The sequence below is a fragment of the Syngnathus acus genome, chromosome 4 (genome assembly GCF_901709675.1).
Source record: "Syngnathus acus chromosome 4, fSynAcu1.2, whole genome shotgun sequence".
In the NCBI taxonomy this organism is placed as follows: domain Eukaryota; kingdom Metazoa; phylum Chordata; class Actinopteri; order Syngnathiformes; family Syngnathidae; genus Syngnathus; species Syngnathus acus.
The window spans coordinates 7,625,506-7,755,972 of NC_051090.1; the positions used below are offsets into that span (position 1 = coordinate 7,625,506).

The 130,467-nt window shown below is 39.4% G+C and overlaps 1 protein-coding gene and 2 long non-coding RNA genes across 5 annotated transcripts; 2 read left to right on the forward strand and 1 right to left on the reverse strand.

The window, feature by feature from the left end:
* The first annotated feature begins 18,970 nt into the window (after positions 1-18,970).
* Positions 18,971-108,174, forward strand: negr1 (neuronal growth regulator 1). 3 transcript variants are annotated; one of them, XM_037248983.1, is made up of 8 exons: positions 18,971-19,358; positions 41,491-41,729; positions 55,049-55,174; positions 64,555-64,686; positions 75,653-75,773; positions 78,522-78,670; positions 86,348-86,389; positions 89,473-89,620. In XM_037248983.1, the coding sequence occupies exons 1-8, from the start codon at positions 19,198-19,200 to the stop codon at positions 89,556-89,558; spliced, it is 1,056 nt and encodes a 351-aa protein (XP_037104878.1). In that variant the 5' UTR covers positions 18,971-19,197; the 3' UTR covers positions 89,559-89,620. The 3 variants fall into 3 exon arrangements, with proteins under 3 accessions (XP_037104878.1, XP_037104877.1, XP_037104879.1); XM_037248982.1 differs by lacking the exon at positions 89,473-89,620 and adding an exon at positions 106,273-108,174 and having other exon boundaries at positions 18,972-19,358; XM_037248984.1 differs by lacking the exons at positions 86,348-86,389; positions 89,473-89,620 and adding an exon at positions 106,273-108,174 and having other exon boundaries at positions 18,973-19,358.
* Positions 108,175-108,428: 254 nt separating this feature from the next.
* Positions 108,429-109,267, reverse strand: LOC119121436. Its single transcript, XR_005097679.1, has 3 exons — positions 109,173-109,267; positions 109,018-109,093; positions 108,429-108,953 (listed from the first exon to the last, which is right to left on the reverse strand). It is a non-coding gene; the product is annotated as an uncharacterized LOC119121436 (long non-coding RNA).
* LOC119121437 lies at positions 109,009-110,761 on the forward strand. Its single transcript, XR_005097680.1, has 2 exons — positions 109,009-110,291; positions 110,322-110,761. It is a non-coding gene; the product is annotated as an uncharacterized LOC119121437 (long non-coding RNA).
* The last annotated feature ends 19,706 nt before the right edge of the window (positions 110,762-130,467 follow it).

The window sequence follows — 130,467 nt, forward strand, 5'->3', positions numbered from 1 at the left end:
AGACGGTTGGGTAAACAAATTAAGAGTTCCCAGGAAACGATGAGGTCAATGCTGCTACTTGAGAAATGGTAAACTCAAGCAGAAAGGAGATGTTTGCAGTATATTAAAATTTTACCCTCTGGGCAAGTTTCTTGGGAAAAAAACACATTTAACTATAAATAGTAATTAGGTATACTGAAATCTTTGTGAAACTGCCAACTATTGATTGCATACTCATACTAATTGGTGTGGCAGCATTGTTGGAAAGTCATTAGGTGTGAGTGTCCTGAGGTGATTTGGATGAGTGTCTGAGCTACAAAAAATGTTGGCGTGCATTCTGCTAGAGAATCGAATGTTTGGCCAACGGCTTCAGCCCACACCATCCAGTGGATAAATACATAAACACAGTAATATGACCTTCCTTATTTTTCTAACAACCTCATTGCTATTTTGGGGAGATGCTTGTTCTGTTTGTCTTTTAGGCTGTATTTAATTTTTTTTTTTTCTGTGTTTGTCCCAATTTTAATGGCATTGTGACAAGGTGGCAGGGCTAATGCATGGAATTCATCAGATGTGGTCATCAGACCTTGGATTTGAACCAATATCACACATTCACATCCAGTATAAATAAAGCCTTAGCTGATTTTCGTTTTCCTTACGATTGAGGGTTAGAAATAACCTACTGAAGCACTGAAATGACAAACCAGGCTCCTTAAATATATTGTCTATTTCTTTACAGCATCAAAAGCTACACAGCCTACATGGCTAAATCCGACTTTACTTACATCGGCAGCTTGCATATGTTAATCAAACCTAATTAAAGACTGAACACTAACAGTGCTCTTAGTGCTTTTCTTGTCGCGCTGCATTGCTTAATGTGGACGTGCCTGATTAATCTATGAAAGAGTGTAAACTAATGTGGTTTTAAAAGCTTGCTGGCTGTGATCAACACCCAAGCCAGCCATACGCAGGCTCTAATTATGATAGTTCCGCTTGAGAATGGTTGAAATATTTTTAATGGATAGCCACACAGAACGGAACAAAGTTAAAATGGTGCTCATGATTTTTTTTCTGGAACACCATAATTAAGTCAGGCATGAATCACATGATATTTTAAAGATGAAAGATCAAATTCTTCCTGAGTTTTTCTCTTTTGGTGAAGTCTCCGAATGGGGCACTTTTGAGTTACCCTAACAACAGGTTGAAATAGACTTAAATATAGCCCAAGTCACACTCACTCTGCTGTTATACTGTGCAACTTTGGCAAAAATTGAGGGAAAACAACCAGTGTAGATTTTATTCAAATAGACTACCGTCTATTATTTATTCTATACTGATGAATTGAGGGGCTCCATCAAGGCTATAGTGAATGGCAATTCCATTTCTTTTATAAACTAAAATAACCTTTAGTACAAACAGAGTGCGTTGTCGAGTGTATTTCACGCACCGCTCTATTTTGATTCATGCAACATTATATTCTGGGCAATACGTGCTATATTTTTGTTTCTACTTCCATTTTTCATCAGCTATTGCCATTTTGACAAAACACTTTTCCTTAGCTTAACCATTCAAATATTGTTCATAAGAGGAGCGGCACAACATTTCTCATTACGTTGCTTCAGCTCGACTACATCCCATAGTTGTTGTTTAAGATGATGGATGCATCTGAATTACTATTCTCGAATCATCAATATGTAAATTGTGCAATCCAATGTCATGGAATAGAGGTTTCAGTATATTCATTCATTGGAGAACAAACTGATACAGTTCAGATGGTTTGTGGAACCCAGTGCAGGGAAGCAGAGAGGTGAGGCACGACTACTCTCAAAAAGTCTTTAATTTCAAAAAGTAAGAAAACGTGGCACTTTGGAATGACCAAAGGGTTCATGATTTGTCTCATCCATTTGGAGGCCACCCGAGCACCCATAAAATAAAGATATCCATATCCTGGATCTTTTATTAATGGTCAAAATTCAGTATTTTATTCACTAGGGCCATAATAACGACAGGCACGGTGATACTTATTCCCCGAACGGTTAATAATGGTTTTACAATGTTGATCTTTTGGCTGTGAAACACATTATTTCGATCTCCACCACGCTCAGCTCCTCCTAGTCGTATAATTCCAATGTTGAGCTTGTCAAGCTTGACACAGTTTGATTTACCGAGTGAACACCCTACAGCTCGCCGGGCTTTTGACCAGTGGCGAGCACATATTCCAACGGGATGCCGGGAGGACCCTCTGCTCTCTTTGGGTCACGCTCATAGCTCAGTGCTTTTGTTTCCCCCCTGCCATACAGCTAACCTCAGCAGCACTGCAAATATGACATTATCATATTATTTATGAGGGCTGGCCATTGGAGGTGCTGCTCAAGCAGGAATATCAATTGAGTTCTGGTGCCGTCCCGCTTCAGGGCCTACCGCTTGGCCTGAGCACTTGCATCACGGTCTGAATGTCATCTTCTATTTGAAGCTTATTTATTCTCTATTTAAACACAGCCCAAAGATGCCCTGCAGGCAGCCTATTTTTTTGGGGCGGTAGCGTGGGATGGCAATGGCGAGAGAAAGATGCCAAAAGCCTTGCTTGTTGCTGACCCATGAGCCCAAATAATTTGAATCCTCCTTTCATTGGTTTGTGTTGTGTTCTTCCAATTTCATTCCCATTAAAACATATGTACCAAGTTCCTAACGGAAGCATGCAAAAACGTGATCCAGTGATGAGAAGAAACACATTCATGTTTTCCGATGCTCACATAGATCAGCATTTTTGGTGGATTCAATTTGAAGTTAGTGGAGGATGTACTCCTTTTTTTGTTCCCTTGCGATAAAGCAAAAGTCTGATCTACCATCTTAGCTTCGAGTCAAGCCAACAATCTGTTCATTGGCATGCAAAATAGACAACTTGCCAGTGTTTGGAGAGACAGATTTAGAATGTTAGCAGGAAAACACGATTTCTTCAAGGCAATCTAATCAACAGCAGGCACCCAAATCTCAAACCTTTACATATCCTGGTAAGAAAGGTGTTTGAAATAAATTTTTAAATATTTACACCAAAATTGATGTCTCAAATGACATGATTTGTGTTTTAAAGAACACTGTTAGTCCTGTAACTACTCAAGCTGGTTATAGGAAAACCTTTGAATAAATGTTCAGTTTGTTTGTGTGTGCACACACAAGGAGTTTTGGAGCTTTGGATTTCAATATTGCCGTGATATACGGCAACAATGAATTATCATAAGCATGAAAATTCCGTCACACATATGGTATTGACTTTGCAAGCTACCGTAATTTTCGGACTATAAGTCGCGGTTTTTTTTCATAGTTTGGGTGGGGGGCGACTTATACTCGGGAGCGATTTATATACATATATATGGGGTTTTTTCACTATTTTGGGCATTTTATGGCTGGTGCGACTTATACTCCGGTGCGACTTATAGTCCGAAAATTACGGTAGTTTGTTTTGCAGATGAAATTGCTAATTGCTTGCAGTGGTTAAGAAAATGCTGGTGTCACCCTGAGTGTACCAATGGTGCTACATTTAGCTACAAAAAATTTGAATTGTAAGTTTTTGCTAAATAAACCTCATGTCCTTTTCTTTATCTTGACTTTAAATATTACTTTTGCACTTTGGAATTGTCTCTCTTGTGGATTGTTATACAGAATGAACTAACTAATTTTGACACAGCACCTTTCCTTAACTAAACCGTCTGAATTTAATTTCTAATAAATCAGCTTTTCTCCCATTCTGCTGGTATTGTACTACTGATTCTTCTGCTTGAAATGCCTTCTGTTCATTTCTTTGCATGACAAAGACTGAAACATTTACCTAATCGGACAGTTGAAATAAAAGGGACACGTTTGTTTCATATTTCATCTTCTTTATTGTCTGAACGCATGAGCTTGGGTGAGCAATATATATTTTTGTGTGGGTTGTAAAGCTCCAAGATACGTCAATTGCAGCACTAAACGGAGTTAACAATGACAGAAGTGTAGGATGAAGGTAATGATTTCACAAATCTCCCCGTCACTCCTGTTCCTCAACCTAATCGTATCAAGCACCTGGGCAGCGTGAACGCCTCCCATGACTGACAAATGTGTTGCAGAAACATGGCTGAAATTGCCTCATTCTCCTGAGATTTCTTTCTCTACTGTTCTCGCCCGGAAAAAAAAAACATACAGAGAAACGAAAAGGTTGCGGGGTGGCGAATGGTGTCAGGGGAACACACTGGCCTTGGCAGCATGACTCCTTTCATGCTTCATTCCTTCACTTTATCACCTCATTAGGAGAATGTGAAGGTTTGGAAGGAGACGCCTTGTCACCCTGAGACAGAGAGGGAGGAGTCGCATACTTCATCTTCTCCCTGACCGAAGACTCGCCTCTGTTGGTTGACTGGTTGGGCGCGTGTGAAAAATCATAGCGCTCGACAGGGAGTCAAGCTGCCATGTGAGCGCACATCCTCAGTCGAGACACTGAATGCACCGTTTCAGCTCAACAAGGTAGCAGATATGAGGAACAATGGAGATAAAGCAAAATCCACTTACCATTTTGGTATTTTGTCATTAAACATGACAAATGTCTCCCATGTCTAATGCAACCAAGGCTTTGTGAAACCTGCTATTATATTTCATACCCCCAAGACATCTATTCATTAACTGTGATTTATCACACCCCTTTATTTAATGTAGATTAATGCCGAATTTCTGTCTCATTCGATTTCCCGTGCACTTTACATTCATGGGTTTTACCTAAAATGATCAGATTCTAATAATCTAATTTAAAAAAAAAAAATGGCATTGGGTCTACTTTTGAAATACTTTTTCCTCATTTTGCATACAGTGCACCAACTTGCTAAAAGTTTGGTGAAAGCACTTTTTAAATGGAGATTAAGGCGCTCAATGACTTATTTAACTGTGCGACTGAGTAAAGTGAAAAAGTTTTTCATTCGACAGATGAGTAAAATATATAGTTCATTTTGTAAAAATTGCTATCAGTGAATAAGGAATATTGGGAATAAGTAAATGATTTTAAAAAAAGGCCCTTGAGCTTCAGGCTCTTTATGGATATGTGAACCCATTCTGGCTAATTGATGAATATTTAACTGGTGACTCAAGTGTGTTGTTGCTGAAGTCACGCAATATAAAAGTTTTGCTGAAATTTAGAGAAGTATTTTGACAGAAAATATCAGTGAATTCCGAATTGAATGATTCAAGGGGCCTTCAAGGTTTGAAGTCCCGTCGTATAAACTTTATCAAGTATATGACGTTTTGTTTTTCCGAAATGTAACTGAACCAAAGAGCTCAAATGGTACATGAGTGTGTTTTGGTACCCATTTGTGCCTCGACTCCACAGTCTGCTGTCAAATCACAGCAGAATGGAAAAAATAGCAGCACTTTGGATCATACAGCGAGGATAAATTATACCTACTCGCGGGTTTACACGACACCGTCGGTCGGCGCTGGCCCAAATACATAACCTGTGATGAAAGCTTGGTGACTGCAGACCAGTAACAGCTGCAATTTTTCATTTTGCAGGCGAACTAAGTAAATTGTCGTCACATGCGATATTAATCATAAGCATGAGCTGATTTGAAAAAGGTGAAAGGAGCAAAGCTTGTGTTCAGCGACTTGCACAGGATACAAATGGAGTGTTTGATTTCACGTGTCAGCCTCTCTCACAGTCAGTAGAGTCAGCAGAGAAGCGTTCCACTTTTTAGGAGATCCATCATCTTGCCTTGACTTTTTCTTGATCTCCCCCAGCCTACCTTATCCCCAGTCATTTCTCTTCTCTATCATTACATTTATCCTTGGAACAACATTTGAAAATATAAAAACAGTATGTAGCACATATTTTGACCCACGGTAGGTGACAAGAAATGTATAAAATAAAAATATATAAAAGTGAAGAGCACCACTGTGGGAGTTTGTAAAGTGCATTGCGGCTTGGGTAGTAACTTGGTTTGAGGTTAAATCTCTGGGCCCAGTTTAATTGGAAAAGGCCAAGCCACTGGAGGTCTAATTGTAAGGTCAGCAAAGGAGAGCCAAATAAAAGGCTTTTAAATTTAGGGTTTTCATATATATATATTTTTTTAAATTTCATCCCCATCACTGCAATTAGGAGCAGAAGTTACAGTGCTGGTTTGATTTGAGACAGTTTTTGATGAGCCATTTTGTTGTGCTGAGCAAACGTGCAGTGATTATTTTCCATAATTTATTCCTCAGAATGGAGAGAGTCCATACGTTTTACCTTTGCTTCCCCTGTTACTGACTGACACTGAAATTAAATTACCGTCAAATTAAATTAAAGACATATATATTTTGTCCTTATTTGAAATGGCATTTTTGTCACACATCTGGTTAGGAAATACGCATCCATCATTGAAATTGCTCATCCCAGGTGCATACGAATCGGCAATTATCTGGAGCTAAAGAACGATCTGGCATGGATGCGGAGTTTTGCAAATGGTGAAGAGATGCAAGTCAGACTGGCCGCTTTTTCATCCCATTATCTTCTCGCATTTTGTTAGTGTAATGGTGAAATAAATAAGCTTTTTTATTCAAGACAGTGCAAGATGTGCTTTTTTGCTGCCTCACTGAATTCATGAAAGAAAAAAAGACATTGGATTTGTCAATATGCTGGAATTGTGTGATTAAGGGCAAAAGCCTCCACATGAGTGACGTTTCCATGCTAGCCCTTGGTCTCATTCCTTCTCCTGGCTTTTGATAAGTGCTACATGGGGTCGTGACTGATTTGAATCATTTCAACCCAATATGTTCCAGCAACAGTCTTTGCTTGGGGTGTGCCCTATTGCAAATTGTCACAATTATTCTGAATATCTACCAATTTTCCATCTAATCTCAAACTGAAGCTGGCAATTGGTCAAATGAGGCTAAAAAGAACTGGGAAGAGTTGTTCCAAGGCACTATGCAAAAGATATAGATTTATATTCTATGCAATCTTGTATGATGAGGAAAAAGGTGTCCAATTAAACACTGAGCAGGTCCAATTAAAGATATAATTGCTCCAGGCGGCAGAAAAGGCTGACACAGTAAATTTTATTGAAGCAATCTGATGTTCAGAAGAAAGAGGCTTGTCATTTTAAGATGTGAGCTCAGACAGCAAAATCTCTCCAGAACAATTATCGCTTGATAATAAAGTCATGTTATAAAATATAACATCATGAAAAACGTGAAAAAAAAAACTTGTGAATTCCGATTTTATCATCCTTTTAAAAGCAGTTGAAGAGGAAGCAGTTAGCCAATACTCAGTTAAGACAAAATACTGTGGCAAAGAAAATGTCTCTGCTTCAAATTAACCCAAAGGGTGAATTTCACAAAAATGACTTTTAAAATTCACACACACGCCTTTTGAAATGGATTCTTTAATAAATGTGCACACAGAATCTGAGTCGGGCATTAGCAATTAACAAAACATATCATGTTCGCTGACACTTAGGAGGTCTTTATTTCATCACAAATTATTAAATGACTCAGACGTTGGTCATTTTACGTTTATTTTACAAAGGTATATTCAGCAATGGCTGACCTGAGATAATTCCCTATTGACCAGAGCAGCACGCCTCAAGAGGAAATGGAGATTAAAGGATTTAATCCAGAATCGGATTTCCGGTGGTGAGATAACAAATCAGAGGGCGATTAAAGGATCTTTTATGAAGCCCCAGCTTTTGTTGTATGCCCTGTATTAGGCAGAGCAGGGAGTCTCCTTGGGCAGAGATACCTGTCACAAAAAGTTTGGACGATTTCAGCACCTGCACATTGAACACATTATCCTCAATTTTTAGGGCCGCAAGGAAAAAGAATCAAAATAATCTCTAAGAGTGTCTAACTGTGCTCACTGTAAAACCTTCACTACAAAAACAAAGTGCAAAAAAGTGTTTAATCCTTTTAGAACAGGAGTGTCAAAATCGTCTTGATAGTTTAGTATACTTTAGAGGGTCATTATGATTGTCAATGCCTTATATTATATACAGTATAGGCTGTTCAAATATTTTAAAAAGATGAATGGTAATAAAAATTGCTAGCGATATCTATTTTTTTTTTAAAAGTGAAGACAAGTTGCAATTTTAGTATTGACACATGAATTCGATGCACAATTTGTCTTTCCTGGCCACATAAAAGGATGTGGCAGGGCGTATCTGGCCCCTGAGCCTTCAATTTGACACCTATGTTTTAGATGCTCGCTAAACTCATGCCTCATGAAATGCACATTTGACAATAAGGCATTCAACTTTAGAAAACCCTGGTGAAATTCTTAGCTCGGCAATCTCAGGGACGTTTGAGCTCAGTGGTTCCACAGTAATAATAATATTTCACGTAAAATGCAGAAGACAAGCAGAAGCAACTACAACTTTTAAAATGCCTGCTTCCGAATAGAGAAAGAGGAAGACATCAGTTTCTCTGATGAAAACAGCACCTAATAGTCCCCTCAGCAGACGCAATGATTTCAAACAGTTACCAAGCTCATTAGATCTCAATGTATCCTCTAATGGAGCTTGACATTCATTTTCAGACCTTACTAAGCAGTGTACAAAACTATGATCACACAGGATGCCTCAGTCACACTCTTGATGGATTAATCCACATCCACAATCAGTGATCGGGGTTTAGTCATTCCGCTCAATCACTCACAAAGGCTAACAGAATTACTCGATACTTAAACACATTTTGCCAGTCTTCCCCGACATGCTGCCTCCATTTCTCCTCCCAGTCAAACATTAGTGTTTTCACCCAGTTTGCTTCACAAATCCATGTACACTGCTGTTATTTCTCCTTGAGCGGTGCGCCTCAGTGCAAGGACCTCCCTCCGGAGATAGGGAGCATTTCATTTCACACTGACATGTTCACCTCTATCCTCATCATCCCGCCGAGGCTTGCTGGGCCTGTCAATGGAGAGAAAATAAAAAAAATAACTCAAACTATGCCAGAGTCAAAACAACATGAAAAGTACGTTTGTGGCCACAGAGCAGAGCAAATCATATGGATCTTTTGAGTTGGAAAATGTGATGTTGTTGCCGTCCCAGGTGATTCTCCCCATTCAGATTTGCAGCAAAATAGCCCGGAGACTTATATCGCCCAAATGGCTCCAAACATTGCCTGTAAAGAAGTGTTTTGTGATATCGGAGAAATAAAACTATAACGGGTGACCTCGTGAACCTCTGCGATAGAGGCGATTGGCTGGACAATATACTGTAGCTTTTTTTTCCAGCTCAAGGTTGGGCCGTCTAATAAACCAAACATATCGGGCTGCAGGGGCAGGGGTGCATAGTGGATGCCTGGGGTGAACCGCTGGTTTTGATAGATGAGAAGTACTATGTAAACTATACCACATCTGGTGTATTTTTTATTTTTGCAGTGTCCCCTCTATCAGGAATTCAACCCGCGCCGCTGGATTTGGCTCAAACATTAGTAGAAGGCACATGAAATGAGGTTTTTCGCTCCAACCACACAGTTCAAGCTGGCATCCGTTGAAATATTTTCGGCAAAGGGAGAGTCTTGGTCGGTGGCGGGTCGGGATTTGGGGAGGGATGTATTTGTTAACATAGAATAAAATCAACACACAAACTTAAAAGATACTTGCATATTGAGCACAGAACACATTATGAAAAACAAGTTTATATTATGGAATTTGTATTGGAATCTCTCATTTTGGCTTCAAAAGTATTTAAATAAATTAAAACGGATTTCAATCAACCAAAGCAGTGGCAATTAATCAATTTAATATCTTCAGAATCATTTTCATCCCAACTGAAATGGAGTCCACTGAGGTGCATTTATATATTTTTTGTGATACTAATGATGGTACAAACTCCAGCTGAGCATTTTGTTCTCCGTTTAAATTACCGTAATTTTCTGACTATAAACCGCTGCCTTTTAGACAAGCTTTGAACCCTGCGTCTTATAGTCCAGTGCGGCTTATCAGTGGATTTTTCATGATTTTTACGACGTAGTTCTATGATTTGTTTAATATGAAGGTAATATAAATGAGCACATTTCATTTAAAATAACCCACGGCTTACAGTCCTGGATTTTTCACATATTTTATCTGGTGTGTTTTATATTCACATTATTATTCGGACAATACGGTAGTACAGCTGGCATTTACTGGATAAAATGTTGTCAGCATTGTTCAATACGAGATGATTGACAATCTTTTACAGGCATCAAAATGGGACCAACGACCAAACCTTTTTTTTTTTTTTTTTTCTCACTTTGACCCCACACAGAGCACAGGACTAGTGATTTCCTTTTTGGTATGCAAACTGTAATGGAGTAAGGAAAGGGAGAGCTCCTGGAGTGCAATAGGTAATCTATTTTTCGTGGCAAAAGGTCAGACAGATTAAACGCCGCTATGCAGATTCCTCTTTTCCATGACAGCTGCAGGGGAGCACAGCTCCAAATCAGAACTCTCTATCAGATGTAAAATTAACTTCATGTATTTGGTGTGAAGGTCATACTTTGCTAACCGGGGAACACATTCTAGTTTTCACCGACTGCATTCGTTAAGGTCGACATTCAGCGTTGCGAAAGTAATGGCGGAAGGCAGACCAGTGACGTTTGCATTTGCATAGTCACAGTGTTGACACAATGACTTGTGGTATTAATGTATGGACATGTGCTGTATACATATATTTCAAGACTGCTACCTAAAACTCCTACCTAAGGCTTGCCAAGACCCCACCATTGCCCCTATTAAACCACATGCACTCTCCAATGGCTCCCATTTTCCCCACTGTAGTAATCACATAAATTTACACCCCAGCTGTTTAATATATTGTTCTTCATGTAAAAACTGTGTGTAATTATGATTGTTGAGGTCGACTAAATATTGCTTTAACCTCAGTCATTATCTTTATTTGCCTTTGCTTTTGTTTGGAATCCATTTAAAGGTCAAATCAATCTGTTCCACTTGCTTAATTAGACGAATTATATTTGCACCTGACATTTTCAGCAATTTATTGTACAATATGATATTTCCACCTAATAGTGTTTTGGAACGATATCTCAGGATTAAGCATTGTTTTCGGGAGCTGCAGTCAATATGACAAAACATAAATTCCACGAGCCATTGTGGGGGATAAATAAGAATACTGTCGAATTAAAAAAGATGTATTGTCACCATTTATTATATAACACACACACATACACGTAAATACTGCATTTTTTGTAATCTTAATTCTTCCTCTGGAATAAACATGGAGGATTCTCCTTGAAAGGGAGCCAATGTACATGAGAGGGCTGAATATCTTTTTCAGTGTTGTACTACTCAAACATAACCCTCCACGTTATTGCTTCAATTCAATATTGCAGTTGGTGACTCTTGTATGGAAGAAGCACTCCAGAGTTTGACATCAATGTAAAGCTAGTTTAAGAGTGGAAAATCAATAAGCATTGCTAGTTGTAGAATTCTTTCTTTGAGCTCTCTCAAGAAACGTTTTTCTCCTGTGGTTACCAACCACACGGTTCTGCTCAAGAAAGATTCATTGACAAAGCACTTTTTTTCCCTGAGAAATCAATCAAATGTGCTTGCTCAAGTTTTTTTATTCATTGTGTCAGGCTTTTATGGATTACTTATCAATGTGGATCATAGTAGTGTGAAAACACACTGATGTTGCGGAGCTCAACCTTCCAGAGGAAGTATTTAAAGATCCAAACTCGACCATTGGAATTCATCTCAGGTTTCATTAATCGCCTTGCGCATGCTAAATATATTTGTATTTTCTCCTTGCATTATTATTCTTGTTCAGGTAGAACGAACCAATACTGCCTATTCGTTGAGGCAAACTCACAAAATTTGGGTGCACCTTGTGAGGAAGTCAACTTCCAAATATGTTTGCATTGACAAGCCTCTGGTGATTCAATAATTTTTTTGATAACAAGATTGTTTCATTTGTGTTGTCTCAATACATCGTACTCTTAGTGGTCAAATCCCATCAAGGTTTGAGAACCCCACTTTGTTATTATTGCAAAAAGTCATGGTGGAAGAAATGTTCCAGAGAAATTCAAAAGGGCAAAGTGGACAAGATTAATGTGATTTTGCATAAATAACTTCAGTACTCATGGTGTGAGCACAGCACGTCGACGTCCCACCTCAAGAACCTCCAGTCACCTCCACCCCACCCCCTACTACCAGTCTCAAGATATGCTTTCAAATGACAGTGTTTAACCCCAAGATACAATTTGACTCAGTTCATTGTAAGTTTTACAGGGCAAAGTGTTTTCTTTGCAAAAACAACAGTTGAATGTTCAAAATCCTGGCAAAGCAAAGAAACATTTACGAGATGCAACAAAAAGACTTTGGCAGACACGGGGTTGCAATGTGAGCTTGTGCAATCAAAGACATCACACTGGCGCTGTTGCTTTGCCTGTGGCTGGGTTATTGTCAGACAGAAAAAAAACAAATTCAAGTGCACAAAAGAGAACTATATACTTTACATACAAAAGGGATTCTAACATTTTATGCAAAAATGATCTGGTTTTCATCACAGTAAACAGCAGGTAAAGCCTCAGAATGAACTATGGCAGTCATAGTATACAGGTGAAGTCGGTAACAAAAAACAAAACAGACTTCTATCAAGCTGGTGAGTAAACTGACTGCGTATAAACACAGTCACATGTAGTTCAGATGTGCTAAGACACAGGTGTCAAACTCATTTTTTTCGCGGGCCGCATTGTAGTCGTAGCTTCTTTCGGAGGGCCATTATGACTGTCAACCCAAATAAATGTATGAGCACCTCATATTATATACAGTAAAAGCTGCAAAACAAACTGACAAATAACTCGTTTTCAAATCGGACGAGTAAAAACTGGTCAAATATTTAATAAAAAAAAATACATTATTAAAAGTGAAGACAATTTGCAATTCTAGTAATGACACACAAATTTGATGCACAATTTGTCTCCGCGGGCCACATAAAATGATGGGGCGGGCCGTATCTGGCCCCCGGGCCTTGAGTTTGACACCAGCGTTCGAAGAGGAGAAATGCCCCAGCCTCTGGAAAGAAAGAATGAAATCCTACTAAATAAACGGTAACCTGTTATCATAATTTGCTACTTTAATCAACTCAGATTCTACTACTACTTACAACTATACCACAAAAGTATACAGTCACTATTAGCTATGTCATTTCTATGTAGGGTTTTTACTTTTTTAATTTCCAACCCTAACATTCTCTTATGTGGTTATCGGACAGAACTGACAGCAGTGCTCAAGCCCGTCGGGACCAAAAAGGTAGACAGACAATTATTGTGTAAAGTATCTGTGCTTTAGCATTTAAACAGCCAGATGTTACTCTCATGGGGCAGTGGAGACCAAAATAGAACATTGAAATGCAAGAGAACTGCCAGATGATGGGTATTAGTTTGTGAACACATAGGCCTCTCCATATCATCATTTAACATTTATTATTGTGCATTTTCAGGTTGATCTACTGTCGCCAAATGGCCCAAAATTACTATAATAACAGTTTTAAAATGATTTCTAACTTTAGATAAACAGAGTAATAGCAAACCGACTTAAATTCTCTAAATGAATCATGTTAACTATCATCCTGTTAGCACCCACGTCATTTGAAACCCCTTGTGATTTTGTAAGGTTAACGAAACTCTAGAATAATCTATTTTCTTGGCCGAGGTGTAAAATTTTTCATTCATAAACTTGGACTGCATTATATTATATTCAAACGAGCTGATCTGAATGAATATCTGAAGTTCTACTGTTTTGTAATGTTCAAAAAATCCAGCTCTAAAAATAAATTTTTGCCGTCATGAAGGTTTCATCGACAATTTCATCTTGTGTCGTCTCACGGAGCCTCATTATCATGTAGCCTGAAGCAATCTTGCACCACAGCAGAACACTCAGCTTTATGCCAACCGGCCACTCAACTATTTGAGACATCTGCTCCACATTTACGCAATTAGAATGAACAAGAAATTCAACAATATCTTCGCATGTTCTGTTATTATCAGGATTTGTGATAACCTGAACTTTTGACTTCCCTCACTTTGCTTTTTAATTTCACTTGGCCGGCAGAACAGAAAGTTCATGCTCACTGCTCCTCTTGGGACCTCGAGATTTTGCTTGATATAGTTAATGAGTCGTGAAGGCTCTTTCAACCCTCTGTGGATAAAATGTGGTAGGTGCACAAATGACTCATGAGCGCTGTGGGTTTTTTCCCCCCCCACATTGGGCCGTGCAGTTGAGACAAAAAGAGGGAAAGGGCTTCAATTGACTGCTGCAGGGCTACATAGTATATCAAGTTCATTCAAACTGTGTTTTGTTCATTGCATCTGTGACATAAATGTGCATCTAGACCTCGACAGCTAGTAAAGGTTGAGAAATGTAATACATTAGTCGAACTCGGACAAAGCGTGGGTTGTCGAATTGGAACATAATGGAATTTTCTATGTAAGGCAAAGGCATTATGTTTTCTTGTTTTGTATTTCCTAGGAAGTCAAGCTACATTAATGCTGAGATTGTGGCATTTCTCTCAAGGCAATGGGGACCTTTGGAATGGTTTATTTACTTGTAATCATCTGATGTTCTTTGAATTTTTTAATCTGATTTGGTACTCAAGATGCAGTAAAAAAAAAAAACTATAATGCTCACCACACGTTTCGCTGCACGTTTCGTCATTGTTTGCTTTTCACTGTTACTTTCTGTTTACTGAAATGTGCACATCAAAGTTAGACGAAAAGGCGGGACTCTGACTGGCATGCTGACATCAGCTGTAAAGTATAAAAACATTTTTCTTTTTTGTCTGTCCCTGTGTGGGGACCGATACCGCGCCGTGGACTGCTGACTGAGGACTATAGTGAAAAATAAGAAACAAAACAAAAACGGCGTTAACTTCACACAACAGCCACTCGAGCATATTATTCTAGTTTGTTTGTGGAAAAGATATTTCCATCACACGTCTCCATAAAAACAATGTTGCAAATATTGAGCTTATGCTCGTGACAATCGCAAACATGCTGAACCAAATGCGCCTGTTAAGTCAACAGTCTATCAGTTTACATGCCACATGTAGTTACAGTATGTCACCATCATGATTTTTGAGTGATTTCTCATCCTTGTATCTGAGCTCGGATGGTTTTAACCCAATACGCGAATCGTACCTTTATAAAATATTTAGAGGAGTAACTTGCAGGAGGTCTTGTATCCTTAAGGGTGATTTGTGTTCACACGTCGAAATGAACCACACCAAGGGTGGAAACAAACTAGAGTTCGATTAAAGGGTGTTGGTGTGTAGGCTGCCGAAAACTCAGGCGAGGGGGTTCTGTTAAATGTGGTAAGGAGGGTAGAAAATGCTCTGTGACCATCATGGTCTCCTCCAAGACGCAATGGAAAAAGAATATTATAATGTTACTGTTTGATCAGTTACACTAATATAATAGATCCTGTGGTATGAGCAAGTTATTTTACTGCCATGCTTGTTTTTAACGGTCAGGCTTTGCAAGTTGCAGGATGTTACGTTGATGTTGTCCAAGTGTTGCCAAGCAAACCAGATGTTTGTTAATGCATTTTGAAATACAGTGAATTTGATTTTAACACCATGTGTAGGTTTTGCCTTTTGTGTCGGCACCATCACAATTTTAATGATATATTCTTTGTTGGGAGGAGGCGGGGCATAGCAGGGTCCAGACTCAGTTTGACAAACCCTGCAAGTGGAGTCCTATCTATTCCTTTTTTAGTTTGCATCCTACTTTCTGAGGAGCAGTCTGAGGTAATGGGACATAATGGAGTATTGTCATGAATTGATTTTAGTGCTTGAAGGGTTGCATACATCTGCATGTAAAAAATGACCATTTGAGAGTGAGATCAATGGTCCCTTACATATATTCCACCACAGATGGGGCTGCTGGGATCCATTTAACCAAGCTGTTGTTTGTTGTGATCAACTGGCACATATCTCTGCTGAATGTCATCCATTATCATAATAGCAGGCTCAATCACTATTACGGGGGTAAAAAAGCTCATTCATTTAAGTACTTTAGAAAACAATAGCTTTTATTGTGCATTGCGAAATTAGTCATATTCGCCGCACGGAGGAGAACATTGTTGCCACTGATGGCACGGTGGGGCATTGACCTCCGGCATGCAGCGACGCAACGTGGGTTCGGTGCCCAATCAGTGATGGTAAAATTGTCTATCGCTATATGTGACCTGACTGGTGACCAGTTCAGGATATAGTCTGCTTTTCTCCTCGGCTAGGCTTCAGCTTCCTGCAAGCCTGAATAGGATAATTGCTATGGGAAAAAGGGCGGATACATTGTGTTAAAAACTAAAAATACCTGAACAAAAAGTGGTGTAGTAAAAGCATCTCGGTTTAGGCTTTGTGTTCTCTGCTCATTATTTAGTGTCATTAAAATAAGGAATAATGTGGTTTATTATTTTCCACACAATCGGCATTCAATTAAGCCAACAAGCGCCCTTTTAAATCTGCAGTCATCAAAAAAATACTAAAATGGTTTACGTGCCAACAGCTTTGTAAACTAAATTTTTGCGTGTAGACAAAAAAAATCAATGTTTAGACAGATTTATAAACGTTATATCGGCATAACCGGACAATAGTACGTTGGTGACAGCACCATCTAATTTTTTTATTTTACGTATTGAGACAAAAATGATACTACCACTGTTTTCAAAAACTATTTTTGTCTTTTGAGACCCCAGAAATTGTCATTGTATAAATAGATGGTCTAAAATAACAATTGTGAAAGGTTTGGCCCAACAGAAAACACTCATCTTCTGTATTCCGTTTATTCTTGACTGTTAGAGATTTGACATTAGGTCATTTCAGTGAAATATTCACCTGAGAGAAAATTGCAAGCATCGATTTTACTCTGCTTTTGAATAGATGATTGTTTATGTCATCTATTCAAGTATAAGTGTATATCCATTACTATGAACATATTTACCAACTGGTCTTCTTTTTCTTAGAGTTAAATATTTTAGGCAGAGTCATTGTTGTTATTGTGTATCTTTCATGCATGATAAAGTGCGTTGAGCTAATTTAAAAATGCTCAAAGTAAAGCAAAACAAACAAAAAATATGACATTTCTAACGACAAGCAACCAACGACAAATAGCACCGCCTCTAAGCACTCGTCTCAAAATTCCAGAATATACTGTTAAGACTCTTATATGTGGCAAAGCCACTGTTGAAGGCGCCTCATTTATGCAAATTTGAATTGTGTTTTTGAAAGCGTGAACTTTTCACACCTCTTCAGCGCTGTTTGCTTGACACTGTTTGATGACTCAATACCGACATGTCCTTTGTAACCTTTGGGAAACAGTGTGATATATAAGTAGGAAGGAACATATGGATGTGCTCATATAAATAATGGCAGATAAATAATGGAGAAAGAACTTTTCACACCCAAATATTTAGAAGATGAACCTCCCCTTGAATAGGAACTTTGAAAACTCAAGCAAAATATACTCCTCTTCTTTCACCGCAGCTGCTCCCAACAGTGCAGCGTGATAACTGCAGTAGTCGTCTGTGAGATTTGATTTAAAGATACCATGGCAGTACATCGTCCCCCCTTGGGGAAATTAATAAAATAATAAAAAAACTGGAGTAAAGTGTAACAGGATTTCGCGCAAATGGTGTTTAATAAAATGACTGCGGCTGTGTAAAAGCAGAGAGCAGTGTAGTCAAGCATGAACAAGAATTTGAAGGTACATAATTATATCATTAAAAAATCTCTTCAAATTCTCCACTGTGTCTTGATTGATTGTCCAACTTTTCTCCACGTGGCAGTTTTTTGGCATGTCGTGTTTCCCACAGAATAACGTGTCATCTGTGATAATTCGTGGGCGTTACGTCAACATGTCACAACTGAGAAATGTATGCCATTTCCATGGTTACACTTGTTCAGCCTGTAAGGAATTATGTTGACTAAGTCGAAAGGCTTACAGCAGCATAATGCACGGGGCTACTGCTCTTAAACAAACTTTGCTAAGTCCCTAGTGTGTGAGTGTGTGTGTGCGTACATAGTATGTGTAGGGGGGAGCTTTCACTAACGCAGACTTAAATACAATAATGAATCACTTCAACGCCCAATGGAATGTTTTTTTTTTTTTTTAATACTGTGTGTTTTAGAATCTTGTAAAGTGTTTACATTTCTTCTCAAATGACATGTATACTGTTAAAAAAGGGGAAAAAAAAGGATTGGGTGGTTTCTCTAGCCAGATGTTAATATTGCGATGGAACTATGAACCTTCTAAATGGGAATAAATTAATTCAAAGTTTGACACAAAATATATGCCTCCAAAAACTTACAGTACTGTGTTCTTTTGTGAGCCTCGCAGACGTGTTGAGAACAGCAAGCATTTATCTGTTTGGGAGTTGTCTTGAATTTCCCAATGACCACTATACACCTGTCCTGTGCAGTCAGTGGTTTAATGGCGACAGTCATTGTCCATTATTTCCCATGGGAACAAATGTTTTCAAATATGAAGTAATCACAGATTGATCATCTTCGTGGAAAAACTCTGGTCAACATGAAAAGGTTCCATAATATTGTATTGTCAGCTTCTCAATGATATATTATATTCCCACTGGTGTAATTGTTGTTTTGGTGTTGTTTTCCCAAGCAATTATTTAATTGGGTGCATTGGTTTTATAAGTTGTTTCAATTGAACATTTTCTCTGTGTTTTAACAAGTTGGATCAATACAGGCCAGTCAATTACAATATATAATGTAGCACTGCATTGCAAAATAATTTGGAGTTTTCCTTTAATTCATCAATATATCACCAGCAGCATCAACTCCATTTGCACAGAAGGCTCACTTTGCTATTTCCCTAATAGCAATAAATAATAGGGGTGGTTCTCCAGTCGATATCTTTAATTGCTCCTAGGTTGTATCAATACCGCTGCTCCATCGCCAGCCACTGGGAACGGGGTTGCCCAGGAAACGGCCGCATGGCAACAGGATCAGAGCCTGGGGGTTGTCTGCTTCTAGCTTTGCTCCCATTTTAAACCGCCTTTCCTCGCTAGATGGTGTGCAAGCCACTGGAGAGTACACTTCCCCTGCACAGTGGGCTCACAGCATCGAGCGAACCCGGGACAACTCAACGCTCGTCCATAACTGGCTGCGTGGAGCGTGGAAATAAAACGGCTTTCTCCTTATTTTCGCCCCGATTTTTGGCAGACTTGGGCAAGAGCGGCGACCACGTCCAGTTGTGACGGACATAATGATTGCGCTGTCGGATGCTTGTGTTTCTGCTCAGTGGCTAAGTGCGATCCTTCTCAGCCTGGGCTGCCTCCTGCCGTCGTGCTTGCCCGCGGGACAAACTGTGGACTATTCCTCCGTGGAAAGTGTGGTCAGCAGGCAAGGCGACACGGCTCTACTCAGGTAAATTATAATTATCAGAATAAAAAAGAGAGACAAACTTCACTTTTTACTGCTGCTCACGGGAGTTCCGTAAATCTTCTGCACACACTTGATCTGCAGCTGAGTGCTTGTTTACACCCGAAAGAGGGCTTTTGTCACCCCATGAAAGGACACAATGGGGTGCTGTTTCATTTCCCCCCCGCAAGCCGATCTTGGGGGTTGTGCCTACTGCCGAGTATGTTGGCCGCCAGCAAGACGCTCAAACCCGCGACAAGAGACCTTGTTAGCACCATCAAAGTTTTGAAACACGTTTATTTTACTCTAGAGGACTTGTTAACCTCGATAAATGCCTCATTCAATATGATGCGATAGTTTCTCACTGCATCGTTAGACGCGTTGCAGCGCGTCGTCTCTTGCATCATATAATGTTTATGTCTGGTTTAATGAATGCATCTAATAAGTCTCGGTTTTTGTACGTGAATAGGAATAGATTATAATAAAATACAATCGTGGGTTTTAATGGTAACTTTGGGGAAGGTACAGTGTGATGTCGCAGTTTCAAATGCAACGCACAAGAGAGGTTGTGTGGTCATGACTCGCTGTCGCTCCCTCCCTCCTCATGTTCATCCCGAGTTCAGCCTCTTCCATCATTTGGGCGACATGCCAACTGCACTGGTAGCTGTCATTCTGCTATAAATATAATTTTATTAATATTACTATATTAAATATAATATATATTAACATATGTTATTTAAGTAGTCTTTGCTATGGATGCGGTGTGACTAAGAAATACGATAAATAAATAAATAAATAAATAAATAAATAATCACCAGGTTTAATGTATTTGAGTATGAGATAAAATTCCCTAGAAAGTGTGCTACCTAGAAGGTATTCATTCGTGTTCATGCAATTGCAAAAACGATTTATTCTTGTTCAGAGGAATCTTTAAAAAACATGTTGCAAACCTTACCCTTGACCAAAGAACCTTCAAAAAGAAAATTAAAAAAATGCAGACTGAGAATTGAGCAGCTTATTTGTTTATTTTCAACACATTTTTCAGATAATTTTAGTTTGAATTCTGAGAACTTCAGCCACTGGTTTTGGTTGTTCATTTTATAGGAAATATACACAGCTGCACTGAGGCTCAATAGTTTGCTCTGTTGCCTCAGCATGAAATTTAAGGGGTCCAATAGGTATTAGATTGGGCCTTTGTTTTATATGCTGTCCCTGTGCTAGTGAGCTATCTTTGGGTACACGGACTTATCCCAATTTCTGTAAAGAATGCAAGACTCTAGAACGGGTGTCAAACTCATTTTTTTCAGCTTCTTTCGGAGGACCATTATCAACCCAAATAAATGTATGAGCACCTCATATTATATACAGTAAAAGCTACAAAACAAACTGACAAATAACTCATTTTTAAATCAGATGAGTAAAAACTGGTCAAATATTTAAAAAAAGATATTAAATGTGAAGACAATTTGCAATTCTAGTAATAACACAAATTTGATGCACAATTTGTCTTCGCGGGCCACACAAAATGATGTGGCGGGCCGTATCTGGCCCCCGGGCCTTGAGTTTGACACCTGTGCTCTAGAATATGGAAATGACTGAATAGTTGTCTGTCGCTGTGTGTTAGCCCAGTAACTGACAGATGATCAGTCCTAGGTGCACCCCACCCTGTCAGGCAAGCAGCTTCCACGTCAACCTGAACAGAAAATGGATGTTTGGAAAAAATATACACTTGTTGTCTATGGTTATTATAAATGCATTTGCACTTATAACACCTCCAGATTGTTTGATTCTCACGGTGCACATACACAAAACTATGCACAGGCAAGCCTAGATAATATCTTGTCGTACAAATATCAAATATCCGCCGTGATGGCTCAGAGGATGTGAAGGATATGCTGGCCCATTTCAGGGAATTCTCTAGATGTTGACTCCACGAGATACAGGGTATGGAGCTGAATGCAGAGCAGTTGAACGGGTGAAAGTTACACTCAGGGTTGCTTGTAGTCACTGACATCTCTCACTAGCCCGCTGAATAGAGGAATTGTTTGTGTTGGTTATCATCAGTGTGCGACAATGCATGACGCAATGCTATCAGGAGGCTGTATGCTTTCTAATTTTGCTATTTGTTTGCTTCCTCTTCTTAGTTTTTGCTGTCTTAATTCTATAGTCAAACATCATCCTTTCAAAGAGATCTTCTCCCCTGGCTGTGTCTTGGGAGAAGCCTTCAAATTCGTTGGTGTCAGGGAGGGGAGGCAAAAGCTTTGCCTGAATCCTGATTGTGTTTGCACCAGAGATACAGTAAACTCGGTGCTGTGAGTCAGCTCAGTTGCCTCTTACCGTCAGAGTAAGTCTTAGCATTTAAATCCCTCCAACAAGGACCACCTGAATATATACTGTAGGAAATCTGAAAAAATAAGCAACATTTTGTTATTTCTGAAGGTATCAAGAAGAGGAGTTCAACCATATTTGTCCTAGGACCTGTTGCAATAAAACAATACACCTTCTAAATTGCTCCTCTTTCCTCCCTGGCCAGCTTCATGTGCCATTTTCAACAGAGTAGAGATAAAAGTGGATGTTTTCTTTAACCACATGGGCCCTTTTGCTTTTTATCCTTCACATCTTTTCATTGCTCCAAAGCATCTGCTATAAAAATGTGGTTTCCTATTTATTTACTTATTTGCTTCTAAGAGTTTAGGGTACTGGCCATTATTGCCAAGAGAACTCTTTGACCATTAAGAAGGTGGATGGAAGCTGAATGGTGGTTAAAAAAAAAAGCGAGATCTCTCACAAACTGACAAAGCCCGAAGCATGCAATTAGTCACTGCCACTGGATTATGGAGTCGATCCCGTGAGGTGCAAGCTCTGTCACATAGTCACCGCCCCCCCCCTTATTCAATTCTGTGCGTCACATTACTGTTGCTCTGATTCATGTCGGACCACACCCAATTAAATTGTTTTGGGCTTCTTGAAGATGAGGAATGGACCATATGTGTATCATCACCCTTTTTGAACTTGTTTGATTACTCAAAAGCTCAGCCTCCAACAAAAGCCCATGTTGTTTGTCATGGCTTGTGCTGATTAAAAAGCATTTTACCATGCACGAGTAGATCTGTTAAACCCGTATGCTGATTTATTTTATTTTTTAACAGACTTCCATCAGAGGTTTATTGCTTTCTAGTACTTTAGTCAAATCAGCCTTTCACATGCTCTTCAGAGATTTCATGTCATTTTGGATTCGGTTAAGTAAACCTTGACTCTTACTAGTAATTGGAATAGTCGTAGTAGAAAAAGTATGTTAAATGAGTCCAACCTCACTAAAATGTGAAGTATGCGATGAATAGCTCTTAAACAGCGACAACATTGAGACATATTCTTATGATTACCGTATTTTCCGCACTAGAAGGCGCACCTAAAAACCTCAAATTTTCTCAAAAGCCAACAGTGCGCCTTATAATCAGGTGCGCCTTTATATATGGACCAATATTGAGCCACTACAGCAGGCGCGTCCAAAGTCCGGCCCGCGGGCCAAATGTATATATCTTATATGTGGACAAAGTTTTAAAATGGGCCATTCATTGAAGGTGTGCCTTATAATCCGGTGTGCCTTATGGTGCGGAAAATACGGTAGATTCGTAGACTATGATGATAATTTTGGTTTGGAAAATATCTGAAGCTTGTATAAAGATGCAAAGTACTACTCATGTGACTATTCCGAATCAAACTATCATACAAAGATAGATATGTGACTATAATGGACATAGTTGAAAGTTCAGCACAAGTGACACTCAAATTATGCCTGTAGACAGTTGATAAGTAAAACGATTGTTTTGCATGACTGAGTTGTATTTCTCCCTAGGAAAAACTGTGACATATTATTTTCCCTGGCTTGTTGGCAATTACCATAATGGTGTGTTGTCTGTGCAACCAGTCTCCATTGAAGTAGTTTGTGTCTTATACCCATCACAAATTCTGTGGATACAGAAATAGGAGCTATTTAGGGGATATTTTCTTGCAATACAGTCCAATTTAGAAACTGACTCTGCTGCTGTCTCCTTATCATGTAAGTATTGTTGGAAAAAAAATCACTTTCTGCATCTGAGCTTTTTCATTACGTGATCACAGCCCGTTTGGTTAATTAGGGCTACCTCCTCCTGGCTTGATTAGGTTTATTAGATAAAAATGAATGATGAAAAATTTCAGTTGAAGCAACCCAGTTTACCTTGTTGGACACAATAACAAAATGTCTGGGGTTTGTTTTGCACCGCATTTCATATTGTGACCATTGTTGCTGTCTGAAAAGTATTGCTTGTTTTGAACTCCATATGCTCATTGTCTCCTTCACAGCTTGTATCTATTGTGTGAATAGCTGTTTGACCGCCATTTTAGCAAGTAATGTGTGAAGAGAAACCTATTGAAAAAGCTAGCTGTATTATTAGCCTCATGGTCACTCGGTTTTTATCCTCGTGAAAGTGCAGGGATCATTTATTTAGTACCCATTTGTGTTTGATGTGCATTTTCCAAATGAGTCCACAAACTACACAACCAATTTAAGACCTTTAGGATTGTATTTTCATAGTATATTGATATTTTTTTGTCTGCGAAATATCGAGATCAGCCTTGGCCTCAAAAAGTCCATATCAGTTTATCCATATTCATATTGGACGGATTCAGATTTTTGCTTCGTTGCTCATTTGACAATTTGGCAGCAGATACGGTAAATCCAGGTCCAGAAAGTAAAAATTCTTCCACAGGTTGGCTTTCGCCATAGGTGGTCGTCCTAGGTAAACACATATATTCGTACCATGCCTATCATAATTTCCAACGTCGTGTTGTGATCGGCCATACGCTGCACGGGATTTATGTCAAATCAGACCTACAAATTCTTTCTGCTGTTGGGATTGCTGGTATTTATAGTTATCTATCTACTTCTCACAAGTGAGGATGTCACTACCCAACAGAATTTCAATGAATTGAGTTAATTTTTGATTAAGATGCGACTGAAATGTCTCCTCATGGACCATTAAGCGATTGGAGCTCCTTCAACATTAAGAACAAATAAAGGGTATTAATCTACAAGATGCATAACATAGAGACATAACAACCATAATAAAACTGAATCATGACCAACTGGGGGTTCTGTATCTTCCTCTTCTTTGGCAAGTATGAGGGCAAACTGGGACTGGAATCAGAAATCTCTCAATTCCTTTGCAGCTATGTTGCTCTGCCTGTAACATTATATGTGAGGTTTCACCTCTTTTAACTTGTTTTTGTTTATTTAACGTCATGGCGTATTTCATTAGCATGCTGCTCTAAGCAGGGGCGTCAAACTCATTTTCAGCTCAGGCAACCACATCTTAGTTACGGTTATGGTACTTTACTCGGTTTGTGGAAATTACTCTGACGGACGAAAACCCACTTCTTTCTGTGCTTAGTCTGTTTTTTTTTTTTTTTTAATGTTTCTCGTCATTCGTTATCTGACATCAAAAGGGGTGCCTATAAGTGGCGGAACTCTGGACTTTAGTACTCTGCAGTTTCTGCACATTAATATGCTCCTCCAGTATGTTTCAATGTATGATGGAAGTTGCATGTTATTTTTTATTATCTAGTGACTCTGATATGCATTTGTAGGCAGGTAGTGCATTTCTAGACTGTGTGCAGGCTCATCAGGGGCATAAATTCATTGTGCTTTCCAAAAATTAAGCATATTGTTTAGCAGCACCCACGTGAATTACCTCCTTATTAGATTTTTTTCCCCCAAGTCCTCTAAGAGAAATATTTTATACGTGAGGCTCATTGTAATAATAAGAGTCTTAAGGAATAGAGAAATGACTTGTGGGTGAAAATGGATCCTTTTGCATCACTGTATACGTTCACATATAATGGCAGTCTTTCCATAGGACTATTTTAGGATGTGTTTTTCGGAGGGACAGTAGGGTTAATATTTTTCCCTACGTCAGGTTCTCATCCTAATTAGTTGTGCTTCTCTCACACAATATATTATAGAACCCAAGCTGAAAATATTCAGTCAATCCAAGTTACAGAATAGAAATGAGTCTATGTCAGCAAGTTGTAGATGGAACATGCTGACATGCAAATCTTTCAAGAAAAGACTACTACAGTTGTAGTGGCAGCTGTTTTTGCATGGTATGCTGATCATGTATGCTCTCAACCTTTGGTAAAATTTAGAGTAATGTTAAATTTTTTGCAGGTAGACCAAGTGAATTTTCTGTGCTACGAAAGCACAGTATTTATTTATTTTATTAGAAATTGGATGTACGATCCAGAGAGAACACTAGTTTTGTACTTCCGTGACTACAAGCTCCTTTAGGTGTAATCATGGGTTTGAGCTTTAAAGGTAGACTGACTTTAATCCACCAGGCCTGACTTCATTCCTTCATTAGTTTTGTAATACCGTTTAATGAATAAAAGAGGAATTCTAGTTTTCTTTTTAAAGGGATTGTGTAATGTTGAAGAGCCCTAATTTTTTTCGAGTGGTTAGTTGTAATGTGGTGTGGGGGCAATAAAACTACTTGATTTCAGAGTAATATTAATTTCACAGTAGTATTAATTCAGATGTTATCTCCAACTTCACTTGGCGTACTTAGACTTTCCACAACACCAACAAATGGCAAACAATGTTTTATTTAACATATCAAATTACATTTCCCTTTCGTTACAAAAGATGGAAGTATATTGTTATTTATTCTGTGGAGTATGAATGGCTGTCACTCTGAAAATGATTATTTAGTATATGTCATCTGCATAATAAATGGATTACAGTGGTAAATGTTTGTTGGAGGAAGGTAATTGGAGTGTCTGCATTGGTAATTACTAGGAAATGGAGAAAGAGGCAGTAGGGCAAATCAATATCACCAATGATTTAGCTACCCAATGTTGCTATTGTTTATGAGGAGAAGTGGCTTTAGTACTAAAGTAAGTTGAGTAAATGCTAACCTTTCTTTTCCCCTGAATGACTTAATTCAATTTTGTATTTTGGAAATAACACTTAGAGATTATGTTTATTTTGGTATGTGTGAATGTTAGATTACCGTGACAACTTGTATGACAGCTCACTAAATTGTAGCCAACATCACGTATTGTGTTGTTGGAAATCCCTGAATGCAAAATGTGTTTAAATCAGTGACTCAGAGAGCAAGACTGTCATTCTATTCAAATTACCTTTCTAGGAACTACCCAACATATTCTTGTTGATGTTACTGCTAGATTCATTTAACTGCCTTTTCACTTCTGGCTGTGCTACCAGGATTATATTCGCTGAATTTCTTGTTAATGTAAAACTGATATTACACTTAATGGTCCAAAAGGCGATAAATTATCACTGAATTATAATGTTTGTATTGAAGTTTGGTATTTTTTGTAATCCTTAAAATGAATCATGGGATTACATATTTATGCAAATTTGAACTCGGATACAATATATGAACTGTACATCACATTTTATTATGCTAAATGTAGCAACTAGTCATATTAAAATACGTGGATGTATGCACAGACACACACACACACAGGCGCGCAGACACACACAGTCGGTTTCATCCATCTGCATTCTGCGTGACACAGTCAGGTGCCACAATGGAAATTCCCTGAGGCATGCAATCGCTTTTCCAGCTTGCACAGAATCTTCCGTCTTTTCTAAAACAGCCAGTTGTCTTTGGTGCAACTGTGTGGGCCAAGTCTCTCTGCTACAAACCTAAATCCAGGCACTGCCTTTGATTTGAACACAATGCCCCCGCTGCCTTCCCCTCTTGGATACTTTGATTTGTATTTTGTCTTCAAACATTCACCTGTGTTCTTGCCAGCATACTCGGTAATGTAGTAGTCCTCACAATGTGAAGTGGGTATGCTTGTCATCGTTGTTTCCATCATTAAAGCAATCCAATTAGTTAACCACCTTGCCAAAAACTCACAAAAATGAAAGCAAATCTGCAGTACAGTTTCTCTAAGGCTGTTTTTAATTGTAATTGACAATCAATTGTTCATTAATTGATTAACTGTTGCACCTCTAAATTCAATCATTTACTGTATGTTATTGTTGAGCTGCATGTTTTTCCTGACTTTAAGAATGATTACATTTACAGTGGTAATTTATGATACCATTGACCTGACTCAGGTTTTTTTTAGATACATGCGAACTGTCATTCAGGTGTATACAGGTGACGGATTTGAACTAACTTGCTGTGTGCAAACATTGCAAACAAAGTGTTTTGTAATATCCATTTGTAGTAAAGTGTCAAATAGCTAAAATTGTATGTCTGAGAGCTCTTCAGCAGTGAATAAGCTGCCTGTGAGTAGCCAGTGTTCAAACACAGACAAACTGATACCTTTCACCAGAGTGATTTAATAGCCAATATGTTTAGAGAAGCAACAATGAATCAATGAATCAAGTATCAAATTATCATTTTTGAATATCAATTAGTCAATTAGATACTTTTTAAATTTGGAATTGTCCTAATGCTCAGGAATTCAGTTTCTCAATAGTACATATCATATTTTTGTAGTCCTCCATGAATATGGGACAATATGGTCCAATATGGTTGAGACTGTTCGGTCCAGTGATAAAAATAACGACATGATTGCAGGACCAAATGGATGATTAGATGCACACCGAGAACTTCATACGTTTGAATACAGCATATTTTTTTTGCAGTTCTTAAATTGAATGTCAAGAACAGGTTCAATGGTTCCATATATATATAAAATCCACGTAGACGAAGCAATTTGGTTTTGTCTTCAGGGCCTGAAACATCACACATCAATTTATGCCTTCTCTGCAGGTATGTTTTCTTTGTCACGGTAAATATTGTCTGAAAACTGAGTGAGATATTTGAAACATTTCAAATGAAACCTGCCTCCAGTGCAGTGCTGTCTTGTTTTGTGCTGTTCTTCTTTGCAGATATAAGCGTACGTCATAATGCATTAACATTGAAGGGGGTTCTGACAAGCTGTTTTGTTTTCTTTATGAGTTTTTTGTTGTCCTGACAACAGGTAACAAGGTTCCCTTACCATGTCGCTTCGCTTGACTGCCAAGTCCTTTCAATCTCATCGTAATACTCAATGCGTGTTTCTTCATGTTGCAAAGCAAAATACAGATGGAAAAGAAAGCTTTTGCTGTTTATATTTCTGTGTTATGTTGTAGCTGAAGATGCTGATAAATTCATTAATAATTTAAAAAATGAAAATTAATAATGAAGACAAAGGAACAATCGTAAACTTTATACATGTAAAATGTGTGGAAGATGTTTGAGTTCATGGTAAGTAAATTGAGCCGTATGGCGATAATGCAACATTCTGGAGGCGTAGTTTAAGTAAATATTTTTTGTATTACTCTTTATTTGAAGACGCCTCTGTGGAAGTGACTCTCCAGGGTACTTCAAATGGATGCTTTTATTTTTATTTTTCCATCAGTTCAAATGCACAAGTCGTCTATTTATCAGGGGGGTTTACTGGCAATTTTTTCCCCCAGATGTATATACTTTTATCATTTTATGATTAATAATGGGATTGTGTACAGTTGCATGAATTATTCACGAGTTGCTTTGGAGAGAGTTAGGACGAATTGAGAATATTTTTACATTAAAAGTAAAGCATCGAGCAGCTAATGAACAAGCAAGCCTGTCAAAGGAAGGACAGCGATGTTTCTGAGATTGTCCTCAAGAGAGCCTGTGTAAAGTCAGATGAGAGCCAGAATTCGAAAGCTTCTGCACACATCTCCACCTGCTCCTCGGTTGAAATTGTTAAGATTTTCTTTTGGATATCACAAATTGAAGCCTCTCCTCGTTTGCTTTGCTACTGGTGAAGTGACAAGTCCTAATGATTCAGCTGGTGGACCCTGAGATGCTTTGAAATTGCGATAACAGCAGCAGAAAAGGCTAAGAGGGATCCAAACGTTTCAACAACAACAACTTTGCCAGATTTTCTGGTCATACAATGATGTTGCAAATGGTACTCGCTGTTCATTCAGCTTGTTCAAGACCATAATCAGACTTAGGAGTAATCATCATGTACGGCATTTCTCCCAAAATGTGCCGATCTGTTGTGCCTCAGCTCACATCAACAGTTTCTGAACCTTTGCCCTTCATTTTAAACCAGAGAACATGCACCTCAGTTATTGGAATCCCTTCCAATAGCTTTGCAACCTGTAAGTGCCTTCATTTGCAGTGCAAACCTGCGTTGATTGATGCCTGATATGAACATGATGTATTGTTCATCAAACCGTTTGAAAGGATACACCCCTTCTGTTTGCTCTGTAGCACTCCAATTCCTAAATGGATTAAAAATCCCAAGGTTGTCAGTTCAAATGTGGGAACAGTGATGTGTCCTTGAGCAAGACATTAAATCAAAATTGCATCTGTTCTCTCTGTTATCATAAGCATTATACGCATAACACAGGTTAGATTATGAGTCACTTTCACTGAAGACTGGCGAAACAATGTTATCCACAGATGGCATTGTGAACCAGAGCACAGTCCTCTGGGATATCACCAACCTTTTGTCTGGACTGTGTTGTTGTTCATAAACTTTGTTGTAATGTATTCAGTACGTGCACAGCAAGCCGATAGTTTTAGTGCTACACAGCTATTTGTAGCCAGAGCTGCCCACCTTATTTCCCACCTAATGTGAACTACATGGTGAACAGACCCACCCCCCCATGCGGCTGACATCTTAGCAGGCTTGTGAGCAGTGCTTAATCAGAAGAGTGTAGCTCACACACGTCTGCGTGGGTGGTTTGCTCGGAGCTGGACCTCGCATACGTAGGGTAGGGAATTTGTGGGGTTGCCCAATTAGTGCTGAAGTGTAAAGCGGTGTGAGAGTACATCAGCAGTGACGAGCGCACCAGAGGAGACGTGTCATCAATCATAACAGCAGCTCCCGGCTAGTGCCAACCATTTTATTCCACAAGGAGGCAAAAGGCGGAGCCAATTTAGACAACGTTTGAACTGACCTGGCTTGGGACAGTGACTGCTTATTAATGATCCTATTTAATTTTTCTATTGGGTCAATATTATTTACTAGAGGATGAATTTTGATAAATGTCAATACCTTTGCCTAGTGCAACAGAAATTGTGTATTGATTGTGATCATGTTTATTCATTGGATATTTATCAGGAATGCGCTAAAACGTCATGAAACTACTGATTTCAAATTGAGTTCCTATAAAATTCTTGTTCAGATTTGGGTAATTTATTTTCAGTTTTACTATTTGAGACTTACACCTCAGACAGCTGGAACAATTTCACAAACAGCGATATGCGAATATCAGTAATTGAGGCAAAGAGCCTAAGGGTTTTTTTTTTTTTTTTGCCTGCCCAAGAGTTTCTTCAAAAAAACAAAATTAAACGATAATTACATTCTCCTTAAACAAATAAACCTTATAGCCAAAACTCTGTGCCGCAGAGAGAGCCATTGTTGTCAAAAGTGATTAAACACGCATCACTGAGCTGAAACATTGCAGTGAGTATCGTGCACTTTCATTATGATGAACTCTGGCACTGTGGTTGCTGTAGACTAAACCCATCATTGGCTTTGTTGCAGGAATTTAATTTTGTTTATCTTTTTCTTTTAATCAAAACCGTCCTCATAAAACTACATATGTAAGTAGTGTTTCATCAAAGTGTAATGGCATTTTACTGAAGCTGCCAAATCAAAGGCACTGAAGTAATTTGTATTTCTTTTATTCAAAATGAGCTTATGTTTCATGGATTATGACCAAAAAAAAAAGTTCCTTCTATGTCTTGCATGACTTTTCAGAGACCATTTTACTTTACCTGAATGAGTAAGTAGTTCATTTACATATCAAATGCAGAATAGTCTTGTGTATTTTTCTGATGTATGAAAGATCTAAAATGTATGATTTCGTCTCTTAGTATGAGTGCTTTGGTTCATTATTGGCCGTATGCTCTCGAGCTTGATACGGCCATGTGTAACATACTTTAAGGTAATATCTCCCGCAGGAGTCATACATTAGCGTAATAAGGAACGGTCACAGAAGCTGCCCTCACAATGGGACACAAGCTCTGACTATGAGAATTTAGTGTGATGATTATGTTTTTGTACTGCAGTTATTTCTTAATGTGACCTTTAGAACATATGCATGGGCAGTAATGTCAGGAGCAGGTATGCAAACACAATGACTCTTGAGTCACGCTCCCACTGCCTGACATCCACCCATCATAAAACAGTCATCACCATTAGCTGAATAGCGTGATTAGATTTTTATCCCTCCATTGGAGCGATATTGCATCACACACAAATCATCCCCAACAACATTATCTCGATGGTCATATCCATATGGCATTTGCGGCTACATTGGTCACCAGTGGTGGTATAAAGTGTTATTGCTTCTCTGTAGATGTTCCTAATGAGGGAAAAGAGCATAACATTAAATGACCATTTTCATTAAAGTTGACCAGGTTTATGTCTTTAAGGTAAAAGTGGAGTTGTTTATTATATTCAAAATTAGACAAATTTGTGTTTACAGTTAAGAACTAGAATGGTAGAGCTTAGATTTAGGGAGGAAGGATATTGTGTCTTTTTGTACACTGTGCATATTGAAGTGACAGGTTTGTATGTGAGGGAGAAGCTAATTTATGTCACATGAGTTTGATAATTAACTTTTTTCATCAGAGTTGTGGTGGTGTAAGTCATTAATGTTCTTTGCAGTAATATGTTACACGTGTCACAGTGGTTGACAGTTTAGCAACACACCTAATTGAAATGGTTATACTTAGCAAGGTCTGCAGAAGGTGGATAACAATCCTGATTATTTAAATCAGGTATGTTGCAACAGGGAGCTGTAGAAAACATGAGGACCAGAGTTGCCTACCCATGGTTTAGCACAGGGGTGTCAAACTCATTTTTTTCGCGGGCCGCATTGTAGTCATAGCTTTTTTCGGAGGGCCATTATGACCCAAATAAATGTATGAGCACCTCGTATTATATACAGTAAAAGCTACCAAACAAACTGACAAATAACTCGTTTTCAAATCAGACGAGTAAAACCTGGTCAAATATTAAAAAAAATATATATTTTATTAAAAGTGAAGACAATTTGCAATTCTAGTAATGACACACGAATTTGATGCACAATTTGTCTTCGCGGGCCACATTAAATGATGTGGCGGGCCGTATCTGGCCCCCGGGCCTTGAGTTTGACACCTGTGCTTTACCACATCCATCTCACAGTATTGAGGACATCAGTTCAAAGTAAGTCACTCACTGCTTGTGTATCTTAATTGCAGTATAACAGCAAGCATAATTGTCTACATTTTTAATTCTGGCTACTACGACCTTGTCCTGACTTATTCCAATAAAATGTTGGAATGACATAATCTTGCTCTAGTCTCATGCAAATATGCGCTATAAGAAACTGAAATCAGATTTGACAGTATTTGTCAGGTCGATCAAACCCCAGTTTGGAACCCTTCCCTTGTAACCTCTTCTTGTAACCGGTAGACATGGAAGGCACGGCTGACCTACATGCTGTAAGGAGTACTCCTGTTCCATTGTTAGTGTGTACTGGTGGGGAATTGAGGTATTTTCTGTTAGGTGGTGATCCGTTGAAGCCGCAGACTATTTCAGTAAGCCCAGGAAAAAAAAAAAAAAGAGATACGACAGAACTACAGAAAGAGCAGGCACTCGGAGTGTGGGGCGAACATTATTCGGCTCACGTCTGTCAAGCCACACTGCTTGTGTAATGTGCTTGTGGGTTGCTGCCATGGGTGTGAGTCTATATGTCTGTGTGGGAGGGAAGTGCTTGACTGACAGAGCTAATTCCCACAACACTATGGAACTCCATACGTCGTTAATCATTAACAATGAACAACCAGTTATATCCGTTCAAGGCTAAAAGATCCAGCTTCAGGCTGGTTATGTGTGTGTCCACTATACACCATGAGTTGGTGAGGCTTCTCTTGCAGTTTGAGATCTTCGCTGGGGCTTTGCTCCAGTGCTCCGATGATGGATGGTATGGTTACAGAGCTCACCTTCTTGGATGGTGGGGCTGTCCTATCATTCTGTCAAGGTCAGTGGTTATGAAGCTTATAAAAAGACTGGCAACCTTGTGAATTTACTAAAACATCACTTATGGCACATTTCATCTAACATCAGTTACATTAAATGTCACATAAATGTTGTCTTTGAGAACATTCATAGGCCACCAGGTCATGGCCATTGGAAAAACAGATAATTCTTTTTACACCTTGAAAATGGCTGCATCAGGGCAGTTAGAATAGCTATGGAATTTTGGATGGGGGGGGGGGGGGGTGGGGGAGTCTGTTATGAGATCAAATAAGTTTAAAATTATTATCAGCTATCCAGTTAGGCAAAAGAAAATTTGCATTTTTTTACTGATAATATAATTAAATCATCTCAAGCTCATAAATACACACATACATAACCTCCATACAACCCAGTCTGCATCTGGATAAATCAATCAGTGATCAAGTGCAACATCTCTGTCTTTGCTTTTGAGTCCTACTTCAACCCCCCGTGACAGATAAAAACATGCAATTAGCTTATATTGTTTCCATTATCTAGCTATCTTGCAACCGATTTGTCTGACCTACTCCATTGGCCTAGATGTATTGTTTTATGCCCTTCATTGTTATGCAAACAGGATGGGCGTTTACCCGCCTTCTTCCGATGTTGCCTACCTATAAAGCGAGAAGACACACCGAGACAAGAGTCAGCTAACGACATTAAAGCGCAAATGTCTCATTTCCTACTTTGCTCTGTAACTGAACCCTTCAGAAGATGAACACAAAAAGCATCAGATCTTGGCCTTAGACACACAATCCTAAACGGTTTATTTAAAATTAGATTCCATAAAGCTCAAGTTTTCACTGAGTGGATACAATTTGACACATAATTATCTACTAAGCTCTTACAACTACTCTTATTATCTCCAACCCAAAAAAAAAAAAGAGCCTAGCATGCCCCTCAGGCTCCTAAAGAACATACATTTTCTTTGTTAAATCTGATGTAGAATTCGATATTTTTCAGCTGTTGTGATTATATTTGTCCAGTGTGGTGTAAATGCATTTTCTGAAAAGAGTTTGAGATCTGAAATAGGAGCTATAAACTCATTCTTTTACACCAGGGCATGTCAATGGAAAAACCCATTACGTTTGCCTTTAGGCACTTTCCAATTTAACACTATTCTCTTTTAATATGGTTATTTAGTAAACCTTGCGGCCATCTTCATCTAATTGCATGTTTGAGAAATAGATAAAGAAAAATTTGTAAGTCTAAACCTCGCTGCTTATACTAATTCAATACAGTAGCCAATGAGCCATCCAAGCGAGAAGGCTGGAAATGTAGGAGAAGGACTTCCTAGTCGGGTATCTTTCTAAAACTATTCTTTCATCTGTTTAAAACAATACAAGCATTTCTATGCTGCAGAGTTAATGAACCTGTTTGTTTCGTCATTCTCAGGCTATATTCCTTTATTGCTGGCATGTTGGAGGAAAATCCTGGCCAAACCCTTCATGTAATAAGCTTTGTATAATCTTAATTGTTAATGTTTTGGTGCCACCAGTTAATGTTTTTTGGCGCTCTGCCATTCAATGTATGACTAAAAATACTGAATATTGAATATTAACACAGAAAAGCAATAGCATGTTTATTTCATCGTATTTAGTTATCAAATTTGTTCTGGCCCAGGCAGGCAAGCATCAGTAAACTTAAGTAAGGTTGGTTATATTTTGCACTCCTTTAAGAAGTGTAGCACAAACCTACACTAATTTTAATTCTTAAAAAAAAAATGATGTGAGTATTTTCCCATTTTTTGATAACAAAATAAGAAAGATTTTTCTGGCGCAATATGCCAACAAGCATGTCTGGCTAGTCATACAAGTGGAGATTCCTGAATTTACTTGGCAAATATAGAAAAGTACAAAACTAGACAGAAGATTTGAACTCAAAATTGTTCGTCATTTCCCCTAAATTGCTTGGTGAAGTCTACTTTGTTTGTTTTCCTCCCAACCCTTTAAGGCTCTGTTGACAATCCTGGAGTAATTGGATTTTTTTTTTTAAACCTCACTGACATCTACTCAAGTGTGTTAAGGCCAGGGCACCACATTATATGTCCAGCTGGATTGAAGAAAATATGTGTCTCTGTGCAAGTTGTTGACTATCAAGAAGAAATAGTTTGCTGACTCTCGTTTGTCCTCACGTTATCCCACATAGAATCTACCGCCTCACATATCCATTAGATACGTTAATTGAATCGGTCTGATGTTTCACTATTTAGACTTGGGATTAAGTGATTCTCAAAAGATAGTCTGTTCCCTTCCAATTACTTTATCAATTCACTCTTATGAGGCAGAGACCCTGTCTATAGGACCAACCTTAAACTGAACATAATCTTTGCCAAATGCACTGGCAATTAGCTTAACTAAAGACTTTCTGGTCCCTGCCAGTACACAGGATCTGCATTTTAAGCAGCTGCAGCATAAATCGAATGTCTGTATCCAGCCAACCCTCTATCACTAAAAGCACAAATCAGCACATCAAGAAATATTGTGAACCCATGCAAATTATGAAAGCACCAAAGAGGGGTAGTATATAAAATAGTCTTTTACATTTTGGGTGGATGTGGCCTAAACACCCTCGTCATAATTATCTTATGGAGTTGGGGCCTCAAACATCTGTATTTATTAATATTATAGTGGTTCTTAAACCAATTGCAAAACCAATTTACTCTTCAGATTTTTTTCCTCCATTTATTCTAGACTCAACTGTCACAATCACAAAACGGTTATTGACGAATATTTTACATGACAATGTTATCCACTCATAAAATACTATTACTCTTGAATTTATGTTGAAATTATTCAACTTTATTGTGTTGTGTACTTTACATACTACCAATAATTACTCTACTACTTTAGTCATCTAGATGTCATCAAGTAATTATCATCGATCTCCATTTTAGGGCACTTGACTTTTTTCCACTTACTACTTACTCTTCATGGTATTAGAGGAAATTTCACTGAGAGACTGTTCCACCCGGAGTGTCCCTGAATGAATACATAAGTAGGGCATGTAATATGTGACGCCACCCAACGGAGCCTCCCGCGCCTTTGCGGCAAGTATTTATTCCAATATTTGTAGATGACTGAAACTAGTTAACTTCTGTGGCAATTGTTTACTTCCTTTGTCAGAATGATGAATGTGGTCATACCTATCGGTATATGCTGGGGTTCCAATGTCCTTTGACAATGAAGAATTGTCCATTTGTGCCATGAACAGAGCACATCAACTGGGTGGATAAGCCCCGCCGGGAAGCCATAACAAACACCCTCCTTGTTACTGGCACTTTTAAAAAATCATCACATTAAAGGCCAGTGGCACACAAACTCTCTTTTCATTCTAACAGTATCTTGTAATAGGTTATAAAAATAGGTGATTTTTATTTATTCTTAACAACTGTCATTGACTGAATGCCAAACAACCCTGACAATTTGTATAATCCGGAGTCCTGTGTAAGCATTATACAAATGTGTTTTTCCTCCTTACTTCAGATTGAAACTCTTACAAGGCGGAACAAACTAATCTGTAAGTGCTTAGCGCTCTTGGCAAGCAGGCAAGAGTGTCACTACTCGCCACCCGGCCTTGACCCTCACTTTACTTCTCTCGCACTGCTTGGCCTGCTGCCAAGGCTGACCTGTCACTTGTGTGCCGAATGCTGAGTGTAAACTGCAGCAGCGGAATGTATATGCAACCAGGTCGGGTTAAAAAGATTCTCCAACAATATTGCCTAAATTGTGCAGTTAAACAGCAACGGAGCATCCCACAATAATTATCAAATGTGAAGCTATTAAACCTGTGGCGGTTTGCCAGTGACATTGTTTTAAACAAAAGGGGCTGGAGACGTGAATGTTTATTGTTACACTTAACACGTCTACCCAGGGATGCCCTTTGGCAGATGGGTTATCCCACCTCTGTTAGAGCTTTGATATTACGTCACGAGTCAGAATATAGGTTTCCGTCTATAACTGAAACCATCATGAAGGTCAATGTAAGTATCTCACACTCTGTATCTAACTTCAAATCCACACTTGTTTGAAATACTGCTTGTGCAAACACACATTCGAAAGAAGGCCGGGAAAGCAATGGGAGAAAGGTTGACAGCAAGAGGGGGATTAGGTAGACCTGTGCACAGATGGCTGCGGGAAGCAGATGTCCCAGTTGAGCTGTTCAGGGTGGTCCCTGCCAGATCCGAAACAGTGACAGAAATATGCAAAGCAAAAAAGGCTACCTCAGAACGGGTGGTATGATTTGGGTGAGCAGATGCTAAAACACACGTTCAGGAATGTCACTAGGAACATTGCAACAGAGGAAAACCACATGACCCATTTACATGTACGTTGGGAATACCGCTAGCATTGCAAATAAAAAAGATATGATGCCAATGCCTAGAGTTGCTTAAAAATTTATTTCCTACATCATTTTAGTGTGTGTGGGGGAGGAAATCTGATTGAATTGTTCTCTGTTTTTACCACTGTCACGACTAAACATTGGCTTGTCCAGAAAAATAGGTTTCACTGTTTTCTCTAATGGACTGTCATGATGAGATGTCGCTGTTTGATGTCTCCCACCTCATTGTCAACTGTCATATTTGGGCAAGTGATTCCCTACCTGTTATTGTTGTTACATATTTTGTCTGCATATGTAGTTCAGTTTCCCATTTTTGGGAGATGATCTAACGTTAAATGCTCCATTTGGAATATTGTCATTGTCTTTTTTCTGTTTCTGTGTATATGCGGCATGGCAGTGGAAGAATTTGAGGTACCGTATTTTCCGTATGGGCGCACCGGATTATAAGGTGCACCTTCAATGAATGGCCCATTTTAAAACATTGTTCATATATAAGGCGCATCGGATTATAAGGCGCATAGTATAAATAACTCAACGTTGCTCAAACGTTAATGCAATCACAATATAGTAACACTCGAAATAGTGAAAACAACAATATATCAATAACTCAATGTTGCTCAAACGTTAATATCACACAACACACAAAATAAACACGTAAAGCTTACTTTAATAAGTTAGTCCACAACTCCATATTGGTCCATATATAAGGCGCACCGGATTATAAGGCGCACTGTCGGCTTTAGAGAAAATTTGAGTTTTTTTAGGTGCGCCTTATAGTGCGGAAAATACGGTAGTATTAGCGCCATAATAGAGGCAGGATGGTACTTCTTCCATCCTGTTTTTTTTGAAAGCAGTGTCAAAATACAATAAGTGTTTGGTACTTAGTACTTATATCATATCTGCCATACTTGAGGTTACCACAAAGTTACATCATGCAGTTCCACGCTTCCTTTTCAATACTTTGTAGTGGTGGATTTGCATAGACATCCGTTCAAGGTAAATGTCAAAAGCCAGACAGTCAATTCAATTTCACAATAGCTCGTGTTAACAAGACATTTTAAGCTCTGGAAACTCTGAAAACCTCTTTGTACGTATATGGAGTGTTTGGGATGAGTCAAATTTGCCTCAGTGACTTAACAATTGTCGGGGTCATTCACTGATATGGCGTCATTGGTTTGCAAAGGCATGACAATTACGATCAGAACACATACAGACGTAATTGAACAGCAATGGTATTTTTCTCAAGGAGCTTTACTCAGTTGTCTAAAAGTGACAATTATAGGTTTGAAGTATTTTTGCTTGATAATTAGAAAGAAAGCCGATGTCTCTAGGTGATAATGCTAAATTGCTGCTCTTGTGCTGAAATGTTGATTAAAGAAATCATGCTAAGGTTACGCTTCAACTTAGCTGTTTTGTGGACAGTACATTCACATAATTATGTGGAAGAATTGTCTACTCTTAGATAATTGCTCACACTCCTCATGGCAAAGGCCAGTTTTAATTCTCTTATTATTCAACCAAATGTTAATTTGTGGGATCCATTCATTTTTATAAACTTTAATGTCTTTCAGCGAATGTTACCCTCCTAATTAAACCCGCTGACTACTCAGACTCCTTTGGAGATTTTATTCTATACATCTATCACATTGTATACAATATTATATTTTTTTACCTATATGAGTATATTGTGTTCCCGTTGGCCACAGTAATAACTTCATCCATCAATGAACAAGTGTGACAATGTGTGAAAAGACTTGATTGCGGTTCATGACAGGCTGTATTTAAATGTAATTTTGTAAATTATTAAAAAATTAAAGTAAGTAAAAAAATTATTTTATACTGCATGTGCCCCTATGCTATAAAAATGTCATGTGTCGGAGCCGATGCAGACTAAGAAACTAAAACACTGAGGTTGTGTCTAATGAGTACTGGTCACATCACACATGACTTTTTGCAGCATATTCTTTCTAGAAAATGTGGGTTGAACTTCAAATTGTATAACTGTCGGAATATTACACTTTGAAGGTTTCGTTGAATTCATATTGATGTAAGAATTGCAAAATAATCTACGGGTGACAAATTCAATAGGAAACTATCAACTGTCTTAATTACAAACACTAATCAACAAAATTATTGCAAGTTTTGAAGCCACATTCATAAAATTGGAGCGGCTACGTTGACAAACACCTAGGACCTCAGTTACATAAGATGTCAGAAATAGCCTATTTTGACTTGTATTTGTCAAGAGGTGTATAAACACAAGTGACACCTTCATAAGGGATTACATTGGCAGAGATAACAGTAATCATTTCTGGAGGAATAGTGCAAAGATGCTCAATCCTGACAAGCAGGCGGTGAATGAACGTCAAGGACAAGTCAATCAAGATGGAGAAAAATGTGAAGTAGAGATTCTGCCTGGGTATAATGTGCTCCAGCAGTACTTCAATCCATGCTTTCGTCACAAAAAATTCCGTTGAAAGGTGGATAGTGGATTTTTTTCTCATATTTTGAGAGTCATGGTTTGTTTTTATTTGATGATTCTTAAATAAAGCTGTTTACCCTTTGTTTCTAGCGGCCATTGAAGCCTTGTTTCAAGCCAACGTGGACAATTGTAGATGGCTGTGAGATAACATGGGGGACAGGTTGGGCTAGTGTGTCAGACCCTGATTCTTGTGGTTGTCTGGCGAGATGTTGAACGTGTCACAACATTTGTCACAGCAGTCGTGGTGAAGAAAGACAGAGCCTAGTTGGCCGTTAGAAAAATGGGGTTAACTCAACGAAACCTGACAGCATGTAATAACAGAACTTGCAGGGGGTCCATTGTGGGACAGGTAGCATTTGTTGCCGGCATCTTACACTCGCCACCTAGAGTTGAGCCATGTGTTTATTTTACCAACAGTGTCCAGCATAGCATTTTTATATAGACTGTTGAATATGTGTGTGCATTAATGTGTTTCTGTTTGTGTCTCTGTAAATGAGAGAATAAGAATAAGGAGAGGCAGATAGAAATATTTAATGCTATCAGCACTTGGTATCAATGATTAAATATTTAGTACTCGTACCGATATCAGTTTGAAATAAAAGTGGTATCAAACATCCCTACTGAAAACGCTACGAGCATTAAAGTTATAAGGACCAGGTCAAGGTTCCATCAGAACTTTAAAGCTACTACACGTCTAGCATGTGACACATTGTCTTTTGAATCTGTTCTGACTAAAAGAAACTTTCAAGACTATGGAGTCATTCCTAAGAGAAATGTGCTGCTCAGTGTTAGAATGCTTGGGCTCATTCACGGGTCATCCAGAAGGATAATTACCCAAAACACACAGCTCTCCTGACTACACTAAAGTGGCCTTCTATGGGCCCTCATGTAAATCTTGTAAAACCGTTATAAAAGGATTTAAAACATGCAGCCTGGAGAGGGTAACCTTTAAATAATAAATATTGGTAGCAGTTTGTACAAGTGACGTAAACCAAAAGGCCTTTTGACAGATGGCTAAAGCTCACTGGAAGATACAGAAACTGTTTACTTGCAGCAAACGGTCGTGCAACAAAATATTAAGTTAGGGCGAAGATCAATTTGTCTCAGTTATATGGTTACCATCACACGTTACAATTTAGCCATCAATTGTACCCAGTTATGGTGGCACCTCAATAAATCTACATGCCTCATACATGGACTACATACATGATACAAGATTTTTGAATACATCTAAGCAGCATTTCTTTGTTCCTACAGGTGCTACCTGTCGGATGGAATCTCAAAAGGAGCCTGGCTAAACCGCTCAAGCATCATTTTTGCAGGGAATGACCAGTGGTCCGCAGACCCTCGTGTGTCGATTGTGTCCAGCGTTGGAGACAAGCATGAGTACAGCCTTCAGATACAGAAAGTGGATGTAACGGACGATGGTCAGTACACATGCTCAATTCAAAGCGAGCGCAACGAAAAGCCTAAACTTCTCAATCTCATTGTAAAAGGTATGTCATCTTTTCTTTTATGTTTGTTTCTGCAGTGCTTGATGACAGACAAATGTTTGAAACGATAACTTTTAGTCGTTTTTATGACTGGGTATTTTTTCTACTTTGTGCTATCAAAGTCATTATAGACATTTGATGTGTTCAAATAGAGGTTCTATTCATGTCAGTCGTAATTACATAATACTACTCCTGCATATCTGCCACCATATGTGCTGCTTTCTTCTCATCTTAGTCTTATTGGAAGAGCAAGTGCTTTAAGAATTTATCTCCCACTGACATTTCTTTTGTAGATGTGAACCAACACGGTTGGTTATATTTTTCGGCAGAATGTTTTGCAGCACAAAGAGGTTTGCTTAACTAAAGCAGCTTTAATTTATTTAGGCAAACAAAAAACAAAAAAAACAAGATGTGATTATTTTGAGATAGAGATCATTAGAGTGGTAGCATTCTCTATGTGATACTGAATTGAAGAACGTCTCCAAATATATAGCCATTAAACATCATACAAATGCAGCATGGATCTTTGGAGGAGAAAATTGAATTTTATTTTGTGCATTTCTCTGTAACATGGTCAAAGATAGCATTTGAAAGATTAGCATTTATCACACCGAATAGTAGGAATTATTGCATGTCTGATGGTTATGTTTAAGATTTTGAGCTGCTCATTGTAGTGATAGCTTTGTTTGTCTGAGCTTTGTGTGACTTGTAGTGACCCCCGCCCGATCTCTTGGGCGATGAGATAAAAACGTCACTCGGTTTTCTATTTTAGAGAAAAATTGTTACCATTCAGGTGTAGTATGGAGCCCTGGGACACACATAAATCCCGTCTGTCCTGCTGCAAATTAAAAGTGAACTGAAAGTTAAGGCGAAACGCCTATGCATATCAAACATGGTACCTCTAATATTAAAATTTTGAGTGAGTTGATTTTGGTTAGAAAGTGTGTAGTCCACTATCACTGATAAAATATTGTGGTAGCATTTAAGTTGCGCATCCTGCTGCAAAGACAGGCGTGCATATATACTAGCTACTGGTGACGAGAGCATTTTCATTTGCACAAATAAACACGGGAGCCTGTTAAAGTGCAATTACTGTTAAATGTCAGTCAACATCCTTGGAAATACAATACTGCCTACAAATCCTGTCATCTAGGCCATTTCACCCATCAGCTACCATGAGCTCAGAATTTGCAGTGCTCTCAGGCCATGATGGTTTTACATATTTTCTAAACTGTTATATGCCAACATCCATCTGCTTGCTCTGCACTTTAAAAGCGAGTGGGTATGAAGTCAAGCTGTAGTAGGTATGAATACACCATAAGTGTCTTTTGAAAAAAATTGTGCTTGCTCGTGTAGTTGTACATTACACTGGGTGGCAAGAGACGTTAGAGAAGCTTACGCTTACCTCCCTTTCGTAAAAGGTGACTCCCAGAAGGCTTATGCATTCAAATCAATTCTACTGGTACCATATAGACATAGCAGTGCTTAATTTTTCATCTCACTCAGAGTTGAGGTCAAAATATAGATACCTCGGAAGAACTTGAATGAGGAAAGTTAATGATATATATTTTTTAAATCGATGATATATGCATATTTCTACTTTATTGAGTATATGGATGTGTTCAAAATAAACTATGAAGCCGTGAGGCCATACTCTGTAGTACTGTACCATATTGCATTGTGTCAAATTATATTGAATCGTATACGTATCACAAGGTTCACAGAGATACCCAGAGATCCTCACTTGTCTTTAATGTTCCCTATACTATGAGTTACCAGACAGAATTGCGAATCAAAGTCCAACAGATTTAGTTCCAAGAATGATGAATACCAGAATGAGACCAGTATAATTGATTACAAACCATGGAGCCTTATCAAGCACACAGATGTGCAAGAATGTGTAACGCCGGATTCAATATTCATATACTGTCATAGTCAACGCCCACACAGAGGGCCAAAAATCTGTATGTGCACCAAACTTGGTCTTAAATAGTTTTAAATGGTCTAAAATTATGAAGGGTGCAATATAAATGTGATTTATAGAAAACTGGTTTTAAATAGTCTAAAATTATGAAGGGTGCAATATAAATGCGTACAGCCGGAAGCAAAATAAATGCAGGAATTAAACAACTCCCGTCTTTTGGCAGAGGAGCCATACAGCAGTAGGTACTTGGGTAAAACCCTTGCAATTGCACCGAACTTAGTGAATAATAATAAAACAAAGAAAGACGAGGAGGATGCTCAGCTCTGTTAACACACCACTCACTGCAACTACTATGCAGGAGGGCTTTTTATTAAACACGCCTACTTAATTAACACAGATGTCTTCACTTAACACAGGTCTCTTCACTTCAACCATAGGTGTCAAACTCAAGGCCCGATACGGCCCACCACATCATTTTATGTGGCCCCCGAAGACAAATTTGCATCGACTTCATGTATCAATACCAAAACTACAAATAGTTTTAGTCTCCAGATTCAAACCTAGTTATTCATCAGTTTGTTGTGTAGACTATACTGTATATAATAAAAGGCCTTGGCGGTCATAATGGCCCTCCGAAGAAACTACGATTCGGCCCGCAACAAAAATGAGTTTGACACCCCTAACTTAGACGATCAATCAACATTTTCTGTCATACCAAGAAATAATAAATACAACTAAACAAAACATAAAATAGAAACAATATATAATTGAGAGCATAATGCAACTCAATATCTGTATGTGTACCAAACTTGGTCTTAACTGGTTTTAAATGGTCTTATATTGTGAAGTATAGAAATGTGTATCGCCGGAAGCAAAATAAATGCAGCAATAACCAACTCAAGTCACATCATGCAATTATATGCTAAAGAGGCAGAATACAACGCCTTCATTAGTTCAAACATTTCTTTTTTAATGATCATGCCAGATTGCATAAAATTGGTGCCTACACAAAAATCTTTGCTTGGCACATTGGTTGTGTAGTTTTTGCATAATCCCGCTAACAACACATATTGGTCGTGTCATTTTTGAGTAATCCTTCCGACAAATCCTCTACAACTATATTTTTCAAGTAACTTTAGTTCTTACATGCAAGGATCGGTGGTGCTTTCATATCTCTTGTGTGAATATTTGCACTAAGCCTCCAAAGATCATGTGATCAACTGGAGTCACCTGCTTGGCAGGCAGTAATGATCACTACATGACCATCATGTTATTGTAGTTGGCTTTCTGTACAACATTCTGTAATAGGAATCTTACCGAGGGTGTTCCGGGTCAGAGCGGCTCCTCACAACAGGCCATATGGCACAAGGCAGCTCAAGCTACTGTGCCAATTTTCAGCGTTATGATAATATATTTCGTAATGGCTTGATTTCCTAATAGCTGGAATCATGTGTGTAAGGCCAAACAAGTGGAACGAGTAGGTTGGTTACGATTAAGTAGTATTACGATTCAATTCAATTTTGTTCGGCTGCTGCTTTTGTCATGTTTGTTAAATATTTTATGTAAAAATGTATGAAAGCTCTCCGAAACCCAAACTAGGGGTGCAATACGATTCAAGAATTGTAATCGTTTAGAGGTCCAAATCGCAAAGTTATGTCAAACCTCACCTCATTAATTTAGATGCTGTGTTTGCTTCCCATATCTCCATTCATATTTAACAGCACTCACCAGAATTATATAGAATTTAAAAAATATAATTGCTTTGGTATTGCAGTTTTAATTTTCCCCATTGGATCACTTTAGTTTTTGCTGTGTTGCAGTTGAAGGTGGCTTTTGCTGATGTTTTAAAATATACAGATTACATTCACGAGAAGCTGTCTAAATTTAGCTCAAACAAAAAAAAAAAAAACATCAAGGTTAATGGGATCTACTGAATTAGTGAAATGTAATGTTTTTTAGCAAGATTTTATACATAACGTATTTATAGAGTCCTCCTGACCATTTTCTCGTCTTGTACCGAGGATTGAGAGATTGTGATCGTTCCAACTACACCACACAGCCACCATCCTTCTCTGTTAATTAAGATTGTAGATGTGTTAATGCATTAAATATGCACCCTGTCTAAGAATATCTTGTCACAGTGAAAGGGGGTTTGAGGCGTTTTGCTGTCATGGCCCTTGGTAGTCTGTTTAATCACAACACACGCCTCTGGGCCAAGCTGTTGAAATGCATTCACACATTTTACCCGCACATGTTTTTTAGAATCTTCATTTAAAAATACAATTACTGCAATTTATTATTGGTTTTTTTTTCTTTCTTAGTATTTCACACTGTTTTCTTAAACTATGAGGGGACCGGAAGATGTCGCTGATATAGTCCTGTAAAGGGTTAACAATTCTACAAATGTCAAGACATAATCCGGCAGGTGATGAAAAATCTCACAGACATTAATATGGATCGGAGCAGATGTGAAGAGAGAATTCACCCGCCCCTGTAGGATGACTCAAAGGAATGTGTGGAGGTTTGAAGCTCTGGGTTGTCAATCCATTCACTATGTCAGAAAAGAGAGTGTGCTTAATGAAATAGTGTGGCCTTGCTAATCACATTTCATTCTAAAATGCGATAAATCTGTCACTCCCACAAATAATTAGCAGGTATATTTGAAATTGATGTTTTCCCTGTCCTCGTCCAATTACCTACATGTTGCTTGAAAGCATATGTCTCCACTTTCATTGAATGTGTACATCTCATATATTATGTGAGATACATGCTCGGCATTTCAACACCACCTCACCTTTAAGTGTTTGTCAAGAAGCAGCAACCCACACCTAACCAGAAGGTCACCACATGCGTGTCAAGCAATATACAACAGGTAATGCTAAGAAAGAGCTATGGATGGAAAAAGTATTACTCATCGTGCTTAGAAAAAGACAATCCACACTGCACTTTTTATTGGTGTGCATTTCATACACAAAGACCCTCATGACGGTCCATGTGCTATAATCAAGTGCTCACAATTAAGGTAACTAATTAAGAGTAAGTTCCCAAATGGGGATGCCTTGTAAGCGTCTCAGTGGGGTAGTGAGGCATTCAAACAGCCTGGCTTTAATGTTGCAGGGAAACTGTGGTGAGAGTGCACCCTAGTGAGGATAAGCGGTTTGGAAAATGGATGGATGGATGGACGGACGGAAGCATTAATTGTCACTATGCCACTCATGTTACACAAATCTTGAACCGGTATTGGCCCACCTTAATTCTCTGAGCTGGATAGGGACAATTACCGTATTTTCCACACTATAAGGCGCACCTAAAAACCTCAAATTTTCTCAAACACCGACAGTGCGCCTTATAATCTGGTGCGCTTTATATATGGACCAATATTGAGCCACTACAGCAGGCGTGTCCAAAGTCCAAATATATGGATTTATATATGGACAAAGTTTTAAAATGGGCCATTCATTGAAGGCGCGCCTTATAATCCGGTGCGCCTTGTAGTGCGGAAAATACGGTACACGTGTGGACACAGTGTTTCAATAAATAGTTTAAAAACAAAAACTATTGTCTGCATAAGATTGCTCTGTAAATCTAACTGCAGACAATCTCACACTCCCTACGTTGCAGGAACCATTTTGGAAAGGCCATTTTCTTTTTTCGCGTGACTCTGCCACGGTTAACCCAGTTGAATGTAATTGGTGTCTACTGTGTGGACTAAAGCACAGTCCACAGTCCTCAGGCTTTTGTTTATCATACACTTTATCACAATTAGAATTCCGGTGAAACAGATTTTTAGGGGGTGAAGCATTGGCAGACATCTACGACAAACACTGGCTTTAATTGGGCAGATAAATATCACAGGCTGAGCTCCTCGTCCCTGCAGCACAAGTGCATGCATCAAGCTGAATACAGACTGACCACCGGCTGTGGGGGATATCCACCCTTCTCATCTCTCAAATTCATCTGTTGGCCAGAGTGCAAATCAAGACAATGCCCTGTCAGCTACTTGACACCATTGCTGAAGCATGACAAACAACTAGAATTCAAAAAGAATGAAAAATCATTGATATTTTATATTTAACAAGATCAGATTTGCTGGTGTTCTGTATGAACGCCTTTTATTTGAACAAGCCCTCCAAAGGGAGAGCTAAACAAACGAGATGGGCTGACATCTGTATTCTGCAAAGCATAGGCTCAGGGTTTTCCATAATGACCAATTTATTGAATATTCATGACTTTGGCCTTTCCCAACACCTCAGTGGGACAGAATTGCTCTGTAGTACACACGAGTTGTTCAGACACGATCGTGTCCCACCACCCTGTGGTGGATATTGGACGTCATCAGAGAATGAATGTGGCAGCTGACACCAAACTATAAATACCCGTGGGTAAGTCTTTGTACGTGTGCAGTGAACAGCCATGGCCACCATATTTCTTATAACATACTCGATGACTCATCGCAATGTAACACGAACCTGGGCAGGGTCATGGCAATTGCAAAAAAGTGTTTAAACTTTGAAAATGAAGGCTTCATCTCTACTCAAGAATCTAATTGGAGATTAACATGAATATTTTAAGGAAATGGCTTATTGTCATGACCAGTGCATGAACAAGGACAGTTTTGCACACGGTGATGATGGGGATGGCTAAACCAGTTTGAGGCTTGACAATTGAAAGTTCCTAAAAGTCTTTCAAAAATTATCATGCCTCAGCAAATAGGGATTTCCGATAAACCGTCATGAAATATGGAAATGCATGGGAACATAATTTTGTATGGGTGGGAGTTAAAAGTAATCAATATAGAATACATTTATTATATTTTTTTCAACACAAATCAACAATTTTTAATCTTAATTGATGCATTTGGATTACATTGTCCACAAATCTACCCAAAGCTACAGTGTTGAGCAATAACAGACATTTCCATTTGTTTTATTAGTAGTTCAGATAAAAAAAAAAAAAAAAAAGATCTGGGTTAAGCTTGGATGGAATTCTTTTCTTGTGCCAATTCAAGACATGCAATACCAGGAGTGGGCGATATTTAGAGCACGCATGACCGATTAAAAATTACATTCATTTATGTTGACTTCAGGACTCCATACAGAAAAGTGCTGATTTAATTAATAGCACGATGCATCTATAATTGGTGGAGTCACACTGCACAACCAATAAGCAGCCTGAATAAGCCAATTTCTTTATTATTTAATTTCTTTTTTTTCCTCAAAAATGTACTCTGAAAAATGTGTTTTCATGTATTAATAGATTTTTTTGGGGTGGGCATATTTCACCCCAGAGTAAAATAAATATTTTTGAAATGACTTGTTGACATGGTAAATACGTCTCTCTATAGAAACATATTATTAACACCACACATTTTAATCATTACAATTTTTTCAGGGCTAATGAATATTTTATTTGGCAACTTTTATAAATGCAACCACAAAATTTTGCATTTAGAATTGAGGGTATGCTTGTACAACTAGCATCAGCTATAGTATCAATTGTCTTAATACACTCCATATACGTAGTCTGAGTGTAGGAAACCTTGTTAAAGAGCAGAATCCGACACCCTACTGTGATGAGTTCTTTCATGTGACTGCACGTAGCATGCTGGCAAAAGTACCCTCCACATTAATCATGACCTGGACTTTAGAATGTTGAACTCTGACCTTTCCGGTCTGTGACGGATGGGGATGAAGCTTTTGTCCTCCCGTTAGATCATTGATTTTATACATGCACGTGGACACACACGCACACGCACACACACACACACACACACACACACACACACACACACATGGCATAAGACTTCAAGAAACGATCATTGCTGTTGAAACAGGCTACAGTTTTGTTGAATATAAAGAAACACACCTTAAATGTACTTTTAAAGATAATTTAATAAGCTTGATTTCAGATTCATCTTGACATCCTACTGATTTAAAATAACCAGGGATTTTTTGAATGTAAAATAATATTACCCTGCTGTTGTTTATCCCAAGCATGATGTTGTGGCTGGATTTTTGAATTAATTAGAAAGTAATATCACTAAGTGAATTGAATGTTCAGCTCTGCAAACCCATTGAAGATTGCCACTCGTTTATTAAAAATGTTCCTTATCCTCAGTTAATTTCCTTTATTCTTGATTTTCCATTGCGTAATATTATTTTAAAACGTTGATTGTAACATTCATCAGCAACCCCAGACAATGTATGGGATCTAACAACTACAGAAACACTTTAATTTATTCCAACAACAAAACACCATGATAGAATATTTTAACATTACTTTTACATTGAAAATATTGGCTATTATTTTCGTATCATTTGTGTTTTTGTTCAACAGCCTGATAAACCCAAAGCCATAGAAAATACTTATTAGTAATAAATAAATGAAATACAGCAAGTAGATTGTGTGAACTCTAATTTTGATAGACTTGTATACTCTTTGGAACCTAAAGAATGAATTTGTTCCATCAGCCATCTTTTTGGCTTTATGTGTTTGTTACAAGAGAAATTCCGTGGAGAAAAAGAGTATTTTTCATGCACATTAAATGATCCGTCAGAACAGAGGCTTACGTGTCTGCTGGCATACTTTGGATCACACTGTACCACGCCATCACACACAATCATCACTCCCTCAGGCTAATTTCTGTGGAACATTAGGAGGGTGAATCGTTGAATTCATCTTTGATAATGATTCCATTATGGAATAATGCTCATAAACCAGTCTGCACTTGCTTGGAATGTATTTGTGTCTTAAGTCATTTGCTCTCCGCCACCATTCCCTCACATCTCCATTCTTTATTCATCTAGCCACAGTCTTAGCCACACGCAGGAGGAATATGAGGAGATGCCAAGCAGCAATAAACGCTGATAAGGGTTATATACTGCATTCTACCACTCCACTCTGAAACTCTCGCATGCTGCCAATATTGCTGCCGGGCCCACTTCAATGCGTAGGGAGGAAAAAATAAAATATACTTTACCGTGAATGTCTATTTTCCTTTATATCGTGACTTTACGGCTTAGTGTTTTGCTGTAAAAAATATCACGACTGAAATATCAGCTTAGACCAAGAATTATGGGAGTGTTAAGCATCCTTTGTATATAATATATGAATGAATAGACAGACATGTACAGTATAGAATGTGTGTTTTTTTTTCTTTTCAAGCTGTCTAAAAGCGCTACAATTTCGAAAAGCCTCATTTGACTTGCAATTCAATCGGTTTAAACATAATGATAACTGCTTGAGTGGCAAAAGGAACATTATCATTGACCTTGGTAATTTTAAGGGACAAAAAATAGTGTCCAGTGTGATCAAAATGATCCTTTTTACAGTACAGTAGTTTTTTATTAGTTCCAAAATCGGCCACTGTTGTTTATTGGTGGCAGATTACATCGGTTTTGCAGATGTGCTTGAGAAGTAGCCATGTTGAAAGGGACCATCAAATGAACACTCGGCTCAAAAGGGGCATGCCAAGTTGTGTCACACTGGTTACCCCAATGAAATATTACTGGCTATGCCCCTGCTGCTTCTGTTCTTGTCAAGTCCATTCAAAATCTTCATCTCACTGTTTGGGTTTCTATTAATTTTATATTTTTGATTCCGCATGCAGTGTTTGTCTTTTTGTTTTATTTTTGGAAAATATTCCGTACTTCTGCCTTGGCACCCTGCTTTCGTGTCCTTGGGCCCACCACAATAGCAATCTGAGACGAATATGAATCATTTTTATTTATTGAATTATTTTTGTTTTACCTTGAATGATTGCGCCAGGCCTACAAATATAGTAACTAATACCTTGGTGTAACATAAAGTGTCAGTGTTTATTTACTTTCAGGATGTGCTGCTTAATTAACAAATTTGAAGTTGGTCCTTTGCGCTGCAGTGTAGGTAATGAAAACCTTTAGGAATAGCTGTCTCATTACTGAGGTGTACTTTACAATCTACACACACAGATATAGTGTACAGGTGTATTATAATTCATATACTGTATATATCTGTTTAAACAAAGCCTTGGCGACATCTAATTAGATAGTCTTAAAGGTAAAACTCTAATCTTTCCCCAAACTACGACTTTTGTGCTGCGGTGTTAATTCAAAAAATTATCTACACTCGGATGGTTTTCTGTTTTGTCACAACCATTACAGTCCATTATGTTTAGCATGGATAAGCACCAAGGACAGCTATAGAAGCCCTTTCTTTCTCCATTGTTCTGTTTTAGAATGTGAGTAACAACTCCTTACATCCCTGCAGTTGCATTGAGGTCAATTAGACCAAGTGGCTAGTTCTCTTCTCTGCACTCTAATTGGAAAACTCGATGGCAGTGCATTTAGTCAGTAATAGAGTGTTGTATTTATTTGGTGGTGAAAGTCGGCATGGCGGGGTCTTTCAGAATTCAGAGAGGAGCTCGGTTGCCTGTATGTTACTTTGCAGCTCCAGTAGAATTGCTATGCGTTTTGATAATGCAGCTCTAAGCGCTTCTGTAATTCAAGGGGGCATCATTAGATGCTTATTTTTTTTCACCCGCTGTGTCTGACAGGAGAGAGAGAGAGCCAGAGAGAAATGCTGCCTGGATCAGCTTTGGCACCTCGCTCTCTGCACCTCCCACAGGGCTAGAGGAGGGGAAATTAGAGGAGAATGAGAAAACATGAGAATCATTGTTGTTAATGAATTAGCATGCTAAGGAAACAACATGATGTGCATGCAGGCGAAGGAGAAGGGTTAGAATGTTCTATTGTTTAGTGGAAATATCATTGTTATTGATGTGAAGAAAAGAGCCTTTAGACTAGAAATAACTGATTGGGATTTTGTCATTATAAGATGGCTGTTTTGTAAGCATCATCTGTCACAATAATCATTATCACATACAGAGCTAAAACTAGATTGTGTTCCATACACAATTTTTGTGTTTCGAGTCGACGTATACTAATTTGACCCAAAGCGTCCCATTTTTATTGTACCTCTGTCACATTGGTGTGATTTATATTCCAACAGAAGTATTAAATATGAAGCTAAAAAAAGATACTGCAGATTATGGCGCTTAGAGGGTGACTTGAAGGGGTGTTTCAGTTTACGGGAAAGGTCAACTAAATCCACCCGTTTCTCCCAGGACAATTTTACATGTCACCAGTCATTGCTTGTGCATAATCAAGCCCTTAACCCATATAGAGAAAAACATGCAAAAGGAAAAAATGCAAATTTTGTTTGTTTGTTTTTTAACAGATAGGTGGAAAAGTGATCATTTAGACCAAACATTGCAGAGTGAATATATTTTGGAATTCAATGTGACCAATACTGCATTTGAATCATTTATTCACTTTCTGTGTCATTGTTGTATCCTCTTTGCTGTCACAAACTGAACAAAACAAAATTAACCTAGACACGGTCATAGCCAAACGGTTTGGCACTCATCATCAAAATGTTTGGAAAAACCAAGTAGTCCTCACAAACAAACGATAGTATCAGTAGCCAACTACAACATTTTCAATTTTGTTCTATCAGACATGGAGGAGATGAGTCAACAAAGGGTCCTACAGCAAGTACACACAAGAGTCTGAAGTAATAACCAAGATTCAACACAGGTCCGTTTACACCAAATATCCATTAGCAATTTCCTCTCACTTTGATGCAGATCTGTTGCGGTAGAATAGTGCTTATTGCACACAAAAAAAAAGGGTCATAACATTGCTGATAACTCGTGTAAGGACAGACTTTGATGTTATGTGTCATACTAACCCCCCCACCACCCACCTACTCCGAACCATTATGGCTCCCGTATTGATTATTAATGATGAGTCATCCAAAAGGTTTGTCCGAAAGGCAATCTCAAGGCTCCCAGTTGTTTTGTTGTGTACTTATTGAAAGGGGAACTCAGTGAAAAGTGTTGACTCATCTTCACATTGGATTATCTTGCAGTGAGCTTCAAGGAGGGTTTTAAGGGCGACACACTTTACAGCATGGTCGACTTACTTGGAGAATCAAATTGTGCTGATTAAAAAAAAATGCTTATAATCCTTTACTGGTGTGGAATGTTTGTCCACACACATGACTTGCTAAAATGCCCTCGTCATTGACTTGATTTTTGTCTGAGGGTGTCTCAAGTTGATAAAACTCAAATAGCTCAGAACCAGAGAAAATATGATTTGGTGCCCAGCGGTAAGTGACAATCGTCTGCCCTCAATAGAAGTTTCTTCATTTTTTTTCTTATCTATGTTTTATTATCACCTAAGTGCTTGGTTGAGATTTTAGAGCTTCTGCCTAGATCTCCGTTTTTATAGTGCAGTATGCTGTGTAGTAAATTAAATTTTCTTCTTGTAAATGTCATTTTGACAAACCACTAATCCTACCTAACATTTTTGGAGCTGGTTGAACTTGGGGTTTTAAGCACTGCAGGCCTGTAGACATATAAAACATACCATAGTTGTTGGGCTACTCATTGTCTCATAAAACCAAATAAACAGATGTCTCTAAACTCAGTATTTTGAAGGACTCCTTTTTATCTTCCGCTATACAAGCATCCAGAACACAGATAACACTCTCTTGCTTACTTGATGACGAATGCAGCAGTCTCCAAGAGCAACAGTCTCCCTTATTAAAGCTGATTTGATCAGATTTTGCAGTGGTGTCTGTTCAAGTTTCTGAATAAATGCTGTGAGAAACAAAATGCAAAAACAAAACACATTTGATTCTTGCACATATACTACTTCCTCCAAATGTCCCAATTCCAAATAATTATATGACCTCAGGGTCCATTATTTATTTTCTCCAAGATATATCTCGCATAATCTGTTTTTAAGTAATTAAAACCTGAGTTTGCAGTTTTAGAACTGCTAGCAAGATTTGAATGTAGCATCACTTCACCATTCGAGTTTCGATCCAAAGCCACACTCCTTCGAATGTGCTTGGTAAACAAACACAAACTGCTACATTGCTAGTGTGACTTATTGGAGTTTTGCAAAATATCAAATGTAACTCATTTGATGTTGATTTTTTTTTTTTTTGCAACATACAATCAATTAAAAATCCAAAAGAGGTGTGTGGACGGCAACAATAAACAGAATCCCTCTGTCATACCTTCTGTCTCTCTAGTCTCAAGATCAATACAAATACAATACAATACAAAATTAATGAATTGATTCTTATTCTGCGCCGAGGATACAGTCACTGTACTGACCGTCATTATAACCAACTCTATTCATTATGTCTGGTATTATTCATAGCCATGTCAATTAAGGAACCCACGCTCATTCTTGTGGGTGGTTGAGTGCCTTTCCGTAAACGCTCATTTAATTGCCATCAGCCTCCTTCAATAACCCTGAACAACTACCTGTTCCTTCTTTTAAATGCTTGTTTGTATACTATATTTCATGCATATTTTAAATGTCTATATTTTGCCTCCTAACAGTTCCTCCCAAGATATATGACATTTCCTCCGACATCACGGTAAATGAGGGCAGCAATGTGTCGCTCATCTGTACGGCCAGTGGGAAACCTGAGCCAGCCATTTCCTGGAGACACATAACCCCATTAGGTGAGTTCACGTCACCTCACGCATACTCATGCTAATGAATGGGTGGATGCACAGCTATTTGGATGGATGCACCTTCAGAGGAAATGAGGAAGCATGGTTGAGATCAATAGGTGAAAGACTGAGAAGAGATGGCTGGCGGTTGTGTTGTGCATTGAGATATAGAATGGGGAGGGGGGCTGAGATGTGGGTTATGTGGTTGGCAGGATATATGAGTGAAGGGTTGGGGTGGTGGTAGATGTAAAAATAATTGAGCACAACGCATCATGCAGAAAGGCAAGTCCTGCAATGACATGGATGTCCGTATAAAGCATGCACAATACGCAATAACAAAGCAAGTCCTTTATCATCATAGAATTTTATATTTATCGCGATTCGTTAATACATTTGTCCAGTTTCCAAAACAGCTGCTATATCTGTCGAACTGAAGAATTAAAAAGTAGGAGAAACAGCCTTTCTACACATCAAGTATAAAGTAAATGACAACCTGCAGAGAGCAAGGTATTGCAATATCAATATTTTGCATCAACTGGAGACATGATTCCATTGCCAACCTCTGAGCTTTTACTCCAATCACTGTGCCTGTGAGAAAGATCAGACCCAAGATGGAAAAAAATATTTATACACTATATATTTCTTTAAATAGCAAGAGGAATTTTATGGTCATAAAATTTTTAGACACCAATGAGTAGTGAGGATCACCCATGGAACATTTCAGTGCCTCTCTTCCTCTGAAAATAATTTCAAAGGAAACTAGTTGAAACTGTGAGATGGGCAGAGATGCCTGGAGGCATGCCGGAATTGAAATTGACCTTTAAAGTCAGTTATGTCAAATCCGGACAACATAGTATGTCTCCTTTTATAAAGAGAAAGGCCAAGAGGAAAGGTAAATACCATTTTTCAAAATGTATGCAGTTTACTTTTTAGAAGTGAAAGTTAAGTTTGAGACCGAAAACACAATGGTATAACTTTGACATTGGGTATAAAGACCATTCAGATTTTTCTTCTATCACATCCTTTCATTTAATTAGAAATAACAGTTTGAACTTGTAACTCAAAGACCCTCAACAGACCTCCATCTCACCAGCTCTTTTCCTCTCTAATTTTTATATTAATGGATTACAGCTGGCTGTGCCTATCTGAGAGCTCTGCGGATGACTGCATTTATCTTTTGGCTGTCAAATCCTCCCGCGTGGTGTTCTTGGCTGATTGTGTTAGCTGAGTTTTCGGAAGATGATCAAAAGAGTCATCCTCGGAGTCCGAGTGGCAGTCACTCATCCCGCTTTGAAGTGTCCACACTTTGAAGTCTGTCGGCGAAGAAAATGATATGCTGGTCGAATGAAAGGGTGCAGGCCCAAATGTAATCACAGGCTGTCTCCAAGCACATCAGAAACGAAGCCATTAGCTATTGGATCTTTGAGTTGACTATTGTAGGTGTCTCAATTTGTCCAAAGGATGTGGGAGCACTGAAATGTTGTAATAGGCTAATGTCCTTTTACTGGAATGCCATAAAATCCTTTGGCTATACAGAGCAGTTTCCTTTGGCATACGCAACTGTAATGTCTTGAATGTGCAAGCGGCGTGCAAGGTAATATTCGTCTCAGGTACAAGTGCTCATTGGAAAAAGCGTCAGACCCGTCTGTGCCTTGAGTTACACTATTTGTCATTGTCTGCAAGTGTCAATTTGAAGGATAAATACATTCATTTCCCGATTGTATCGATTGCTGTAACACGAGTGATGTTATAGTAGCGCAGGTGTTTGTCCTCAAAACAGAAGTGAAGGCTCTTTGGTCACTTTTATAAGTGAAAGCTGCAGAAAGGCCTTTTTACAGTCACAAATGTTGACATATGGCCGGCATTATTTTTGGGCTTTACAGTGAACCATTATTGGTGGGAGCAGGGTTGTTTCACACTGGATAGTTCTCCTGCAGCATTCAGTGTAGTTTGACAGGATGATAAATTGGCCTGACTGACTGTCAATTTTTTATTCCGTCTGCGATTATTTAGATTTTGCTTTTTTTTTTTGCTCCTCTACATGACTGTCAGTTGACATTTAATAAATGTTGAGTATTCACTGAATTGTGATCATTAACTATTTATTGAGAAATTAATGTTTTTAGAAAATAAGGCAATTCTTCTGTAACAGAGATGCACATTGCAATGTAAGATTGTTCACAAGCATAGTTTTCTTTTTGTCAAGAAACAAAGCCATGTCATTAAATGCTGAACAGAAGAGCAACCGTGCCCGTAGTATATGTCTGGAAGAATCACAGCCTTTTGTGTAACAGCTTAATTAACCATTCTTGACAATCCAATTCGAAAACATTTGAGGGGATTCGAATATCGGCTCAGGGCCTACGTGGGTAATCTCCCAGGATGTTCGCATTTCTCCCACATTCCAAAGCCAAGCATGTTCGTTCACTTGGAGACTATAAATTGAGACATAAATATGTCTTCCTGAGATTGATGTATTTTGTGATTTGACCCAGCTGATAGTTCACAGCTTCCAAAAGTGATGCTAGTCTTTTTGGTCCCCGAGTTTAAAATGTGTTTCAAATCAGCTTGCACGGTTAAATTGAAGCTGAATATCAATGAGAAACACCATTAGCAGAAGTACATTGGTAAGATTCCCAGAAGCCACTCTCGCATGATAAATCTCGTACTTGACATACCTACTTACTATATGCTGAAAGCCTAAAAGACTTGATCGTATTGCCTCTACTACAGAGTACTTAGTTTTGAGTGAGGTAACCGCATAAAAACACATTTTGGTATGGCGAAATTGCTGATCAAAAGAGCTGTGAGTTTTAAAATTTCATAGATAATTATTCTACTCTGAAGGTAGCGTCAATGGATATTAAGAAAAGCCAAATGTATCACAAATGAGAGATAAAAAGACGTGTCCTCCCAATTGCTAACAATTTAATTAATTAGATTTGTTAATTTCCATCAGGTCACCCCTATGTCAAGCTTTAACACCATCTCCTGGTGAAGTTTTGGAACTACTACATGTTTTGGGATAGCCAATGTGCCTGGGCCAAATTCAATACCTAATTTTACACCATCTTGTACCACCATGCCACTTGACAACACTCTTATTCATGGATGTGTAAATACAGACAGGAGTCTCTGTTGGGTTATTTGGTGGTCTATGCCACACCCAGACATACATCTCAAAAGCCACACCCCCCTTACACATACATCTCAAAAGCATACCGTATTTTCCACACTATAAGAGGCACCTAAAAACCTCCAATTTTCTCAAAAGCCGACAGTGCGCCTTATAATCAGGTGCGCCTTATATATGGACCAATATTGAGCCATTACAGCAGGCGTGTCCAAAGTCCGGCCCGCGGGCCAAATGTATATATCTTATATATGGACAAAGTTTTAAAATGGGCCATTCATTGAAGGTGCGCCTTATAATCCGGTGCACCTTATATATGAACAAAGTCTTAAAATGGGCCATTCATTGAAGGTGCGCCTTATAATCCGGTGCGCCTTATAGTGCAGAAAATACGGTACCTTCCACAAAACCTGCCGCCTTGTAACAGCAGAAGGCTACGTCAGCAATGCGGTCAACCTTGACATGGCCACAATACAGTGAATGATACCATTGCCTGTGTTGACATATATCGCTTGATGCCATATGGGGTGACAGTAGCTGATGGGAAATTCTTGACAAATCTGCGACATTACTCTGGAGATTGCTAAACATCACGCCGCAGCAGATGGCCTTTCTGCACAAACTATGTACATGGGTCTATACTTGAATCCTAATGCTGAACAACTACACACAAAAGGATTTTCACATCTTAAAAGATTTTTAATCAATGATAGACCCTACACAAAGGTACAAAGTAACAGTTGCGTTCATATTGTGTGTTCTACGCGGAGAATTTCAGCAGTGAGCACCACAAATTAAGATTCTGTCTCACCATCAATTTCAAAACCAGTCCTGTGAGGTAGAAATCTCATGTAATCATATTTGATCTCTCCAAAATGAAGAACAGAAACTCAGATATGAGCAAATGTTGCCCGAGTGCTTCCAGAGGCAGGGATGAAATGAAAGTGAAAATGGCAACATTGTCAAGAAAAGATTAGGTTGATAATATACGTCTGGCTCTGTCCACCAGGGCGTCTTTTAAGACCATGACCTGCACAGTGTCCATTCTGATTGAACATGTTACATGCACTAACTTTGGGATAGTTTTACAGGTCATCGGGGTGATGCCACATGCATTAAGACTTGGCTCCTTTTGCAAACTCCCATTCCAGATTCAGGCTGCCTCACACGGTCAACCAGGTTACACAACAGTAAAGGAACAAACAGTTGCCTTCCGGCCCACACCTTGTGTTGGAGGACCAGAAGGCATCTCAAGCCACTGTAGCAACGTGGGCTGCTCTCTCCTTTTAAGAGTTAAAAGGATTTGTGTGATTGCCCTTGGTGGTGTAATGGATTCCTCAGCGATGCCTGTACTATCTGTGTATTGCAGGCCTGGAGGAAGTGTACAACTCCACTTCACAATGTGGGAAATTGCTAACTGCTTCAGTGACTGCATTGAATTTAAGATTATACTTGCTATGATTTTTTTAATTTGGCTTGGAGTCACACTTCTGTCAGGTTAGTCTCTTGAAAGTACATCTCCACAGCAGGTCCTCGGGTGCCTGAATATTACAACTGAATTATTTACTTTTTTTTCTCCATTTTCTTTGGTGTATTTTTTGTCAAGGTGTAATGTCACGCATCAAGGCTGTCATTCTTGCTGAGAGGCTTTTGACCTTCTCATCCTATTGTATCCATGATCAATTGAAACACTATTTGCTACCTTGGTACAATAATGAAACTCAATTTCACAAACAATAATCAAGACGCACAATAATGTTATTGGATCACAGGACGGGTAAAAATAATGCAATCATAAATTTGATAAACATGCCATGTGTTATTTGCTAAATCACACAGCGGTGTCAGTAATACTAACAACTTTAGCACATTGTATTTTATTTTGCCTCTGTTTTGTGTTACTACATTCGACAACATTTTTCAATCATAACAATGTCCAAGTGGGACTGTGGATATCTTTATTACAGCTTAGCGAAATACATTTGACTAGGAAAATTAATTTGGCAGTCAAGACACAGAAACAGGATTAAGACGTATCTCTGCAATGCCTTCCCCAATCATAATCAAAATTCCTCAGTGGGCAAAAATGCCTCCACTGCTCCACTGCACCTAAATACTGTACAATGTACTCAGGCTTGATTGACTTATGCTTGGCAGTGGTGTCAAATAATGCTGATGTAATCATATCACAGTTTATATATATTACTGTCTTCATCAGTGATTGGCCAGCATAGTTGTCTCTGATGGCCTAAACACACGCAAAAAAACGTGTACTTTTTTGTTAACCAATCAAAGTTTACCTTCTGTGTGGCCACATCAACCTAATCTACCTAGAGCCTTCAAATTTAGTACTGTGATTTATGTAATTTACATACAGGGTAAAATTAATTCACATATTTGTTACATATTTGAAAATTATTTTGGAAAACATACAACACACTTTGGCACCCAAGTCGGCCCTCCTCCACTCTATAAGAACTGAGTGCCTTTGTTCTCACCAGTGAACGTTGGACACAATGGCGAGTTGCGTAAGTATAATTATTTGGCCCATTTTTAGCACCAGAGCATGCGGTTAACTATCTAGCTATTGTATGCCTTCATCTTGAAAAACGAATCTGTTATATACGGCACAATTTACAGAACAGCTCGGTGTCATTATTTAGATTAACGAGCAATATTTTGGGCATCCTTTATTAGCAATTGAACATGATTTCCGTATGACGTCGTGATGCAAAAAAAATAAAAATAAAACTGTGCTGTTCGGAAAGAGAAGTCAAGTCTGACTATTCATTACGAAAGCACATCGCCGTGCGCTGAGGACCAACTTCAAAATAAGTCTGCCAAGACTGATGTCTACGTATTATTTGGTAGACATTTATTTATTAGTTGGCCTTTACAACTCTGTCTTGCATTCTTCCCAATTGTGCACACCAAATAAACAGCCAAGTTAGTTAGTTAGCTACTTGCATTACACGAGGACTTGTTTCACCGCAAATTCCTTTTTAGAGTCAAGGGTGACATTAACTAAGAAATACTAGTCAAATGTTGCAGTATTTTCTCATTATTTAACAAGGGCATTATTTTAACCACAAGGTGCACAACGGGTGGTACACTGCACTTGTTCCGCAAACAAGTATTCACAGCAGTACACAAACAAGTTAAGAGATTGCCAGAAAAATATCCTGATGTGAAATATCTGTGCCTGACTGTGTTCAATTGGTTTGATAACAGGATAAAGAATTGTACAATGGACACTCGCAATACCTGCAGCTACCCCTGCTGTTGGAATGATAAGAGCAGGTTTTACTCATTAATGCATGAGGCGCCACAGCAACGTTTGGCTTGTTTCAAATATGCTGACAGAACACTTGCACTTATTTAAATGTATTTTCATAAACACAGTAACACACAAGTTTTTGGTTAAGGTGCAAAGAATGTGCTCTGCTCCATTTGAGTTCATCTAGGAAATCTACTTAGTATACTAGATACTGCAGATTTATTTATGTCCATATGTTAGGTTATGAAATTTAATGATGTGGTTCAAAATAGTTTCAACATTTTCATAATTCATATGTTTTCTACACTTTCTAACTACCCGTGTGTATTGCTGTTAGGCTCAGATGTTTTTCCTGTTAGCGATTATGGATATTTGTGTAATTATAGATAGAAATACAGTCCAATGGAAGATTTGGGGAAAAGGAAAGAACAAAAACATTTTTAGGAAACAATATCACGTTACGTTTCAGACTGGGAATCTTTCCTTGGCACAATCCTGGAAGGTCGAAAACATAAGAAAAAAAAAAGCTTTTTTTGCAAAAGCCTGGCTGGGTTTTACAATGAACAGTTGGTACATTATTTTTTATCTACAATGCTTTGTGGTTGTTCTAACCTAAACTGTTTGAATTGTAAATTATTATTTCTTGCATAAAAGTTAAGTCCTGCTATGTAACTCCTGTAGCAAAGAGTGGTGTCTTATGCTATTAAACTTCTCAAAAAGTCCCCATGTGAAATCACCAGCATTTCATTGAACTTCTTGGTAAGTGTTATTGGACGTATCAAGCATACTCAGCATCATGGGTCAGTTCCTTTCATTTTATTGCCCTGTTAAAAGTCACAAGTGTACACTGCGGATTCCTTCGCTCTCAGTTTCACAATTCCTCATTGCAGTGATGCACAATAGAGTTGTGCATTTGGGCCGCAGAGCAGGTCAACAATGTTTTTCAACAATTGCAAGAAAGAGATGTTTGGGATTTGCAGTGAAATGTGTATTTGAGATTATTAAAGAGTTTAACGACCCACAGAATGTAAAAATGCATTATGATCAAATACACAGAACAGAAACAAACTATTAAAACCGTTTATAGTAAGATGCATGTAATTGTCACTCACATCCTTCTTACCACATGAAGCACTGACCCATATGTCTTGGTCGTCTTCTTTTATCTATAAAGCTTTGACGGGCTGGACTGTTTGGAGAGCCTTTCGAGGCAACGAGAATTTGAAGAGGTCTGCATATTTAACTAAATATCACTCTGACAGCCTGCTTTATTACAAAGATTAGAATCTTGGTGAACACCGTGTGGAATAAAGGAGGCTCTATTTCGTGAATGTCAAGTTCTTCTGGAAGCCACCTGTTGTGCTCATGCTCATCATCTGGCAACTTTCTTGAATTATATCAGCCTTGGAAAAAAGGACCGATTGTGTTGCTTGTGAAATGGAATTAGTAACTAGCTCAGATTAGCATTTAACATTAAATAAGGAAGGTGTAATGTATCAAATAAAATCATGTAACCAATGAATTTGGCTTTGTCATGGTTACTCAAATTCTCGCGGTTGAAGCTATAGGTCACACCAAAACTGATGCATAGGACAATCACGTGCCAAATAGATGTTTACCCAGTTTTAATTGTGCAAAATAACTCCCCTGTCACATGCCATACTGACATACCTCGATATGCTCTTCAACAAAGCTCATCCACTTGCCCTGCTTTGTTATAAAGAACGAAACCAATGTTCATTTATATCTCCCTTTGTGCACTTTTTATAATTGGAGGGCAATTTTCTAGCCTCATACACTACCACTTTATGGACCAGCCATTTAAGTGATTTTTTCTTGGTGTTGCATTTATTGTGTAGCCACTGATGTCTTTGTTGAGACTTTGAACTTCATTGTTGCTACGGCAACCGTGTGAGGAAAAGAGAGAGCTAATTATTGATAGTGCCCCCAGTTTCAAATTGTGCAATACATATTTAGCAGATAAAAAGTCACAGAAGCTCAATGAAAAAAAATGATATATTTTAAGAGATGATTGACTATAACAAGCTTGAGCTGTAGAATTGAACCTGCATCTGTTTTACAACACACCAAACACTACACAAAATAATTGCAAGCTCCCCAAAATAAAGTCAATAAAAGTAAAACAAAAGTTGGAAAGTCTTTGATATTAATACGAGTAGAATGAGAAATTACAGTCAAACGGATGGATGGAAATACAAATGACAGAATTATATCCAAACTACACAAGAAGAAAAATGCCAGAAAAAATAAAAGCGTATAAATAGTTTAGCATGATGCCAAATGAATGAAGGGTAGGAGGTGCAAACCGAGAAGAACAGAACTGTTGTAACAGGCTGCCGACTCACCATGCATTGAATTGGTTGCGTCAGTGAAAGCTAATCATGTTAATGAACTCGGAACTAATTGACTGGTAACCTGTCAAGGGCGCAGCTTACCTTCCCTTTCAGGCTATCAAGAATCATGGATTAGAAAAGAACCATGTTTTTTCTGCTTGCAATATATCAGCACCAAATTTCTTTCCCCACTTCCAATGGAAGTGGTCACCTTTTTCTAGATCTGCATTATTTTTGTAGCCATCATGCTGGTCATGGTGCTTTGTTATCTAAAACACTGACCTGTGCTTGCTCTTTGTCCTTGTTCACGAGAAGCTCTAAATGCATTTCCTGGAGTTCATCATGGGCAAATTAGCGTTGAAGATGTCAACATTTAATTTCCAAACACATCTATAAGAGTGCATGAGTACACTGCTCATCCGCTGCTGTTTTATGATGAAAGCAAGGTCACCAAGAGTTTATTACAGCATTTTATTGAATTGCTTCCCCAAGACTTCCTCGCATAAACCACGGGTAACTGCAAGATGATAGCTATACTATATTGAGTTTACAGAGTGTGTGCATGTGTAGTGGTCTTTGTCGACATGCAATAAGCACCTTCACTTCTCTCTCTCTCTCTTTACAGCCAGGAAGTATGACAGCGGTGAATATCTTAACATCACTGGCATCACAAGGGACCAAGCTGGAGACTATGAATGCAGCGCTTTAAATGACATCGCCTCTCCTGACACCAAAACAGTAAAAGTCACAGTCAACTGTAAGTACACACCATCATTCTCTGCATACTTCACACTGGCCTTTCAGCCTTATAAAAGAGACAGGCGCAGCCTTCAATGATAACACTGCCATGTCCCTGATCATTCACCTCCTGAAACTGCGCCATCCAAAAGTTTCAGAAGAAGTGGAATGCTTAGCATTTCTTAATATTTAATGCGATAAGTCCCTTTTTGTCTGTGCATATAGGTGATTAATTCACGCTAAGGGAAGGTCTGACTGTTCCAAGCGCTATTCCATTATGCAGTTAATGAGTCTTCCAAAAGTGTGAGGAGACAGTAATGAGGAGCTGTGACATTAATGAATGATACTGGGCTTTAGCTGCTGTGGTCACAGAAGAAGCACAACTAAGAGGCGTGAGAGGGATTGATACCGTTAGCTTTCTTTTAAAGTGCTCCTACTTTTATTCTTATGGGCTTCTGTATAGATAGCTTGTGCATGATCTCAGTTAGCAAAACCTAAAAGTGGAGTTGGCGTTTTAACAGTCCTTGCAAGATTGGAATGTTGCCTCACTCCACTAATCCCTCCCTCCCTTTCTTCCTTGGGTCTCTGACCAAAGTCGTGCCCCTGACGAACATCCACATGCAGCAGACGTGCACTGTCTGCAACTTGTGCTGTAAAAAGCCTACAAAATCTACAGCTGCTACCTTGGCACGATTTATTCGTAATGGAGTGTTACTATGAGACTCACTGGTTTGTTTTAAGATTTGGTGAATGTACAATCAATTGAGAAGCAAATAGAGGTGATGAATTTACAGGTCACTTCTGAATCTTCAGCTGCTTGACAGTTTAACAACTATGACAAAGTATTATTTGTTGATTAAAAAAAATACCTGTAAGCCATAAACTCTCCTTTTAAAGGGAAGTCAACTCAACATTTTATTTTTTGCTGGTCCAATATTGTCTAATATTGAGTTTACTCCAGAAAAATCTACATTTATTTATGTACCGTAATTTCCGGACTATAAACCGCGACTTTTTTCTCAAGTTTTGAACCCTGCGGTTTATAGTCCAGTGCTGCTTATATATGGGTTTTGTAACTAAATTATCATGTTTAGACGAGTGGGCCCACATAGAACATAAAGAAAATGTTTGAGTTGACTTCCTTTTAAGGCGTTTAAAAACCGGCAGCGTTGAAAAAAGGCTCCTCTTGGACCAGTTTGCAAGAGTTTTAACTCGAGTTTCGAGGAATAATTTACCCATTATATAGTTTTCATTATTACCACAATGTCGAGCCCTGCAATGTATGCGCTGTACCTTTTCCAGCTCATTGCTATGGACGCTTTGGCTCTGGCTTCATTTTGAAATTGACTCTTGTGGCCATTATTTCTGTGTAATGCCTGGCGCTAATGAGCTGGGTCTGAGTGGGATTTTATATGCCAATTATTTATACCTCTGCTAAGATACGGTTTCAAGGATGAACAGTTATTATACTACCATTGTGCTGTGCTCCGAAATAGATATTCAGCGATTCGAATAAAGCATGTCATCGTCTGAGGACACATTTTCGTGCGACGGGCATATGACTTCTCCATTCTAAATGAGTGAACTGATGAAGAAAACTCTGCTGTCAGACAAAGTTACCACTGCTTGAGCACCAGAGTCATGCTTTGAGTGGGAGTAAGCTGTCGTTCCTCAAGTGTTAAGGCAGTGTTTCCTTCCCTGAGTTATCAGGCGCTGACAGATCGTCAGAGCGTTCCTGTCACTGAGCAATTGCTCATTCTTTTTTTATTGATTTCTGACATAGTGGAAAATTGTCTGGACCTTGTGGCTTTCTTCCTTTTGGTGATTTGTAAATTAGCCCATGGAGAAAGATGCGATATTTTTTCCACCTTTCCATGCATTGTAATGATTTTTTTAAATGGACATTTTTTTAGGAGGTTAATTGAGAAACTCACCCAATGGTTTTGAAGTTAAGGAAAAAAAAATCAAGTTTTCAGTACAATATGCATACAAGGCACAACTTTTATAGATACAAGACACCTGCTTTACATTAGAATATGTCACAGCACATCACAAAAACAAAATTGACACAAAAACAATTCTCATAAAGCAATTCTCATAAACAATAGTTTAACAACTATTTTTTCAACAATCCAAGCTAAATAATTTAACCATGTTCCAGTTGATTAAATGTTTGAATCGGCTACCAGTAAAAACCTATGAGAGAACTTAAAAACTCCACACAGCAAGTCTGCAGCAGCAATTCAAACTATCAACCTCGGAATTGCTACCACAAATCATGAACAGCATTAACAAACTTACACCAGGTATTTTAGTATACTATATTATCTAAAGAGAAACTCACATGTATTAAAATTCCATGTAATACTTAGCTTTTTACATAATTTATTGTTAAAATATGTTGATTAAAGGTTTGCCAAACTGTGGAACCCCAAACTGTGCTGTTGACATCGAGAGACTCTGTTTACTGAATAATACATGAGTTGTTCTTTTTAACATGCTGGTGGGAGATCAGTGACACGACATGTCTTTGATGGTCTGATTTGAGTGCAAAAGGTTTACAATGTCTATCTGCACACTGTATATGTAGTGTAAATTTTCATGCACTCTTTGACATGAATATTTATGATCCTTGAATTATTCTACCTCCACTTGCTTCAAAAGCACGAGAGGTAATTTGACCCATTACAAAAGCCTGCATGTGCAAATTTCAGATTTTTCAACACAATCTTTTTATATTTTTGACACATTTGTGGTGTTCTGACTTTTACCATATTTTTATTTTTTATTTATTTCTATTATAATTTTATTTTGATGTTCACAGTTACATGAAACATGCAAAGAGTTGAGGAAGCAGATCACCACAGTTGATTTGTCAGCCCAGATGGTAAACAATGTTCACTCTTTCCATGGTGCAACTGTTCTTCTGTGAGGAAACATTTGGACCATGTCCCAGTTTCTGTGACTCACAGTAGAAAAGGGCAAGTGCATGAATAGATCTACAAGCAGCTGAGTCTGTCACTGCTGCTTCCAAAACCCAAGATGGCAAATCACAAGCCAATAAAATACCATCAAATAGACAACTGAACACACTTGTACCGTCGAAAAGGACCAAATGAGTAACCTCATCTATCACTTGTTACGGCAAGTCATTTGTGTGTGATCCAAACTTATTACCTGGTTCACACTGATGGAGTCTCTTACCTACACTGCTACTCCATCATGATGTTCCTGGCTATGCACAAGCCATGTGCATTGAACCAGTCAGATAACAAATGCTACGGGGATTAAAAATTATAGAGATGAACAAAGGCTGTCTGTGTATTGTTGGCATAGAGACAAGCTGGGATCTACTATACGTGCTGAACCAACCAAAACACATAGTTAAGGAATAACACTTTGAGGGCTGCATGTTGAAGACGGACGTTGAAGAGGTCAGTGTTAGCTGGGTTGTACAAAAATTGGGTGAAATTACACCACTCACTGTGATGTACTGTATTAGCACAATATGTGGCTAGTATTATTGATAAACATACCATGCATGGATAAAATTGTATCATGCTAACAGCAGGTGAAACTCTTCCTAAACAGGTTCAAATTAAGTCGTAAACATCAGTCAATCGTGACTGTATTTTTTTTTTCTCCCATAATAACAGCATCTCGTATCATGGGTTAACAGTCTAATTAAATATTTGGCCAAACAATTTCTCTCCAATTTCAAAACAATTCATTTTAGAGGGCATAACAGGGCCATTAACCTCGAGGCTAATCACAGATTAGGGCCATTAATTAACATAACCAAGTAATGAAAACAAACTTAAGCCCCAGCACTGAGCTATGGTAAAACCCACTAACACTAAGGCTGGCGTTTGACTTTCTGTGATACAAACCATCAGAAATAGAGATTGAGGCATCTTCATAGAGTCCGCTGTTTAACCTCTGTTTGAATTTCTTATGGTTACTCAAGGCTATAATCATCTGACCACATTACTGGTAATTTAATTATTAGCTTCCTTTGCCTCTTGTCTTTGTACAATCTGCTGATGAATGAATTAGGGATGATTAATTTTTTTTTTTATCCATCAGATAAGGGTGAAAGGTGGCAGTCATCCAGAGACTCACCCTTTATTTCAGATTGCTGAAATTCCCTGCTTGGCTAAAATGTTAATCTACTCAAATGTTTTCATCTTAAAGCCACGACAAGACAATTTGAAGGAATACAGCACAGACAGGCAGAGTTGTTAGCTTTGTGCTCCATACAAGTCTTCCTATGATGCTTTATAGTCAAATGCCCCAATTCGATTCAACTAGTTTGCATTTATTGATCTGAGACCTCCACAGGTCCCTCATACACTTACATCACAGAATGTTAACTGCACTGACTTTCTGAAAATATTCCTGTATATCGTATTTTCCACACTATAAGGCGCACCGGATTATAAGGCGCACCTTCAATGAATGGCCCATTTTAAAACTTTGTCCATATATAAGGCGCACCGGATTATAAAGCGCACCTTCAATGAATGGCCCATTTTAAAACTTTGTCCATATATAAGATATATACATTTGGCCCGCGGGCCGGACTTTGGACACGCCTGCTGTAGTGGCTCAATATTGGTCCATATATAAGGCGCATCTGATTAAAAGGCGCACTGTCGGCTTCTGAGAAAATTGGAGGTTTTTAGGTGCGCCTTATAGTGCGGAAAATACGGTAGTTAAACTTAATAGTTAAATTATTGTTCTGGATTGAGTGACCAAATCAACCACATTTTATTTATTCTCTATCAAAAGCTTTGGCGATGCACCTAAGACTATTCCTGGCCATCTATATGCCTGTTTCCTCCCCAGTGGCCCTGCAGCTATAAATTCTGCTTACTTACACAATAGCCAAGTTTATATTGTTTTTCTGCTTATAATAACTAACTAAGCACTGATTATGATTAATAATTTATTATGATCCTGCATTTTAGATTGGGTGAACTTCAAAGATCTTCTGCTGCAGTGCAGATAAACTCTGATCACTAATGAAACGCAGATACCCGATTTAAATCTTTGGAATGATTAACTTCACTGTGTTCCTTGTTTGTTCCAAGCCTACAGTTATCCCCAAAAGCCCCCATGTTGTTTGGACCATTTTAGAAGTACGATATAGGAGCGAGTGTATTGGTGGAGATGTCCAGGACATTATTTCATTCACAAACATTATTTGTGTCTCCTAATGGCATAAAATTAAACAGTGCTTAGTCTCACCTAAGCAAATTTACACAGTATTAACATTATTCTTTGCCAATCGTTGTGCACTGTAAATTTGCTACACACATAACTTTTATAGCATGTGTGTGGACTGTGTCCTTGCATTTTAATGCGTGTGTTTGAAAAATTGCTTCGGTGAGGTGGGAGACATTACATGTTGATCAAATTGAAAAATACTGTTTGTTGATTACACTACATGTTAATTAGGTCTAATTTAATATGAGGGGGAAAGTTCCAGTTGGTCAGCAGTATCTATTAACACGGTGGCGTACAAGTTACAACTTTTAAGAGGAGACTTCAATGAAATGGATTCTGATCCAATTCTAAGTAGTCATTGCCCTCAAGCTGTTGGGATGTAAATCTGTCTCTCTACATCTCTCCAGAGCTCTCATCGTGATTGCTATTTAAATTTCTTGCTTCTTTTAGAGCACGGTTAAATGTGCAAAATCTTGATCTCTTGCAAACTAAATGGTCTTGTTAGTTCCACTTCAGAGTAAATTGACACGGTCACTTTCAGCTTTCAGTATCGGCATAACCTTGCTCGGAAGCGTCTCCGACGTTCCTCCGGCGAGAACGCGGCGCGTTCTATCTCCATGGGTTCAGGCCAGTGTTCATGAAGCACTGGCTGGCGAGGATAGGGTTCCGGGTGGGCAGCAGGGGGTCTCCAAGACACGTTGGCGTCACGGCAGCGGGGGGCGGGAGTAGACTTTGTCTCCTTCTCACGCAGTCCTGACCAGATCTGCCGAGCCACTCATGCGGCCAGGTCCATGGCGTCCTCAAGGGTCCAGGGGCGCTCATAGGACACCATTTCATCTTTGACGTGTTCGGCAAGACAAGGCAGTGACAAGGGCCGGTGATTTTCTTGATTGGTGGCGTGGCTGGGTGGCAGGTGACGCAGGCACGTAACAATGTTGTATTGCATTTTGAATGTTTATAGTCAACTCATCTTCACAAAAATAAATAGGAAAAAAAATATGTGACAGGGCTACTTTATAACAAAAAGGCCGGTCTGGAGCACTGTAAAAACATGTCAGACGAGCTGATAATGCTTTACTATAGCTCAAATATGTACTTTGCCATGTTAAAGTTATTAGACATTTGCTGAGCTTTCTTAAAAGTCATTACTAGTCAGCTCAAATAAACGTCTCTTATTAATTCTACTAATTACTTGCAAAATGCAGTTTTAACAATTGACAGCTTTCTTTTGTGGTCCTCTGAATCTCATGTGTGTATTAGCATACCTTTAACTGTTTTGTGCTAAAATCACACAATAGATTGAATGCCTCGTAGGAGCTGCTCAATTCTGGGCCTAAGCTGGTTATTTATATGCCTTTCATTTAATAAAACAGGAAGAACACAATGTTCCCTCGCAGTTCTGAATGGAAATCTTATTGAATTAATAAATCTTGGCAGCAGAACCATTCCTGACTGACAATTAAAAAAAAAAAGAGGACAGTGAAGCCCACAGATGGCAGTTGAGAACAGTGTCTCTGTGTGTAAGCTGATAAGTCATGCACTGATGAGTCCATTTCCTAATTGCGGTGAAAACTCATTTTCCAATCTGACTGAAGAGATAGGGATGTTAATTGATCTTTTAATTAAAAAAATGCTTGTGTGCTCATGGTACTTTTGTATTATGTAGTATATAAATAAATTCTGTGAAAAGGATGGTTTTACTCACCTTAGCAATTTTCTGGACATAACTGTGATCAAATGTGACCCGCTCTGGCTAAATAGACTGCACATTGCTACGATTAGTTTCCAGTAATGGACAATAATAAATTGGATAGTTACAAATTTGTATTTTAAGATTAGCCTACGAAGGTCTCTATTTTCATTTCCCAGCAGCCCAAAGGTTACAATTGTAGTCAGTGTATAAAATTAAGAGATTAGTAAGCAATGGGCATCATGTGTTTTTAGTCAATTTGTGAGCTCGTCTTGGGAAAGCAAATTCGGTCTCAAAATAACCCTCCGAATAGAATTTCATAATTAAATTTTTGAAAATGCACATAGCAAACAATAAAAGGAAAAAAAGTACGTTATAATGTGACACTGTAGCACAGCTCGAGCCCATACTTTGTTGAATACTTAAACATAATCATTGTTCAGATTCAAATCAATATTCAGACTTTAACACAAGCGCTGTAAAATAAAGCTACAGCTTTAATTTTTTTAATTTTAAGGCGTATATTTCCCTCTGAATAGTACAACCGCTAGAGCAGGGGTGGCCAACCAGTCAGAGACTAAGAGCCACATTTTTTTACTGTGTACCGCAAAGAGCCACATCCCCCGCCCCCCCCGAAGCGAAGCGACGCGACGCGAACACGCAGCGTTTGACGTCCCATTACCCCCCCCCCCCCCCCCACCAGAAGCGAGCCGAACGTAAAGGAGCCGCATGAAACCCGGCAAAGAGCCGCATGCGGCTCGCGAGCCGCGGGTTGGCCACTCCTGTGCTAGAGCGTTATCACAAGATTTTCCAAATATTAAATTGAGTGACGAGTCCGGCTAATCATTTATTCACTTCTGGCTGCTACAAATTATTGTCAGAGTATTGTAATTTTACATTACACACATACCCGACGTACAAACATCTGGCCCTCAGTCTTGCAACGCACCAATTAATCATTGATAGTCCCTTGAGGCTTCTTAAGGTGAGTGATTTTACATTAAAGTTTGATGCAGTCTGAACACGACCTGGCCATGAATATTACATTGAGGGTCAAACATTTTACTAATCATTAACATGCGGATGTTTGTTCACTTTGCAGGGATGCACAGTTGGAGACCTTGCATTTGTTTAGACGACAAGCTCAGCATAATATAGACACGAGGAAATTTGGTTTGTAATGGACCCACAACTGGCCATTTATCATCAAGCAGTACCACGGAGGCCACATTTTCAGCGCGTGTGTGTATGTGTTGTGTGCTATTCTTGGGCCAACCCCTCACCCCAATCTGTGGCGACGCCATGAATCCAAGCATGATTTACAGCACTACCACAGCATTCTTAGGACATTAAATTACTTGCCTTATTGAACGTTGAGGAATTTTAGTGCACTACTTTGCATTTCTCCCCAAGCACTGAAGGCGTATTTCGCGTCATATTATGATGTAAGACATGTCATCAAGTTGAAATTGGAATAATCAGAAAGGAGAACTTTTTATAGGTGTGATCATTCTTAACAGAGCTGAGTGGCAGGACCTAATTTGAAAGATCGGATTGAATTGTTATGCATGTACAGGTAAATCATATTGGACCACCTATCCTGTGGTATTATTTTATTTTATTTTAGAAAGGTCCAAAACTGGTCAACAGAAACTTTGCTTGCCTGAACTGATATAAATTCTTCTAATGGATGGATTAGATACCTTGTGTAGTAAACAGTTATGTAAGGTGCCCTTGATAAGAGAGAACATAATAGGTAATATATATGCTCAGCCTCTCACTGGATCAGTAAACGCTAAATCAGATTCACATACCCCACTGAGAAATCAATTTTTTAAGATCTTTGATGCAGTCCATCTTGAACACATAGACAGGTGAGACAAAACAAAATTATAATCTATAGGAAATGGATCCTAATGAAGAAAGCAAATTGTCTGGGAAACCAGCCATGTCATCGATCTATTTGGGGGTAAATAATAAACCTGAAATCATCTTGGACTGACAAACCAGGAATGGAAATGGATGTATGTAATTTTCAAACTGTTTTGTATATCAATGGTTGACATTTAGCAAAAAATAATGGTTACCAGGAAAGCACATAACAGAAAGGTAGCCAGTCTGAGGTATTAACCTAAACTTCACATTATAATGCAAATGCAAAAACATAGCAAAGACTAACTCAAGCTGACTCATTCAGACTGAGAAATATGTGCATGACGCCATGTGAAAATATTTCAGCAAGTGTCAGTCCAGCAGTTTAAAAAAAACTGTCTTTTCAGAGATGGTCTATTATTTATTTGGTATTTGGTCTTAATATGTAAAATGATCACCAAAACGGCATGAGAAATTTATATGTATACCATCATGCTTATCCCTAATCATACATATTTCTTTACCAAAAACATTCCACCAGAAACGGATTTGATTTTTAGTTTCAGTTTGTGCTTATTTTAACAAAGTAATCACAATAACTTGCCTCCACACTCTCAATCATTCCTACAATGTTCTTGCTTTCAGAAGCTCCCGGTATTCAATGTCGCCGCACAAAGACGTGGAATCAGTGGAAGATTATGGGAACCTACTAAACCATTGATTTTGTTCTATGTGTGATGTTCTTATTATTCCCGTGCTGTCAATCAATTCATATTGTTTATTTAATTTCCAACAGTTCATGAACCTATAAAAATGGTGTTAAATGCTTCCCACTATTTGGAAACTATCGAGTATATTCTCTTTTAATTTCCTTTTGACACACTGTATGAGTGCGTGCATGTTTATTTGTCTCCAAGTTGATAGCGAGGTGTGATCACCACGAAGGATTCAAATTCAGTGGGTGGGAATTTGAATTGGGTCATTACTTTTTTTTTTTATTAATGATATGCGCACTTAAAGCATGCGCACCCATTTCCACGCACAGCCAGCACGCAAAGGCAGTCAAAGTCTTGCACTACCCCACAGCATGGCATCGAACATGTCCTGTCGTGATAAATGAATGGGAAAGGCCTTAGCCGAACGCATCACTTGAATGACGACCTCAGGTCTTTCAGATTAGTCAGCCCTGGCCTTGGTAGAGCGAAAGGAGTGGAATAATTGGCACACACATGCAAGGACATAAAATCAGCAGACTCAAGTCATATGAGAGTGTTCATTAGGTTGCAGCAGAATGTTGGTGGAAGCAAATTCATCATCACAGAGCACACTGTCACCTCTCCTACGCGATCATAGTCCACGTTCACAAAAGCTCACATGGATCTTTTTTATACTGCTCACATCTCTTGCATCCCACCTCATCTGTCAGCTGTCTATAGACTCATACAGGTTAGAAAAGAGCTAACCCTGTGGATATATTCTACAATAAATCCTAGATTTCTTTTCTTTTAGATATTTCAGCTGTAAGAAAGCTTTAGGTAGAAGGCTGATGATCAGAAGATATTTGAGCACCGTATCCAGTAATAGTGACCAACACCACCTCTGCATGTTGAGCTGATCTTATTCTCTTCGTGTTTTCTTGAGTCTTATGTACCTACACACTGGTTTGCAAAGCCCTTAAGGAGGATATTGTGGATAAGAAAAAAACATGCATTACACAGATAAGGGGAATCCAATTTCTCATTAAGTGTTAAATTGTAACAGTGAATGTAACACATTTTATCTTGAAGAGGACAAACAGCAGCTGCTGTCAGAATTGTATTCTTTATTGTCATTGCACATGAGTGCTATTTCTTTCTGCCTTCACGACAATGGAATCGAGATTTTCTTCACATTTCTTCACATAAAAGGAGCCTCATTCTGCATTCACAGAACCTGCTGCCGCCATTGAGTCTTTGAACTCCCATTAGGTCGTTTATCGCCATCCAGTACAAGTCATTTCATTTTCCCAACATTGGCGACGGATTCTCACTCTTTGACAAGTTTTGTAAAATGTGAACATTGACTGCGGTATTAAGAGGCTGTCATTTTGCGTCTTTTTTTTCCCTCAACCAAACCGCACATCTTAGCACTCTCAACTGTAGAATAACAATCGAAATGTGTTTTTCTCTAACATATTTGTCTTTCTTTTCTCCAGTTGCCCCATCCATCCATGAGATGAAAAGCCATGGTGTTGGTTTGGGACGCACTGCTCTGCTAAGGTGCGAGGCAGCTGCTGTGCCTTCACCAACATTTGAGTGGTACAAAGGGGAGAAAAGGTGAGCCGAGATTGCTTTAGCATCGATGCTCACTTGAATGAGCTGTGTTCTATTTCTTCTGCCGAAAATTCTGTCCTCTGTCACGGCTTTAATTCACACCGAGAATGATTCTCATGGGGTTTTGGCCTAAAAAATGATACAAAGTAGGGTTCAGGAAATGATTTCAATAGTTTTCAAATGAATCATGAATTATTTTCCATTTATTATCAGTCCTGTGTAGGTACTATTTACAATAAGTATGGAATGAATGCACAAGTTTATAAATAATCAAATATTTTTTGAAGTAGGAGTTAACACTTTGCCGGTATTCTATCACTGATAACTACAAGATTACTTGGTGTTCCAGGCAATGCATTAGCATAATTAAAGAGGTGCCTTTCTTATCTGTTTTCCCTCAGAAGGAAAATGGTTTGTCATTCTGTTTGGCTGGCTGCTAGGGAGAGCTCGCATAAATGTAGCCGATAAAGCCTAATAAGACCTTCCCTGGCAATCCTCTAGAATTTGTCTCTGCATATACATGACTCATTTTACACCCAAGTATCGTTGGATTAGAAAAGAAAAGCATTATTTGACCGTTCCTGGTGAGCACAACTTGAATCACTTGCTCCTTCTGTGTAATCATGCAATCAATTAATTCAAATCACTAAGGAGTCAAGCTGCCAGGAGTGTTTTGTCGAGTCTTAAAGACTTTTATTTTTGGTGATTTCCTACTTGGTGATATCTTAATTTACTCTTTATCAATTAAAGGACAGAAGTACCGTAATTTTTGGACTATAAATTGCTCGGTAGTACAAGTCGCACCAGCCATAAAATGCATGAAAAAGACATATATAAGTCGCACTGGAGTATAAGTCGCATTTTGGGGGGAAATGTATTTGATAAAATCCAACACCAAGAACAGAAATGTCATCTTGAAAGGCAATTTAAAATAAAAATAGAGTAGAGGCAACAACAGGTTGAATAATTGTACAGTATGCCAACGTTACATGACACATAAACAACAAACTGAGAACATACCTGGTGTGTTAACATAACGTATTAAGAGTTATTCAAATAACTATAGCATCAATAACATGCTAACAAGTTTACCAAACCATCCGTGTCACTCCAAATCACTGAATCCAATGAAATCTTCATCTTCGGTGTCACTTAAAACAACTCCGCTAACTCCGGAAGTAGAAGGTGCAGCGCTTCCTTTTCAATGTAGCTTACGTGAGACTCATCGTCAGTTGCAGTTCCAATTATTCCACAGGCCTAGAGCGGCCTCTTGCGGCTTAGTGTGAAAATAACATGTGAAATGATATAATGTGTTAATTGACAAATTATATAATAAATGATATGTGTTAATAATTTCACATATAAGTCGCTCCTTATAATCATAAGTCAAACCCCCGGCCAAACTATGAAAAAACTGTGACTTATAGTCCGGAAAATACGGTATATGGTCTTTATTGTTCAGCACAAAAAACAATAGGATTAGTGTCTGTACAACACCAAAAGTAGGAGAAATCAAGGGCCACTTTTGTTTTCCCAGTGTGTTCTTTTTTGTCAATCTGTTTTATGGCCTTAACATCATTTCAGTGCTGCTGACAGTTTGCCACTGCTGGAAAAGCGTAACACTCTTTGACAAACTACTTTTCATGATGTGTCACAGCTTTGAATGGAGGTGAGGGAGTCTTTCATGTGCATGTCTGAGTGGTGGTGCTTTCAATCTGAATGAGAAGCTTGAGGAGTTGTTTAATGTTGACCCAAAAAAGAGAAAAGCTCACATGGAGGCTACCATCAAGATTATTAGTGAGGCTGTCACGTTGGGACATTACTTGACAAAAGGTCTCATGAAGTGGGTTAAGGCACAGTTCCTCATACTATAAACTATAAAAGGAGTTAGGATAGTATATACAACACGCCTGCTCTGTGAAGTATGAAGATTATGACAAGGGTACTTCCTTAAGAAAGGGTTTAGTTCAAGAAATTGCAAAGGCTTGAAATGTAACATATTTTAATGTAATCATAAAATTATTATCATTGAATGATTGTCAAACAAAAACACAAAGATATTGTTTTTAATTATTTTCACAAAGATGTTTTTCATTTAAAAATAGGATTTAAAAAAAATATTTTTTGATGTCCTTATTTCTGAAATGAAGTAAAACGAGTAAAAAATCGACATAGTACAAATATAACACTTGAATGTTAACAGTTTGAGTCACTGTTATCTTGATGCATTTCAATAGATTTGTGAGGCTATTTTGGAAGAAACAATTTAGATAAATACTAACAGTTTAACAACACAATTATGTTAAACATTTACAATGCAGAGCTGCCAAATGTTACAAAAATATCCGAATGCTAGCTCATTTCGTCCGTAACACGTTATGATTGTTCTGAATATATTTAAAAGCAAGTTATTTTGAGCCTCGAATTCTGCAGGATTTTATATATAATTCCACACACTATTTCAAGCTATAAATAAATGACTGTTAATTTCGTAACACAGCACAACATAATAAACGTATATTGTAATGTAGCACCTATCTTGTTCGTCATTTCACCTTCCTTTTCAAGGCTTCAGATCTAACACACCAAGGAATAACTGGACCAGCTGAAGAGGCTATTGCAGTGCTACTTAGTGTCGGGATGACAAATATTTGCGCTGTCCTTGACACCTCTCTCCTCCCCCTTGACATTTTCTGCACATGTGGGTGAGAAATAAAAGCTTAATGTGTTGTCGTTGTGCTCGTTTCTCAGGATTATCAAGGGCCAGGGCATCGAGATCAAGAGCCTCAGTTCCAGATCAGTCCTAACAGTGACCAACATGACCGAGGATCGTTATGGAAACTACACGTGTCTTGCTACCAATAAACTTGGGACCGCGAACGCCAGTGTGCCTCTCATCCGTAAGTTCCGTTACACCGGATTTTGTTATTCTCATTTTTGTGCTGGTTTGTCAAAGAGTCTTTTGGCTGCTAAAGGCGGTTTGTGACCTCTGAAGCATTTATACCAGAGGAAACCCACAACTAAGCACTATTTCAACTTTTTGCCCACACATCCTCACCGGCGTTGAAGTGCGTGTTGGCCGGCCAACTTTTATTCGCTTTTATTCTTTTCAACTCACCACTCTTGCTGCTTGTATCGAGCATATCTTGTCTGTGTGTTGCTGTGGGTCTACTTTGAAATTTTGCATGAGCATTGACATTTAGTTTCACGTCAAGATTAGCACAATTGCAGCACAGAGGTCAGTAATGTTAAGATGAATGCTGAGAAGGCAGGCTGACCCTTATTGCAAGTGAAGACTGCAAGGCAAACCTTTCATAACTTTTATATTTTTTAAATATATCAGACTAGGTTCAAAAGGTGGAGGAGACAAAAAGCCGAAGTGCTGGTGCACAAATTGTCAGACATCACAAGAATAGTTAATACTCAAGGCAAGAGACTACCATACAATGCAGATGACTGAAATATTGTATGATTGAAAACCATGGAAATTTGAATTGTGTATTAACACAGACAAACTACTGAGACCTACTTGGCATTAATTATCATACAGACGTCTTGCAAGACTCAACTCTAAAAGCGAAGATGAATATTTATATTTTTGGCAAACCGCCTGCAAGAAAATACCATCGATCCATTCCCTTCCACTTATCTGAGGTCAGGTCACGGGGGCTGCATCTTAAGCACTTCCCTCTCCCCAGCCACATCGTCCACTCTTCTGAAGAAATTGTGAGGCATTCACAAGCCAACCGGGAGACGTAGTATCATCCCCGGGTTGTCCTCCTCTCAGCGGGATGTGCCCTAAGCACTTCTCGAGGGAGGCATTCGGGAGGCATCCTAACAAGATGCCCGAGCCACCTCATCTGGTTCTTCTCAATCCAGAAGATCGTATGATTCAGCTTTACCACCCTTTTTCTATGGGAGCGCTTCAACACCCTGTGTAAGAATCTCATTTCGACCCACAGCAGGTGACCATAGGTGAGGGTAGGAACTTAGATTGACCAGTATATCGACAGACCGATACAGAGCCTGCACCACTGCCAATGCTGCACTGATCTGCCTGTCAATCTTCTGTTCCATTCCTCCCTCACTCGTGAACAAGACTCCAGAGGGCACTTCACCTGTTTCCGACTGTGTCGCACCGTCTCGGATTCAGAGGTGCTGATTCGTATCCCAGCTGCTTCACAATCGTTTGCAAACGGATCCACTAAGAGTTAAATATCTCTTGAGCCAACAGAACCACATCACTTGCAAAAAAGCAAACCCTTTCGCTGCACCTAGAAATTATGTCTGTAAAGTCTGTTGACATGATCACAAAGTCTCTCATGGAACAGGATCGATGGGGAAAATGGGGTGGGAAAGTTGTTTATCAATAAACGCTGCTACCTGGTTGATACCTATATTTGAAGATTATTATACCGTTAACATTGACCGCCTATTGCTTCCCTATTTACTTATTTACCATAGAAATTGCCATTAAAAAGGTGTTGAATAAACTAACTTTCCTTGGAGATATCCTGCACAGACACATCCCATCTTGGATAGTCCCACATATACCTCAGAGGTTTTTCAAATAAGAAACAAGCGTGATACAGGATGCCTAGAGAGCCCAAACCTAGAATAGAATTGAATATCCTGCTTCTCTACACGCCCTCAGTAATTTTTCAAGCCAGTGTGCATTAGAGGAGGCTAGGATGTCGGAAGAAGTGGCAGAGACCAATGTGGTTGGTAAAGAGGAAAGTACAAAGCTATCTCACAAATACTGGAACAGATATGTTATCATTTTATAATCTTACCAAAATCTACAGCGATGAATCATTGAGGATAGGTCCGCAATATGTCAGAAAAGACCTAAACCTCACCCAAGGACAGAAAAACTTTGAATCAATAGGACACAAAAAGTGTGGCATGAACCTTATACACCTCAAACGAGATAAATGTGTCGTCCAAACAATCGCAAACTGAATGACGGGCTTGATTGGTAGTCATTACAATGACAAGCAACTAGTGAAATAAAAATACTTTTTCAGCACAAAATGCAGACAGCTGTACAAATTATGCAGTCATCAAGCAAAAAAAAAGTGTAATGATACAATGGTGGTTGTGTATGTAGATGATGGAGAAAATCATCATACAATTCAAGCCTGTATGCCACTGAGCGGCGAAGGTTCGCAATCGTTTGTGACCTTAACTGAATGCTGACGAAAAATCAACATTAACAATGTTAAAATTTGCCACTCAGTGGGATACAGGCTGTGTAAAGTGACCAGTGGTTCAGGGATTATGATAGAAGCCGAATGTGCAAATGATGCAAAGAGCATGTTAAAGTGTCCAGTGGTGTGGAAGAGCGATCAATAACAGTTATACAAATATTTAGCTGTGGCAGTTTTCTTAGTCTTCCTATCAAGATGTCATTGTCACCGTCATTGAAAAGGCAGATGATTGTGGTGTCGTCTGCAAACTTACAAAAAAAAAAGTTTGACTGCTGTGTATTGGTTGTAAAGTAGGAAATAAATTAGTTTGGCTTGCCACGTCCAGGTTTTTTGTTGTTACTCTGCCAGCCGTAATTTATAAATCCAATCTTCACAAATGTATCCGAATCCTGAAGGAACCGTAATAAATAATGCTATAATTGATCAATTTGATTTGTTTGAGACATTGGCTTTGATTTAGTTGATAACAGTTATCTCTAATTTCTGTGCGTGAATGCTAGCTGCTATGTACAGGCATAATTTGCTTTTCTCTTGAGGGGAAAAAGGGAGCTGTCTTTTGGGGGACAGGGGCTTATGTGTTCAAGTGGATGATTCACCCACCAATTAATTGAGACAAAATGTGAGCATGAATAGAGTGTGGCAGTGGTGGAGCAACTATGGCATTTTACAAACAATGTGTTATTGAGCCTCTGTTGGATGTGACCTATAAGACAGAATTCCGTTATCTTGTCCACCTAATGCACTTGCCAAGCTGCGAGAAGCAATGCCAGTTAAGGATTGAAGAACAATGATGTAGAGCAAGGATAAAAGGGAAAAATCAATTTAATGTATTCGGTGATGAAATATGAACAGGTGAATTGAATTATTCACCAGTTTGCGCAGCACCCTTAGATGATAACATTGTCCCTCGTAAGCCAGGGACCGGGAATACAAAAATATATTTCTGTAGCATTTGCTGTTGTCAAAGGAGCGTGCCGCAGTCCTGTTTGTATATGCACATAGAACATCAAAAGAATACCTCAGATCTTTCAATGGATGATCATAATGTGACGCTGGCGAGGCCTAAAGGGAAAAAAAAAAAAGAAACCCTCAGCATAGTTAGAGGAAATGGAATCATTGTTGAACCACCCACAACTTCACTTCACTCTTGATTCCCTCATCGGTCGTTCTGGCACACTTTTACTTTTCTGTCTGATTCTCTTATTCCTTCTTTTGTCCTTTCCCCGTCTCCTATTCATCCCGCGTCATCGTTTTACACATCTATCTTCTTCTTTCACACACACAAAAAGTGTGTGCTCTCGCCCCTTTATACTCATGAGCAGAGAAAGGACAATTCAGCTGTCGCCCTTAATGAGGAACGGCAAGCAATCACCGTGGTGCACTCTCAGGTACACGGATGCAAATAACAGAATCCAGAGGTGAGACCACAGGTGACTTTGGGGAGCTATTTTAGAAGCAGTCAATAGCCATTGATGAGTAAGATGGGAAGGCGAACGAGGCTTGCATATTTGACCGAGCGTCATACGTTGCATTGAATTTCAAGTGGAAGCAGAACATGGCTGTTGTGTGAAGAAGGGTCTGAAGATTTATGTGTCCTGTTTGTATGAAAAAGGGGCAGTACTCTGACTTCAGCTTTGTTGGTTCTTAATATTCAGATGTCTTAAGTGTTGATACCTTATCCACCTATGTAATATGACAAATCTTCATTATATAGATAACACGCTTGTAATCTTGGATGATTTATTATTATTATTATTATTATTATCATTATGTATTTTTGTTCTGCAAAATTTTACATGATATAAACACGATCAGTCTGCAAAAATGTGCAATTTCGAAATGCATAAAAATAGAGCAAAATTAATTCTTCCCGTTTGGGTACATTAACTAGGAACAACTATGACAATGTTTGTCCTTTGTGAGCGACGATATGACTCCACTTGTGGTATTTCCGATCATGACCTGAAATTCTAAAACTTGAGCATATGTTTAAATGATAAACAAAGACTATGTAGAAACAATCAAAGGTTATTTCAATGACATTCAAGAACAAGCAGACAAGCAGCCTGCTGATTTTGCAGCAGGCTCTAGCTGTGTTTAAATCCTTTAGTTCCATAAACATGCTGGTATAAACTGATTATATATGCATAAATGAATGTTAATGCCTGTGAACAAAGACAAACATAGAGCATTAAAGCGCTGACATGACATGTGTATTGCATGCCTAAAAAAAAAGTTTATCAGAAACAGAAAACAAGGATTAGACTCAACCTGCTCACTAAGTGGGTGTGTCCAGCTGAATTTAGAGTTGGAAACACCAAAAGAAATTGTAGCCATTATTTATTTATTGTCTAGTTGGAAACACCAAAAGAAATTGTAGCCATTATTTATTTATTGTCTATCTCGTGTTATTCCCACTTTCCTTTGGGTAACCACATACTACAGTTCGATTTCCCATTTCGACTGCAGGATAGAAGTAAAATTTGATGAAAAGAAGTGAAGCTGCTCTCTCCAATTTTCTGAGAAGTCCTCCAGCTTAATTGGTCAAGCTCTTATACCCTCAGCCCACCTCGGCTTAGCCCCAGCGGAGCTTTCTCCTTCTTCTATACCTCTGCTTTCACCCCCCCACCCCCCCTCCAGCTGTAATCAGAAGAGACTGATGAAGAAAAAAGTAATAACTCACTTTCTCTCCATCACCGCCCAGTCTCCCTCAGGCAGAAGAGTCACTGCTGGCTCTGGATAATGGGCATTGTGTTCGATTGTCACTCCTATTAATCAGCACATGTAGGTGTCGTTCGGACATGTCTCCTCAGCTGACATGATGTTGTTTGCTCACGCTGTGTGATTGTGTCTGAGTCAAGGAGCAAGGAGATGACAGCTAAAAGTGAGACCTGGGCCATAATCATAAATCATTATTGAAGCCAGGTGGAAAATGAAACCTACAGATGAACCCTTCTGCAAGTTGCACTCATCAGAGTTTGAAATCACTCCTGTCTAGTTTTTTTTTTTACTTCTATAAGAAATCACCCAAGGTCAATCCTTACATAATGCACACTCATTGGTTGGTGTTTGTCACGGTGGTTTTATGTTAAACACTCACATATATGGGACATGGAAACGCTTGTCTTCTCCTAAAAGCAGACTAAAAATATTGCACCGTTTACTTGCTTGAATTTACATATTTAGGCAATCAAAAAGCCATTAACATTTTTTTTCACTGGGATGAGGAAACGTTTGGTGCTATGACAATGTGTTTATGCTGCAGCCCAACGGGTTTTAGACATAACGCCCACGTCACAACATCTCCTGAAGCAAGGAACGTTTATCCCAGGATGAGTGAGCATCGTAGATGCCCTGCAGGACGATACACATTATGGGCAGAATAAAAAAATGACAGAATGAATAATTGTACAGTGCAGTTTGCAGAGAAACTAACACCAGCTTTACCACCATATTTATGAATAAATGAATGAAATAGCTGTTAAACTTCAAGAAGTTGTTCTGTTTTATTAGTTTGTGCATCTTGGCAAACACTGCAAATCCAAAAGGGAGAGTTTTCCAGTCAAAAGACATGTACCAGACAGAAATGGAGCGACTGAGTGTCTGAGAGCTGGACGGATTCACTGATAATTCATGCTAAAATATTAATCAGATAGCCTGAGTCTGTCTGTTTGAAGAAAGAACTCAAAAGAAATTGTCTTCACATATCTGCTCCCGGAGGACGAGTTGAAGTGGAAGCATTCAATGAAGAAAAGATGCATTCGACCTGCCCCTGCACCCGTATGCATTGTGGAGAAGCCACATGAATGCTGATCTTTACACATTTTCAGCTTCAAAGGGGAATGATGAAATGAAATGAAAGCACGCGGGCCTTAATTGTTGGTGGCTTATTCGAGTAGAAGACAACAAAGTCAGTAAACAATAGTAGATGGTACGGATAAATTGAATACTAAATTTGTAATCTGATTCAAATTAGAAGTCTGGATAGGCTCTTGGCTTGGATGGAAAATCCTAATGCAAAATCCAATAACATGCTGGTCTGTTTTTTGATACTGAATGTGCAAGGCTGCCATGACTTCCCTAGTGACATAGAAGCTCTTCTTCTGTCACCAAGCCGTGAGGAATAAAGTAGCTCACACCTTTGTGGGAAGAACAAAGAGTTTGAACAGCTGACTGTGGGCACATGTCCCAATTGCATAGCTGAACAAAACAAGCAGCATAACCACCTCATTGCTTCCCTTTGAGCCTTTAAAGCTCGTTCACGCAGTGTGAACTTAACATCAGTTAAAAATTTTGTTTGCTGAAAGTGATTTGGGAAATACAGAAACGATCTCATCCTCCAACGTGGCAGACAAACAAATATCAACAATATGATTGAAACTGTCGATACTGTACTTTCTTCTCATAACACCCTTTGTTGAAGCTGGTCCATCTTTTGTATTTGGAGTATTAAAAAGGCAAATTGTGCAGAGTTGAGAAATCCCTATGTATCGTTAACCTCGTCTGCCCCCCGGGTGTGTCTACATGTGGCATTTAAAACCTGGACTATAAAGAAAAAAGTTCCCATAAAGTTTTGAACATCCCTAGATTTTACATTATTTCATCCCCCAATTGTCATTAATGGTGCAGCCTGATATTTTCCCCTTCAATTCTCGTTGCCTTACCATTACTATTCGACCAATGTATTTGAATTATATATGATATTTATTTCTAGCAGTTTGTCCATTGCATGCGCCAAATGCACGAATCTGCACTCTGAATTGACAAGTGTAATTTGGCAGCTTGGTGATGATGTGCTGCCTTTACGAGTGAAAATACAATCCATGCACTGTCTTGATAGGGGGCTTGCTTTTTACTTCTAACTTATCAGGTGAGCACAAACAGCCACGAGCAACCCGATAGCTCTGAACGGGCACTAAGGTGCCCTTCAGTAAAGAGTTATCAATGGCTCATTTGCAAGAGACTTGACCACTGCTCAAAACTCATTTCAAGGGGGTCTGTAAGGTATAAAGTGTTATCTAATTATATACTATACCTCCCGTAAGAAATTTCTAACAGTCACATGGAAAATTGTAGCCATCAGAGAGACGGGCATTTATATTGACGGCACGAGGCATGCAGTATGATTGACATTTTCACTCAATGTGATGTTTCCAAGCATTCTTTATATTTACATGACTGAGACATCTCTGCTACAGGAAGTCTTGAGCATGTAGAGGTTGGATCTTACCACAGAGATGCTGATCCTTTTGTCGTTGCATGCTCTTCTATTTTTTTCTTCCTTTTCACGTTACGTCTCCATTCTGTTAATAATACATGAATGTCCTCTTTCCCTCCCCTTTCCCTTTCCCCTCTCCTCCCCTGTAGCAATTATTGAACCCACCACCACTAGTGCTGTCTCAAGGCCAGGTCAGTATATGTCACTGTGCTGTACATCAAACTAGCAAAGAGGTCCGCTGCCTCATACTAACCAGACCCGTTATCGTCTCCATCTTATATCAAATGGCTGGATGCAACGCCTGCTGGGTGTACAGCTTTCCTGTATGTCCTTAATTTATTATATTTGCTTTTTTTTATTTTTTTGGCCTTATCATTTTGGGTTGGCTTCGACACCTCGGCTCTATAGCCTGGAACCATCTCCACGCGGTGTCCCTTCCATCACAACGCTGCCTGCGCCTCTTTCTCACTTCCCCACGTGAAGTAAATGGTAGCATCATCAAAGTGGCTGTTACATATGCCTCTGGGCCAGATGCTTTTCATAATGCTGATGGCTCCCTCTTCTCTTTGGCTTTCCCACGACCGCCGGCATCACTCTCTTTGCTTCTTAGCACTAGTTCAACGTAGCAAACATCAAAGGCAGGATGCTGATGGCTCTCGGTTTGTTGTTTGGAAGATGGAATCTCTTCGCTCTTTGTATTTCTCCTTCATTTATCCCTCTTTCTTTCCGAGGCTTAATCCTGTAACATCCCTCTCCCTTCTTTCTCCTTCTCTTCCATCTCTTTATACAACCATGTGGTGTTGTGGCCACCCCTGATCTGCTCGTGTTGTTATTGGTGGTGGTGCACTGTCAATGTCACCCTTCTTCCCTCACACTCATCACTGTACTCTCCCATATTGCTGTCCAGAATAATCCCTTCTGTCTGTTCCTCTTTTCTCCCTCTCTCATGGATTTCCATAGTGTAATCTTTTTGCTGCTTATTTCAGCCTATTACTGTCCACATGCAGAATCGTTGAGGAAAGAATGCACAGTTGACGTTAACCACGGATGGTTTGGTCGTGTCTTTGGCTGTCTTAGAAATGTATAAAAAGCCATGATGTCACACAAGAAGCACTGTGGTGAGGAAGAGTTCAACTCTTGCTTTGTGTGCGTTCTTATAAAAATGAGTGAATTAATTCAAAGTGGGCAATGTTCATTTACAGACCACCAGAGCCTCGACCCTATGGGGGTCGTTTCTCAGTGCCTCAAACACATTTGTGTTGCATACAAATGCGAAACAGCAAAACAATTTAGCAAGCAAATTTCAACGTGTGTATAACGGCCAGTTAAACACAATCTCTTTTCATAAATGAAACAATAAGAAATTGAAATCATCCATTCCAAGATGTTCCCAATCTACAGCTGCAGTTTGTATTTTTAATAAAGGTCAATTTCCATCACATAAATACGTAAAAGTGGAAGGCTATCTAGTCGTCCTTAACTCTGAAGCTCGGCAATGGATGATGTAATGAAGTAATCACTGCTAGTGCTTCGAAGTCTCTTTACATTACGACTAAATGCAGTTACTTTAGTTCTTCTGTTGTTATTGTCAACCTAATGTTGAGCCATCTTGGACCGATTAACCAAGACTTGTGCGCACTACATTCCTGCAGGGCTATTTTTTCTTTCTTTCTTTGTTTTTCCCTTTTTGCTAACAATGTGGTGGCATCAGCAGCCAATACACCCCAAAAATACCAATTGAAAAGCAAAAAACACTTGGGCTTGGTTCCTAAGTTGTTAATTGAGCAGAAGTCGCACAAGATTTGATGGAGTTTTATGTGACCACATGCATGGTTGTGATGCAACCTAAAGCTTTTGTCTGACCCTATGAATTTTGTTAAAAAATGTAATTACATCGCCATATTTTTGTGGCTACAAAGTCTCTTACCACATATGTTCTTGTCTGAAATGCCGTATATTGAGTTATCACTAACGAATCTTTATGGAATCGAATACCATATCGATTATTCCATTCATTACATGGGTAATTCTTTACATACATCACATTAGCTGAGTTAGATAGAGGATTATAGCAAGATATATTAACAAATTGCAAACTATGCATTGTGTCTTGTTAACAATTTGATATAGAATATAATGTCTGTTGGTAATGGAGTGTTATCTTTGGTGAGTAGGAGTGATGTGGTGGGCTAATATTTCGTATATACGATATGTTGTTATGTCTGTGATTGGCTAGCGACCAGTTCAGGGTGTACCCCGCCTATTGCCCAGAGACTGCTGGTATAGGCCCCAGCACAGCCGTGACCCCCCTAAAGGATAAGCGGTTTGAAAGACGTTAAACACCAAGCGCATCATCGTGTCCTTATACTAGAAAATAAACTCTTGAAATATTCAAACATTCCAATTCACCTCTGCTTCCAGACCTAACCTCATGCAAGGTTTTGTATTGCATGATGGATGTGCTCAGTGTTTTTGTGGCTTTATTGTCCAGCCTTATGAATAGATAGCATTTTTTCCTATTTGACAGTGTGGAGACAATGTGTGGGATAGGCAGAAACTCCCCTGCCCGTGCCTCTACTACCAAATATAATTACCCGTGGATATTCTGTCCGATAAAAACTTTAAATAAACTCAGTGCCGAGTAGCAGACCTGGCGCGACCTCCATGTCTCATTTGATGTAATGCCGGCAGAACAAATGACAATTTCATGGTCCAAAGGAGCACCAGTGGAGATCAACTCGTGCAGAAACTCCGTTCTCTCGTTTACTCCTGACTTTTCGAAATTAAAAGTTGCCTTGCTTAAATAACTAAAAAATGAGAATAATTATAGAGACCAGCAAATACTTTTCTCTCCACTTGTTTATCATCTGCGGTCACTTCTCTTTTAATAAAGTTTGGAGTATAAGAGAAAAATATACAATTTATGTCTGCAAGGGAAACAAACCATTAAGTAGAAGCATTTATTCCTCATAGTGAGCGTTTGTTGGAGCCGACTAAGCAAATTTGATAAATAAATAACTGATCCATATTTTAATAGACCTTAATAGACTTTTTCTATTACTTCCTGGATCATCTGGAAATTAATGAGAATGTAACAAAATCATTTACCGAAAACAAAATTCACTTTCACAAAACCAGTTTATGCATATGAGATGAACACTTAAAGTACAGCCTCACTCAATTTTGGGAACAGCAGAAGTCCCAGTTGAAATATATGGATCACACAGCAACAAGAGCAGAAACCTTTTTTTTCCATCTTCCATGTTTGCAACAGGATTTGGAAAATCTCTTCAAAAGCCCGTGGTGGGCAGAGAATTGACTTGGCATCGTTGCGGTGGAGAGGCGGCTTTTGGAGCCTAAAATGTTCAGTTGCAAGCTTAGCGTTTGGGCTGGAAATGGACGGTATGGAGGCAGTAGCAGAGAGCAAGGTGACAGATAAGATGAACCTTCCTCACTGACCCGCTCCCACCCACGCTGTGACCAACTGTGACAGATGGTGAGCGCGTTCATCCACCAGCACATTCTACCAAAGAGCAAGCCGGGAGTACTTCAGGCGTTCACTCGTGTCACCGGCCATCGCAACTCCACCACGGCAAACGTGACCGGAGCCTAAGCCAGCTGTGACCCAAGCCGCTTTCTCCCAGCAATGTCAAACCAATTGTTATCATCACAGCTACTGCAACATCAAAATTCTGTGTTAATTATTACTGGCTCTGCCTGTTCAACTGTGCTCTAGTTTATGTCCAAAACCACTTAACCCGATATCCTCCCGGTCTTCAGCATGTGTGTTTTGTCTGCATTCAGCTCAACATAATACACAGCAGCCTGAAGCTGCTGGCTTGCTGCTACCCTGTCATCGAAATGAAATGTAGATGTGTGATGATAGCATCTATTCCCAGAGGCTGTAACTTGTCTTTATTTCTACAAATCACTTGACAGTAGAAAAACTGTACTAAGCCACGCTTAAGTGAACTAAACTTCTGGTTCAATGAACACTAAATGCATTATGCATGAAGTGTATGACTCTAATTCCTGAGTGTTTCGTCTAAATAAACAAAGAAATATCCATGCAGACTGAATGTAGTGGAATGAAGATAACACACAAAACTTTACCCCAAGGGATTTTAAATGAACAGGTTAAGGAAGGTTACTCAATGTTTTCAACACATGTACAGTTGGCAATTGACCAGCGTCGTAATACGGATTGCATTGTGCTTTTTCCAATTCCATTGTGCTGTGTTTTGTCCTCTTGTGTGCTGGAGGTCTTTCTGATTGGCCCGTTTCATTTAAATAGCTATTGGGAAGTCACAATTAAGCAGTGGTTGGAAACACTGTGAGGGTGGTCACATTTTAATTCAAGATCTATGTAGATGTCTAAGTCTTCAGAAAGAAAAATGTTACTTACGGGACTGCCTAAAGTCAAATTCTCTAAAAATGTGGACCAAACTCATAAATTAATCTGTAAAATCTCTACAAGGTTCACATTATCTCTGCTGTAGCAACGAGAAGCACAAACTGAAAATATGGAAATGTGTCAAGTAGCAATTACAACATTGTCAGCTTGGACAACAGTGTCCTTGGATTTGTGAGTCTCCCCAGTTAATGGCAGTATGAATACACCGCACTTATGAAACATTCATCAGGATGGACCGTATCCCACTGATAAGGTTCTATTTTCTGAAGAGAATTATCCGGTGAGTCCTAGCACGCAAAAAAAAAAATACAGCGTTAGTATTCGCCTGCCTCACTTAACACTGTGTGCCGGCTGTCAGACCCACTGAGCTACCCACACAGATAATCCGTTTTGGAAGTGCGTTTTCCAGCAGCCTTATCAGTCTATGGTAGCGAGATCAAGAGCAGTGCAAGCCCTTCTGCGACCTTCCTTCGGTCTCGTGGTTTGTTTAGAGGCGATATGCTGACCTTCATTTTTGACAAAGAGTTAACTCTTATAGAAATCAAGTGGCTGATAAACAGATGTATGCATGTCATCTCGAATTCTTCACCTCCAGTTCCATGGATGCTGTAAATACAGAGATGGACTTGTTGTGACCAAAGGTGACTTCAAAACCATTTGTTCTGTCCCTTGGGAATGCACCCTTTACATTAAATGTATCCTCTCCTTTCTAGTTATTCATACTGCTCATGAGCGTTACATGGTGATCGTGCAAAACATCAAAGTCGGCTTGCGATTCAAGTCCGCCTCAGTGAACATCACTCCCCGTGTCTTAATGCGACATTTGCATACAATAAGATCATGCCAGCATGAACTGACTTTAAAAGAACTTCTTTTGCTACCCACGCAGTTGTGAATTGTGATTCGATTTAAAGTGTACTCAGGTCCTTTTTTTGTAGTGACATCTTTCCCGGTTTTTAATCTTTTATTTTACGTCATACTCATAAGCTGAAAGTTTTTCCATATAAGCAAAGACCACAGAGTCACTTATGTGACAAAGAAATATATTTTTTCAACTAAAATCTTTTTTCAACTTTAATTGGAACTCTAGCTACAGCACTCGTGGTTATTAATGAAACAATTCAGTTGGAAAGAGGAATTTGGTGCTCCCAACACGCAGACAGGAGTCAGTTGCGCGAGAGATGAAGCAGAAAATGGATAGCCATTTCCTTTTATGGCCACAGAAGGCTGCTGTCGAGATTCAGTCTTTGTCTATAATTGAGACACCAGGGTATATTCTTTTTCTGGACAGAGTCTAATGGTTTGTGCATTAAGGGGCATGATTGAAGAAAGCCCTATACTTACAGTAAGGGCTGCAGTAAATCACAAAATGCCTTTTTTTTTTTGGTCCAATTTTGTTGATGGTAGTGGTCTCACACTGTGCAGTTTACATCACTATCGCTCTTCCTCATGTGCTGGGAGCACCCTTTGGTAAATGGGTGTACCGTAATTTTCGGACTATAAATCGCGTTTTTTTTCATAGTTTGGGTGGGGGGGGCGACTTGTAATAAGGAGCGACTTGTGGTTTTTTTTCAAACATTTTCCCCAAAAAAAAAAAAAAAGTGAAAGCGCGATAAACGAACCGCGATGAAGCAAGGGATTACTGTAATTTGAATTTCAAGTGACGTCAGCAGCGCGACGCGGCGGTTGTTTACATAAAGGACAAAGATTGATCACGGGATGACGAAGGGCCCCACGTACTACCGGCATCATGAGCGGCTTTGTTTCTAAGTGACACGGCGGACGAAGAGTTTGAAGGATTTAAGGATTTGGAGTGACACAGAAGGTTTGAAAAACTATTATGGCTTTTAAGCACGCCCGGTCCTATTCTGTGAAGCTCTCTTTTACCTCCGTGGATGGAAGTCTGGGGCCGGCGCTCGGCCGGGTGGTTGTCCAGGGACGGTGGATGGGGCTCGGACATGGCTTTTACGCATGCCCGGTCCTACTCTAGGGAGCTCTCTTTCACCTCCGTGGATGGAAGTCGAGGGCCGGCGCTCGGCCGGGTGGCTGTCCGGGGACGGTGGATGGGGCTCGGTCATGGCTTTTACGCACGCCCGGTCCTATTCTATGGATCTCTCTTCCACCTCCGTGGCTGGAAGTCCACGCCGCCACACGCCTGGAAGTTTGTTTTGTTAAATAAAGAGCCGTTTACCAAACCCACGTCTTTCCTTGTACTTTGTTAACGCTACAATCTACAACCCTGTGGAATAACGACGAGGGTGACGTCAGGGCGCACGCGCGGCGTTGTTGACAAAGGACGAGGAATTTAATCGATGGATTTAATGATTTAGAGTGCACAGATGGTTTGATAATACTATTGCTTATATAATAGTTATTTGATATCTAATTTATATATCGTTATATGGGCCTGTGGAATATTTTGAAGTGCAAGCGCCATCAGCTGCGCGCACCCATTGTTGACAAAGGACGATCGATGGATTTAATGATTTGGAGTGACACAGATGGTTTGATAACATTATTGCTTATATAATAGTTATTTGATATATAATTTATATATCGTTATATGGGCCTGTGGAATATTTTGAAGTGCAAGCGCAGTCAGCGGCGCGCACGCATTGTTGACAAAGGACGATCGATGGATTTAATGAATTGGAGTGACACAGATGGTTTTATTAACGTGTTATTTATGTAATAGTTTTTTGAATAACTCTGAATGTTACGTCAGGGCCGTTCTCTGCTCTTCGTTTGTGTTTATGTCACGTTAGCACACCTATCGTTTAGCCTGTTGTTGCTCGTTCATGACTGTTCTTGGTGTTGGACTTTGTCGAATAAATTGCCCCCCAAAATGCGACTTATACTCCGGAGCGACTTATATATGTTTTTTTTCACTTTTTTGGGCATTTTATGGCTGATGCGACTTGTACTCCGGAGCGATTTATAGTCCGGAAATTACGGTAATTTTGAGCTAAGAGAGTGAACACGCAGTGGTAATGAAAGTGAAGTTTTGCCATCCTTTCCAGTGATCCTTCACAACGAAGGCATTGCCTTTGACCTGCGAACCCTCAGAGCCTAACGAGGTAAACTCCCATTAGATTTGTTTGATGACTCCACAGCTCGTGCTCTTCGGTTTCTAATCATTCTCAAAGTAATTATTTGTTACCATCGCTTTATTCCCATGCATGGTGCAATTATCTGTACTAGATTTGGGAACTTTTTTTGACAGAGGGGGGTGCTCACCATTGAGCTAAGTTGAATATACTGTACTCCTCTGTTTTGGTTCTTGGTGTGGGTTTTCAAAGGTTTTCATATGTGACAGCTGGTCTGCAGCAGATTATCGGTGTTTTATGTGAGCGTGCCAGTGGAGATGGAGTCTTTGTAGCCTACCATCTTTAAAATACTTAAACCTCTGGAATCCTTCCCACCCGCGACATGCCGTTTCCCATGTTGTTGAGTCTTGAACGAATAGAATGCCTCGTATATGTCACGCCATGATAAATGGTGGGAATTGCACTGCAATTAGCATCACTATTCTAAATACATTCTGACTGACTCAGACCGAGGAAGAAGCCTGCAATGCGCTTTGCGCTCATTTGTTTTCAAAACGGTTTTGCCAGAACAGAATACATCCCAATATTGGAGCATTATTTCACCCACAATAAAATCTGTTGTCATGGAATACCATTTTACTTGTTTTGATAAACTGCTGAATATTTGTACCTGTGTTTTGTTTTCTTCTTTATTCAGATATACAGTACATACTTTATTTTCCAGACTACAAGCCACTACTTTCTGCACAAGGTTTGAACCCTGCGGTTTTTAGTCCAGTGCGGTTTATCTATGGATTTTTTTATGATTTTTATGACATTGTATGATTTGTGCATATTCTCTTATATATGGAAATTAAACATTAAAACACCTGTGGTTTATCGTCCAGTGCGGCTTATATATGAACAAAACAGGATTTTCCCCGAATTATAGCTGGTGCATCTTATATTCAGGTGCGGTTTATAGTCCACAAATTACAGTAATGTTTTTCATTATATTTTAATCATTATTTTGAGTGAAGTATATAGGTGCTGAACACAGGTCACAGTTTTCCATTTTTAAGGCTTTTTTTTTTAAAGAATTTCTATTGTCATGAATACATGCTTACTCGCAAAATCCGTCCTCTGTATTTACCTCAAAGCAGTAGTAAACACAGGGGGCAACTTTGTGCCACAGGAAAAGTTCAGTGTTTCAATGTCTTGCTGAAGGACAACACAGCCCGAGTCTAGCAGTTGTTGGATGGTCCATTGAATCCTCTCTAATTTTGTCTGTCCACACTTGACAAAGCTGAAGGGCTTTTTTTTTGTCAACAACTTCAAGTGGGATCCCCATGGTGGCAGTCGCTTATCTTAACCACTTGGCCACAGCTGCCTTTTTCATTTTAGTCAAAGGGTGTTGAGCAAAATATTGCATCTTTCCCTTGACCCACACTGCTTATTTGCTTGTGTATTGGAATTCATCAGAAATCAGAGAGCACGCCTTGAGATCATTGACGAGTTTTAAACATTGCTCTCAAAGTGTCTGTTAGTCATCAGTTCTGTGCAACTTCTCGTTTTTTCTTGGGCTGGCTTTGGCCATATCTGATTTCAAGCTGCTCTTCAAGGCATCCTACGGACAAACAACACATCTCACATTGGCCCAAGTGTGACAGGAGGACTCAATGGTGCTCTCACGAAGCAGGTTTTCCCCTCATCCTCCTCTCTGTCCACATAAAGAGATTTTTAAAGAAGTCCTCTTGACTTGCTGCACTTGTTTCACCTTCAGCAATGTGGTATTATCGACTACATGGATCCATATGCACTGTCCTTACAGCACAGCATCGAGTAGGGTGTGCCAACCTCTCATAGTCCTTTCTGGTGTCTTTTCTTTCATTTCATATTTTTCTTTTATGTCAGACTCTTTGGTGACTCCTCTGCACTCCCCTTTGTGAACTTTACACTCATACTGGCTCTGCTGCTGCACAATGTTTGTAATTATTTTTTATGGGAGCCTGCAAAAAGCTTCTCCCAACCACTTAAATAAACTAGAATCACACTCAAACTTACTTCAACCACTGTCAGAAAAAAGCTCTCACAGACCGACAACGATCAGCGGTTTTGGACAGAGTAGATCCACTGACTATCCCGCTGTCTTCCAATGCTTTTTTATTGACAAACCACACCTGAAGAGCTTGAGGTTTTTTAACGTGGTTAGAAAAGGTCATGGCATTAAGGAATGGCATTCTCTTTGGGGGGAATGTATTGCTGTTAAATAAGGTTAGTTCAATCAGCTCAATTTTAGTCCTCTCTGGGATAGCTAAGAGACAGTTAACCTTACAATAATACTGAAGGTTATCAATTCAGTTTAGTGTGGCATAACCAGACAATCACTCATTGAAGGCATAGTAAAATATTGTAGAACATGCTTGTTCTTGAACGAATCCTTGGTACGCAATGACCTAATGGAAATATAAAAGCATTTGCAATAAGATTAATACTTACGAAACCTGCAAAAACAACTAAAATGTCATTTATGGTGTTTGGGTTAGCCAGATAATTTCCTAAATCCTCCACCTTTGGACTGCTTTTGAAAATGTTGAACTTTCAAGGCCTTATCGAATAAATAAGCAGCCAAAACAATGTGGCAGCATAATTGGTCCCTGGAACCTGTCAACCTTTTTCTGTAGTGGGTACGCATTTATTTTTGTTGACCGTTTGTCACTCAAAACATCACAAAAAGGTCTGCAAAGCTGTCATTTTAATTGGACAAGTGTAGTCCTCATATGTGACAGAAGAGGTGGCAGTGAGTTGCTGCCTGCTCTAAAACAAGAGTTTAGCCTCCGTTGATGGTGCCAAATCTCCTTCACACGCTCTGTGATCCCTCGTTTATTGCTGATAATTAGTTCCAAGATAGGTGAAAAAATGTGTGAGAGCACAAACATTAGGGCGTCACTAAAATTCCGTCACAAAAAATCTACCGTAAACATGTCAAGGTTCCGCTCTGCTCTCGCCGTGCTGGCTGGCTGACGCGCCCTTGCACTGGTCCAATAAGGAACAGCGTGCGCTAATACGTGCTGATGGCTGCCACCTGTGTCCTTGTTGCCGGCTGATTAGGGCGTATATTTAAACCCGCAAGCCCGTCAGTCTGCGGTGATTTGTCTGTCTTGATACACGTTTTCCTGCCACCTGGTTCTGCTATGCCACGCCGCGTGATTCCCGTTTGCCTGATCCGCCGTGTAGTGCGATGCCTGTTTAGCGAAAGCCTGTTTTTATGATCTGCTCTGGCCTCTGTTTGGCACGACCTTCTGCATGTCCCTGACCACGAGCTTGCTATGCCCGTCTGCTGAGATAAAGCGTGGTTAGAATTGCTCTTACAGCTCTAAACCAATCAGCGGCAATAGCACAGATCAACATGTTCCCATTGGTCTCGTCTCCTCTACTGGCCAATAGTGTGCTGTAAAGTCATATGGGCAGACAAAGCCCTGCGCTCCAAGTGACGCTGCTGCAAAAGCCACGATGGACAGAAATATCCGTAATATTTAATATTCTTAAAAACCTGCGATGCACTGAGGCTGTGAAAGACGAACCGCGAAATAACGAGGGATCACTGTATAAAGTTACATCCCTCCATCCATTTTTCATACCGCTTGTCCCCACGGGGTTTATGGGTGTGCAGGAGCCTGTCTCAGCAGTCATCGGGCAGTAGGCGGGTGACACCCCAAAGTGGTTGCCAGCCAATCGCAGGGCACACCGAAACGAACAACCATTCGCTCATGCACTCACACCTACGGGCAATTTGGAGTGCTCAATTGGCAGCAAACACAATTACACAACAAAGTAGTAAATACTGTTCAAATAGTTTAAAAAGATTAATGGTAATAAAAATTGCTAGCAATATCTGTTTTTAAAAAGTGAAGACAATTTGTAATTTTAGTAATGACACAAAGTCGATGCAAAATTTTTCTTTGCGGGCCACATAAAATTATTTAGTGGGCCATATCTGGCCCGTGGGCCTTGAGTTTGTTCTAGATGATTAGAGTACGTAAAGGAACAAACAATCAACAAACATCTGCCAATTTGCCAAAGGTTTTTACTGATGTTAGAAGGGCTAGAATCAATTGATGTAATCGGCAGGCAGATTAATGGGTAAACCGGGCCCTAATTTACATATTGTTCAATATTATTCCCAAAGAGCAATTGTATGACCATGATGGTGTGTGTGTCTGCAGTTTTGGTATTGTGGCACTGGGAACATTTTCCAAAGGTTGGCAGGTCTGCTAGCTTCACAAGTTCTTCCAAGCCAAGTGTGTCCCGTTTGATAGCAGGATTTGCGTATGGATGTTCGCATTAGTTGTGGATGGCTGCTGCTGACAGTCAATGATACACTTCTTCTAGCACACACCCTTGCACAAACACTTCCCTGCTTCCTGCACAGCTCAGCGGCTTCTCATTTTAGCCGAGTTCCTCTCATGCAACAGAGGAATTAAAATGCAAGTGCTTAAGGGCAAAGCCCCCCAAGGCCCCAAATAGAAACTATTAACTCTTTACTATTCCCTTGGCTTTCCATCTGATGACTTATTCAAGGCTCTTGACAAGGAGCTGGCCTCCTTAGATTCACTCATAATAATGAGGAAACGTCACTGAGCATGCTGAGAGATGCCTTTGGCAAAAAGGCGAACTACACAGAGGATGGCCTTCGAAACCCACCTTGCATTTCTTCATCTTCCCTCATCTGCGTTAACATGTTTGAGCATCTTACAAGCCCCTCATAGGTCTGCCACCTTTGACTTTTAATTAATTGGAACTGAGAAACCCTGCACCGTGTCACTTGAAAGCAGACTAGCGGATTAAGCCATTTTGTTATTGCTAATGCCATATAACATGGCGAGATCTTTTCGATGGTGGGTGGCTCCCAGTGGGCCCCCAGCCACAGATCTGCAAACCAACATGAAACAGTAGAATACGGGGGAATGTGCCTTTCACCGCTAGAAGACTTTGACATCACAGAGAAATATCAAAGACATTCTATTATTGTTCAACTTGCCTCGCTTTGGACGGATCTCAGTGATGTGTGTGTTCGCTTTGATATGACATTGAGCAGATTGATATGGGTTGAGTTGACGGGGAACTTTGTGTTTCAGATCAGACCAAGCCTACAGTTAAGGTCTTTTAAATTAAAAGTTTAAAAAATGATTTATAACGCCGTCAAGAATATTTACCTTTGTGACATATTGATTTTTTTTTTTGTCCAATTTGCTGAATAAATTAGCATTGTTATCCCAACTCAATACTTAGATTCTAGATTTTTAAATAACATTTTTTTACTGAATTGTCTGTGCTGCTCTGAGCATTAATTTCTCGACAGATTATATGTAACGAACATTATTTTCCTTTTCTTCTCTGATCAGTCAGTATTGTTTCACCTCAAATATTGTTTATTGCTTTTTCATTAAAGTAGCTCATAGCTTGCTATAGTGTAGCAAAGAGGATCAATTTACATGGAAAATTCTTTTCTTTTTTTCACATGCGCGGATAAGATGTTTGACACCTTTCAGAGTAAGAAGATCATCAGTCCTTTTCTGTTACGCTAAAGTTTAGCGGCTGAACATTATTGTCATTGCACAAAGAGCACACGGCTCAGCACTTTGAAGCCATTATACAAAATGCACGTTGAGCAGATTGAATGAGCTTGTACTGTATATCATACTTAACTTTCAAATACACCTGTTTTTTCCTGCATTGAGGAGTCTAATCACCTTGAAACGTGCAATTTTCTCATTGTTCGAGACAGTGGAACCTCTAAAGCAGGATTCCACCCGAGGCTAATTTGTAATTACATAAATAAATGAATCTAATTAGTAAAATGCACCGTTTAAACTGGCAAATTCAAACCTTAGTCATGCATGACATTGCACAAGACCTTACCATATTGTGCTGCATTGCAACTTGGGAAAAATATTGCCACATCAAAGCAAAAACTACATGAATATTATATTGATTAAGGTCTTGTACTATAATTGAAACTCATGTTTCACATGAGATCACCTATGCTGATTTTGTGGTTTTAATTTTATGCCAAAATGTTATCCATCCATCCATTTTTTATACCGCTTGCATGTTTTTAGGATGTAGGAGGAAACCGGAGTGCCCGGAGAAAACCCATGCGGACATGGGGAGAACATGCAAACTCCATACTGGGAGGGCCGGTGGTGGAATCGAACCCACATCCTCTTAACATGCCTAGCAGCGTGACACCGTGCCTCCCCAAAATGTTATTTGATTACCATATTTTCTGACATTTTGGCAAATATTTTCATAAACGAATTTGAGTTATATACCAATTAATTACTACTTATAGACTGGATACATTGTTGTGTTCTATTCTCTTTAGAAATTATTTTTGTCCAAAATACTGTATTAAAAGCCACAGCTCAAGTTTCCTTCATCCAGGTGCGGTCTTTTAAAAACTTTGTCTAAAATAAATAAATAAATAAAATCCTCAGACGGAAGGCCATCAACAGCTCCGAAATGAGTCATCTCGTTTCAGCTAAGACAAGTTGTACCCTTCACAAAAATATACGTACATAATTGTCAAAAGTGTCAAGCGGTTCAAGTGCAATTTACTCGACCTTATGTATTCTTGCAGCTTACTTTATCATTCTTTTATTGACATTGCAGCAGATCTGAAGATTTTTTTTTTTAGTACGGAAATGTGAATTTGAAAGGGAGATATTTGTACTCTCACCAAACAGACCGTAGTAATGGTGTGAGAGGCAGATTTAGAAACACTCTTGAATCAATGTTGCTCTCTTTAGGAGACTAAAGCTTTTATCTGGACCTCAGGCAGCCAGGCAGGCAGGAGGAAAGCGAGTGGGGAGTAGGAACTGCATTGTGTTCACTGCCTCTGGTTCTGTGTTTGTTTAATAAAGAAATACTTCAAGTGTGACACTGTCGAAGCCCATGGGCGTGCCCTATCCAAAGCGCAGAGTTAGGAATAATTTGCTTGCACATATGGCGTGTGCCACTATTGAGTTGTGACTCACCTTCTTACACCCTCATGCAATGCAACTGCAAGACATAATCTACTGCTCATGCTAATCACTTTTTTTTGGTTCAACAATTTCTGTAAACCACAGATGATCCATTTGAGATCAATGACCGGCTCAGCGTAGGCAAAAACAGTCGGGCTACCCGATCGAGTTTGAGCTACGGCTCGGCGTGAGTGAGCTCGACGTGAAGTGAAATCAAGTCCTGTTCAAGTAGCCTCAGGTGAGATAGTGATAACCAGGCGGTTGGCAGCGATAAGTTTATCTTAGATCAATCGGGACTAAAATACACGTAGCCCTCCAGTTATCGGCTCCATCATGGGGAATGATAACAACGAGCTGTGTTATCATAATCCTACATACATAACAGCAGGGATTGTTGTTTTGGGAACATACAGAAGGTAATAGATGAAATGAAGGGCAGGAAGATGAGCTTGCTTCCTGGCTGGAGATCAGATGGTATCAGGCTGTATTGATGGGAATGTTACTAGCATGGGTTGCTCATGAGTGGCCAGACTATCACTGTCATCACAGTGGGGGCCACAGCACTGACTCAGCAAAATCTTTGTCTGTAGACAGAAATAAACTCTTGATAAGAATTAACGATGAGAGCGGGCAGGGGAATTATTAGCGAGAGTGGGCATGAGAGACCCAAATATGAGAGGGGGATTATTAGAGAGAGTTGGGGTGGGCTGTGGGAATTTGCTGCATGCTGACACCATTTGTTTGTCTCCTAGTGCACTTTATTAAGCCTCAAACATTAAACTGATTTAGAGGGAGCAGTCAAAGTCGTTGAATAATTGGACTTTTTGAAACATCCACTGTAATTAAAAATTCAACTCTTTCTGTTTATTCCTGGAATATTTACCCTCTAGGTGTTGGGGGGAAATAATAAAACGAAGATTTACCCAGGAGACATGCTTGTGAAATGCATCATTTGCAGGCTTCCCAAATCCAGACATCAAGAGTTGAATAGATGGGTGCAATAAACATAAGAGCAGAGCACTCGGGTATTCCAGTTCTCTCCTCTGATAACTGGGCTGTCTGTTAAAGCATACAAATACCCCCTGCTTAAAACAGAAGAGTCAAGCAAGGGGTCGATCCATCCTGACAAGGAGGGCAATCTGTAAGGAATACCCCGGAAATGCCGTCCTGAATGAGATTCCGTCATGTGTCCAGGTACCCCACGGAGTCATTGATTGATTGAGTCAAGCTGACGGCCAAGGCATCTCTTCAATCAGATGCCCCCCCGCTATCCATCTATCTAGTGACCCTTCTTTTGCTCATTCCGAGACAACAACTGAGAGTGGCCATTCAAGTTTCAGACCAAAAAAAGCATTCTGTTGGGTGTAAATGCTCGGAGTCAGGTACCTTGATGTGCAGGGAGCAGCGTTGCTGTGAGGCAGTTAAATGATCTCTGAAGGCTATTTTGATAATGGAGGCTTTTCATTACTTGCTGTAATGCAAATGATTGGAGGGGCTAATGAGCTTGAAGGTGCATGTGAATGAGGGCTCTGAGGAATTACTGTGTGGGGTGATCTTGGTTATGGTGGTGATTGGTGATGAATCTCGAACATCAAAGCTGCTCACCTTGAACAAGAACAGGAGTAGAAATGATTAGACTCATGGGTCGGTGAGTGCAGTTACCATGGACTCTGACTGACTAGGATGCAACATGATATTCATGGTTGACACTCCTCATGCTGTTTGTGGGAACAATGGTATTGAAAAATTGCCTTAGGCAAAGCTTGTGAAACGAAAATGGATGGAGACACCCTCTATGAGGGCGGATGATACCGCCACTAACTGTCCTGAAAGTTCATTGACCCACCATCTTACCGCTGCTTTTTCAGTACCGTAATTTTCGGACTATAAGTCGCACCGGAGTATAAGTCGCACCAGCCATAAAATGCCCAAAAAAAGTGAAAAAAAACCATATAAGTATATAAATCGCTCCTGAGTATAAGTCGCCCCCCCACCCAAACTATGAAAAAAAACCGCGAAAATTACGGTACATTGAAGATACTCTTGATGGTTGCCGTGACTTTTGCATCTGGAGGGATTGAACCTACTATACTACCTGCTTGCACAGGATCACATGTGGGAACTCTGAGGAGCCGTGAGGATAGAACCACAGACTTGATGGTCAAGGACACCGAGCTCCTCCCTTTGGAGCCCATCTGAAGCAGCGTCCTTTGGGAGAGTGGGTTGCTGCCTCCCTGGCTGGCTGGCTGGCTGGCTGGCTGGCTGCCTGTCCACGCGTCGTTCCTAACGACCTGCTTGGGGGATTAGACCGAGTCAAGGGATGAATCATCACTCAACAATAAAAGGGCTGAAACTCAAAACACAATCCAATACAACCGCACCAGAGTCTCATTGATTCTTCTTGTAATTATTAGTATGGTACAGAGGAAAAGGAGGTTTGAGAATTTCTGTCAGCAAACTTAAAATTTGGAAGCTTTCAAAGGAGGGAAGAGAAGATGGGAGATACCCAGAAATTGTTTGGGAATGCTGGTATGGTATCTATTTTATTAGCTTATTTGTTTATGGTCATGCAACGTTTGCATTTATCTATGCAAGGCAAAGACAAAAAAGGAGTACGACATCCACAGAAGCCATGCCATGAAGAAAGTAGACTCTAGGAGGGGTTTTGATGACATTTCAGTTTCAAAAAATATTTACCCAAAGAAAAGCATTAACTCATCTGTCCTTAATTGGCTATGCATGTTGTCCCTAAGAAAGACGACTCAATTGAGAGATGACGACAATTAAATTGGAAGGCAATTCAAGAAAAATATTTTCATTGGTGAATAATTCTCACACATCCGTATTCCTTTTGTGCAACACACACACACACACAAACAGACGGTAGTATACACAAAGTCCAAATAGAGTGTCACTGTTGCATATTTTGGTATGATTCATTGTCTGAGTCGATAGCGAGTGAGACTCATGGCCCTAACATTTGTTGTACATATGATATGTGGGTGACAAAACTGCTGTCGGTGGAGATTTGGAAGGATAACGCAGGAAAGACAAGGAGAGAGGGTCTGCTCAATATTCCCAGGACTATAACTGATGGCTGCGATCCGGAACGACAACACGGAAGCAGTTTTTGTTTTTCATGACTTGTCTCTTGCAATGTGGAGGCTTTTTATTGCCAATGTGTTGCAAAACAGTAATTGGAGCATATTGCTTTCACCCCGCTCATTTTTGAGCTCTCGTCCCCCTTTGGAGTGCCGTTTGTCTTCCCGCCGCTCGTGCACCTTGTTGGTTTCTTTATCATATATTGTCTCACAGTCTGATGCTTTATTGTAGCCGGGTGCTGATGTACATGGCAATTAAATTGAAGCCACAAAAGAGCTTCACTTCAATCAGTGTCTTCTTTCGCCACTCTCGTTTCTTTTGATTCCACCTCTTCCTTGCATCTGCCCCCCCCCCCCCCCCCCCCCCCCCCCCCCGGCACGCACACACACACACAGTCTTTTGCCTTCATGTTAATAAGCACAGTATAATGGTGTTGCAAGGCAGTTCCAGGTTTGGGAGTTAATTAGAATGGCAAGTTAAAGCCCACACAGTGGAAACAATGGAGTTTTAAAAAAAATCGTTTTTTTCCACAGTGACACAAAGCGATAATAAGCTCTAGTCAAACACTGTGCAGACAGGGACCGAGTAACTCTGACAAGCCTTCTACCTAAATTTCCTATATTGTGTGGCTTTTGCTGCTTTTATGCAAATTAAATATTAGCAAGCCGCTGATAATAACTGCATATAGAAAGAAAAGAGGGAAAGTGGCCCAAATGATGTCGCTGTGTTGTGGCTGGAGCACAATGCCGAGCTCTCAGACTCCAGCAAACACTGGGCTGGCTGAGCAGGACAGGAGCTGTTGCCATGGAAACCTTTTCTCAGCTCACTCGCCGAAAACTGTGTCATTATCCTGTACTGTCGATTGGAGAAGAGAGCAGAGGAGAGCGAGCTGGAAAGAAAGAAAAATGAGACAAGGATAGAACTGGAAAGACAAAAGGAAACATAAGAGCCACACGTCACCAAATTGTCCTCTCATTTGGACATCTCAAACTGATGCTTTCCCACTCTCTCTGCCTGTCAGTGGGGTTTTCTCCTTAATAGCTAAACAACTTCAATAGTAGCAAATAATGTGCGTAAATACCAGGTAGAAGCAGGGCTGTCAGGTGATGATAGGACAGGTGTCACTTTGTTCTCTGCCTGCCATTGTCCAAACTAAGCTCTTGTGTTGGCTAAGAATCGAATTTATCGTATGTCTTTGTCAAAACAACACGACTGGAGCGAAAAGTGCAGTTCCGGTTTCTTACAATTGTGTCATGTGCATAGGCTACTAATTGGATGTGTGTACTTTTATGCTTGTCATTTGGCTGGTGCGTGTTTGTACAGCGTGAGGTCCACATGAAAAACGTTACATCAAACTAATTATATTGCCGTGTAAATAGACACCCTGCTGGTATGGGCGTTGCATCACATGATTTCCCCAGGTGGAACGAGGCTTGTGTGCACTGCCTCGACATGCTTTCTGTGCGAGCCTGTGCACTTTATTGAGCTAGGTAAAAGAGTAAGTTGGAATTGAGGAGTAGCCCCTCCCAATGAAAGGCTGCCGGACTGAAACAGCTCCCGAGAGAGGCGTGCTCGTATTACGGTGGCTTTCTGATGGTCACACCAACAAAATAAATCCGTATCTTTTCTCACATCTAAAGCTCTGCTGTTATTCAATCACTTAAACATCATGATTCAAAATGATCGTATTGACAAATTTGCAGGTGTATATAATTTGACTTGAGAGCCGTTTGTATTTTGCCATTTTTACCCCCGTGTATGTTTTCATCTTTGATGATCATAATGTCCAAGTAATCATCAGAGCTTGAACAAAATTTGTGCCACATTGATAATGTTCAAGTTGAGACATGCTGCGATAACAGATTAGTTTTGTCAGATTTGATCATTGCTTTTATTATTGACAAACGCAGGCTGTTTTTTTTAGTTTAAGTACAATTTGTCTACCAATTGTATAATTATATTTACTCAGCATGATTTAATCATTATTTCATCACTAAACTTGTGAATGTTACTTTATTTGAGAAGATTGATTAATATTTTCAATGAACTCAAACAACACCTTGTAAAGTACATTTCATTGAAGATAAAACAATTTGTGTGCCTTACAAAAAAATAAATGAGGTTAATTGGGCTTTGTGTGCACATCTATTTTTAATTACTGTCTTTCTCTGCTTTGATAAGTGTTCAAAGTCTAAATGTGCACAGATTTGAAAATATTTCCCAAGAATGGGTTTTGAAAGGCACAGGTTTGTTTTTTCATTGAGATGAAACATGCACTTTGTGTTCTGTTGTGATTCTCTTCTGCCTAAGGCATTTTTAATAAATATTTGGTATTATTCAACTTGTTCTTAAGAGAAACCAACTTGTGTCAAATAACTCAAAGTTTGACAACACAACTGAAAAATAGGATTCAATGGTGCCATTCACACGTGTCAGTGTTGAATTTGCTCCCAAGTGATGGATGGCACTACTTCAACTAATCTTGTCGTGTTTCCCACCCACAGCCCCTAACACTGCGCCCTACGGGAGCACAGGTAGTGCGCACGTCCCGATGGCCTGCCGGTACCTGGTTCTGGCTCTGACCACCTTGATGGCGGCGTACTAGCGGCGGAGCGGCAAGCAAAGTGACTGTCGAGAGCATTTACGAGTCTTTGGTGGCATCGCCCACGACTGGATTCCAATCGGAAAGCAAGGCAAAGAGTGCAACATAATCATTATTTTTCAGTTTTAGTCATGGTGAACATCATGTAAATACAATTTGTTGTTTTCTTTCTTTGCATTTTTACTTTTCGATTGTTCAGCCCCTGGCGTCCAATCATATCAAACGCTCAGCTTCACTCACTTGACATCTATCTCATGACTATAACGAAACAACTGTGCCAATTCTCTCAGTGCAAATGATTAACATAATGTTTATTTTAATTTATTGTGGGTTGCTGAAAGGAAGAAAAAGCTCACTTGACGACAAAGAAAAAAATCAAAAGCGGTAGTCGCCTCATTTGATTTTCTTTTAGTCTGTGTGCCTGCTGAACATCTTTAATCACGTAGTCAAAGTAGAAGTCACCTGTAACATATCTTAATCTTAACAAACACATTTTTTTTAACTATACTAATCAAATGACATGTACATACAGATGATGCCCTTACTTCCCCTCGCAGATATGAATACTCATCACATTTGATAAAGCGCTGAGGAAAAAGCCAAGCTCACGTGCTTTGCTTGCATCTTGGAGGTTTAGTAGTTTGTTGTTTGCATTTTGGGAGTGTTTAACTCCTCTTTCTTTTACAAAAGAAACATTTCAAAAGATGGGTACCTTACAGTGTTGTTGCATTTTAAATCGTTACCCTATCTGCTGCTTTCAAGACTGACGGGAAATTGGAATGACATCATTTAGAATAAATGAATTATGACCCCAAAACCTTTCAGCAAAAACAAAAAAACATGATACTGTGTGTGTGAATGGGTTCTTTGATAGAAACAGCCTTTTTTGGGCAGGCCTAATCATATATATAGTGTACAGATTATAAAAAAAAAACATACAATTTAACTTGCATCAGCGGTTGTATGAAGAGGCAGTTTCTAATATTGCCAATGAATACAGGCGAATCTAATTTATATCGTGTGTTAGCACCGCCATAGCTGTGTGAGACGTCCAACTACTGCATCGTGTGCAGTAAGAAAACACGACTTTGTCGTGATTTGACAAGTTGGTACTACAATTTTGATTACCAATTTTCCCTGTTCTCTTTAATTAGTAAGCAACTAACTGTTTTCCACACATTTTTCATCAATAAGATTAAACCTGACAGGAAATGTTCCCTTACTACAAGTGACTTCTAGAAAAATATTTATCATTAAAATTTCCTCACTTTTCAACCTAAGTATTTGCCATACTAACAGCTAAAAACTGCATAGCTTGAATCGTCCATAACATAGCGAACGTCCATCAAGCTATTTCAAGCGTTCCATTTTTTTTTTTTTTTTTTTATATAAACTGCGCCTGGTGACTTCTGACTTTCAGTATATGGCATAATCATCCTCCAGTATCTATCAATTTGTCTACAATGTAAGAAGATACTGTAATGCCTTAATAGTAACATACTCACTGAAGGACATTTAGACAAGCCACTAGTTGTTTGTTTGACGTACTGTATTATTGAATGTTCCATCCCAACAAATAGTCCAAATCAGTCAATTGGGAGCAAAGTGAAAAGAACACTTATTGAGTTGTCGTTGTGTCAAACTCCCAGTATTCTCACATGAACTTGAAACTGCAAGTCTTCTAGCGAAATAGCCATGGCAGTTAAAAGACTTTAAAGCACAAACACTGTAATTGCTTCTACGTTTGGTTTTGTGGTGATTTATTTTTATTGTTGGCTTGTTTAACAAATTCTTTAAAAAAAAGGAACAAAAAAAAGAGAAGAAAAAGAAAAATCTGCACCATATGGTCTTGTTTAAATGTTCAGCTACAATGAGTGAGGAGTATATTTATTCACTTCCTTTATAAAAACAATGTATAAAAGTACATTTGAAAACAACAGGTCATGTGACGCTTATTTGATTTGAATTGAATGGACACATTGTGGCATTGATTCAGGTGTCATGACTGTCCGGGGGTTTATTTGTTGAGTAAAAGAACAAATGTTTGCAAGCAATTGAGTTCCTTTTTGAAGTGGGGAGAGGGTGTGCACCAATATAACAGTATTCTAGAGCAGACTCAATGTGTGTGTATATCTGGAGAAAATTTAGATACATGCGTATCTTTAGAGCCAGTGTGTGTAGTACTAGTTTTCACACACTTGAGTGTTTGACGTGCAGAGAGTGTGCTTGTGATGCATGTCTACATGAAACATCAGGCATTTTGTTTTTTGATATATTTATTTATTTCTAATCACAGTCGCCTATCATTTATTCTGTGGGTTGTTGTGGCGTATTTGATGACTACCTGAAATTTTGTTGGCAGTAATCTGCTGGTAAAGCGGTGCCTTGAGATACGAGTGACCTGACTTACACATTTGTCAAGATGAGAACAAGTCAAGTTTATTTACATAGCCCTAAATCACAGACAAGTCTCAAAGAGCTTCTCATATGCAAAATTGACAATTATTTTCAACATCCCCTGATCTTAACTCCCAGGAGGGCAAGGAAAAACTCAAAAACCCCTACTGGGGAAAAATAAGAAACCTTGAGAAGAGACCACAAATGGGAGGATCCCCCGCTAACTTAATGCTGGGGAAAAATAAGAAACCTTGAGAAGAGACCACAAATGGGAGGATCCCCCGCTAACTTAATGCTAACGAATAATAGCAAACATCATAGATGTGCTTCATAAATAGCATCTATGTGATAGTATTTCAAAGAATGCATATTTCAGCACATACTGTGCAACACATGTAGACTGACAAGATAACAATACTCACAGGCATATAGGCGATTCTTTATCCTCCGCGAAAATGAATTATGATTGATTAGTAAAGCACTGATAGTCTTATATTGTCGCCCGGTGGTAAAGGCACTCAGGCCAAAATGTATTTATGTTGTTACTCGGTTTTATAAAGTACATTATAGAGTACTATTTTCCTCATTTGTTGTGTTTTGGGGGAGGCTGGATCCAATTGATGGCATTTCCATGTATTTTAATGGGCAAAGATGATTTGAAATATGACCACTTTGAGTTACGAGTGTGGTCATGTAATGAATAAAACTCGTATCTCAGGGCACCACTATATTCCTCATCAAATGTACAGGATTTTGAATATTTTGGGAGTAGAAATGCTATAAACAATTCCCTTTTATTAATTCAATCTTATTTGCAATAAAAGCCTTCACATCCCAACACTTCAACCCATATGTGAGTTCATGAACGCTCAGATGGGTTAGTCCCAGCGTAGCTGCTGAGTCATGATTATCCTGGTATATCATGCATATTTGTTGGCCCTCGAACACGTTGCGCAAATACTCAGCTGAGCCCAGATGGCCAGATGCCATGGTGCACGCAGCATATAGGATTATCCTGCTTTTGCGCCTGCCGTCATTATTGACTGCGCCGTTGCTCGCTAAATCTTCTGGCATATTTACAAACATAAAACACGGTTCATTTCATCCCGGAATGCATCGAGGGGTGGCTCGGATTGTATTTTGTTTGCACAAACTAGAATCGTATGATGTTGAACTCCCTGTGTGCTCCAACAGGCTTGTGTATGATGATCTAAATTAAAATGTTGATTTACAAGCTGAAAGCTCACTCCCTCACCTCCCTGCTGACATCAAAAAGCAAACCCCAACTTCAACTTTAAAATTAGCCATCTCCATAGATCGGCATCCAATTGATGCGTTCAAATGCACACCAGCCACTCCCGGGATCCCAGAAGTACTGTACTGAATGTGCCTTCAAGTATTTTGTCAAACACCGCAATGACGAAAGTTGACCTTTCATTTTAGCCCCATTTACATCAAGCAGTATTATTTCACATGGATAAGAAAATTTATTTCTAAATTGATCTTCAGAATTTAGCCAATTGGGTGGAAATTGAGAGAAAAAGCAGAGTATAGATGCAAGCAGCAGAGGTGCTATTGATTCTATCGCCACTAGCTTGCTGTCAAAAGAAGCCCAACGTTATGTCAGCTTTGGCAAGTTAAGACAAGTACAGATGATGTAGCATAACTCCGGGGTAGCAATATTCTTCATATGAAACAGTAAGTATTGAAACAGCAGCGTAGAACATTTAGATTCCATAAAAAAAATAATAGCGCTCCGTGCCGACTTGCTCCCTAAAAAATTCTCAAGCAAGCGTCTAGAAGTTATTATTCAACAGGGTTTTCTTCAGAGCCGCTTTCCGTTTGCTTCCCATTGGCTCTGTCAACCAATCAATGGACAGTAGTGAGCCTAGCTCCACCCTGCACTACCCTACCACATTATGCTGAAAAGTGGGTTGGTAAAACTTATTTATTAGCTTTTGACAATGGAAACTCAAAAAAAAAAAAAAAAAAAACTGAACCATACTACTGCTTGGAGAAATAAACAAGGCTTCAAAACTTGCTTCTAGCTCAGTGGCCTAGTGGTAGAGTGTCCGCCCTGAGACTGGAAGGTTGTGGGTTCAAACCCCGGCCGGGTCATACCAAAAACTATAAAAATGGGACCCATTGCCTCCCTGCTTGGCACTCAGCATTAAGGGTTGGAATTGGGGGGTTAGATCACCAACTGAGCGCGGCACCGCTGCTGCTCACTGCTCCCCTCTCCCCCAGGGGATGGATTAAAATCACACGGGGATGGGTTAAATGCAGAGGACAAATTTCACCACACCCAGGTGTGTGTGTGACGATCATTGGGACTTTAACTTTAACTTTTCTCACTACAGTCCAAACTAAAATTATTGTGTGCCATTGCTACCATTATTTTTTACATGCATATTTTTTTTAGATCCATTTGTGCGATAGCATCATAATTGCAGTAAGTTTTACTTTAGCCAGAAACGTGCTTCATTTGAGCACCAAGCAAAATCATTTAATGGAGCCAAAGAAGAGAAAAAATTGCTCTTATACAAAATTCATTTGGATTTTCCACACTCCAAATACTAAGCAAAGAATTTTTAGCCTTCAATGTAAGATATGCAGGGTTCAACTAAGTTGACGCACATTTCTGTCTGTTCAAGGTCACACTCTACCTGACAGTTATCTTCCGTGCAGCTGCAGAAAAAATAGAATAAGCAATGATTCTTGGAGGCAGTAGATTTCAACAATCAGGGGCAACACTTCTTCCAGTCAGAATGCATCTAGTTAGGTGTGAGTTACGATATGGGGAGGTGAGAGTGCACTCAAGTGCACAGAATGTGCCCCATTTACAACAAGTGTTAAAGCCACACGAAACAGAAATTTGAAAAAGTAGTGTTATTATAGTTTGGTTTTAAACAACTGTCTGAGAACAACACACACACTTTTTTTTTTGTCAGTGTGGTCTTAATGTTTCTTCATAGATTTAAAATGCGTACACATATCTAACATTCATGTAATGCCCCTACTGCTCACTTCAAGGTGATTCAAATCTACGTCTTGCAGGAATTAGGCAATGTCCAGCTGCATGGTCCTGTTCTCCATTATTAATACTGTTTCGATTATTATTGATTGGATTTTGTTTTCATTTTACGGAGGGGGGGTTGGCTGTGCTGTTAGTGAAACTACCTAGCAACCCTTTGTAATTTTCATTTGGGGATATATATTGTTGCATTCCGCTGCCTGACTTTCTGCAGCAGCCACATTGCACTTCCCTGAGCAGCATACTGAGGATCTAAAAGACAACAAAAACACACTCGCATTCACTTAGTGGACGTGTTTATCACACGGCAGGCTGGAAGTAGTCCTTCCGTCAAACACACGGAAAACAAAATGTTCTTTGCTCACTTCCAAACTTCCAATTCATTTTTGGCTCAAGTATGTATACTAGTCTGGCAGGTGCCATTGCTGGAGTGGATGTTTGTCAAGTGAGGCCTCTTTACTTTGCCTGCTGTGGATCAGGCTGTTAAAGCCAATTTGGAAGAAAATGAGTGACAGTCAATGTAATGCTGCTTTTCGGGATTGTTCGCAATGCTCACAATGGCACCACACGTCACTTCTTTGTAGCCTCATTTTATTCTTGGTCGAAAGCAGGGGTGGAGAACATAACATTTGACCCACGAGAGCTTTTCATACGGCCGGACATGCAATTCTGAAAGCAAACAAAGGAACAGAAGAACTGTTATAAAAAGCCCCCAAAAGTGTAACACGCAAATGCTCGTAAAATCTCGTAATAATCATTTGGATCGTATTTGTTCATACATTTATGATGGCCCTCTGAGAGCCTGCTCGGAAAAAGTCCCCCACCCCAGCTCTCCTACACAAATGGATCATATTGTATGTATTTATTTGTTTTACTATTTTGCGCACACACAAGTATGCATTTAATGGTGTTTGTTCAAAAATTGTGGATGGACTTTCTGAGGGCACCATATGATATGATATGATCAATCAAAGTATTTAATGGTGAGGATATGATGGTATTACTAAAGAAATTGAAGAATGGAAATGTTTACTCAAATGTGTTTGAAGGTCCTTTAGATGCCGTTTGTATATTTATAGGCTCTAAATCACTGGAATGATATAAGTGGCATTGATATACCTATACCTATATATATATAAATATATATTGAAATATATGAATATATATTGATATTTGTCCCAAATATGAGAAAATACATGTACTTTAATTGATTTAAAGCTTACATTGTGTACAGTATAGCACGTATGCAAGTCCATTTTCATCATGTTTGATGTAATTTTGTAGCAGTGGTTTGATACTAATAAATGGCAGTCGATGATGGAATTGTAAAAATGTGGGGTTACTTTCATTTGTGTGTTCCATTCGGGATGGCACAGCGGAGAATTTAGTTAGTGTTTGCCACAGTGTTTGAATCTAAAGTTACATTCGGGGTATGAGGTCCAATTTGGACTTTTTATTAGATTACATAATATGTTATCATATGATATATTATCATATTATATAATGCAGTCATTCACAATGCAAAATTCTTCTAATGCGTGCGTGAAGTCACATACACGCATGCATAACACGGCGCAGTGTTTACTGGAATAAAATACTCGGGGAGGTCTCAGTCCTGACACGTCTGGCAATTTCAGATTTTGTGCTTGAATTGACCCGTCCTCCTATATTCATTCATCTTCCAAACCGCTTATCCTTGCGAGGGTCGCAGACGCGTTGGAGCCTATCCCAGCCGGCTTTGGGCAATAGGCAGGGGACACCCAGAACCGGTTGCCAGGCAATAGCACGGCTCACATAGACAAAAAAGATTATTTACAATCACACCTATGGACAATTTGGAGTAGTTGCCCTACCAAGCAAGCTTTTGGGATTGTGGGAGGAAACCAAAGTACCCGGAGGAAACCCAACACAAGCACGGGGAGAAGATAAACGTAAACTCCGCACAGTTAGGGTTCATTGACAAATGTGGATGGCTGTGCCCTGTAATTGACTGGTGAGTGAGCAGTCCAGGGGGTACCCCATCTATTGGCCAATGCCGCTGGGACAGGTTCTATCTTACCTGCCATCCCAATGAGGACAGACAGGCACCATCATGAAAACAATATTTACTGTACATAAGCATTAGAGTCCAATTTTCCATCATATGACCCAAGAGGGAAGGGACTACCGTATTTTCTGGACTATAAGGCGCACCGGACTATAAGGCGCACCTTCAATGAATGGCCCATTTTAAAACTTTGTCCATATATTAGGCGCACCCGACTATAAGGCGCACCATTAATGCAATCACGATATAATAATTTGAAATAGTGAAAACAATAACAATATATCAATAATGTTAATAATGTTTTATTGTTGTTATTGTTGTATGAATAAGAAGGGTGATATTGGTGTTTGTGACTGCAGTAAACAGGCCAGGTTGCATCATGTCAGATTTTTAATCCAAATCAAATCATTCTCCATTTGATCTTTTTTATTTCAAATTCAGACGCAACAAATTATTTTATAATCACAAAATAATGATCCAAAGTCTTTTTGATTCATGATTCATAGTCTTCAGCGGGCCACTTATGATTGATTTTATGACACAATGCTTCGGGCCAGTTTAAATTTAGAATCGGGTCCATATATAAGCCGCACTGGACTATAAGGCGCACTGTCGGCTTTTGAGAAAATTTGAGGGTTTTTAGGTGCGCCTTATAGTCCGGAAAATACGGTAACTATATCAGTAAAACTATAATATATTGCGATAATGTTTGTGAAGAGAGATAACATCAGACATTTCGAGAGTAGTTTCATTTGTTGGTATTTTCATTATTGGAGGAAGAAGACAACACTCGTGCTGTTTTTCCTCCTCAGTTTTTCTTATGACAGTCAAATATCACTTTGATAATACTGTTGAGCTCCAGAAACAATGCACAGGGGTAGTGATTGTGATGTTCTGGTAAATAGTTCAACGCTGTGATGGGAACCACATCCTCTGGGAGAGCGGAAGCTGCTAATTGCCCACTCACATCAGCACCCCGCCACCCAACCCACCAGCTAACTCTTTACTTCTTGGCAGCCTTACTATTGAGTATTACCGCATCAAGATGAACTTTGCAGTACACATTAAGTGGTCCAATAATTAAAGCCTTTGGAGATTCTCAAGATAACTCAACCTTCAATTCCAGTGACTTCCACATCAGGTCTCTCTTGCCACTTGGCTTAATTGAGGTGGGTCATGCAGTCTGAGAAGTTGGGTTCTTTTTTTGTCCTTTCTTTTAAGTGTGATCTCACCTGCAGTCGCCGCAGTGGGAAAAGAGAAAAGGCTTTGGCAGGGATGCAAATAAGTCGAGGTAGACTTTAAAATCCTGAACGGCTGACTTGGTCCAAAAAGTGACAGCAGGGGGAAGGCAGACAGCGAGAAGTGCTTAGACTCTTGCTAATGAGTCTCTGCTCTGGCACAGCAATTAAGAGCGGCCAATGCAGGAATTTATTCAGCAATCAGTAACCATAGCGTTGTTGTTGTTGTTCAATGAAAACCTGCCTGTGTCATATTTTGGGGGATTTATTTTCAGGAACAAAAAATAAATAAAACAAAAAGATCAGTTTTAATTGCAGACACATAACTGTGATCAGACAGATTTAGCACCAGAAAATGAGAGTTGTGTTTTCACAGCCATCGCAGTGGGTGTGTCTGTTGTGTGAAATCCATCGATCCATACATTTATTGATTGATTGATTGATTGAATATTTATTGATCCCCAGGGGTGGGGAAATTCAGGCCCCAGCAGTATCCATACCACAGAGTGGGTATACAAAAGACACACAGATGGCATGAGCGCAACTCAATGAGCTCTCAAAAAGCTGCCACACAACGGCGCCACAAAGAAAGTCAGAAAGTGCTCAAGATAAAAGCCATCAAAGCAAATCAAAGCTAAAAGACAAAGCAAAAAAAAAAAGTAACAGCGGCCAACCAGCACCCCCAAATACAAGAGAACACCCAAAAACACACAAAATAGCCTCCACGGGGTCCATAGACAGGTGTAAGGGCAGTCCAGTTCAACGGCACCCAATGGACCGTGGTCGTGAATCGGTGAAAACATCACAAAGCAGGCAAACGTGTGAGCAGCGTCCTGGGCACCCAGTCGGGGCACGTGCAGATGGTCACCACGGGGCTAGCATGGCGAAAGTCGTTGGTTCCGACGAGCACGAGGGAGCGGACTCCCCACAGGGGTTGCGGCTGCAAGGCCAAGGCGAGGGACCCGGTCATCACTGGCCGGATAAGCAGGAAGCCGTCGTAGAGCTACGCCGGTCTCGACCGATGATCCCGGTCACAGGAAGAAAAAATATATATATATATCCGATCCGAAGAGATACCGAGGTGCGGTAGAAGACACCAGCATCGCCGAATGGACAAAAAGACAGAAAGAAAAAGGAGAAAAGAAGGAAATAAAGAGGAAAAGAGAGAACACTGCTGGGAGGCAGCCACTCACGGCGCCATACCGAGAGAAAAACCACTTTACCACTTATCCTCATTTGGGTCACAGGTGAGATGGGGTCTGTCCCATCAGACTTTCAGGCACCCTGAACTGGACTGGTCACGATCCAATTGCAGTTATAAGAATGTTATTGGCAGAGGTGTTAAATGGGGCTTATAATATAAATTGGCTATGGTGTCCAGAACAGAGCAGAAGCAAATGTTTCACTAATTAACAACAAACAATGTGTGAAGAAAAACTGTCTTACATTGTCATGGTTGCAAAGCAATCATAAACGCCATGTAAACAAAACACCCGTCACTTCAGAACAATGACAAATAGTATTTAGTTCCGCAGAACAGACTAGCAAGTAGGCTTTATTGAGGAAAACAACCAAGAGGAATCAGAGAGAAAAAACCTGCTACTATTTTTCTAAACTCATTTCCAAATCCATACAGCAACACACTGTAGCAGAGGCAATAAAAACACCTGCTTGCAAAATCATTGGAAATGAGATGTGCGCTGAGAGAAATCACCCGACCATATTTTCTATGTGAGCTGAGCTTTTCGAGCGTGACTACCATGAAAACAAAAAACAGAAAGACTGAGAGCTGTTGTAGAAGATGTGCATTTTGCTTCAATTACTGTGAGTATATTGGTGTTCAAATTATACTTTTTCACTCAGATTTTTTTTTACCAACAACCACAACAAACTGCAATCGTGATTTTTGCAATAAAATGTGCAATATGCATATGGTCAACTCCAGTCAAGTGAATGATGATACTGCATATATATTTTAGCAAAACATATTTACAGGACTGGTATTTATTTAAAGAAAAATGCAAACGTTTGTAGCATTGGGATGTAAAGTGGGACCATATCAGCGACTGCATGAAAGGAACACTTAAGCTGAACCTCACTGCATCTTTCACTTCCTGCAAGATTATATTTTTAACACCCCCAGGCGATGTTTTCCATTTTAATTCAAACACGGCGCATTCGGAAAATGTCTTTGTTGCATCTGAACCGTCCTTTATTTTCATCCTTGACTCAATCATATTCAGTTTATTGGCATTTCTCCTCCCAGATGGATATGGAGTCACACAAAATGTGTTTTTAAAAATAAGGGGGGGAAAGACAATAAAACAGTAGCATGCTGTTACTACGCTCACATGTTTGTAGCACTGTTAAATTCAAAGTGCATTTTTCAACTGCAAAGTAGGACTAATGGAAATGCTATCAGCAGGAGAGAGGTCAGCAGGCACATGATAAATAGACAAAAGATACAAATGGTGTTTATTCTCAACAGGCCCCAAGCCCGATAATGCCTTCTTACGCTCTTCTCCTCGGATTGTCCTCTTGACGGGCGCCAGGCTCCATATTTCACGGCGCGTCATTAGTGTCGAGCAGCTGGATTTGGCTGAGCGGCCTCGGAGCTGTCGGCGCACTGTCACGCATCTTTGTGGACTGGCGGCTTGCGGTGGTCTGCCGCTGTGTCATTAGATGAGTTCTGGTGCCTCATGCATCATGAAGTCATGGTTGTTGGAGGACACAAAGGACTGCCAAATCTTCATGAAATTTAAAGTTTTTGTTAGAAAATGGCAGGTGCCTGCTGCGTAATGTCAGTGGGGAGCTCAAATGCTATTAAAGATTTTGAGATGACGGTGGAATTTTTTAGGTTCAGCTGTTGAAGTATCTATTATTATTTTTTTTTTTTATAATTATTATTATTAGCCGTAGAATTTGGTGTTTATTGCTGTTGTTATTTTGTTCTTGCTTCTTATTACTGTTATTGTACATATGTTTCTATTTTCTGTTCATGATTTTTGTATTAAAGTGCTATATTAATAAAAAATTGTGAATTCACTTGGTGTCCAAGTCAAATGGCTGTTTCTATGCTCTTTGACTGGAGGACTCAGCCCTGGGTTTAGTCTGCCGTTTGTCCAAAGTCAACTGGGGTGACCCTCAAGAGGCTAAACCGTATTGAAACTGTGTGGATAGATTATTCAATGTTGGCCAGCCTCTTTTTGTAAGACAAATCTGGACGCCTGGGCACCCTATTTAGCAATCCTGGTCGAGGCTGCTTCTTTTTCGGAATAATCCATCCATTTTCTACAGCGCTTGTCCTCATTAGGGTCACATGGTGACATGTAGCTTATCCCAGCTGACTTTGGACCAGACACCCTGGACAAGTTCCACTGTGAGTATGTCACTACTAAACATTATTATTAATATGTGGCATTATATGTAAGGCAATGTATTACTGTAACATTTAACTAAATATGTTTTGTTTGTGTCGTTTCACTTCCCAAACTCTAAACACCTCTCGTTGGGTGCCGCTACAGATATCTCACTTTGGACATTGATGAATAATGTCTCATAAATACCGTCAACATCTCTTTGTTTTGTTTTTCAGCAAGCTTGCACATTTCAACGTGTGCCACGAACATGCTGAGTGCAAAGCCGATTGTACCGCAGCAGAAGCGCGCTTGCGTGACATCCCGCTGAGAGAACACAAGTTGTCTCGTCATGACTCCTTCCTCTGTGTCATAACAGTAAAGCAGCACGAACAAACAGTGCATTCGTTTTGCATACAATCAAATGAGAAACTACAAAATAGTCTGGAAAGAATTTGTTTCCACCAGACGTGTGGAGGAAAGGTCTCTTGAGGATTGAAAAGGTCACATGTCCACAAGAAGGCTGAGCTCACAGGGAAACAATGGTGATCATGACAATGGTGATCATTGCATTTCCTGCATGATTAAGAGTCTTTGAGAGAAAGGATTGGGCCTGCGTCGGAGTAGTTTCCTGTTCATTATGAAAAAAATACCCATTACCAGCCATCCTGTCCTTTTGTTAACCAGGCACTCTCTTAAACACAAAAGGTGGCAGTCATGTGAATTGCAATGCTCAACAAAAACTCAAATGAACAATCCCTAATAGGTGATTGTGCTTGATTCGGATGAACCAAAGTGACAGAAAAATTACAGTGGCTGTGGAGAGAAGGACACAATATGGCCATGCAGTCTGATAAACTATCAGGGACAGACGAGCAGGGCAACCAAATGCAACACACTGTTTATTGAGGGTTGGGGGATATCGAGCTTTATTACACATAATCCCATACACACATGCCGTATGAAACTGACCTTGTTTCAGCCTTTGTGATTATTTATTATTAATCAGTGGTAGATTTCCTCCCGCTGCATCATATCTATTCTGGACAGCATAGCCATTTTCTATTATGAGCCTCATTGAACACCTCAGCCTAAATACATTTATTATACAATTAACTTTTACTAGTTTTTGCAGTCATAAAGTATTTTTTATAATGAAATTTTCAAATCTGGAACGATTGAATCGAATTTGTCAGCTCAGCAGTGTGATTTGAGTTGTAATCTGAAAAGTGTGCATTCGTTTAATGTTCATCTCAGTGCGCCAGACAATCACAAAAACTTTCTTCTTGGTGATGACTCAACTTTGTCTTGTTAGCATTGGAGTTTATTACCCTTGCCTTTTCTTGTCTCTTCAAACATGTGATGATGATGCACAAGTTGTTACTTGCTCATTCAAGGTAAACATTCTTTATGCTCGCCTCCATTTTCAACATCAAGCATTGCATTTTGCTCAAGTCCCCACATGGTCTTCTGTGTTTATTTGGGAACAAAATATTTTGTGGCCGCTGTTTGATTGTGTGGGATGCTAACATGGGAATAGCGTGCTCTACCCATCTGTCATTTCTATTCACCAAACTTGGCCACTCAGCCTCAGGAGAAATTTAAAGAAAAAAAAAACAAGACAATTAGAGAAGATGAGTGTAATTCAAAATGTCTTTTTCGTGCAGAGTGCACTGTCTGTGCGTGCGTGCGTGTATTTGTGTGTGTGTGTGTGTGTGTGTGTGTGTGTGTGTGTGTGTGTGTGTGTGTGTGTGTGTGTGTGTGTGTGTGTGTGTGTGTGTGCGTGTGTGTGTGCGCGCGTTTGTGTGTGTGTGTGTCTGTGGGCTAATTCTGTCCTCACTTCCCTAGCGTTGCACAAGATGACATTTCCTGGCAATTGGAAACAGGTGTCTCTCAAAATTGCATGTGCTGTGTTTTTCTTGTTTGATGCTTGCAACAATATAAAAAAAATCCCAATATAAATTGTGATTTACAGATACACATTACCCATCCTAAATGAAATGTGTTTGTTATCTAGGTTATGTGTGTGTGCATGTTAGCATCTTGCATCATACATGTTGGAGCGTGGTTTGTTTTTATTGCTAACATGGATGTTAATGTTAAGAGCAGCATTAAAAAACAAGAGTGGGTGTGAATTATACTTTTGTATTCAATGCTTCTACGATCCACACAGAAATGATGAGAGCAGTTTTTAAAACCTACACAATACAATGTTAATGAGAATGCGCTGAACTTGAGAAATGAAAATGTGTCAATGTGAAAACGACACAAATAATAGATGAATGAAATAGTTTTCAACTTCTATGAACTCTTTCATGCTCAATAGCATTTTTTTTCTCATGGCCAATGATTTAATTAAATAAAAACACCACCCCACAAAAGAAATAATTATCTTAGTTCAGCCTTAGAAAATCAAAAAACAACTACTACTTACTGTAGAAAATATTAAACAGATTAATATAATTGAAACAAGAGTCTGGGATACACCTTTGACTTTTTATTGAAAATTCTGAAAAGTTACTTATGGAATAAAAGTGGCTTTGTTACCAACCGGTGCTACTACTGTAATGATTATGCGCCAAAACTATACCTACTTGACGTAACATGTTCCTATTTGAAAAATGGGCTTACTTTTTGGCTCCAATTAATGGCAGTCTTAATTAATGTCATGAAAACAAACTAGGACATCATACGGGAAACTCTCATAAGACCCAAACACAGCCTTGTGTTCACAAGTTGTTTTCATCAGCCCACTTGCCTGCTGCAAACTAGACACAGAGAGTTACAGATGAGCCAATTGGAGCCTGATCTTTATTCAGGCGACACCCTGCAGCTGTTTTCATGTTGCGATCCATCGTCTTAAGATAGACAGATAATCTTTTCAACGGGGAAAGGATGGCATGCCATTGGTGCTTTTTCACTTTGAAATTTTCCCTCACAGCCCCAAAGTTTCTATCTCCAGCATCAACACATCAAGTGTCTTTGCAAAAATGCCAGCACAGATATGAAGGGGTGCATCATTTCGAAGTGAAGCTGCAGGGTGAAGGACAATATCCATCCTATATAATCTCCGCATGCAGTCCCCCATGATGCAGTTTAGCGGAAAGATATCGATATGAGGCACCTGACGACGTACATGTCATCCCTATGTCACAAGCTCTTGTGAGCACTCTGCAAATATCTCACTGGAGAGTGAGTGTCTTAAGCCGCCATGTCTCCTTGAACTGCACGTAAATGACTGTTCCCTTAAGAGAATCTGAAAGATTTATACCAGCCAAATGCCCTCTCAGGGTTTCATGCCTCGTTGAATGCAGAGCTGTGCTGGTATTAAATGGGGCAGCAGGTGATTCTCGTGTAGTTGGACAAACTTCTCTCTCAGGAGTTCAAGCTTTCTGAGGCCGGTGACCAACTCTTGCGATGACTTGTATGTAATATCATAGAAATATGGAGTATGTCTTGTCTTTGTTATGAATCTGCCAGGCTGATATTTGATGAATTTTGGACAAATGGACAAAAGCATGCAATTATGCTCGGCTGGAGATGTCTCTGTTAAAGTGTCACACATTACTTAGCTGCTCTTCAAATTTCACTATGTTTGTTTTTGCTGCTTATTTGAAAGAACACAAAATTAAACATTCTTGCCGTTAGGATTTGTTTTGCCTCCTGGTTTCCTCTAAAATTGGGAGGCGTCATTTAGGGCACTAGTCCCCAATCACCAGTCTACGGCATGCCACTTAATCCCAGACGTCTTTTACTTTAATACTAGAATGACTAGTGAAGACAAATTCCTTGTGTATTTTAACCTTTTTGACCAATGAAGATGATTTTGATTCACTCCAGTATGTTTATAAAAGCTTGTTGTATAAACTGCACGGTATCATTTATCCATTTAGCTCCAAAGGATATTAAAACCAAATTATGCAGAGAAAACCCATTCAGGTACTACTTGCAAACTGGACTCAGTAGGTTCTGAGCCAGGTTCTGTCGTAGGACCTCTTTCAAGTCAGTCCCTCTGACTATGAGGCAGACGTGTTAACCAAATGCGTAATTTATGTTTAATTTATTCTCATAAGCCTTTCAGTAATCGATCATTCGAAGAGCTTCTGACATATATATCAATATATCTCAATAACATGATAATTGAAGGCTAGCATTTCATGCCAGGCAGGAGACTTGATGTTAGCAATGAAGTGGAATGAGTGGAAGTAAAATTTGACTTTGGTTGAACAGCTGGGGTTATAATTTAATTAGTTCTCGGGTTGCACGTATGGCGCCCCGATCTCAGCACACACCCCTCAGCCTGGCAAATCACACAAAGAGATTGTGTTGACATGGTAATCGGCATGGAAAGTGCACGGCTCATGATCGGGAGAGTTAATGAATTCATTATCTAATTACAAAGATCATTATTTCATCGTCGGATAAATTGGCTGTCATTCAGGTAGTTGGATTGTCATGGTGGGAATATCAAAGTATAAAATAACAAAATCTGAATGAAAGTGTTCTGGTGCTGTGATCAAATTAAAATTACATTGTCAGTCATAGGAATACACGAGGGGTAATGATGGTTAAAAGTAAGTAGTTATGCGTCATAAATGCAGTGGCCCATAGAAATACATTCCCAGATGGATGATAAAAGTGTGTGTGCGCGTGTGTGTGTGTGTGTGTGTGTTTATTTAAATTACCTTACATTACCTGTGTATATATATATATATATATAAAAAATCATGTTCTATTTTCTCTTAGCAAGGAAACAGTCAGTGTATTTTCTTCCACGTTTATTGGTCAGAGCTACTTGTTAACACCTAATTTAAAAGAAACCATTTGTTATGAGTGGAAAATTGAACCTGCATTGCAGCAAAACTGGATAAAATGCTTTTTATTGAGTCATAACTAAGGCTAGTGGAAAACATTTGTGTTTTGTTGTTGCTTTGCTGCTTTTATTTGATTTGTTTTTTTGTAGCTTGTGTTGTATATAATAATTCATGAACTGAATAACGAACCTTTGGTCTCACCTTTGCTGCCCCAGAGTGCTTTAACATAATTAGCACACCTCAGCACTCCCATTTGCTTTTGCTTTGACTGTGTTTTAACCCTGCCACTGGTTGACCTGCAGATGTGCTGGAAAGCTGCTGACCGGCACAATAATTCACAGTTGCCCTTTATGATTGATTGTAGCTGTACTAAGCACACAGGGCAGTCAAGAATGTTTCCATGGCTCAATGAAAACAAAAGCCACTGTCACTTTGACCTGTTGTTATGCAAACGGTGTAAAATAGCTTTGTAAAGAGGGCCAATTTGTTCTGCTGAGGGCAAATGACATGTTCCTGCTTTGGGAAATGAAACATGCTCAAGCCACCTGCTTAATGTGGAATCTATGGACATGCACATTTAGAGGGTGTTCACACATACTCTTCTCTGATTGAGAGTTGACCTGTTTCAAATATTAACTATAGCAAGGCAGGACAGTGTTTGTGACATAAAACACAAACGGACAAAATGGGGGGGAAAAAGCTTGAAACTAGTAGTAATTCATTTTCTTTAAAATTACGATTGTGATCCAGGTCAGGGCATTTACAAGCTTTTGGCCAGCCACTGTATATGCTTACAAATATACTCAAGCCATTTTAGGGACCTGCCCTGTTATCAGCAATAAAGTTTTAACTCGTAGAAATGAATATAACTACTGGCTCTATTTTTATAGGTCTATCACCAGCGGAGTGCAAATACCAGAGTTTCCTGGTTTTGTACAAGTGCATAAAGCTTCAGTACATGTTTGTCAATTTGGCCAAACTCAATATGTCCCATGATGGACATCCTGGCACAGCAGAAGAAGTTGGCGGTCTTAACCACAGATATTAAGCTCTGATATTAAGGACACAAACAAAGAAGGCTGGAAAAGAAGCAAATCATGAAGAGAAGTGGTTATTCTGAAACCTCACCTGAGATGCACTGGGTGTATAACTCAGGCTGCTCATTGGTTTTTAATTAGAGAGGAAGACTGCACTGCGCACCATCTGATTGCCAGTGATGCTTTTTAAGTCTTCACATCACCGTCTATTGTGGCGTCTCAGTCGGTAAATAATCAGGTTTTGCTTCGTGCTTGCAGATGAAAGTGAAGAGCCCAAAAAAATGCAGTCGAACGAAGCGGGTAGAACAAAACACATTAAACAGAAATGGAAATGAAGCAATGCAAAAGATGCTGCCCATCATCACTCTTAGACGGAGCCTGGTAAGGATTTAAATGACACTCTGTGTACGCAGCACACGCACAGTGAACCAATGTTGGTAATACTAATGCTGTATCCATGGCTGCTAATTTAATGCCAGTTCCCATCTTTGTAGCACATGTTAACCTAGAAAACTTTTTTTTTATTTGGTTTGTTCATCAGTTCATCTCAAAACTAGTAAATCGCACAAATGATAAGTATAAAAAAGCAAATCTGCATGAACACCAGAATCAAAACATGACAGAGGCAGAGCATAAATTCTGTCAGATCAGTTAATTCCACGCCCACGACCACCAAGAAATCGCAGCAACAAAATGTCTTTCTGCTGTGACCTGACCATCACAAAAGATTTTTGTGAATCTGACAGCCCTATTGTGCAGCCTGTGTTATCACCAAGCAGACAACAGGCAATGACAAGGTGACGGGGCTGGCGTTTGAAACGCATTGTCTTCCTGAGTCTCAATAATCGCCTTTACTACTGCCTACCATTGCGATCATGCTTTGATATACAGTACGGTTCCACACCAGCACGTACTTTGACTGGCAAGATAGTTATCGAGATATTTGTGGAATGGTAAAAAATCCATCTGCAGCAAGAGCTTTCATAGACGTTCAGCTTTTCGATTACAAAGATTTTATTTCTTTTTTTTTTAAAGGATAAGGAGTTTTGTAGGGCTTTATCTGGCCTAAGGTACAATGGGCCGCATCTCTTTGATAGCTTTGGGAAGGTTGAAATATGAATTAATCATACTATGTTTGGATGGAAAAATAATTTACTGAAAGTATTTAAAACCATTTGAAAAGTAACAATGATTTGAGTTTTAGAGTGTGGATGAGGTCATGGAGCTTTTCATCTCAAAGATTCAAATGAGACAGAAAACAAGCAAATAAAGTTTGACTGGATTACTCTGTGAGCTTTAATTTGGTCTAATTTAAACCAAGGGATCTCGCCAATTTTCGTGAACTCTGGATGTCTGAAGCCCTTAGAGACGCTTTTGGGATTAAGGGCTGTATAAATACGCTTGACTTGACTTCCTATGTTTTGCTTTCAAGTGGCACAGTTTGGATATTTGTTAGGGCAGCGTAAAAGGAAGTAAATTGCATGAAATGGGATATCAGGCTTCTTACCATTGTGGCTACAACTCCAATATGAGGGCACTGACAGATTGAGTATACCCTGGTCATCCAAACTTCAAATGGACATAGAAATAAACACACATGCATTAAATCTGAATGGGGCAATTGCACCCATAATTTAAATATAGCGTTTATTTATGTTATATATTTTTAAACCAAACTTCAGACCATACAATGTGTTAGATAACGATGCACCTAATTCACCAGTGATCCCTCAGACAATCATCACTGTCTTGAAACACAATTAAACGCAAGCGCGCATGTCTTTTTAATGGTAAACCATTAACTATTGCACACCATGGTGTGTTTGGAAATTTTACCCAAAGGACAACAAAAGAGTTCATTAACCATTTTGTCTTCTTTCTTCTTGATACGTGGCCTTTGCTCGAGAAAATGCGCCCTTCCCTTTCCATTACCGCTGTAGCATGGAAGTGATGATTCTCTGTCAACTAATCAACAGACAGCGATGTGTCTAATTTTCTTTAATATATGTTTATAAATGGTCTCATGTCTAATCAGGCTCTTTATGTATTGGGGTGATGATTAACCAAATTCCAATGTCTGCAAATACTCAATGAAAAATGTGGCTTTAGACAGTAACATTTCAACAACCATGGTAAAACAAACAAAAACAAAACAATCATGATAATGTCAAATATAAGTACAGTTGAAAGCCTTTTACAACTGTGATGTGATTTACTCATGTGAAAATATGAGTTATCTCAAGGGGATAAAAAAAAAGTAAGAGGCGTCAACCACAGTTCCTATCCGAGATATGTTTCCCCGAAAAAAGCAACTGTGTAGCTCGACTTGTAGTTCAGCACAAGACCACATTTGCAAAATTCATGAATTATCTATCTATGACAAAAGCAACCTAGAAATACAGTTTATTTTAGGGAACAAGGAGTGCTGATTTGCCCAAGATCTGGTACAGTTGTGTCAAAATGCAGAGAATATATCTATGCATTTTTTGGAGGGGCGGGGGGGTCTGCCTTTGTGTGCAGCCCTGTGAATATTGGTAAGGAAAATGGACATTTAAGCAACATGTGATGAAGGGTAAAGGGCAAACACAGCAGGAGCTCCAAACATAACCTTCTATGCTGTCAGGTGAGAGACATCATACATTTAAATTCCTTGCAGAGGAGAAGGGGACAGACAGAGAATTAAAGGAACATGGTGAAACAGTATTGTTTGGTGTGACAGGATAAAAAATCGTCCTCTCCCACTGGTTCGGTAATCCTCCGGCGGATAATTAAAAAGCATGCGCCGCAGTCAAAATGAAAAAGGATTGAAATAAATAAATAAGAGAAGAGGAAGGAAGCGACTGTCTGCAGGTCCCGTGGGGATCCATTAAAGAATGTTTTCTTGAATTGAGGTTAGGTGCATTGATCTCTGTCGAAGCTGGCACAGCTGAGAGTTAACGCTCCCTGCCTCCGTCTCGGACTCATTTCATACATTATTCCAATTAAATCACCATAGCCCGCCTGTGCGACGCTCTGTTTTTTCGAGGAAAAGAGAGATTGGCATCTGCCACATTGGCTCCGTCACCAAGTTTGACATTAGAAACTGAATCAGGAAACGGTGTTGGGTGAAGAAAGATCTCATTAAGGTTTTGTGTTTAGCAAAAAACCTAACAGCCAAAACAACATCTGTGCCAGATTACACAGACGTAAAGTACATCAGGCTCGCAGAACTCAATCTGTTCCAGTAGGCTGTCTGACCTCTGGATTATATTTGTATTGAATGTCGGCTGGCCAGTAGAGGGTGCTAGGGTGTTGTGCCACTGCACACAAAGAAGTCATGAAGAAATTAAATTAAAAAAAAGATGAGCAAGATAACTATTATACGGTTAATTTATGAGAGAAGTCATTTATTTTATTCATCTGCCCTCTAGTGGCCAGCAGCAAAACAATATGCTGTATGATCCAATACATTCCTCGCTTGGCATTATTGTAAGATTGCCACTAAAATGATTCTACATACCTAAAGAGAAATATGCCGTCTGAGATGGGCCAGTAGAAAGTCTTTGTAGCCTTGTCCAGTGTCACTTTGACCGCCACCTTTCTTACAACTTCATTTTTGCTTGAGAGGCCCTTCACAATGACTCCCACAGGCCAGTTGGTCCTTTCAAGTTGTTTGTCCTTCAGAAGAAGGATGTTCCCTTCTTTTAGATTCAGTATGTTGTGCTGCCATTTCTTACGACTCAGGTTCAGGTATTCCTTTCACCAGTGGGTCCAAAAGGTGTCAGCAAGGACCTGGACTTTCTTCCCCTGATGTTTGTACAGGTCAGCCTTGGTGAAATCTCCAAATGATTGATTGTTAATTTTCTTCACTGTTGAATAAGGTCATTCTAAAAAAAACATTTGTAAAAGTAACCTTTGGGTTGTCAAATACCCGTATTTTCCGATACATATTTGGTACCGTTCCAAGTTGTTCAACCATTAAAGCGTTTTATTCCCAGGGTCCACCTGAATCCGGCATAAATGTTTCATTGTACATACACCAACAGATGGACGTGCAGCCGCAGCTATATATGTGCAGAATTGGAAAGGGAAGCCTATTACTTTGGTTTCCTACAGGGACATTCTTTTGATATACTGGCCAAGTGAGTCACTGTCTCTGCTTAACATAAACAGCTAAAACCATGTGTGAGTGAGTGTGCTGTTGCCATCTGATGTCCCACTTTTATTTGTCTGATATACATGTTTTCCAAGATGGCATCTGTCCATAAAATGTGCCCTGCAGACAGACATTAAATTCATGAATATGAAGAATTAATATAAAAGCATATTATTGCTGTTTTCATCTTCCCGGGCTGAAGATAGTAGGTATATGTATGCATTTATTATCATTGTGCCCTTGTCAGGTCTTGGAATAAACCCAAAAACATGACAAAAATTTTTTTTTTTTTTTTGTTTTTTTTAAAGACCCCTGCAATTTGCTTGCCAGAATGAATCATTGGTGTGGATAAGTATAGTCAGCTCTTACAAATTACATTCTCTTTGGAACTGTTGCCCATTCAGCATCCATTGCAATCTGGTTAACCTGGAAGGGGGAGACCTCAATCTGTGGTCCCTACTCAAGGTTTCTTCTTTTTTCCCCCCAAATGGGGTTTGAGTATTTCCCTACCTTGTTGGGATGCTGGTAATAAATGTCATCGATACATGTGGTCAAGACACAAATGTTTAAATTGTTTAAAAATAAATAAATCTGCTATAAGGATAAATGACACTGTAGGGAGCTCGTGTATTGTTTACTGCTGCTTTCAGGCAGAAACAGGCACAAAATGGATGATTATATTTGTAGTCAGAGCATGCTGGAATGAAACAATGACCAATGTTTGCAGTCGAATCCTTGGACAGGTAAAAAATTCACACTGGTTACAGGCTACCAGACAGCTTTCATGCAAATGTTATTCGTCATGCTGCGTTTGCAGACACCTTGGCCTAAAGACAACTGGCTGGACAAAAACACCCACGCCGCACATCTTCCATTCTCTTTGAAAGAAGTTGAATTTAAAAAGACTCGACGAAGGCCACTGAGCTTCAAATCAAGTTGCCTCAGTACAAAAAGTACATTTGGATTTAAACACAGCCACTTTGGACAGTGAAATCAAAATGCATCCATTATTTTGTGATAGTGCTTGCTGACATTTACAGGAAAGTCAGAACTATCTTGTGTGGAACATTTTGACTAACAACAGTGTTTTTTTGTCCCATTAGAAGCCACTATTGATCCACTGGCTGATGGAAATGTCAATAAAAGAGCTAGTCTAAAAGATGGTAATTGTCTGACTGAAGGGGCGGAGATGGTCATGCTGTTTCTTTCCTGCACTGCAGGGGCATGAGCAGTAAAGTATAAATTGAGGGCAGAGGTTAAAAGCCTATCTGTAATAAGTGCACACAATGGAGGTTAACAGCACCATGAGGAATCAGCGCATGTCTCCAAGTGAGAGCAGGTTGAGCGGCCTCAAGAGCAAGTCGCAGTGCTGTAAGAGAAAGGTAAGAAATAAACAATACATTTGAGAGAGTGAGGGGAGTAAACAATAGCTAATGACTGGGTGGATCATGCTGTGTGTAATCTGTGTCTTCTATTTATGGCCGGCAAGGCTCGGGCCCAATTAATGTGTGAGCAATATCTGAATGGCTCTTTGTGTCATAAATATGCAAATGGCTGTGCCTTGTGATGCAGCTTGTTTTCACAGTGCATCTTTTAAATTGGCTTTCACTGCAACAACTCGCTGCTTCTATGACACGCTGTTGATAAAATCATTTTGCTTGCATGGATGCTTATCCTCCATTGACTCAACTGTAATCATATTACAGGCAATCTAGTGAGTCATTTGACCTTCTCTGTATTTATATTAGGGACCAACTGTAATCTAATGTTATGCAATCTAATGTTTGATGTAATCACATCTATTGCTTGCTTGAGAGTTGAGACAATACAGGACCTCAAATGATCCCATCTCTCAGTAGAGACCCGATTCATTATTGAATACATGGGGAAAAGCATGCCACAGTGATGTCGACTGCTGTGGAAAATGACAGCCGAGACACTCCAGGCTCCATTTGCATGAAGCATGCTTTCTTTATTACATGAGGCAGCAGAAATTACCACATATGCACATTTGTGCCTTGTGTCCCTAATTGCGGTCT

Bases quoted from the DNA above. Each gene is read 5' to 3' on its own strand.
- negr1 (XM_037248982.1), top strand. From the start codon at position 19,198: ATGATTGCGCTGTCGGATGCTTGTGTTTCTGCTCAGTGGCTAAGTGCG. The intron at 55,175-64,554 runs GTGAGTTCACGT...CTCTCTTTACAG, and splicing joins GAGACACATAACCCCATTAG to CCAGGAAGTATGACAGCGGT. The intron at 64,687-75,652 runs GTAAGTACACAC...TCTTTTCTCCAG, and splicing joins AGTAAAAGTCACAGTCAACT to TTGCCCCATCCATCCATGAG.